At 41.2% G+C, this 144,179-nt stretch overlaps 2 protein-coding genes across 2 annotated transcripts; one reads left to right on the top strand and one right to left on the bottom strand.

The window, feature by feature from the left end:
- Positions 1 to 9,983: 9,983 nt before the first annotated feature.
- On the bottom strand, positions 9,984 to 107,767 carry GUCY2F (guanylate cyclase 2F, retinal). Its single transcript, XM_068962828.1, has 18 exons — positions 107,038 to 107,767; positions 94,244 to 94,545; positions 81,013 to 81,367; positions 79,554 to 79,638; positions 75,615 to 75,711; positions 67,744 to 67,875; positions 60,772 to 60,861; positions 44,684 to 44,860; positions 41,994 to 42,150; positions 36,500 to 36,649; positions 32,446 to 32,594; positions 29,102 to 29,265; positions 28,121 to 28,313; positions 23,656 to 23,830; positions 19,624 to 19,722; positions 16,618 to 16,712; positions 10,165 to 10,253; positions 9,984 to 10,071 (listed from the first exon to the last, which is right to left on the bottom strand). Exons 1-18 carry the CDS (start codon positions 107,765 to 107,767, stop codon positions 9,984 to 9,986), a joined length of 3,327 nt encoding a protein of 1,108 aa, XP_068818929.1.
- Positions 107,768 to 138,184: 30,417 nt separating this feature from the next.
- Positions 138,185 to 142,364, top strand: NXT2 (nuclear transport factor 2 like export factor 2). The gene is made up of 4 exons (XM_068962991.1): positions 138,185 to 138,241; positions 139,299 to 139,385; positions 141,174 to 141,318; positions 142,183 to 142,364. Exons 1-4 carry the CDS (start codon positions 138,233 to 138,235, stop codon positions 142,362 to 142,364), a joined length of 423 nt encoding a protein of 140 aa, XP_068819092.1. The 5' UTR covers positions 138,185 to 138,232.
- Positions 142,365 to 144,179: the final 1,815 nt, after the last annotated feature.

Genomic DNA, 144,179 nt, shown 5'->3' on the forward strand with positions numbered 1-144,179 from the left:
CTAGTCAAGGCTATGGTTTTTCCAGTGGTCATGTATGGATGTGAGAGTTGGACTGTGAAGAAAGCTGAGTGCCGAAGAATTGATGCTTTTGAACTGTGGTGTTGGAGAAGACTCTTGAGAGTCCCTTGGACTGCAAGGAGATCCAACCAGTCCATTCTGAAGGAGATCAGCCCTGGGATTTCTTTGGAGGGAATGATGCTAAAGCTGAAACTCCAGTACTTTGGCCACCTCATGCGAAGAGTTGACTCATTGGAAAAGATTCTGATGCTGGGAGGGATTGGGGGCAGGAGGAGAAGGGGACGACAGAGGATGAGATGGCTGGATGGCATCACTGACTCGATAGACGTGAGTCTGAGTGAACTCTGGGAGTTGGTGATGGACAGGGAGGCCTGGCGTGCTGTGTTTCATGGGGTCGCAAAGAGTCGGACATGACTGAGCGACTGAACTGAACTGAACAGATTCTTATCTCCTGAGACCTCATAAAGCAAAGTGAAGCTTTGCTCTCCATTGTATCCTTTCACATATATCAAGAGAGCTATCATGACCCCCATTTAGTTCTTTAGTCTTCTTGGCCAAGTATTATAATTCCTAAAACTGGCCCTTCTCAGTGCCTTAAGAGAAAACTGTTGTAAACAATAATTAGATTATTAGATTTCAATGCATGAATGGGAAACATTTTTGCTATCAAAGGTCAGTGGCCATCAAGAAAAAAATGTTAACCAACAATGGCATAATAAAAATGTGACTTAATTTATCTCTTGGAAATTTTATGACGGGAATATGAAAACACTACTACTTTTTAAATGAAAAGCAAGGTATTTAACCTCAACTTTAACACAACAAATACAAAATACATTTTGCTTTTTTATAATGGTTAATTAAATTATACATGTATGTATTTATATAGAGTACAGAGAAGGGTGGTAGGAGACAAAAAGGTGGATGGGAATACCAGAAAAACATTAAGTAAAAAAGAAAAAGAGATGAAAATACATAGAGGGAAGGTACACAGAGAGGCATAGAAACATTCATTTATTCATTAAACAAATATTTATTGAGTGCCTTTTATATAGGTCAAGCACTGTGCAGAGTACAAAGATGAATTGAACATGGTTCCTGTCATCAAGAAGCTTGTAACATTTATTTTTTTCTCTTGAGATCAAGTAGAGACAATAAGTATACAAATAGCTATAAAACAAGTTAATATTATATAGCCATTAAAGAAGTAGAGGTAAAACTATTACAGGAATTGAGAAATAGAGGCATATCACTATTGGGAACAAGGAAGGCTTTTAGGAGGAAGTGTGGTGGTAGAAGGCCAGAGGAAATTTCAGGTAGAGGAAAAATTGTTAATAAAGTCAAGGAATCAGGAAAGGTCAGGGGAAAGAGCAAGCAATAGGTTTGGGCTAGAGCATAAACTGTAGAAGGAAGTTAACGGAAATTATAAGATCTAAACTTTAATCCCAGAAAAGTGCACTGAAATTTAGATGGAGATATACACAGAGAGGGAAAAAATTTACTTCTCTAGCGTAACGTGACCATCATATGACACCGTTTTGGAATACTGTCACAACAAACCACTAGTTTTGCACTTTATAGACATAAATAAAGATATTTCTTGTTAACGTTAGTCCTTTGGGGTCAGCGACCAAGTCAACTCAAATCTGACCAATGAGACAGATTCTGCAGACTCACAACCATCCCAGTGAATTTAATCTGACCCTAGATCGCTCCTGGACCAAAGGGTACCAAAAAGAACAAGCAGGTCTTGCTTCTTAATCACACCAAATATGTCCCAGTTAAGTTAATATACTGCCATTTATAAAGAATCTACCTCCATCAGCTAGTTCCCTATTGGATTCCAAGCAATTGCTCAGGGTAATTGCTTTTCCTTTGATCTCTCGGTCCAGAAAATCATGATCATGAGAAATTTACCTGGGACTACTGCCCATGATGGGGTCAATCTCCCTGAAGCAGCTGGAGCCAGTAAGTGCAGGGTCAAAGTCCCTCCCTGGCCAGTCTATTCTCACAACGCAGATTTCACAACTCTGGAGGAGAAAGGTGGTGTCAATAGCGAGGTGAGGTGAAGTCGCTCAGTCGTGTCCGACTCTTTTGCGACCCTGTGGACTGTAACCTACTAGGCTTCTCCGTCCATGGGATTCTCCAGGCAAGAATACTGGAGTGGATTGCCATTTCCTCCTCCAGGGGATCTTCCTGACCCAGGGATTGAACCTGGGTCTCCCGCATTGGAGGCAGACGCTTTAACCTCTGAGCCACCAACAATAGTAATCAGAATTGGATCTTATCTCGCTTTGAAGTTTGCAGGCTTGGTTCTTCTCTGACTTCCCTCATTATATACTGCAGCTCTTAGTTGGATGATCAGCACAGTGAAAATGTCCCTAAGATGTCCTCTGAAGTCATGCTTCTTCTCAGGTATTTCTGAGACTTTAATTCTATAAATAGAACTAAGACCATGTGCTATCAACTACAAATAAATCCATGAGGCTGGACAGAATTGGAGGTTTGTTTTCTATCCACTCAGACCAAATCAACTGAGGAACATGTATGGCTCTGGATGAGATCCTATCTGTGTGATACAGGTGATTTAGTGACCAAGGAATCTGCTATTCTCTCTGTTTGGACTTTAATGTCAATACAGTCAACTAGCTCAAAAACACCCCAAACCAAAGTATTACTACCAAGCTTATGCCCATTTATACAGTTAAGGGTCTTATCCCAGGCATTCTAAGAGGTGTTCCTAAGGGTCAGGGGTTGTTCTTGATAACTCAGATCTCTTTTTGACTTTGTAAGAATAGCCCCTCTTTTCCTAACTAGATGGAGAATTTAGGAAGATGGCTTCTCCTCTCTGGACCCTAATATACTCTTCCACATTTCAACAGGGTTGATGGTCTCCCAGGCCCTCCAGCTCTATAACTCTATGTGCACATTCCTTTTTTTGGAATTAGGTCACCTTTGAAAAATCTTTAGTGGCATCTAATTTGCAGTGAGCCCAAGTCAGAATATAGATTAGCGGTCACCTCTGCTCTCAGTGCCTCTTTGAAAGAGATTCACTATTGCTTGGCCAGCAGCAAATCCAAACTGGAAAAGAGGTAAGATAGCAGGGTTTTTACAAACCACTCCAGAGAAACCCAAACAACTCACAAATAACAGATCTATATTTTTAAAAGTTACCTTGTATCAATGTCTGTGATCTACCTATCAATCATCTTGACCTGAGAAGATGACATGGACCAGAGAAAGGGTAAGAGAGAATCATATTGCAGATTCCATTATTTTAATGGGCTAGAAATAACCAGCCAGGTGGGAAATATGCTTGGTTAGGTCAGCCAGCTTTGGCTATAGAGGAGGCTAAAATAAAAAGACAAATCCATTGTGGCCTTTTGTATAATTAATGCTTACTGAGTTTTCAAGTTACATTCAATTGCTTGATGTCACATAGATGTGACCACCCAGTGTACGAAGTATTACCATTTGGCTGTTTGCCACCTCCCACTCCTTGCAAGTAGATTCCACTTGGATTAAGGACAAGAATGTGATGAGATGAGTAGCCAGGTAATAAAATCGTTTATACTAAGACACTGTAGGCAGAATGGGAGTCCTTGGAACAACACTTTTTGGTTGAGTAGCTTTGTGTAGTAAACCGAGTTACAGATAGGGTAGATAGCCATCTGCTACCTCCTCCTGCTTAGCTGCTGCTGCTGCTAAATCATTTCAGTTGTGTCCGACTCTGTGCGACCCCATAAACAGCAGCCCACCAGGCTCCCCTGTCCCTGGGATTCTCCAGGCAAGAACACCGGAGTGGGTTGCCATTTCCTTCTCCAATGCATGAAAGTGAAAAGTGAAAGTGAAGTCGCTCAGTTGTGTCTGTCTCTTAGCGACCCCATGGACTGCAGCCTACCAGGCTCTTCCGTCCATGGGATTTTTGAGGCAAGAGTACTGGAGTGGGGTGCCATTGCCTTCTCCGCCTGCTTAGCTACATCAAGTGAAATAAGAAACAAGTGGATCACTGAAAGCTGCCCACAATTTAAACAGATTCACTTCTACTGTCGAAAATAAGAGTAACACTGCCAGCAATAAAAGTATAACGGACTAATTTGAGAATCAGACTGACTTCAGGTATTCTTTGGATGGATGAATGTTATAATAACATGTAATAATCTATGAAGTGAGCCCACACAAGAATGATAAAATAGAATAAAGGATCTAAAGGGATTTTGAATAATTTTAATTTCCTTTGTGCCTTTCTGTGTTTTCTAAATTTTCTACAATGAACACGTATTGCTGTTGAGATCAGTAAGGAAAAGAAAAAAACCTGAATGGATTTAAATAATCCCCCCGGGATGACCATTTTGTTACGTTACATTTGTAGAGTACAGTAAAACTTCAAGTAAGCAGAGCCCAACTTGTAGTTCATCAGCATTTGGCTTTCTTTTTCAAATAATCCATCTTGAGAAGAAGCAAATCACAAGAAAACAAGCAGATATAGGAGATGTGATAAAAAACTAATTTAAATATCTATTTTAAAATCTTGTCTAAATTGTTTTCCAAGTTGTTTTGTACAAATGAATATAGGTTACTTAGAAAAACATCATTTTCAAAAAATCATTTTGGTCCCTCTTAACCACCAACTCAACCTCCTGTGTTATTAGCAACAGACGAATCGGGAAATTGGTTGTCTACAAGAATCAGGCTATACTCCACTAAATAAATCAAATGGTACCTGAAAGTAGAATGTTTTTCTTTTCCATGAATAATTAAAAACACGAAGGCAAATTGAAGAAAGCTTAGTTTTGGTCAATGCAGAAGGCTTTAATGAAAAAGAATCCAAGAAAGGAGGGAGTGATTTTAGATAGAGGTTCATGATAGAATCAAGCAAAGGAAGATGTGATCACAACCAAGACAGGACTAGCAGGCTAGACAAGGTAGGCTTGGCTGGTATGCTGGACTACAGAAATACCAAGGAGGGAACTAGAGGGTAGGTAGGATTAGATCCAGAGCTAGCAATCACACTCTTAATCTTATGGCTTACTAAACACCATGGCTGGTCAGTCCTCACTTTACATGTTCAGCCCAGGGACTAGACAGTTCCTAGGGTTAAAGCACTAGACCACGTCTAGGAGAATCCTCATCCATAGTGCCTACAGGTGCAGCCTCATTGCTCCTCCCTTGCCCCCCAATCTTTCCATATTCATAGAAGAGGGCAGTGCCACCTCCTCTAGAAGTCAAGTCATGTATTGAGTTGATACTTTTCTTTGAAACTTCCCTCAGGCTCTGCCTCTTTCTAGAAGCCTTAAAAGTTCAGCTTTGGACTGACCCTTCTCACTGGTAGAGGATGATATGTCATGTCTCCTCCTCCTCTGCCATGTCTAGAAAAGGGGATTAGACACTCAGTTCAAGGAGATTGAAAGGCAACTTGAGCCTTTTCTGCATCCTCTTGAAGAGCTTTAGCATAGTAAATAGACCACCCTGAGGCTGGGAGAAGTGAGCTTCTGTGAAGAGAGAAATAGTCCAAGGGTGCTTTGACTGAAGACTAAGGGAAAACTGCTGGGAAGAGCTTTTGACTCTAACCTCAGATTCAGGGTGAGTTGATAATGGAAAAATTAAATATTAGTGAGAAAGGTATCAAATTATACCTTAGGCATGTCTTTCTTTAAAAAGGCTTGTTCTAAAAGAATTAACTGCTTTACTAGCTGATATGTTTGGGTTCAGCTGTTTTAATAAAGAGATTACTTTTTATAATAAAAGAGAGGAAAAGCTTGCTTAACTATTTTAAACATGCCTGTGACTTAAGCCTTATTGCTTCAATCCATGTGACTGTGGCAAGCCACTGCCAACAACCCCTTGAAAGTAGACTCTGGAAAACTAAAAGCAGAAAGTAAAAACAAATGTTCAGAGGGATTTATTTTAAGGGCAGGGTGGGCAGGAAAAGGAAAGGAAAGTACCACACTTTAAGGGAATTGCTCAAGTCAGTCTAGGACTTCTATATCTTTTACCCTGACAGTATCTCTTACATCTCTCTTGCTCTGTCAATGTTCAGAATGTGACCATGAGACCCAGTGAGCTACTCATCTAGCAAGGACAATTCAGTTATGTTACCTAAATTCTCCTTACTTAGACAAGAAAAGAGACCATGACAGTTTTGGAAAGATTTTGAGTAATAAGGGATCAGAAAACAAAGGAACTTCTTTTTAGCCCTCAGTTATCCAAACAACACAATTAACCAGACCCTTCTCCCCACTCCTCCTGCCTATGCATTCCAGAAAACTGAGGTCACAGTGCACTGGGATTCAGATGTATGTATGTTTGCTGGAAGATTTTTTTTCCTGGCACTAATCTCATAGTATCTGAGTTATAAATTATGCTCATTAAATACTTTCTAGAGATTCAAATGAAATGAAAAAGAAAACAAAGTGCCTCCTACTTTTTTCTGTGAAAATAGAGTCTTTCTTATCTTAGTCCAAGTAGGGCCTGCTATTTTGGAATGACTAAACTTGGAGGTGGTTCTCTGCCCTTCTTTAGAGTTCATATTCATTGTATACATTCAAATGGCCTTTTGGGAATAGATGTATAGTGAGCAAAGCTTATTAATGTTATTTCCCAGGGGCCCCCTTTCAGGAGAATTAGGCTTGAGTAACCCTAGAGATTGGTCATCCTCAGAGGTAACATCATTCACTAATTTCTTGCCCAGACAGGTCAATTTGTTGAACTGGAGCAAGCTTTTCCATTGCCTCACCAAGAGAAGATTCCAATCATGGAGCCCTTCACTCCTGGGTGGGAGAAAGAGGAAACAGTAAGTATACCTTCCCCATCCTAGGCCTTTCATAGGATTTCAAAATGAATGATTCCAACCCTGCAGTACCATGCTACTCCACCAGCAGCTTGCAAATTGCTGAACTTGCCTGGATCATTGAACAAATAAACATCATTACATTTGTCAGGATTGCATAATTACAGTTGCATAATGTTGCTATTAACAAGGTTTTTTAAAATCAATTTTAACACAAAAGAGGAGGCATATTAATATATAGGTAATTCTTAATTAACTAACGAGATGTGTCCTAAATATTTATAAGTCAATGATTTGGAGTTTGGAATGCCTTGCTGCATGGAAGCTGTTACATATGTGGTGGTCAGGTTTCTAGGCCACTCCACAAAGGCCGATTTAACCCACATGAAGCAGAGTTGTATTAGCTCTCTGGCGGAGGTCCTAGGTCTTGAGAGCAGAAGGAAAAGCATGCTTTCTTCCCACTCTTTGGGTCCAAGGAAAACCCAAAGCATAAGTTTTGAAAGTAGGGTAATCTAAACAGACTTTCCCACCCTCATACTTGTTTTCACCCTTCTTCTATCTCCTATGGATTCACTGCTTTTGTCTCGTCCCAAGGCCTCCACTATGATCCTTCATTCTTCAAAACTGCCATCTTCTTCATTTCTCCTAGTCCACATGAAAACGCAAGTTCCCAGTCCTCCTGAGCATGAGACTCAGTTCAACTTCATTATAATATTAGATGAATTGCCCCTTCCTCTCCAAAAGGTATATCTGGTTTATCTGGGCTTCCCTGGTGGCTCAAACGGTAAAGAATCTGCCAGCGATGCAGGAGACCCGGGTTTGATCCCTGGGTTAGGAAGATCCCCTGGAGGAGGGACTGACTCCCCACTCTAGTATTCTTGCCTGGAGAATCCTATGGACAGAGCAGCCTGGCAGGCTGCAGTCCATGGCGTTGCAAAGAGTTTGACAAGAATGAGCAACACTTAACTAATGGTATATCTAAGAGGAGGCTTGTCAATCCCACATTAGCCACAGTTGATGAAATTTAAGGGAAAGTAAACAGATAAAGTAATAACCTCGAGGAAGTTTTAGGAAATGGTAGATATTGGAGGACAAGAGGAAGGAGCTATAGTAGAGAGCAGGGCACAGACTGAAAGGCAAGTCCTGTAGTCAGTTCACCAAAGTTATACCCCCTTTCTCAGGATCTTTCTTCCCTCTCTATCTGACACCACAGTGCTCTCTAAAGGTTTTCAAGTTTCTCCTCAATGGCTCCCATTGTCTTGCAGGTCTTTAAAAAGTTGGGGCTATCTCACTAAGGGTCAACCTGAAAAGTCAGAAAAAGTTGGAAACATTCTGGAATAGGGGGTGTTACTGGGTGACAGCAACATAGAATATTTAAAGAGAGGTAAGTGAAATGTCTGGGAAATCTTGGATTTAGGTCAAGCGTTCTAAAATTTATTGGGGGTGCTCTTTTTGAGCATTTTTGAGATTTGCACAACCTGCCAAGGCCATTGTGGTCAATTAACATGCTAATTAAAGCCCAAGTGCTAATGAGTGTGTTCCTGCTCAGTCACTAAGTCGTGTCCAACTCTTTGCACCCCTGTGGACTGTAGCCCACCAGGCTCCTCTGTCCATGGGATTCTCCAGGCAAGAATACTGGAGTGGGTAGCCATACCCTTCTCCAGGGGATCTTCCCAACCCAGGGATCGAACTCGTATCTCCTGCATTGCAGGCAGATTCTTTACCACTGAGCCACCCGGGAAGCCCATGCTAATGAGGCCAGTGGTCAAATTCACTTTGGAGCCAATTGGCGTCAATCTGTCCCATAGACTCACAGCCCACAGCATCTTCCCCTCTAGCAAGGCGACCCAGATGAGTGAGTGTAAATGGCCTCAGTCACACCCAGCTGCAATACTGGGAAAGCACTACCCAGCACACAGCCAATGACGGTAAGCCTGCTGCAGTGTTTTCTGCTGCCAACTCCAACACAGTCTTAGGAATGCACAGGTTCTTGCACAGTACCTCCAATGCCCATGCCACCCTACCAAAGGGAAAACCCTTCAAGAATTTCCAAACCCCTTTCTGCTGTGAGAGAGAGAGTCAGAGAGACAAAGACCAGTTCCTTATCTGCTTGTACTGGTCAACAGAAAAGAACAGAGCCCAGGCTCAGGTAGCAGGGTGGCAGAGGGTGATGCGGGCTGCAGGGCAGCCATGTGCTCAGTACAGAAGGTTTCTGAAGCATAAATGTTATAACTCAGAGAGGGTACCTGTGATCATCACAGAAATGAGGATACCTTGGCTTTCTTGGGAGAAAAGCAGTTATAATAGCAGACAAAGTCAACAGAGGCCACTGGGAATAGAGGAAGTATATGGCCTTTGGTCATTGTGTAGCAGCTCGAACTGTGATTATTCTGAAACATGTTAAAAAGACAAGGAAACAGGAGTGTGTGGAGACACCGTAACATTTACTTTAGAATCTTGTGATTTCCAAGGCTATGTGGAGGAAGCGATGGTCTGAGGGTCAGTGTCTCCATGAAAGAAGGAATAAGAAAGCAAGATAAGAGAAGAGACACTGACAGGAGCCCAATAAGGCACTGGCGTCCTCTGAGAGAGATACATGGGGGAGAATCCTTGATAACTGGTCTGTTGTTTTTGCTTGGGAATGATACCCTTCTTGTCAGGGAGGAGAGATGAAGGAAACTGTCCTGAATTCAAGCCAGGCAGTTAAGAAGTTGCCAGTCTTATTTTGGTTGGTAAGACCAACCTCAGAAGCAACCGGGCAGGGCTGCCAGAGGAAAGGACATAAGCATCTTGTCGTGTGGCTTAGATAGAAGAGGATCTCTAAAGGCCTAAGGTGGCTCACCATGTGGCCCAGGTGCTGGACAGTGAAAGAGATGGGTGCACCTGCCTGAGAACTGGATAACAAGGCCAGCCTTGTTAACATTCAAACACGTTATCAGTGCAGGAGGCAAGGATCTCTCTCAGGCTGGGGCAGCCAACCTCCCTCTGAGGCAGTTAGCTCTGCAATAGGCCTCCTCACAAGGTTTTTGCACAACTCAGGGAAGCTTGGAATTTCGCCAGCTCCATCACACTCTGCCCACAGAGTGTAGGCTGACACTGGCACCCATGCCAAAGGGAGCCCCAGCTTTGAAAGTCTGGCCAGCTCCTGGGCTCTGTTTCCCTGCTGGCCATTACCTTATGGCTTGTTTCTCACCAGCTGCTTTTCTGCTTTTCTTCTTTGGAAAGCTGCAATCTCTACTGGTTGAAGGCCATGGCCCACTTGCCTGTGGGGCAGGAGCAACACAAAAATAGTTAGCAAAGAGTATGTGGCAGAGAGGGGCATGGGAAGATGCTAATTAAGTGTGATCTCCACTTACCCATCTTTGCCCACTGGTGGGGGCACAGGAAGGGGCTTCGTGAAGCCCTTTTTCCCAACCAGCCAGAAGGTCTCTTCTGTGCCTTTGCCCTTATTAGAGAAAAGATGGAAAATCTTAAAGGTACTATAAATTTTTCTAAAGAAGTCTTTCTGGTCAATAGGAATGGAATGTCTACAAACATTCCATTTGGCTCAGAAACTGCCTCTACTTTCCCCTTGTCCCCACTCCCCGGCATCTTCCTTCCACTATCCTTCTTTGTCATATATACCCAAGGCTCAGACATGGAAATGGCAACTCAGTGTTCTTGCCTAGAGAATCCCATGGACGGGGGCAGGGGGTCCTGGTGGGCTGCCATCTATGAGGTTGCAAAGAGTTGAACATGACTGAGCAACACACACACACACACACACACACAAACACACACACACACACACAAGCTCCATAAGCTGCCACCGCAGCTAGATAAAAAGCAAACAGCATTTCAAGTAGTCATCCAGATGTTTTGCCTACCCGCCGCCACACAGCTCCATCTTTGGGAATATGTGGCTGTTTCGCTTCACAGCTGCCAAAGAGCTGTATGTTCAATTGAAGATTTTGTCTGTCATTTTTGCCCTGATCTTTTGGCATTAGTCAACCCATTGTTTTGGTACCCAGAGTACATACATTCAGAGTCCACCTCTCCCCAACCCTCCACCATCCAATGTCTCTCACAAAAACCAAAAAAGGAATAAAAAAGGAAAGCACACCATGCAACTTGGTTCTTAAGCCCAGGGCACCCTGGCTGCTTTGAGAAGTCACCATTTCTGCAGTGTTTCTTTTCTTCCTGCCAAGGGAGTCTTACAGGCAGAGAGAGACCCCAAGGGAGGCCTCCACCTACAGCCCCACTAGTCAATTGTCAAGAACCACAGGTCCAAAAAGAGAAAGCAAATGTAAACTCAAGTTCATTGCCCCAGAGCCTGAGAGATGACTTCAAAAAAGCCACATTTTCTGCCCCTGCCCTACCATCCCCTCTTCTTCAATCAGTCCTCCTCAACAACATGGTTCTCTCTCCTCCTTTCAATTCTGTTTTGTCTGTCCTCCGATTTTCCCCAATCCATAAGGGGAAAATGTGTTTACTAAGACTGAAAAAAGTAATGGCATGTGTTTCCAATTCATTAATCTGAAATATGGTCTTACTCTCAGCAGATCTTATTTCTAAGTTAAATTGCTTAACTTAGAAATTCCAATTAGGTTTGCCCCTTTAAATATCAAATCCATTATTCTCTATTTTATATCACATGTATTCATCCCTTAACAATCATGACAACAACCATAATAATTATTTAATAATTATTTAAATAATTAATATTTAATTGGAGAATCTCAAAACTTTTCACAAATATTTGGTTCAAGACTCTGAGCAAGCCCTCTAGGAGGAAGGGAACACCACAACAGCCCAACCTCCCTGAACAGACAGCCAGCCCACCCTAAGCCCACATAAGTGAACTATTTGGGACCAGAAGAAGTGAGCAGCTTGAAAATATGCTCATATCACTCATTCTTAAATTTGTTTCACCCTCATTGTGCCTGGGCTGAAAATACAGAGAGGGATCTGTCCTCAAGGAGCTCATAGTATAGTTAAATAAAAACAACTATCAGGCCATGTCTTGGGCCCTAAACAGAAGCTCAACTCTTCTGCCTCTTAAGCAGTTTCTTTTCCTCACAGAATCTAGTTCAGCATCTCATATAGAATAGGTGCTCAATAAACAGAGACTATTCCATTCCCTGGCATTCTAATCCCTTGAGTATTCTAATCCCCATGGTGTCACTGGACCTCGCTTTGGTACAACATACTCTCAAAACTTGATCCCAAGCCCCAGCCATAGTCGACTGTTTTTCTTGAGCTCTAGAAGCTATCAGGACAGCATGCCAATACCCAAGGGAACTTTTGCAGATGCGAAGACTGTCCAGATATTTGGGTGAGTCCTGGGACATGCTGGGATGCCAAAACTAATGGTTGCAAAATAGAATGGGAGTGTTATGGACTCGGGCAAGCTTCCAAATCAAAGAATATGCTGGGGAGCTCCAGGGGTGCTCTGAGGTTTTGGAGCCCATCCAGGAGAATTCTTAGAATCCTAGCTCTCTGTTTACCCACCCTACTCCAAAATTCTGCTGAAAGAGAGAGAGTGGGGAAACAAGTAAGCAACAACTAAAGCTAAAGTGAACTCTTTGACTCAGCATCAATCCCTAGGCAGTCCCAGAGACCTCCCAAATAATAGCACCTTCCTTTGGCCCGACACTTTTAAGACATCTCCTGTCTTGTTTAATCCTCATAAAAACTCTGGAAAACAGGTTTATTATTAACTTCATTCTGCAAATGGGGCCCTTGTTTATGATTATAAAATGACTTGGCATAGGTAGGACTTTGATCCCAACTCTGCTAGACTATAAACTTTATTTTTTACTATGATTTTCTATATTTTATTGAGGTGGAATTGACATATAACATAGTGAAGGACAGGGAAGCCAAGTGTGCTGCAGTCCATGGGGTCGCAAAGAGTGACTGAGCGACCGAACATCAAGCAAACAATTATGTTAGTTTCAGGATGACAACAATAAGTCTAGTTAACATGTAGTTAAACTCCAAAGTTTAAATGTTCTTCCCTCTCCATTGTATAGCTTTTCCCACACACTGGAGTCAAGGGGCAGGTCTAGTGACCAAAAAGCAACTGTTGGTAATTTTAAAGCTTGCGATTAATGAGCTTCCTGATAATCACAGGTCAGAAGAGGCCTCTATGTTGAGAAATGGAAGCACAAGGAAGATGAAGTTACTTGTCCAATGTCACACGTTGAGTCATCTATGGGACAAGAATTACAGACCAGACCTTCTGACCTTCATGACTCTGTCAATACAACTTCATTACTTCTTAGCTCAATTGCTGGTATGTAAATATCCACCTCTGGCAAAGACAACAGAAACCACCTGAGAACAACCATTTGGGAAAATCTTTTTAGAATGTAAATCCACCTGAGAGGCCCTGGCAAAAGCATGTGATAAGCCTGCTGCTGCTGCTGCTGCTGCTGCTAAGTTGCTTCAGTCGTGTCTAACTCTGTGTGACCCCATAGACACCAGCCCCCTAGGCTCCCCCGTCCCTGGGATTCTCCAGGCAAGACCACTGGAGTGGGTTGCCATTTCTTTCTCCAATGCATGAAAGTGAAAAGTGAAAGGGAAGAAGCCTAGACATATACAAAGTCTCAGCAAGGAGCTTCAAACTTGTCAGGAAAATGATAAGTGAAGCAGGACTCATTCATGTAAGAGAAGAGGTAATAAGATGATTTATCACCAGGCTACTTGGAAAAAAATACTGCAAAAAACAGAAATAGCCAGTTAAGCACTGATGATTTTTGTGCCAGTGTGGTAGCTCAGCTGGAAAAGAATCTGCCTGCAATGCAGGAGACCCTGGTTTGATTCCTGGGTCAGAAATGTCCCCTAGAGAAGTGATAGGCTACCCACTCCAGTATTCCTGGGCTTCCCTGGTAGCTCAGACAGTTAAGAATCTTCCTGCAATGTGGGAGAGCTGGGTTCGATCCCTGAGTTGGGAGGATCCCCTGGGAGGAGGGCATGGCAATCCACTCCAGTATTCTTGCCTGGAGAATCCCCATGGACAGAGGATCCTGGTAGGCTATAGTTCATGGGGTTGCAAAGAGTTGGACACGACTGAGCGACTAAGCACAATACAAGAGGGGGTTGGAGTGGACAGTGGGACAACTTCCTAGAGAGCATGAGCTTCTCATCTCTCAATGTGTCTTCTTCTAAGCTTCCTTATTTTGGTGTCTCTCTTTGTACCCCTCACCCACCCAATTACTCAACTGCTCTGTGTTTTCTTCTCTCAGCCAATCCAACCCACATCTTTGATCCCACTAAGAGAAACAACTTAAAGCGTCATCACTCCAATGGAGAGGGGATGGGGTTGGCGGGGGAGAGTGTTGTTGATGATGGATCCAAGCCTTGAGCTTAAGAGAAGAGGCTCAGATGGAGGAATTTTAAGCATCAGCCAGCTGGAAGAAGAGGATGTTTTTGGCCATCAACTTTGAAATCACACCTGGCTCCCCATCAAATGTGGTCCTTCTGAGCCATGTACTAGAGCATATCCTCAAGGGACAAGGAATCCTCTGTCCCCTAGTCCATACTAGGTGATAGTCAATACCTTTCCCTGGTTGGGAGGAGGAGGCTCAGAGACAGAAAAAGATCTCCCCTCTTCTTCCTTCCTTCCTTTGGGTCTTGCTTCTCATCCTTATCTTTCTTCTCACTGGCCCTTCCTTTCCCCTCGGGCACTCTCACTTTTTCTCTCTCAGTATCTCCCTCTCAATCTCTCTTCCTCAGGAAGCCCCTGATAACCCGATAACCAAGGCCTGATGTGGCTGGCCTTAGGGGGCAGCCTCTCGCTGCCTCTTCCTCCAGATTCCCTGGGATAGGGGAAACTGTGAAGTTGCAAAGGGCCCTTTTGAAGCAGTCCTACTTTTGTCTGTGAACCACCCAAAGTTGTGATTACTCCTAACCAGTATGGGGGCAGGCAATAAAAATCAGTGTGTGGGGGGGAGGCGGTGAAGGCATATTTTTCCTTTTCAGTTGCATAAAGTGGCACCTCTTCAGTCCTTAAGTTCTCTCTTAAATGAAGGAATTTGTGTCTAGTAACATTAGGGAGGCAAGCACTTCAGGAAACCAAGCCACCTTTGTCCTCCTCTGCCAAGAAATGACCAACTATATAGAGGGATCACAAAAGCCTTGGGTGACTTGATTCACTGTCCATGTAATATCACCACCCCATCATATCTTTGTGTTCTCTGCAGAGGTGGGAAAGAAACCTCTGTCCCCTAATAAGTGATCCATTCCCCCTGCTAAAAGACATTAAGGATCTATTGGAAGGGCAATCTAGGATTAGCCATAGAAGGAATTAACTGATCAACTATAATCAGGCCTTTCAATCTTTGACTTCTGAAACTCCTTTATATGTAAATTGCAACCATCTGGGGAAGGCATACCAGTGACAGAAATAAATTATGCATCACTCAGTGCCCAGATTTTGCTTTGCTGGAGATTTTGGCTTCCTTGATGGCTCAGACAGTAAAGAATCCGCCTGCAATGAGGGAGAACTGGGTTCGATCCCTGGGTTGGGAAGATGCCCTGGAGGAAGGAATGGCAACCCATTACAGTATTCTTGCCTGGAGAATCCCCATGGACAGAGGAGCCTGGTAGGCTACAGTCCATGGGGTCACAAAGAGTCAGACATGACTAAGCAACTAAACACAGAGAATAATCACTGAGAAAACAATTTTCATGCACAATGGTAACATAGAAAGACTACTAGGGCTTCCCTGGTAGCTCAGTGGAAAAGAATTTGCCTGCCAATGTAGGAGACATGGGTTCGATCTCTGGTCTGGGAAGATCCCACAAGCAGAAGGGCAACTAAGCCCATGTCCCACAACTATTGAGCCTGTGTTCTAGAGCTGGGGAGCCTCAACTACTGAGCCCACATGCCCTAGATTCCATGCTACACAAGAGAAGCGACCGAAATGAAAAGCCCACATGCTGCAATGAAGAGTAGCCCCAACTCGCGACAACTAGAGAAGGTGACAAAGACCTAGCACAGCCAAAACTAAATAAATGAACATTATTATTAATGAAGGAGAAGTCAGGTTTCCTGGGTTATGGCTTGACTCTGCTATCAATTGACTATGTAACCCTGATCAAATTACTTCACTATTTTGGGCCTTGGCTCCTTATCTGAAATTTGAAGGAGTTAAATGATCAAATCTCTAGAGTCTTTTATAGTTGGGACCACCAGGGGCCCTAGGGCCATCCAGAGGAAGATGAAAAGAATCCAGTGGAAATGGTGAAAAAGAAAAAGAGATATTAGTCTAATCCTGAATCCTAGATCAAGTGATAGTCCTCACAAAGAAAAGGTGCTATGTTTGTCTTTCATCAGAACTGACTTCATTCTTCCTGGTCCTTGGGGAAATAGATAAAGCTTCTCTGTACACAGGGGATCAATGTTGGGGATGAAAAATGCGAAAGGAGGGCCACCAAGCCAATGGACAGAAAATCCAAACTCTCCAGTAGTGTAGTTTAATGAACAACACCTGGCACTGCCAGATATTAAATGAGATGGAAGTTAGACAATGTAAATAATAATGCAAAATTCTGGGCAATTTTTAAGAGAGAAAAATGCAACTCACAGTCTGAAAAATGCAGAGGGACTTTTAACGATCCTTCTCACTGCAGCCATATTTTAAAGAGATGAAAACTGAGGCAAAGGGAATGATCTTTGCAGAACCACACATGGAATTGAGAATTCTGCCTGAATTACAGCTCTGAGTCTCAGACACCCAGGTAAACTCTTTCAGCAGACCATGACCTCTCCAGTAGCAGGTGTGTTCAAGTGGTTTGACTCAAAAAACAAAAGGACATTATACCTTGAGCTCTGTTCTTCCTCGAAGCTCCACTTCATAGCCTTCACTCAGGGTTCGAAGAATTGTCACTGTGCTATGACTGACGTGGATGCGATAAGCTGTGAAAGCAAGAAAGGCATGACTTTGGGTCCTTCAGGTAAAATCAGTGAGAGGATATTAATGTCGTAAATGCTCCCACTTCTAAATGGACAAGACCCTAAACAAATTCCCTGAGAGAGAGAGTACGCTTTAGTTAGGGTTTCACAGGAAGAGGTAAGGGGAAGGAATGGTCTTCCTCACCAGGCCCAAATAAAGCATTAACTGTAGCACCTATCAGCCTCCTAGACACTATCTCAGATTAAAGGGCATGCAATAGAAATGATTGAGATGAAGAAAACAGCAACCACTACTTGCCCTCAGCTGAAACGTGATCTCCTCTGAGGGAAGTTACAGTCTCACAGGCTGCTGCTGGGGCTGAACCCTCAAGGTTGGCATATCCTACTTAAGAGACAAAAGGGTATCTTTTCCACACACATCCATCCAACTACCTTTCAACACTGCTGTACTTAAAATAAGACATCAATGAGAAATGTCCCAACACCTCTGCCAACATTGTGTGGTGACTACATCTATAGCTGTCTTTTCGGCAGATGCCTCTAGCTGTGTACACACATGAATGAATGATTTTCCAACTAATACCAACTTAGGATAAGAGACTGGGGAACTATGACTAAAACATCTATTCAGAAATGAAATGTAATTCTTTGGTGAAGAGCAATCATTTAACTGAGGTAGGATCCTTAACTGTCCTGAAAACTGTCTTCCTGTGAAGTAAGATCTTGTTCAGGCTGAGCAGTAAATAAAAGTCCAAGACAGTTCCACACACACTTTGAGAAAGTATTGAGGCTGGCCAAAAAGTTCGTTCGGGTTTTTGCATACGCTCTAGTAGAAAACTTATTGGCTAACCCAATAATTATTTTTCTTTCATTCATTATTTTTTGTTGGAATATAATTGCTTTACAGCGTTCCCAATAATTCTTTTAGAATCTGAGTACAATCCGAGTAGCATGGCATGAGTGAAAAGAACGGCAAGAAATTTCTACTGTCTTCTACAAGGACTTGCCTTCTCTTGACAGCTCAGTATTGTCATTTGTGTCTTCCTCACTACTTCACGGTCATCCCCAAACCTCCACTCCAAATGCTTCTTAAAAGTCACCTAGTGTGTCCCTAGCTAGCACTATGTGTGACATTCCACTAGCATCTAATCATGAGGGAGTATCTCAATAGAATAATCCTACTGATGGGGAACACACAGTTCAACACAGAAAGATAGCTGATTCCAACCACCATCCAGTCATGTGGCAAGGAAGATCACTCCAGGGCTGGGTCACTAGTCACTTCCATTTTAGAATCAGTAGATTCAACTGAGCATAAAAGAGGTGTTGATTAAACTGATTTTTTAAAAATAGACCTATGATGCGTCCTAATCTCATATCCAACACGAACTTAGAAGCTACCTCCTTGTAGGTCTTCAGTCAGGAGCAGCACTTAATGTCACGTTTCAGTCACAGTCATTAGCTTCCAGAAAGACTACATATGTACACTTCTCCATATCCCTCACAATGCCTTCCTTACAGAGTCAGTGCTTCACATACATCTGCTGTGCATGACTCACTCATGATCCACTTTCCGCTCTCAGCTCTGTATTTCCAACATGAAATGTGTGGAGTTTCCCTAGTGCGGACCAGAATATGACTGCACTGTTCTACGGGCTTACATCAGTCCAGAGAACTGTGCCAGTTTCACTTCCTCCTGGGTTGCACTTCTAGAGCAAAGTTACGCACACGCCGCAGTTCCTGGATGACTACTCCCATGGCCTCTGCCATGTCTGCGGCATTTGAAGACTTTGCCAGATGTCAGAAAATTTATTCTGACAACAGCTTCTAAGTTCCGTGCTGCCTCCTTTATCATGGCTGCATGGGCTACACTGACTAAGACTGGGCCTATTGTACAAGTCTGTTTCGGCACATGAGTGATGAGACGTGGAGTCAGACAGGGCACCACCCACTGTGATAGAGACCACCATATCATCAGGGACTAGGTTGCATACGCTGCTGAAGTTTGAGAAGAGCTTGTCCTGCTTAGTAGCTGTCAGAGCCAGGGCTGCTAAGGGCTTAAGTGATTTTTTCTAATATTTAATCCATGAAAACTATATATAAAATCTATTGGTGTCTCTGTTTTTTTATACTAGCTTGAACAAATCACTTTGCCTATGATATAGGTAAAGCACATTGTGATTCTGACATTGCCTTAGGAGTGATAGGAAATAAACAAGAAAGTGTTGCCAGGCACAGACAAATGGCATAATGGTTTGTATGGTTTTCTTCTCAAAGCAATAGGGGAGAAATGGCATCTTTGATACCATACCTGGTTTGATAGAAGCTAAGAGTTTTATATACAGGCAAGTTGAAATTATTTCAGAATTCCAAGCTCCTCAGATTGAAGCATTATTGCTAGCTAAATTTGAGGGTGCTTTGATGAAGCCAGAACTCCTGGGGTCCTAACTAGTTCAAAAAAGGACTAAAGCAGGAGATATCAGCTGGTTGGGAGAGAGTTGACTCTGGGTGTGTCTCTACAAACTAGTTGAAAAAACAATGTCAGTGCCTTTCCTGTTTCTTTTTTCAATATGATGCCCACAAACCCACCAGGCAAGCCAATTTTTTCCTTTACCCGAAGGATTTTGTTGTTGTTGTTGTTTTGATCAAACTGCTGGCTGTTTCAGTGTCACCTAGCTACAGCTTCATTTCTAAAACAAGAAAGGTACATGTTCAGTCCAACATCACCCCCTACTGGTTTACCATTAGAGACAAAAACCTGTGTGTTACATCCCCTTAAGATTCTCAAATTACCTTTTAGTAATTCTTTGAAACATTCAAACATCTCTCTGCTCTCTTTCCCCTCTCTTGAGGAAGAATCACTTTCCCAGTAGCAGGAGATTACCATCCCATTCATCCCTCTAGAGATACTCACGTAACCCTGTTGATTCCATCCGAGAAGCTGTGTTCACAGTGTCTCCAAACAAGCAGTATCTGGGCATGGTGAGGCCCACCACTCCAGCAACAACCGGCCCTATAGAGGAGCACAGGTAATCAGGATTATAGTCATCAGGTATGAATCCAATGCTAATAGAGGGACACTGCCAAGGGAAGGAATGTAGCTGCATGAAAGAATAAAGTTGCCACTACATAGCTCTGGGACTCTGAAGGAAATCTTATGGTGAGTAATGCATTCTTTGCCCTATAAAAAAACAAATTTATGACAATGCAGAAATGATTACCCTTCTGATTGATGTCTTTGTTCCAAGTAACAGTAACACCCAAGATGCTTATATCTGTCAATAGGGACAACCAAGCATTAAACCCAATAAGGAAAGCCTGGGCAGGGATTCAGGATCCAAGCATGTTTGTTTCAAGGGAAAAATGTGAGTCTTTCTTGTGCCTTAGGGTTGGAAGGAGGTATCCATGGGGCTATCTGTCTCCCAAATTGTGTCTATAAAGAGAATTATTGCTAAGACAGTTGGAAAATCTGAAAAGAAGTATAGTTGACATTCAATCATCTGTGTAGTATATAAAGATGATCTGAGAATATTTTCTATTTGCCCTTAGAATGGTTTTTGCTTTTACATTTTAATACAACCATGCTAAATGTTCAAAGAATGAACATTACTTGAAAGAAATTTCAGCAACCATACTGAAAATCTAGTTCAAAAATATCTAGAAATGTCTCAACTTCACCTTTCTGGTTTCTAAGTGAAAATTGTTCAGCATTATCTTTTTGCTGTTTCCTGAGTTAGAGAAGGGCTTCCCTAGTTGCTCAGATGGTAAAGAATCCGCCTGCACTGCGAGAGACCTGGGTTGGGAAGATCCCCTGGAGGAGCGCATGGCAACTCACGCCAGTATTCTTGCCTGGAGAATCCCCATGGACAGAGGAGCCTGGCAGGCTACAGTCCATGGGGTCGCATAGAGTCGGACACGACTGAGCAACTAAGCATGCACACACAAAATAATTTTGCTCTAAAAAATTCCTTCTGGACATTCATTTGTAAGAATAAAAGTTAAAAATTGAAACATGTATACTATCATGTAAGAATCGAATCACCAGTCTATGTCCGATGCAGGATACAGCATGCTTGGGGCTGGTGCACGGGGATGACCCAGAGGGATGTTGTGGGGAGGGAGGTGGGAGGGGGGTTCATGTTTGGGAACGCATGTACACCCGTGGTGGATTCATGTCAATGTATGGCAAAACCAATACAGTATTGTAAAGTAAAATAAAGTAAAAATAAAAATTAAAAAAAAAAACTACAAAAGTTATGTTTCTCATTATAATTCATGTCTCACCCATTAAGAAGCATTCACTGAGCACTGAACTAGGCACCAAGGGGAATAAAAAAGAAATGTATCATATAGCCTCAGTTCTGTAGGAATTTAGAGCTTAACTGAAGAGAGGAGACTATCAAACCAGAAGCAATTAAGCAACAATCCAAGACAATGTATGGTTGAGGCAAGATAATGGTACAGGCAGAAGTGCTCTAATAGTTTAGAAAATGGGAGAGGGGTTGCTTATTAAGGCTTGGTTCAGTCCAAAAAGATCCAATGGAGAAGGCAGGATTTGATTTAGATCTTGATGAGTGAGTTGGATTTGAGTAGGAGAAAAGGGACAAAAATCAAAGGTTTGTGGTTGGGCTCGAGTTTGGAATTTTGGGAAACTCTTATAGAGCGCAGTCTGCTTAGTTCAGGTGCCTGGGGAGAAACTAGAGACAAGATTGGCTATTGGGTTGTACAAGATGGTGGACCTTGAACCACTAGAGAATTTTGAGCAGGGGATTACATAATGAAATTTCTTTTTCTTTTTTTCTCACATCAGTGTATAGAATGCATTGAAAGGGGAGAAAAGTAAAACCAGGGAAAACAGTTAAGAGACTGTTACAGTAACTCAAGCACAAAGCTGTAAGTACTGGAAAGGAGGTGATGATAGAGGGCAAAAAGGAGGGATAAAAGAGACATTAGGGAAGGAGAACCAACAGACATGTTGAGTGTCTGACAACCATGAGAAAATTAGCATGTGGGCCTGGGAACTTATGCTGGTTTGTGGGAAAAGATGACTTAAAGTTTTAGAAATGCAAGGTTTGAAGTAATGGTAAATCATCCAAGAAGAGTTGTGCCAAGGGGAGTTGTTGATGTGAAACTGAAGCAGCAATGAGATGAAGGCTCCTGTTTAAAAGAAAAGTAATGAAAATCACCTATGTGGCTAAGCATTCGGGATATAAACATGAGTAAGATCTGGTTCCTGCCATCAAGGAGCTTATAGTCTAATGGACAGACAGGCAAGCAAAGATAGATTACGATGATAACTATGAGAAGGATGGATAGAAAGAAGCAAGAGTGGAAGCAAGAAGATGCTATGGCAGTGATCCAGGCAAGAGATGCTGGTGGCCTAGACTTGAGTAGTGAGAGTCGAGAAGAGACAAGACAGAATCAAGAAACATTGAAAAGGTAAGACTTAGTTGAATGGTGAAGATCAGGGTGAGGGCAGAGTCAAGGAGGATGACTCTCAAGACTAACTGGAATAACTAGGTGAATGGTAGTGACACCAACTGAAATAGAAAATAAATACAGGAAGAGGAGATCATTTATACAGGTAGAAAGTCATTCTGTTTTGGATGTGTTGGTCTGATGTCTGTGTGGAACATTCAAATGGAAATGTCAGCAGTAAGTCTGATATACAGGGCTGAAGCTTAAGGGAAAAGACAGGTGTTAAAGTTGAAGAGTTGGAAGTCATCAGTACATAAGTGGTAGTTAAACCACAGACATGGATGAGATCACCCAGAAGAGCATAGTAGGGGAGAGAAACAGTGGATGAAGGATAGAACATGGCAGAAGGCTTTCCAGGTGACACAGTGGTGAAGAATCTGCCTGCCAATGCAGAAGGCACAAAGGATGCAGGTTCGATCCCTGGATGCGGAAGATCCCCTGGAGAAGGAAATGGCAACCCAGTCCAGTATTCTTGCCTGGAATATTCCATGGACAGAAGAGCCTGGCGGGCTACAGTCCCTGGGGTTGCAAAGAGTCGGACACAACTGAGCATGCACACAAAGACAGATGAGATTATCAGACAATGGTAGAAAATGAAAGCCAGTTTGGAATGAGTTGAGAAATGAATTCAAGGTCAGGACATACAGAGAGCAAGGAGATCACAGCTTGGAGTTTTGCAGAAAATGTGGGAGCAGTTAGACAGCAGGGATTGCTAAGGGAGCCAGTAAATGAAATGGACCAGAAGCATTCAGAGAGTGAGGAGCAGGTCATAAAAGCCAATTGGGGGGGAATTGTCAAGACTACCAAGTGCTGCAGAGATAGGGGTAGACTAGGACTGGGAAAAGTGATGAGGGCTGAAGCCAGATGGCAAAGGGGCTAAAGAGGGAGTGGATAGTGAAGAAACGGTGTAATAAATGTCAATCATCCTTCTACAAAATTTGGTAGGAAAGGGATGAAAATGATGGGAGAAGAAAAGGGGCCTAGAAGAGCAAAGATAAACAGGAGGCGAATAGAAGCTAGAAGATGAAAGGCCTGAGAAGATACCTGGGAATGTATAAAGACAGATGGAAAGGGTACAATGAGGCGGCATCCTGAAGATGTTCAAGCAAGTGAGGAGGGAGGTGGGAGAATGAATACTCCAGGAGTTGAGACTTCAACAAATTAAAGGAATGATCCTTTAAATACTACACATGCAGGCTGCTCTTGTATCATAAACACGGAGATGCTGGCTCTAACCAGAAAGGTGGACTGGAAGGGTTTGGTACTTAGAACAAGAGCTGCTGCCCACTGGGGTAGGGCAGGTGCTGGAAGGAGAGGAAACTTGGGGAGACGAAAAGGAATGAGGCAGCACTAGACACCTGGATAATCCAGCTGCCGATAATCAGGGAAGAGCTACCCTCTTCCTCCTGTTTCCAGCCTTCCCTTGAAGTGCATAATGTTTTCTCCCATTTTAGCTGCTGGTTGTTACCTGAGTGCAGGCCTATTCGAATCCGGACTGGCACCTCTGGCATGTGCCGCATCTTGAAGGTACCCACAGAGCTGAGGATGTCTAGGGACATGTTTGCAATCTCAGCTGCATGCCTCATGCCATTCCTCTTTGGGAGGCCTGAGGCCACCATGTAAGCATCTCCAATGGTCTCTACCTGGAAATCAGGGGAAATAGAATGAGCAAGTAAATAATTTGTGTGTGTGTGCGTGTGTGAGAGCATGCATACATGAGTGCACGTGTGACCTTTCATACAGTTAAAGGGTATGATGGACGCTAAGTGTTCTTCTTATAAAGTGAAGAAGTCAGAAAGAGGCTCTCAGTGCTTCACAGGCCTGGCTGCACAGTAGAATCACTTGAAAAACTTCATTTAAAAAATACTGATGTTTAAGTCTTACACCTATAGATTTTACAGTTACTTCTCAGGTTCCTGTCTGGCCCTAATGAACTCTCTGGCTCCAAATAATTCCTGGGGAAGGGAAAGGGGAGATTTCTGGGACTGTCCATGGATATTCATTGGGGAGCACCCTTGGAGAAGGTGCTTTCCCAGCAAGCATTTCTCTAGACCATTTGGGTCAAAGAGCTAGGGTAGCTTTAAGGCAAATATAGGGAAAAGGAACGGAAGGAAGTGAAACAGTCTGTTCCTTCTGCTTTGCCTTGCTAATATGACAGTTTTGCAGCTTCCCCAGGTGTGAGAACTGTCTTTTCCCACCAGCTCCCTGTCCTAGCACTACCTCTCTAAGGAGCAGCAGTACTAGCCCTCCACTCCTTGCAGGTGGCACTTAGAACTGGACACCTGTGAATTAAGGTGACTCTGTGCTCATCTTCCCCACAGAAGTGTATCCACTCTTTATAGTGACTAGTAAGGTGAAGCTTTGCAAGTAAATCCAAAAGATAAGTAAGCTGAAGGGATGTCTATGAAATGGGCCAATCAGACTCTGCTAGTACAAGTTTCCATTCAGTTAAAGCTCTATGTTCTCCTAGATTCCCTTAAAAACTAGGAATAAAACTACCATATGACCCAGCAATCCCACTACTAAGCATATACCCTGAAGGTGAAGGTGAAGGTGAAGTCGCTCAGTCATGTCCGGCTCTTCGCAGCCCCATGGACTGTAGCCTATCAGGCTCCTCCAGAAAACAAAACTGAAAAAGACACATGTACCCCAATGTTCACTGCAGCCCTATTTACAATAGCTAGAACATGGAAGCAACCTAGATGTCCATCGACAGATGGATGGATAAAGAAGCTGTGGTACACATAGTCATTTGAGTCAGTTCTAGTAAGGAGGATCAACCTAGAGCCTATTACACAGAGTGAAGTAAGTCAGAAAGAAAAACAAATATCATATTTTAACATATATATCTATGGAATCTAGAAAGAAGGCACTGATGAGCCTATTTGTAGGGCAGCAATGGAGATGCAGGCATACAGAACAGACTTGTGGACACACGGTGGACAGGAGAGGGTAGGTCAAATGGAGGGAGCAACAAGGAAACATATACACTAACATACGGAAAATAGATAGCCAATGGGAATTTGCTGTATGACTCGGGGAACTTAACCCGGCGTTCTTTAACAACCTAGAGGGGTGGGATGGGGTGGGAGATGCGAGGCAGTTTCAAGAGGGAGGGGACATAAGTATACTTATGGCTGATTCATGTTGATGTGTGGCAGAAACCAACACAATACTGTAAAGCAATTATCCTTTAATTAAAATGAATAAATTTTTTAAATGGCCCCCAAAATCTATGTTCTCCTAAATAACTGCACTCACAGGGCGCCATGGTTAAGAGCATGAAACTCTGAAGTCACACAGCCTTGTTTAGAATCCCAGATGCACCTTTTACAAATTGTGTGGCCTTAGTCACATGACTTTTCCCCTCTGTGCTTCAGTATCCTTATCTGTAAAATAGGGATAATGAGAGCACCCACCTCATACAGCGTTTTAAGGACAAAATAACTTAATAAATGTCAAAGCAATTAAAACCTGCCTGGGGGATAAGTGCCAGCCATTACCATCATCATCATCACCATCATCATCATAGCCAAACTGACGTGTCTGGAAATAAACCATAGGACTGTGCCTATGACTCAGTTCCAGATAAAATTTAGTACTTGGCAATAGGCTCCCCATTATGACTTTCTATAGTGATCCTTCACACCTATGGGGCTTTGTACCTCAGGATGCTTCCATTCAGGGCCTCTCTTACCTAATACAATTTGAGAAAAGGATTCCTGCTCTCAGATAAATAAGCATGCCTGCTCACACAGAAGATGGCAATGGTACAATGCAAATACTATATGCACGAGAGGGAGAAACTCACTGGCTGGCTATTATCATTGACTGGTGGTTGATCCTTCAGCTTTACCGAGTCAGTCACCCAGGAGACCCCAGGGATATGGATGAGAAAATTAGAAGGACAGGGAACATGGGTGCTTCTTGGCCTTGGTGTGACACTGGTGTGGGGAATATGGGTTGCATAAATCAGAACAAGGGCACAGAAAGGGTAGATAAGGCATAGAAAAGGTCTGGTTAAGATGGAGTGGTAGTAGGAAAACTGAAACTGAAAACAAATCACCAGCTTCATAATTCTGCAGCAGCCTTCTCACTTCCACTTCAGATTGTCAAGTGCCAGGGGAGGCGATTCCAAGTTTATAGGTAAAGAAAATGAAAACACAAACGGATTTGGTGATCCGCCACTGGTTCAATTTTCATTTCCTCTGTACTGTGTTGTTTTTATTAAAAAGGACTGACTACTTAGATGTAATTTTTGGATTCATATAGCCCCACTCTGTCCTGAAAACATCCCGCTAGCTTCCTATTGCAGCCATGAAGTATCAAAATACCTAACAGCCTCATTCCCAAGACCCCCAACAATTGTCTGAACAGTATCAGCTGGATTGATTAAGCTCGTGGCTGTGTTACTGCCCACACTGAATCATCTTTGATTTTAATTTCAACTGAATTAGCTTTCAGTGATTTGTTTTTCTCTTCAGGCTGCTTGAATTCAACAAGTTAAGACAGGTAGTCTGATTCCATGGATTTTTCCTGCACCATGGTTTCTGCGTGTGCTTCTTGATTAGTTTGCAGCTCCTGCTGATTGACAGGCATGATGCCTGTTTCTGAGCCCTATTTAGGCAGCTTGGCCTAGCCCTGAGGCTCTCTACTTGACCTGAAAGAGCCCTGTCTAATCTGAGATAGACACACTGCCCTGTGTGTGATTTGAGAGTTGGAACCTTTCAGGCTACTGTGAAGGATCCAATGAATGGAGCTACTCATTCTCCAGCTCCAGCTGGGTTCCTGGGACAGAGGAGCTGTCTAAAGTGTGGGATGCCTGGGGCATCTTTTTCCATCACTAAAACAAGTTTCGATGTTGCAGACAACATGGACATGTTCCTGCGCAGCTATGAGATTTTTAGTCATTTTTCTGCCTAGAGACAGGGCAACACATACAATCAAGAGGAAAAAAGCATGGCACCGAAATGAGTGAATATAGTCATCTGTTCTCCACTCATCTTCTGCCACCTTTGACAGAAATAGTGGAAAGTGACACGGTGGAGGGATCAGGGGAAGTGGGAGCAGCAGGTTGCTGCTGCTGCTAAGTCGCTTCAGTCGTGTCCGACTCTGTGCGACCCCATAGACAGCAGCCCACCAGGCTCCCCTGTCCCTGGGATTCTCCAGGCAAGAACACTGGAGTGGGTTGCCATTTCCTTCTCCAATGCATGAAAGTGGAAAGTGAAAGTGAAGCCGCTCAGTCGTGTCCGACTCTTCGAGATCCCATGGACTGTAGCCCACCAGGCTCCTCCGACCATGGGATTTTCCAGGCAAGAGTACTGGAGTGGGGTGTCATTGCCTTCTCCGGGGAGCAGCAGGTTACAACCTCACAATTAATCACTTCTTGAGACCTCAGACCACTAGGTGGGCTTTAGGTTACCCTGTAGCAATCCCAGAGAGCCTCAGGTCCAAAGTTGAGTTTGCTCCTGTATAAAAACAGTACCTAAAGGAGGGAACCAAATTTTAATAGCGTGTATTATATATACACAAATTTTCCCAAGATGAACTTAGTCATCAACTATGGGCCAAACACTAACACTTCTGTATGCCCTTCCGTGCCTGCCCTGTGGGTACTTGGAAACTGAAGAACAACAATACTTATTGGTCTCAACCTCTTTTTAGTCCCAGTTCTAGAAAACAGCTCAAAAGAAATCTGACCAGCAATCTCTTGCTGTGTTGAGCTTGTTATTTTGAAAAATGTGACATTATATGCATTTTATTTGGCCTTCGTTTTCAATGGAGACCAATGGAAGTGGTATACTATTTAAATTTTAATTCCTAAATAACAGCATTCGATAAAATTGCATCCTTCCTTCAATTCTGGAGTACACACAGGTGGGCCTCATATCAAAATTGCTCTCTGGAACATATTGTCCTGCTAAGTAATGTACCTTGTAGACATCATGACTGCCAATGATGGCATCAAAGAGGGTGTACAGGTCGTTGAGAAGATCCACCACCTCAATGGGCTCACTCATGGCTGAGATGGTAGTGAAGCCCACAATGTCGCTGAAGTACAAGGTGACCAAGTCAAAGCCCTCCGGTTCAACTGTGCAGCCCTTTTTGAGAGATTCAGCAACTGATCTGAAAAGCAGACACAGACATTCCTCAGAGGACACAGGCCTCCCTCCAGGCCACATCTGCTAGAACACAATTTCTCCAAAATTCACTGCCAAGTAGGTAAGAAGGAAGAAAATGTCACTGGGATGCAAACACTCATTCTTTTATTTATTTCACAAACAGATATTGAGTGCTTACAATGTGCCAGGCAATGTGCCAGGTGCTGGAATACATCATTGAGCAGAGAGTCCTGGTTTGTTCCTTTGTGGACTTTTTCCAACTCTCTATCCTTCTTTCTCTGCTTCCCCCGACCCACCCACTCCACCCCACCTGGGGGCACAAAATGTTCCCAGGAGGTTGCCTTTGCAGGAGACTAACTTCCCTGATTATCTCCTAGCAGATCATGATAAGGGGACTTGAAAAATTTGGAAATGGTAGCAACACATAAGGCTCCCACTCTAAGGAAGGAAAAGCCTAGAAAAACAATCCAGCTACTTCCCTCTAGGAGCTCAAAACACTGTCTCCTTTTAATTGGTCAACTTCCAGGCAAAGTCATGAAATGACAAATGGAAAAACCAAGGCATCAAAAATGTAAATGACTAGCATGATCCACAAGAAGTGGAAAATTAGGAAGTGTGCTCTGCTCCCTGGGTTTTCCAATTCTTTGATTTGAAGGTGTGACTCAAACCTACTGGGAGTAGAGAGGGTACAGGACACGGGGAGGGAACAGTTAGCTGACTGGCACTTTTTTTTTCTATTTTTAATAGAACACACTGTTACAAGCATTCACACTCCTCAGGTTTCACACATACGGTGGTAGCATCTGTGTCAGGAGCTTTTCTGTTTTCTGTTTTTCAATTTCCAGCTCTTCAGTTCGCTCCTGGATCAAATCTTCCAAGTTGCTAGAATATTGCTCCAGCATCCGAAGCATAGAGTCAATAATATTAGTCTTCTTCCCTTTATTGAAAGTTTTAAACTGGAAGTAAAGCAGAAAGAAAGCCAGAGAATTCTTACTCCTTAAACTTAGAGGTGATGGAGCAAGACCCTTTATCACACATCCCTTCCTCTAAAATGCCAAGGCAAGAGAGGTAAAGCCATGTATAAATAAGAAAAGTCATTTCTCACTCTTTTGTCACCCTGGCCCATTCACAGAGCTCTTTTTCCCTGAGTAGTTCTTCCCCTACCCTTCTGGTTCTTTCAAGTCTAAGCAAAGGTGCTCTCTGGTCAGTATCCCTCAGTTCTGAGATGCCAACACATAAGCAGTGAAGTGAAGTCGCTCAGTCGTGTCCGACTCTTTGTGACCCCATAGGGTGTAGCCTATCAGGCTCCTCCATCCATGGGATTTTCCAGGCAAGAGTGCTGGAGGAGATTGCCATCTCCTTTTCCAGGGGACCTTCCCAACCGAGGAATCGAACCCAGGTCTCCCGCATTGCGGGCAGACGCTTTACCGTCTGAGCCACCAGGGGCCACTTCAAAGGCAAGAAGATTTGGTCTGGAGCTCAGGCCAGTCGTGAAGTGGGATAAGGGGAGGGCTCTTTTACTCTTCTAGATCATCAACCTACAAAACTATACTTATCTTCTAATGCCACCATGTTACCAGTACTTGGACAGCTGGAGGTTCCTTGACCTCTTAAATGTGACCCAAGATCTACATTTTTTTTTTAATGTTTGTTAGTCACCCAGTCATGTCTGACTCTTTGTGATCCCATGGATTGTAGCCCGGCAGGCTCCTCTGTCTATGGAATTCTCCAGGCAAGAAGGCTGGAGTGGGTTGCCAGGGGATCTTCCTGACCCAGGGATCGAGCCCAGGGCTCCTGCATTGCAGGCAGATTCCTTACCATCTGAGCCACCAGGAAAGCCTGGTAAGATCTACATGGTAAGATCTATCCTTTTTTCTTACCATGGGGCCCAAGAGTAATGGTGTCTCCTAATACTTGGCCTTCATGTCAGGGTCATGTAGAAATTCAACTGGTCTTGCCCCTGATCCTTTAGAGGTGGCTGCATGCCACAGATTTGCAATGTGCCCTCCTGGGACCCTGTTCATCTACAGGGACAAGGGGTTTGTCATAACATTGGTTCAGTTCAGCCACTCAGTCGTGTCTGACTCTTTGCAACCCCATGGACTGCAGCACACCAGGCTTCCCTGTCCATCACCAACTCCTGAAGCTTGCTCAAATTCATGTCCATTGAGTCAGTGAGGCCATCCAACCATCTCATCCTCTGTCATCCCCTTCTCCTCCTGCCTTCAATCTTCATGAAGGGTAGCCCCTTCTTACTGCTATATTCAGCAGGCAAAAGGCTGAGTTGACACCAAGAGAAGACTGGTGGTAATTTTGCTCAACACCTAGGAATCTGTCCCAGTGAACCCTTTTATACACATAACGGTTCACATGTGTTCTACGTAGCACTCAATGCCCCAAGGCTAAGCTTCCTTCTGAGCCTGGTCTGCACCTGCCTGTCCACCGAGGTCCTGTTGGTAATCACAAGAGCAAACTCAGATGCTTTGGTGCTCAGATGCTCAGTCGTGTCTGACTCCGTGCAACCCCATGGACTGTAGTGTACCAGGCTCCTCTGTCCATGGGATTCTCCAGGCAAGAAGACTGGAGTGGGTGGCTGTGCCCCGCTACAGGGGATCTTTCCAATTCCCCTATTGCCTAATGCAGGGAGCCTCCTCCTCTCCCCATTTCAGTTGGATTAGCTGCGGGGACTGGGGAGGCATTTCAGTGAGGGCAGCCCCAAGCCATCCTGTTTGAAAGTCATTTACATTTTTGATGCCTTGGTTTTTCTATTTGTCATTTCATGACTTTGCCTGGAAGTTGACCAATTAAAAGGAGACAGTTTTTTGAGCTCCTAGATGTGCACTCCTTCTTTCACCGGCTTCTCTGCTGCCTTCTGAAATAACATCTCTAGCATCAACACCAGGGTGAATGCTTTTCTTCCTGCCTCATGGTAAGTTTTCAGAAATTTGACCTCCATAATTCTGTGCCTTTCCCCTGCTACTATTGAACACCTGTCTGAGTGTCCTCAAGAGACTCAGCCAGGCTAATGGAGGCATTCTGAGCTGGGGACATGGATGACTTAATATTCAGGGCCCCCCAGGCTTTCAATCCAACTCTTTCTGTTTTCCACCTCAGATACCTGCCACTCACTGAGCATCTCAGTGCGGTACACCAGCCAGGTTCAAAAGCCTCTCCGCCACCGCTGACAGAGCACTCCCTCAGTTTCGGTATCCTGTCATTTGAACAAAGCCCTCAAGTGCATGCTCTGACATAGGAACTGCACCTTAGCAGGGCTCTCTCTCTGCTCCTCATATTCCCTGTGGAATCCTGACTTCTAGGGCAAAAGTCAGGCTCTTTAGAAACTCAGTATCTTAAGGAGGGAATTTATCACTTTTCATGTACTTTATTGCCTCAAGTAGGGCTTCCCAGGTGGCTAAATGGTAAAGAATTTGCCTGCCAATGCAGGAGACACAGGCTTGATCCCTGGGTAGGTCCCCTGGAGAAGCAAATGGCAACCCACTCCAGTATTCTTGCCTTGGAGATTCCATATACAGAGGAGCCTGGCAGGTGACAGTCCATGGGGTCAAAAGAGTCAGACATGACTGAGCACACGGGGCTTACTGCCTCAAGCAGTTCCCTAGGAACCAAAGGAATCTCCTGCTTTTGTACTCCATGTTTGCACTTCCTTCCAGCCTGAAAACCCTTTCAAACTCCTCATATTTTTCCATACCCTCCCAAAACAATCTGGCTTCACTTAAATGAGATATGCATCAGAGTTCTCTGGAGTTTCCAAAGCATCTATTCCAGGATCCACCTACTCCTTCTACTAATGGTCTCAATGACAGTGCCTTGCAAATGCTTGGTGGTTCAAGTTCATCTTTGAAAGGTCAGTTAGGTCAGATTGTGGATGGTATGGAGCAGAGGTTCAGATACAGGAAAGACCAAAATGAATCCTAATGCACTTGGGGGATGTACTGGAGATGATCCAGCACCAAAGGGCCTTCAAGTAGCCAGTTCCATGCTTCATCCCCATGATGAATGCCTTCTTCTCTTGCAAGAGGGTCCTTCCACAGTCTGATGAGAACCGAAGGAGTTTGTCTTGGTAGGCTGGCTTCAAGATGGCTTCTGGGCAGTGCTAAGCTTCACAGAGTCCTTACCTGGTTAAATATTTCATCAAATGCTGGTCGTTGTTCTGCAGCCTCAGCCCAGCAATGCTTCATCAGCTGGAGACATTCTGGGGGTGCATGCTCAGGAGGAACCACTGGTCTGTACACTGGAGGAGGCTTCTTAAGTCTTTCTATGATTTCTGTCAGGAAGCAAAAAAAAAAAAAGGTCTACAAATTGTGGGGAAAGTACCAAGATTTGGTAAAGATAATTGAGTTTTAAACAAGAATGACGTCGGGCAAGAGAAATCACAAAAAGGCCATCTATTCCACTTTCTCCTTAGGTGGCCTGAATATAAATTATATCTGAGCAAAGGCTATATCAATCAGTCAAGAAAGGGAGTGAGAAACTATTAATAATTAACTGAGGTATTTGGTATCATTTAAGCAGGCTTCCCTGGTGGCTCAATGCCTGCCAATACAGGAGATGCAGGTTTCATCCCTGGGTCGGGAAGATCCCTTGGAGGAGGAAATGGCAACCCATTCCAGTATTTTTGCCTGGGATAGCCCATGGACATAGGGCCCTGGTGGCCTACATTCCATAGGGTCGCAAAGACATGACTTAATGACAAAACAACAAAAATCATTTAAGCACAGCTTTGTTCTGCTTCTGCTACATATTATTTATGTTTTTATTGATATATAGTTGATTTACAATGTTGTGTTAATTTCTGGTATCAGTTCAGTTCAGTTCAGTCGCTCAGTTGTGTCGACTCTTCGTGACCCCATGAATCGCAGCACGCCAGGCCTCCCTGTCCATCACCAACTCCCAGAGTTCACTCAGACTCACAGCCATCGAGTCGGTGATGCCATCCAGCCATCTCATCCTCTGTCGTCCCCTTCTCCTCCTGCTCCCAGTCCCTCCCAGCATCAGAGTCTTTTCCAATGAGTCAACTCTTCCCATGAGGTGGCCAAAGTACTGGACTTTCAGCTTTAGCATCATTCTTTCCAAAGAACACCTAGGACTGATCTCCTTTAGGATGGACTGGTTGAATCTCCTTGCAGTCCAAGGGACCCTCAAGAGTCTTCTCCAACACCACAGTTCAAAAGCATCAATTCTTTGGCGCTCAGCTTTCTTCACAGTCCAACTCTCACATCCATACATGACTACTAGAAAAACCATAGCCTTGACTAGATGGACATTTGTTGAAAAGTAATGTCTCTGCTTTTCAATATGCTATCTAGGTCAGTCATAACTTTTCTTCCAAGGAGTAAGCGTCTTTTAATTTCATGGCTGCAGTCACCATCTGCAGTGATTTTGGAGCCCAAAAAATAAAGTCTGACACTGTTTCCACTGTTTCTCCATCTATTTCTCATGAAGTGATGGGACCAGATGCCATGATCTTCATTTTCTGAATGTTGAGCTTTAGGCCAACTTTTTCGCTCTCCTCTTTCACTTTCATCAAGAGGCTTTTTAGCTCCTCTCCACTTTCTGCCATAAGGGTGGTGTCCTCTGCATGTCTGAGGTGATTGATATTTCTCCCGCAATCTTGACTCCAGCTTGTGCATTAGTCCCTCAGTTATGTCTGACTCTTTGTGACCTCATGGACTGGAGCCCACCAGACTCCTCTGTCCATGGAATTCTTCAGGCAAGAATATTGGAATGGGTTGCCATTCCCTTCACCAGGGGATCTTCCTGACCCAGGGATCAAATCCATGGAGATCAAATCTCTTACATTGGCAAGCGGGTTCTTTACCGCTGAGCCGCCAGGGAAGCCTGTGCTATACAGTAGGACCTTGTTATTTATCCATTGCTTCAATGATCTAGCTCCTTTCACCCATCCCCAAATATCTAAGCCTTTCAATCCCCACAGTAGACCCAATTAGCCCCCACTGAAGGCCCAGGTTATGGGCCCTGCCTGGTCTCTAGGGGAAGGGAATTAAGAACACCATTAAATCATTCAGGGGCTCATTGGGATCCTCCTGGCTGCTAGTACTTGACTTCCACTCTGAGTGCAACATTTACTATGTATCAGACTTTGCATGGTCTCTCTGCTTCCACCTCAGCCTTCTCCAAACCATTCTGAAAACATGAATTTGGCCATGTCGCTTTTTTGCTTGAAATCTCTTTATGGATTTTTATCACCCACAGGATAAAATCCAAGCCCTGACTATCTCTTCAGCTCATTGCTTATCCCTATTCCCCTCTTCACACCCTTGACTCTCACATCCTCATCATGAACCAAACCTTGCTGGCACCACCAGTGTGTCTTCCCTACCTTTGCCTTGGCTATAACCCTCCAGCAGTATGGCTTTATACCACATAAGAAATATCACCTAGCCTCCATGAAAGAATTTCAGTTGTTGCCTCTGCTCCTTGTGACATGACACCTTCTGCTCTGCTAACTCAGGCTGGCCCATACGGTGATGGTTTCTCCATCACATCTCTTACCCCGGCCCCAGTGCAATAAATTCCATGGAAATTGACCCTATGGAGTGCAACTGCCCCACCCAACTCACTAGTACAGGAGTCTCTTTCTCAGAATACCATCAAGTTCCCTTGTCCCTGTGTCAGAACACTGACAAGTGAACTAGGTCACCTCTGTCTTTAGGCCCAGCATGGTTCATGTCCTTGAGGAGCTCACAGTTCAACTGGAAAGATAAACAAGGACCAGCGATATAAGTGCTCTAGCAGTCATACGCACAGGAGAGCACAGAGGGGACATCCATCCCACACTTAAAAGGTCAGAGAAGGTTTCCCAGTGAAGGTGACATGAGTTGGATGAGGCAAATAGGCAACACATGTGGAGGCACCAAGGGGGGAGAGATAGTGATTTCAAGGCACTGCCAGTCACATAGCTTAGCTGGAGTATGAGGAATGATAGAAGATAAGCCTAGAGATGCAGCTAGGGACCAGATTGTGTGTGTTATGTGAGAAGACTGGGCTTCATTTAACTTGTGATGAGGAACTGTTGGGGAGGGGGTTTAGGTAGAAATAAAGCTTTGAGTGGGGCAAAATACTACTAAGTATTTTAGGTTTGGTTTGATTTTGCATTTTTAAAATCTTGTATTTTGAAATACATTTAGACTTTCAGAAAAGTTGTAAAAAACTAAAAGTACAATAATTGCCTATATCTCCTTTACTCAGCTTCCCCCTAATGTTAGCAACTTATAAAATCACAGTACAGAGGAAGTTAATATCAGTACAATGCTTATTACTAATCTAGAGTCTTTATTTGAATTTCATTATTTTCCCCCTAATATCCTTTTGTGTTTGTTTCACAACCCAATTCAACATCCATATCATATTTCATTGTTCTGTCTCAGTCTTCTCCAGTTTGTGATGGTGCCTCATTCTCTCCCTGTCTTTCATGACTTTGATACTTCTGATGAGTACTGGCCAGTCAGAACGCCTCTCAGTTGGGCTATGTCTGATGTTTTCTCATGGTAAGATTGAGCTTATGCATTTGGGGGCAAGAAGACCACAAGGGTGGTACTGTGCCCTTCTCAGTGCATTATGGCAGGGGAGACACGATGTTCCTTGATCACCTGGTTAAAGCAATGTCGTCAGAGTCCTCCACTAATAAACTTATTATTTTTCCATTCCTAATTATTTAATATCTAGTGAGTTCATACTTTTAGAATATGTCAGCATCCTGCTTCCCCTCCAACTTTTGCCTGGTAGCCAAAGATTCTGATCGGAGATAAGGATGAAAGACTACAGCAGGTCACAAGGAAAAGGGAGGATTCTGACATCCAGGAGCATCATGGAGGGGGCACTGAAATCTCTGGCAGGGGGTATCTGAAAGGAATGGTAGGAGGCTGCTAAAAAAAAAAAAAGCTAACATAAAAGCCCTTTAGGCTCTTGGCTTATGTCATAGTTCAGAAAAGAACCAGCTTCTTGGGTGGGGGGAATTCCTTCCAAATGCCTAAAGTGTTCTGGCTCCAAGTGCCACCTGCACACAACACAGGCTGCTTGCAGACCAGCAGGCAGTTAGCACAAACACAGGACCGTGTTCACTCTTTTGGCAAATCACAACAGCCTAGGTCGGCCTGACGACCTGGATCATGGTGGGGTCCTGGTACCTTTTTCACATCTCCTGCTTACCTTTGGCAGGCAGATCCATCATGCAGAATGGAGTGCCCCGGACCATCACTTCCTGCATGATGATGGCAAAGCTATAGACATCTCCTGCAAAAGAACGTAACCTGCTGCCCCTTGGGGCTCTCAACAGTTCAGGGGCTGTCCACAGCAACTCTGAAAAGAAAGCATTGTGTAATGAATCTAGGGAGAATTAACTGGCAGCATTTGCAATGCCCTCGAGGGCTCCAAGGGTGCTGTTTTATTGACTGCTTTATATTTTTATTAAGACAGACTGGCATGCTAGTGCTGCCCTCCCGCCCCCAGGGTCTAAATGTATGAATCTAGGAATTACTCACAGCAAAAGCATACTACTTTCCCCACCCCCAGGAGCATACAGGCAGACACAGCAGAGGTGTGGGGAAGGGGACAGAAGCTCGAAATGGAAAAACTATCTGGTGCTGGCTTTCTTGCTCTGTTGAGCCTGCAAGTAGCAGTTGGCCAGCTTCCAGGGAAAGGCGAATGCACTGCCAGACTGGTTGCCATGGATTTGCTGTGTGCTGAGATCTACATGTGTCTGGTAATTTGAATGTGCTGGGGCTCAGGGATTCACAAGTTGATTTCTCCAGGTCTTAACTGAGGATTAGAGGATCCCCAAGCCTCCTCTGTTCCTTGCAGAGCAAAAGGGTGCAGCAATTCCTTCAACTCAGTTCCACAATTATTTACTGAGGATTTACTATGTACGAGGCACCGTGCTAGGGATGGGGCAGTGGCAGAGATGAATTAGACCTTGCCTTTGCCCTTGCAGAGTTCACAGACCAGTTGGCAAGACACACATGTGTACCCCTAATTGCAATACAACAGCGATGGTGATGTGGGCCACTGTAGTGTATGCATAGTCACTCAGTCATATCTGACTCTTTGTGACCCCATGGGCTGTAGCCCATCAGGCTCAGCTGTCCACGGGATTTCCCAGGCAAGAATACTGGAGTTGGTCGCCATTTCCTTTTCCAAGGGATCTTCCTAACCCAGGGATCGAACCCACGTCTCCTGTGGCTCCTGCATTGGCAGGCAGATTCTTTACCACTGAGCCACCTGGGAAGCTCTATAGTGTAAGGAAGGAAATCTATTAAAAGCCAATATTAAGCACACATTAAAAAAAAATATAATCTCTGCAGGTGATGCTAGTGGTAAAGAACCTGACTACCAACGCAGGAGTTATGAGACTCAGGTTTGATCCCCGGGTCGGAAAGATCCCTTGGAGGGCATGGCAATCCACCTCCTGTATGCTTGCCTGGAGAATCCCATGGACCGAGGAGCCTGGCAAGCTACAGTCCATAGGGTTGCACAGAGTCGGACATGATTGAAGAGACTTAGCATACACACGCATGGCAATCAGAGACTCAGAAATTTGGGGGCAAGTTTCCTTAAGCAACATATAAAGAAATACCGATTAATAATGGGAATGTTTTACATTGAACGATATGAAATTGCTGTTTCTGTAGCTCAAAAAATGGTTCAATATTGGCAAGTCCATGAGATTCGAGCTAATAAAAAAAAAAAAAACTGAGCTGATCAAATTATTCCAGGAAGGCTTCCTGGAAAAGTTAAATCTTAAAGGAGCTTGTTAAGAAGGTCAAGGATGCAGTTTCCTAGAGCTGAGAGGGTAAGGGCTTTGCAGGGAGAAAGAACAGTGCGTGCAAAAGAACAAGAGGTAGAAAGGAGCAAATTGTGGATGGGAGTGATGATAAGCAGATTAGCTTGGCTGAAGAGAAGGGCTCTGTTAAGGAATAATGAGAAATGAGAAATGAGGTTGATGAAGTGGGGGAGGGAGGGTGGCTGGAAGAATGAGGGCAGGAGGTGAGAGGCCCCGAGAGCCAAATGAAGGCATTTGGAGTGAATACAAAAGGCAGTAGGGGTGCTGGAGCTGGAGAGGGATTTGATGAAAGTTGTGTTTGGGAAGATTAATCTGGCAACCTGCACAAACTGGATTGAAGGAGGAGAGAGGCTGGAATCAGGGAAACCAGCTAGAAATTATTACAGCAAGAGCCAGAGGTGAGGTGCAAGGGGTGACAGCAGCAGGATGAGGACCGAGATATATACGAAGGTTAAAATGGACAAGGAAGGGACAGGGCGCTCCTCCACGGGAGAGAAGTGGAATAAACAACAGGCTGACAACCAGACAGGAAGGCTGGAGAAGACTGTTGAGGGTGGGGGTGGCAGGGAAAAACACTGGCTAACTTTTCAGCTTGTCAAATTTGGGGCATTGGGAAGAGAGTCCAAAGGACAAGGCCCTAGGAAGCAAGGAGGAGGATAAAAGGTCAGATTATTTTGGTTTGTTGCTGAAACCCAGGAAAGAGAAACTCACCCTGGAAATTCTTATTTGGAGCCCATTCTGATCTAAATGGTGGTCCAGGAAATTCTAGCCTCACCCCAAGCACATACTCATCTCATTTTGTCTTCCAGGTGTCCCCAGCCATTGTCCCCCAACTCCCCCGCCCAAAATCGGAGAGTTTTGCCCGTCAGTCACCTTGCCTAGGTGAACTGATGCTTGCAAATAAAACGGAAAAAACCGAATAATACTTTAGTCAAAGGAATACATTACTGACCGTGGGGTTTCAGGCATATGTTTGTGGGGGGGGGGGCAGGGAAAATGGTATGCAGCTGCTTGTTCCTGGCATCCTCTCACTCTGCACACTTAACAGCACAAGAAGGGAAAAGAGGACACAACTCTCGGTTAAAAAGCTGGGTGATTAAATACAATCATTACCAAACAGTATTTTCAGAGAGCACTTACATGTATGTTGTTAATGGCTAAAATGATTTTTTTGCACTATACTTATGTAATTGAGAGTAGGCAGTAATGAATCCACTTACAACATGCCCCCATCTCCCCCTTCCCACTCCAGAGCCCAGTAAGAGCCACTGCCTATCATTAGACTTGAACTCTCAGAAAAAAAAAAAAAAAATCACTTTGGCTTGTTTTGTGTTTACTGGAACCAGGGCTAACTCATAGCCCTGCTATGGTGATAAAATCAACCTTGGAGAGCCAGTGATACGATACAAGAGAACACAGAGCAAAAGTCAAGAATCCTGGGTTCACAATCTCATCTGGGTCACTAATCAGCTCACCTTCCTAAACCTTGGCTTCCCCATCTGTAAAATACAAATTGAGCCAGACGATCTACAAGGCCTTCCAACTGTAAGATTCGATTAGCCCTGTCGTCTAAGGTAGGGAGCAGCAAGTTTCTTTATTTCTTCCGTTCATTGATTCAACAAACATTTATTCCACCAGGTATGGTGAAAGGCACTGTGGGAGGCAAACTTATTTCTTACCTTCACAAGACTTATAGTTTAGGGAGGGAGGGAAGACAGCTAATTAAACATGTATTACCAACAAAATGTGGTATTAAAACAAAGTTCAAAGCCTTAAAGGATCATAAAGAGGATAATTTCACCAAGCCTAAGGAAGCCTCTTGAATCATTTGAGCCTTCTGGAAGGAGTAGAATTTAGCCAGACTCAGATGAGTGGGTAAAAGTGGGAAGGGAAGAGTGTTCCAAGCAATGAACAAGGTATATGTAAAGTTCTGGAAGTAAGAGAGAACCTAGTGCAAATAAACTACTGGAAGGCGGTCAGCACTGCTGGAATATAGAGACAGTGGTTAAGCATGAGAGGTCCTCACGCCAAACCACGACAGACTTGTAAGCCATGTAAAGGAGTTTGAACTTTATCCTAAGAGCAATGGGAAGCCATTCAATGAGTTTTGGCACAGCTGTAACATGATCAGATTTGCAGTTCAGGAAACTCCCTCTGGCTTCGGTGTGTGAAGAAGGGATTGAGCATCCAGATTGCCCTTGCAATTTGGAGAATGGAATGAAAGTGTAAGAGGGAGAAACAGGTAAAGAGACAGACACAGTACACCAAAAACAAACAAACAAACAAAAAACCACTGCAGGTACCCTGTCCTTACTCTAAAACTAGAGTTTCTTAAGTTTGAAAGTTGCCAATCTGTGAGTTAAATGGAATTCTAGGAAGCTGGACATTGTGTTTTATTTTATAAGTGAGTAATTTTGATAGGAAGATAAGTACTTCCCACTCGGCAGCTGTCATCCAAACATCCTAGTCCTAACACCGGGCACCTACTCCAAGATTTCAAATTGGGATTAGCCAGATAATAACCATATGATTCAGTTGTCAACAAGAACAGGTCCACAGAGAGAAATAGAGGGAACAAGAGACAGAGACAGAGAGAGACATAAAGAAAGACAATAGCACGTGTTTCTATTGTGATTACCAAGAGCTTCAAGTCCTTTAAAGTACTGATGGTCAGAGAAAGAGGAAATTGTTATTAAATGTTTTCATTTAGCTGGGTACGGAGCTAGTCTTCAGAAGATCTGAACTGATGCTGCTAAGTAGGTGCACGATTTGAGCAAATCTTGAGACTCAGTTATCTCATTTGTAAAATGGGCGAGTTGGACCAGATGACTCCCTAAAGGCTCATATTCCACTGGCTTTATTAGGCGCAAAAATGACGTCACTGATGACTGGACTGCGTCTCTATCTGTGCATGTGTCACTGTGTGTCCTTCAGTCTTCATTTCTCCTATAAAGTCAGCAATTCTAAAAGTTTTAACACCAAAGATTCTTTTAAGAGTATGAGTATATGTTGTCATTTTGCATCTCTCTCTGTCTCTTTTGGGTTGTCTGCTTTTCCATTTTTGTGTTATCATTTCCCCTCTTCCCCTTTGCAATACTGCTTAAAACATTGAATGTGCTACTTTCCTATATTTATTTAACCCTATTCATTTTCTTACCTTACGTCTTTCTCTTCCTTCCTTCTTCCTTTCCATCAGTTCATTCCCTCCTAGCTCTCACTCACTCACTCCCAAGCCCTGAAGTCTCAGATTTCTCCTGTTTCTTTGATCTGTTATGACCCCTACAGGCATTGTCTGGTGCTGCTAAGGGTGCACCAAATAAAAGACAAAAACACAATATGGGCATCACAGACAAGCCTACTGATTTCCTAGAAGGCCACAGTTCAGTCTGACGCCATCCCACACAACCCATGGAGCATTTACTTGCTGGGGGGGGCCCCTCTTTGCTTCTTCTCTCTAGACAGAGACAGTGAGGGTAGGCTTTAGTGACATCCCATTCCAGAATGGGCTTTGTGGGAGTCCAACTACCAAATTACCTTCCATTCAATCTGACAAGTATTTATTGAGCACCTACTGTGTGCCTAGCACTCAGCAAGTTCCTCCAGGGACACCTAGGGTCTCCAGACAATATAACCTAATCCTGCCACAGCAGGAATTCAACATTATTGCACTGGCTTTGTTCAGAAGGCTGGGCTGTGTGGAGATTACGGCCTGCAGATTTCATTCAACTCCTTTGGCTTGGAAATGAGGCTGATTTTCAACAAAAGTGAGGAGTTGAATCAGCCTGAGGCTTTAATCCAAGGCATGCTCTCTTGTGAACTTCGGAGTACCTTGTGTGCGTCACAAGGGCACAATACATTGCTTACCTTCTGCGGAAGGTTCCTCTTGGGAGAGTCTTAGGGTTTCCAAGATGTCATTAAAGCCATAATCTGTCACTTTGAGTACAAAACGCCCATCCACCACACAGTTCCGAGACTTCAGCCTCCCATGAGCAAACTCTCTGTGGTGTAAGTACTTCATACCCTGCAGATTATACAAACAAGATGTATTTAGCAATTTATTTAACTGTTTTGTGCTTTTAGAGCCACTTTCTGAGATTGTTCACAGCTACTATGTTCTAGAATTCAGCTCTTTTCTCTTATATGCAGGCAAAGCCAAACTTTTGACAACGAGAATTGTTTCCAGGTCCCTTTTGTCGCTAAAATTTTACACTTTGATGAAGAATCATATTTTGTGGAAGTAAAGAACTGTACGTTATGGCAAGATTTATTGGCATTTCAAACACAGGATGGATCTATACACATATAATTGCCAAGAAATTAAAGATTCTGATCTTCCCCCCAAAGGTCTAGCCCAACTCTCATCCACTATTGGCAGGAATGGAAACTGACACAGCCTTTTGGGTGGGTAATTTGGAAACAGCAATCAAAATTGAAAGTATGCACACATACCCTGTGACCTGGGAATTTTACTTCTCCAAATGCTTGCGTATGTACTCAAGGAGACACACACAAGAATGTTCTTTGCATCTCTGTTTTATATTATATAATTGGATATATAATAAATAGCTATCAAGAAGGGATGTCCAAATTGTGGTACATCCAAACTATGAAATATTTTGCAACAGCTAAAAAAATAACAAGATAAACCTGTATGTACTAATAGGGAACCATATCTAAGCCACAAAGTAAGTGAAAAAGAGGAAGTTGCAGAACTATGTGACAGTATGTATTTTAAAGAGCAAACAAAATCTATAATGATGTAAATACACACAAAATGAATTGCAAGGCTAATCACCAAACTGCGATTAGCAGTGATGAAGTTGGAGGGAGGATATGAAAGAGGGTTGAGTAATTGTCAAAACTTTTCCCATATATATTTATATCATTTGACTTTCCAATTTAATTGAATATGTTATTTTTATAAATAGACTTGTTTTATGTTCATAATTTATATAAAATATATAACTTTCATAAAATACATAAGTATATAAAATATATGCAATTTATTTTATGTGTCTTTATAATTTAAAATAGACAATAAAAAAGAAAGCCGAATACTACGCAGTTTGTTCAGCAATCTTATATGACATTCAAATGTGATGTACTGGGACTTTTTCAGATGACTTTAATCAGTCAAATACAAATTCACCCATATTCTAGTGCAGTAATCTCAGAATCGTTTATGCTGAGTCCCTTTCAGTATCTGGCTCTATTTTGCAACTTGACACTCCTTTGTATGTATACATTTTACATCTTGCACCCTGGAAATTCTGTAGTCCCCAGTACTTCCAAGCAGAGTCTACAGTGGGTGAGATTTCTCCCAAGATGCTTGGGTTTCATTCATCATGGGCCTCAGAGGACTCATTCAGAGAACTCTCCCTTAACTCATGGGATTTTGCTTACGGAGTGAGTGGACAAAGTATTAGAATAGGAATTAGGAGATTTAAATTATATTATCAGCTCTGCCACTTAATAGCTGGTTGATAAATATTTATTGAGCACTATGTATGGTAGACACTATATTAAAAAAAAAAAACTCATTTTGCTTCTCAGAGCCTCCATAAAAGGAGGCTAATCACAATTCTTCTATGCAAAATTGGAACAAAATAATGTCTATAAAGCTACCTTAAAAAGGGTTAGGCCACAATACAAGGGTCAAGACTTTGGTTAACATACAGAAAGCTCAACCAATCATTGATTAACCAGATCAGCTCACTACAGGTGCACATAGACACAATTTTCATATCATTCCAGGGATTTCATGGATTCCACTGAATTGCACACATGGACCCATTTGTGAACCCCACTGGCTGTTAACAGTCCTGGCCTCTGAGAATGGAAGTGCTGCCTGAGAGAATCAATGGTGTTTTTGGCTCTTGGTCATGCTGAGTTCCACATCTGTAACTATGGCATAGACCTATGTAAAGACCTATCACCTATTTCTAAACTGAACCACCTTCTAGAAGGTGAAAGCCAGGAGATGGGGCTAAGTAGAACTAAAGAGCCCAGGAATGAGCCCACCCCCACATCCAGAAAGCAAAGGAATGGGAAGGAAGAGGAGTGCTTAAGGCAGAAGAGTGCTCAACGGCTACAGGCGTGCGTGCTCAGTCACTTCAGTCATATCTGACTCTTTGCGACCTCATGGACTCTAACCCACCAGGCTCCTCTGTCTGGTTCTCCCAGTAAGAATACTGAAATGGAGTGCTTCTCCAGGGGATATTCTCCACCCATGGATCAAACCCACATCTCTTGCGTCCCCTGCACTGGAGGCAGATTCTTTACCCACTGAGAAGCCCAATGGCTATAGGAAGTACAGATAAGTCTGGCCCTCAAATTGGTAGTGGGGGGAACAAACAAATTTTTTCTTTATCAGGACCTTATAATAGATATATAAAACAAATAACAAAGGTGCTGTGAGAAGAGGTGGGGGCCAACACAGGGAAGGAAGGTGGAGGGGTGATCCAAGGAAAATGACCAAAGGAAAATAAAACATCCCAAAATATTGAAGCTTTAATCTATGGGGAAAATCTTGGATTTTCAGTCTTTCCATTAACCTTGATGAGATCCAGCAGGAGTGATGATTTAAACATCCAATCTAGTTTCACATCCTGATTCATCAGTATGTCTTCCAGGCTCCTTCGGGAACAGAATTCTGTCACAATGGCAAACATCCCCGAATCATAGAAGAAGCCCACCAAAGGGTTAATATTCTCATGACGCAGGTCCTTCATCTGGAAACAGGGGGAGAGAAGAGAGTCACAGCTGTTCTGTCTCAGTTGGAGTTGGGGCCTTCTTCCTGTTTCTTTAGGGACTCTTGACAGAGTGGAGTTCAGTGACCTAGAAATACTAAAAAAGGTTAGAACAGTAAGAGGTGGAATAGATTGCTTTTCTGTGAATATTCATCTAGTCAGCATCTATTAAAATAAATAGCTTCTATAAACATCAGGCCAAAGCTTATAAAATTTGTTTCAGAAGAAATATTTAGAATTTGGACAACATTTTGCCTTTGTATCCATTCCTTTTTTTCACTAACATGAGAAACATTTAGGGTGTCCTAACAATGTCCAAGGCATGGAATGCATGCTAGTGATACAAAGATAAACAAACTGAAATCAATGCCCTGAAAGGGGTCATATTCAAAGAGAGGTGATAGACACACAAACTGACTGACGCATTTCCATGTGAAATGACTTTTATCGAAGGGAGAGCAGGATGCTAGTGGAGCTCAGATGGGAAGTGTTTAATTCGGCCTTGGAGGTCAGAGAAGGCTTGCCTGAGGAGGTAATGTCTGAACCATCATGAAGGGCAAGTAAGAGCTGACCACACGAAGGTAACGTGGTGGCAGGGGGCGGGGCACCCAAGAGGAAGAGCATGTTATGCTGAGGAAACTGCAACAGGTTTAGGGTGGCCAGAACACAGTGTACGGGAAAGAATATGAGGCACAAGGCTGGAGAGAGAGACAGGAGCCACATCCTGTGCAGCTTTGAGAACTCTACTATAGAATTCAAAATTAATATCATGGGCACTAAACGATTAGTATCTATTATTATTAATATTTAATGGGGGAGGAGAGAGAAAAGCGCTCCATGATTACTTCTAGATTTCTTCTTGGATTCCTGGATAGATGGCTGTGATATACCTCAATATAAGGAATTCAGGAGGTTTCGTAGTGAATATGTTGGTACCCCACCCATATTCCCTTTACCGTGCATCTCCCAGCTGCTGTAAATGTTAGCTGATCATTCACAGTTGCTCCATTCTCTTGAAAATTGTCCTAGAGCCCAACACAAAGGGGAGCTATCTTACTTGAAATGTTAGAGCCCACCCACAGATCCCAGGTAATGACTGACTGACTGGGAGTGGTCCAAAAGTTCAACTCCCTAGCCTCAAAGGGGAACTCATGGTATAACTTGTGTGGCAGTATTTCTCCCATAGGATCATAGTGAAGCTAGTCTCAAGCTGAGATCACATACTTGCTGAGCTTTTACTTCTGCCTTATCCTGCATTCCTCTCCCTTTAACTGCCTTACTCTGCATTCCACTCCCTTTCTCTTGAGAGCATTCTTTCAATGAGTAATTTGAACAAGAATTCCCATCTCAGGCTCAGCTTTTAGAGAATCTGACCTAAGAGAGTGGGAAACAAATTTTGGGTGATGAGAAGACTGATTAATTCAGTTTGAGACATGTTAAGAATGAAGGGCCTGTGGAACATCAAGTTGGAAACATTTCAAAGATGGCTAGAGATAATCAGAGTTTGAAGCTCAGGAGAAAACTGTATTCTGGATAAACAGACCTGGGAATTGTAAACATGTAAATGGTAGATGAAATTAATGGGAGTGAATGAGATAACCCAAGGAAGTATATAGAATAAAAAGAAAAGGGAGGAATTTCAACATTTAAAGGATGAGGAAAGGAAGAACATCCCACATAAACACTTAGAAATGAGACTAAAGAGAAAGGCTTATTTAGAACATTATGAACACCACAAGAAGAGTTTCAGGAAGGTGAGATAAGTGCTGGAAGGAATTTCAGGAAAATCTGATAAATACCAGATGAGAACAACTACACCTAGACACATCATCAGAGAAGGCAATGGCACCCCACTCCGGTGCTCTTGCCTGGAAAATCCCATGGATGGAGGAGCCTGGAAGGCTGCAGTCCATGGGGTCGCTAACAGACACACACAACTGAGCGACTTTCCTTTCACTTTTCACTTTCATGCACTGGAGAAGGAAATGGCAACCCACTCCAGTGTTCTTGCCTGGAGAATCCCAGGGACGGCGGAGCCTCGTGGGCTGCCGTCTATGGGGTCGCACAGAGTCGGACACGACTGAAGCGAACTTAGCAGCAGCAGCAGAAGAAACATCATAATCAAACTCCTAAAATCTAAAGATAAATTTTTGCAGGCAGTCAGAGAATATACAAAAACCTCTTCATCATTAAAAAAAAAAAAGTTAGAGTCAAAAGGACATGTGTGAAAAAACCTTCAGGTAATATGAAATCCAATAGTAAAACATTAAATTCTTTCCCTTTAGAGTCAAAAGTTAAGACAAGGATGTCTTCCTTCACCATTTCTACTCAATATTGTATAATAGTATCAAAACATTGGTGAGAAAATTTAAAGAAAACTTAAACAAAGATCTGTACCACATTAATGGACTGGAAGACTCAATATTGTTAAGATATCCATTTTCCCTAAATTGATTTATAAATTCATATAACCCCCCATGAAAAATTCCAGAAGGGTTTATTAAAGTAATAGACTAGTAGATTTAAGAACTTATTGAAAATTAAAATTAACTACCCTAACAAAAACAATCTTGCAAAAGAACAATTTGCAGAGCTTACACAACCTAATTACAGGACTTACTCTAGAGCTATGATAATCAAGATAGTGTGATATTGGCAGTAGGATACACTGATGAGTTAATGAAACAGAGTAGAAAGTCCAAAAACATACCCACACATATATAGTCAGTTAATTTTTCATCAAGTTGAAAAGTTAATTAAATGGAGACAGGAAAGCCTTTTGTAAACAATTGTTACTGGAACACTGGATATCTCTATGGAAAAAAAAATTAACTGTGACCACTACTCTCAGTCCATATACAAAACGAATTCAAAATGGATCATAACTCTATATCTAAAATCTTGGAACAGGCAAAGATTTCTGAGCCACAAAATACAATAAAATAATAAATTGGATTTCCTCAAAATTAAAGTTTGCTCATCAAAAGATACCATTAAATGAACAGATCACAGATTGAGAAAAAATATTGTAAAACATATATCTGACCAAAAGCAGGATATATAAAAGAATATCTACATGTCAATGATTAAAAGACAAAATTCTCAATTTTTTAAAAATGGGAAAAAAACATAAAAAGACAAGTAACAAAAGAAGATATAGAAATGAATTATAAGCACTTGAAAAGGTGCTCAATAACTTTAGTTATCATGAAAATGCAAATTAAAATCACAACAATAAAACATTTTCTACACACTGGAAAGTTTTGCAGTATCAGAAATCTGTATCAAAAAGACAAATGTTACTGAGAATTTAAAGCAACTGGAACATTTGTACATTTCTAACAGGAAAGTAAAATTTTATAACCAATTTGGAGAACTGTTTGTGCATTTCATGTAAGTTATACTTACATCTACTCTATGACTCAGACTATTAAGTATTTACCCAAGAGAAGTGAAAATATATGTTCACAAAAATACTTGTGCAAAAATGTTTATAGTTGCTTATGAAAAGACAACCCAACACACTAATCATCAGAAAAATGCAAATCTAAATTAAAATGCAGTATCATCTCCCACCCACTAGGATGGCTACTATACAATTTTTAAAAAATAGTTAATAAGTGTCAGCAAGGATGTAGAGAAATTAGAACTCATGTGCACTGTTGGTAGGATTGTAAAATGGTGCAACTGCTATGGAAAACAGTATGGAGGTTACTCAAAAAATTAAAATTAGAACTACAATATGATCCAGAAATTCCACTCCCTGGTATGTATACAAAGAATTGAAAGGAGGATTTCAGAGAGATATTTGCATATACATATTCATAGCAACCCAAATGTCCATCAAGAAATGAATGAATAACATAAAATGGAATATTATTCAGCCTTTAAAAAGAAAACTATTCACACGCTACCACATGGACGAATCTTGAAGACATTATGCTAAGTGAAATACACCAGTCACAGAAAGACAAATACCATATTATTCCACTTATATAAGGTGTCTAAAGTAGTCAAATCCATGGAAATAGAAAGTAGAATAATGGCTATCCAGAAATACAAAGAGGGGAAAAAGGTGAGTTGCTATATAATGGGAACAGAGTTTTATGTTTGCAAGATGAAAAAGTTCTAGAGATGTGTTTCACAGCAATTCGAGTATATTTAACACTGCCAAACTGTACATTTAAAAATTGTTAAGATTGTAAAATTTACATAATGTGTTTTTCATAATTAAACAAATATATGTGGTTGCCTTAATCATAATGCCAAAAAAACGAGAAACAAGCCAAATTTTCATCAATAAGAAAATTATAAACAAACTGTGATATATTCATAAAATGAAATACTACTCAGCATTTTTTTAATGAACTGATACCGATACATGTAAAAACATGCATTTATCTTAAAACGTGCTATATTGAGAGAAAAAAGGAGTGTACACTCTATCATTCCCTTTACATGAAATTCAACAACAGAAATAAAACACTAATTCATGGTGATAGATATCAGAAAAATTGTTGCCTCCGGGATAAAAAAAAATTGACTGATAAGGGAAACAGGGGATTTTCTGGGGTGGTGAACATATTCTGTATCTTGTTTTAAGGAATGGTTACATAGATAAATACAGTTATCAAAATTCATTGTACAGACCATCTAATTATTCCTAAATAAAAAATATATTGGAAAAGACCCTGATGCTGGGAAAAATTGAAGGCGAAAGGAGAAGGGGACGGCAGAGGATGAGACTGTTAGATGGTATCACCAACCGACTCAATGGACATGAATTTGAGCAAACTCCAGGAGATAGTGGAGAACAGGAAAGCCTGGCATGCTGCAGTTCATGGAGTCACAGAGTCGGACACACTTTAGCAACTGAACAACAACAAAAAATGTATTTTCAAAATACAATGAGACATTCAGTTCAGTCGCTCAGTCGTGTCCGACTTTTTGTGACCCCATGAATCGCAGCACACCAGGCCTCCCTGTCCATTACCATCTCCTGGAGTTCACTCAGACTCACGTTCATCGAGTCCGTGATGCCATCCAGCCATCTCATCCTCTGTCGTCCCCTTCTCCTCCTGCCCCCAATCCTTTCCAGCATCAGAGTCTTTTCTAATGAGTCAACTCTTCGCATGAGGTGGCCAAAATACTAGAGCTTCAGCTTTACCATCATTTCTTCCAAAGAAATCCCAGGGTTGATCTCCTTCAGAATGGACTGGTTGGATCTCCTTGCAGGCCAAGGGACTCTCAAGAGTCTTCTCCAACACCACAGTTCAAAAGCATCAATTCTTCAGTGTTCAGCCTTCTTCACAGTCCAACTCTCACATCCATACATGACCACAGGAAAAACCATAGCCTTGACTAGACGGACCTTAGTTGGCAAAGTAATATCTCTGCTTTTGAATATGCTATCTAGGTTGGTCATAACTTTTCTTCCAAGGAGTAAGTGTCTTTTAATTTCATGGCTGCAGTCACCATCTGCAGTGATTTTGGAGCACAAAAGAATAAAGTCTGACACTGTTTCCACTGTTTCCCCACCTATTTTCCATTAAGTGATGGGACCAGATGACATGATCTTCATTTTCTGAATGTTGAGCTTTAAGCCAACTTTTTCACTCTCCTCTTTCACTTTCATCAAGAGGCTTTTTAGTTCCTCTTCACTTTCTGCCATAAGGGTGGTGTCATCTGCATATCTGAGGTTATTGATATTTCTCCCAGCAATCTTGATTCCAGCTTGTGTTTCTTCCAGTCCAGCGTTTCTCATGATGTACTCTGCATATAAGTTAAATAAGCAGGGTGACAATATACAGCCTTGACGTACTCCTTTTCCTATTTGGAACCAGTCTGTTGTTCCATGTCCAGTTCTAACTGTTGCTTCCTGACCTGCATACAGATTTCTCAAGAGGCAGGTTAGGTGGTCTTGTATTCCCATCTCTTGAAGAATTTTCCACAGTTTCTTGTGATCCACACAGTCAAAGGCTTTGGCATAGTCAATAAAGCAGAAATAGATGTTTTTCTGGAACTCTCTACAAGACCTTTTAGAACTAACACCCAAAAAAGATGTCCTTTTCATTATAGGGGAATGGAATGCTAAAGTAGGAAGTCAAGAAACACCTGGAATAACAGGCAAATTTGGCCTTGGAATGTGAAATGAAGCAGGGCAAAGACTAATAGAGTTTTGCCAAGAAAATGCACTGGTCATAGCAAACACCCTCTTCCAACAACACAAGAGAAGACTCTACACATGGACATCACCAGATGGTCAACACCGAAATCAGATTGATTATATTCTCTGCAGCCAAAGAGGTGGAAGCTCTATAGAGTCAACAAAAACAAGACCAGGAGCTGACTGTGGCTCAGATCATGAACTCCTTATTACCAAATTCAGACTCAAATTGAAGAAAGCAGGGAAAACCGCTAGACCATTCAGGTATGACCTAAATCAAATCCCTTATGATTATACACTGGAAGTGAGAAATAGATTTAAGGGCCTAGATCTGATAGATAGAGTGCCTGATGAACTACAGAATGAGGTTCATGACATTGTACAGGAGACGGGGATCAAGACCATCCCCATGGAAAAGAAATGCAAAAAAGCAAAATGGCTGTCTGAGGAGGCCTTACAAATAACTGTGAAAAGAAGAGAGGCGAAAAGCAAAGGAGAAAAGGAAAGATATAAGCATCTGAATGCAGAATTCCAAAGAATAGCAAGAAGAGATAAGAAAGCCTTCTTCAGCGATCAATGCAAAGAAATAGAGGAAAACAACAGAATGGGAAAGACTAGAGATTTCTTCAAGAAAATTAGAGATACCAAGGGAACATTTCATGCAATGAGACATTACAGGGAATGAAATAAGCCAGTGACACAAAGACAACTACTGTATGATTCTGCTTCTGTATAGTATCTAAAGTAGTCATATTCATAGAGACAGAACATAGACTTGTGGCTACCAGGTATTGAGGGTGAGTGGGGAAAAGAAAAGTTTTGTTTAGTGGGTACAGAGTTTCAGTTTTACAAGATGTAAAGCTGTGATGATCTGTTGTAAAATAATGTGAATATACTTAACACCTAGAGATGGTAATTTTTGTTGTTTCTATCTAATTAAAATAAAAATTTTGAAAACCACAATGAGATACCCATAGAAACCAATTATGCCTAAAACCAGATAAACTGACAATATGAAACATTGGTGATGAGGTAGAGTAAAAGGGAGCTCTCATAACTTGTGTGCAAGAAATGAAAATAGTAAAGGTTTGGTAGTGCCTTATAAAGTTAAACATGTACTATATTATAACATCCCTAGAGGAGGGCACGGCAACCCACTCCATTATTCTTGCCTAGAGAATCCCATGGACAGAGGAGCCTGGCAGTTTACCGTTCATAGGGTCACAAGGAGTCAGACACGACTGAAGCAACTTAGCACACACACACATATTTTAACATAGAAATTCCACTCCGAGGTATTTACCCAAGAGAAATTAAAATATGTGTCCATAAAAAGACTTATCAAAAGCACATTCATATCAGTTTTATTCACAATAGCCCAAATTGGAACCAGCCTAAATGCCCATCAGTAGGAAAAATACATGGAGAAGGCAATGGCACCCCACTCCAGTACTATTGCCTGGAAAATCCCGTGGACGGAGGAGCCTGGTGGGCTGCAGTCCATGGGGTCACTAAGAGTCGGACACGACTGAGTGACTTCACTTTCACTTTTCACTTGCATGCATTGGAGAAGGAAATGGCAACTCACTCCAGTGTTCTTGCCTGGAGAATCCCAGAGACGGGGGAGCCTGGGGGGCTGCCGTCTATGGGGTCGCACAGAGTTGGACATGACTGAGGTGACTTAGCAGCAGCAGTAGCAGCAGGAAAAATACATACATTGTGTTATATCCATACAATTGACTACTACTCAGCAATGATGAGAACAAGCTATTTATACATATAACATGAATGATTCAGTTAGTATGCTGTATGATTCCACTTACATAAGGTTATAGGATAAGTAAAATTAATTCAAGATAGGCCAAAAACCCAGAACAGTGGTTTCTTTTGTGGTATGGCAAGGGTGGGAGGGAGCATGAAATAATTTATTGATGAACACAAGGGAACTTTCTTGAGAAAAAGAAATGTTTTCTATCAGAGGTCAGTGATCTTCTTCTGTAAATGTAAATACAGTAAATATTTTAGGCTTTGCAGATTATATATGATTTCCGCTGCAATAATCTTTGTTTTCATTTTTTACAACCCTTAAAAAATGTAAAACACATTCTTAGCTCCCAGGATGTAAAAAACAGGCCAGGGGCCCTATTCTATATCATAACAGAAGTCTAGATTATATGGGCATATCCTTTCATCAAAATTATATATCTATGATATGAGCATTTCAATGTATGTAATTTTACCTCAAAGATACAGAACTAAAAAATAACAACAACAATAATAACCAAGTAAGAGATGTGGGAAGTGAGTGGAGGTATAGATGAAATAATAATTGTAGTGTTGATAATTGTTGAAGTTGGGTGCTGGGCATATGGAGTTTAGTTAATCTGTTTACTTTGTATGTGTTTGTTATTTTCCATAATAAACATCTTTAAAAAGAAACACTTCTAGGATGTAGCTGAAGCAGTACTTAAATGGAAATTTCTAGCTTTAAGTGACTGTATTAGAAATTAAGAATCAATTATAAAAACTTCCAGCTCAAAAAAAAACTAGAAAAAAACAACAAATTAAAAACAAAGAAACTAAGGGAAAGAAATAATCAGAATACAAATCAATGAAATAGAAAGCAGACATACAAAAGAGAAAAATCAACAAAGCCAAGTTTATTTCTGGGAAAGATTAATAAAATTGATAATCTTCTAGCAAAACTGATCAAGAAAGAGAAAATACAAATTATCAGTATCAGAAATGAAAATGGGAGCATCACTACAGATCCTACAGCTATTTAAAAGATTGGATGAACATATTATATACAATTTTATGCCAGTAAAATTGACAAAATATATGAAATGGACAGCTTCCTTGTAAGCTGTAACTTACTAAAACAGGTACGGGAAGAAATAGAAAGTTTGAATAGTCCAATATCTATTCAAGAAATTGAACCTGTAATTTAAAATCTCCACACTAAAAGAAGAACAACAGGGATATATTTAAAGAGATTTAAACAGAGAACTGACAAAATCAGGTTCGATTTTGATTCAGACTGCAGTGTGGAGAAAAGATGTCACCAGTGGTGAAAATGGATGTGCATAGCATTAAAAAAAAAAAAAAAAACTGCCAGTGGTTGCCAGTGGTTAGGGGGAGAAAGATGTGAACAGACAGAACATAGAGGATTTTTAGGGCACTGAAACTATCCTATATGTTACTGTCAATATAATGGTAGATATGTCATTTGGCATTTGTCAAAACTCATAGGATATACTACCTTATATGAACCCTAATGTAAGCTATGGACTTGGAGTGATAATGATGTGTCAATGCATGTTCATGGGTTATAATAAATGTACCATTCTGGTTCAGGATGTTGAATAGTGTGGGAGGCTGTGTACATGAGTGGGGGCAGGGGGTGATAGAAACTCTTTCTACTCTGCTCAGTTTTGTTGTGAACCTAAAACTGTTCCCCCAAAATTTTCTCTTTAAAAAGAAAGACAATAGCAGTAGCTCTAGTGGGTGAGGAGGATGATAACAGTAAAAATAAAGGAAGAGAGGAACATAGGAGGTTTAAGGAAAATGGAGAAGCTTTGAAAGATGGGTTGTAGAAACCAATGAAGTACTGTAATGGACTTAAAGGACAATATTAAGGTGCATTTTAAGATGAGAGACATGAATTTATAGTGGAAACAATATACTTTGCATGACTTTCTGCCATAATGCTTGGTTGTTCAAGTGTAGGCACAAAGAAAGTCAAGAGTTAGGGTCATCCAGAATATGAGTTTTACAAATTTACCTGACCAAAAAGACAGATATAATGTTTTCAAATGATCAATTATGTAATCTAAGGTGGACCTGGAAGAAGATGAAAGAAGGGCTTTTGCGGTGGGTGACAGTAGAGGTCTGGAAGACCCAACGAAAGTATAGGTACAGTTCAAAGAAGAGAAGGCTATAGTCAGAGAGTGTGAGGTTTGAATCTATGATTTTGGAAGTAAAGCATTTTCAGTAGCAATTATAGATAACGACAAAGGCCAAGGTATAATGATAGCAGTGGGTGGCTAAAGTGAAATGGAAGAGAAGATGATCAGAGATGTAATCTCTGGAACTAAGGCAAGGAACTAAGTAGCCAGGGTATTAGATGATACAGGGAGTATGCTGCTCAGTTCCACATAATGGGAAAGAACATGAGACTGAGAGACAGATAGGGCTTGATTTTCCTACATACACCTTTGTAGAAGTTGGGACCCTAAAAGATGTTGGAAGTCATCAGTCCTTTGGCTTCTGACTCCAGCTATTTCTCTTTCAGGAACATCGATCTGACTGTATAGGACTCCCTTCTGTAGCTGGCTCACCAAGATGTGTTTTCCAGTCTGGCGCCTGGTACCCAGACCTCAACATTTCAAGGTCATGAAAGCATAGAAGTAGTCAAAGCAGTGTTGGACTCACAATGATAGCATCGTCAGAACACCTTCCTGTTTCACAGAAGTACTGCTGCTGCTCTTAAGTCATTTCAGTCATCTCCGACTCCGTGCGACCCCATAGACGGCAGCCCACCAGACTCCTCCATCCCTGGGATTCTCCAGGCAAGAATATTGGAGTGGGTTGCCATTTACTCCTCCAATGCATGCATGCGACCCCATAGATGGCAGCCCACCAGGCTCCTCCATCCACGGGATTCTCCAGGCAAAAATACTGGAGTGGGTTGCCATTTCCTTCCCCACATAGAAGTACTAGAAAGGAATTAAGACTTTTTACAAGGTAAATTCTGAAAAACTGTTCTGCACCCTCAGTTCAGTTCCGTCGCTCAGTCGTGTCTGACTCTTTGCGACCCCATGAATCGCTGCACGCCAGGCCTCCCTGTCCATCACCAACTCCCGGAGTTCACTCAAACTCACGTCCATTGAGTCGGTGATGCCATCCAACCATCTCATCCTCTGTCATCCCCTTCTCCTCCTGCCCCCAATCCCTCCCAGCATCAAAGTCTTTTCCAATGAGTCAACTCTTCACATGAGGTGGCCAAAGTACTGGACTTTCAGCTGTAGCATCAACCTTCCAATGAACACCCAGGGCTGATCTCCTTCAGAATGGACTGGTTGGATCTCCTTGTAGTCCAAGGGACTCTCAAGAGTCTTCTCCAACACCACAGTTCAAAAGCATCAATTCTTCAGTGCTCAGCCTTCTTCACAGTCCAACTCTCACATCCATACATGACCACTGGAAAAACCATAGCCTTGACTAGACAGATCTTAGTCGGCAAAGTAATGTCTCTGCTTTTGAATACACTATCTAAGTTGGTGACAACTTTCCTTCCAAGGAGTAAGTGTCTTTTAATTTCATGGCTGCAGTCACCATCTGCAGTGATTTTGGAGCCCCCAAAAATAAAGTCTGACACTGTTTCCACTGTTTCCCCATCTATTTCCCATGAAGTGATGGGACCAGATGCCATGATCTTCGTTTTCTGAATGTTGAGCTTTAAGCCAACTTTTTCACTCTCCTCTTTCACTCTCATCAAGAGGCTTTTTAGTTCCTCTTCACTTTCTGCCATAAGGGTGATGTCATCTGCATATCTGAGTTTATTGATAATTTTCCCGGCAATCTTGATTCCAGCTTGTGCTTCTTCCAGCCCAGTGTTTCTCATGATGTACTCTGCATAAAAGTTAAATACACCCTGCTGCTGCTGCTAAGTCACTTCAGTCATGTCCAACTCTGTGCGACCTCATAGATGGCAGCCCACCAGGCTCCCCTGTCCCTGGGATTCTCCAGACAAGAGCACTGGAGTGGGTTGCCATTTCCTTCTCCAGTACATGAAAGGGAAAAGAGAAGGGGAAGTCGCACAGTCGTGTCTGACTCTTTGTGACCTCATGGACTGCAGCCTACCAGGCTCCTCTGCCCATGGGCTTTCCCAGGCAAGAATACTGGAGTGGGGTGCCATTGCCTTCTCTAGGACTGAGTTAATACCTGCACTGACATGGCAACACAAGTCAGTAAAGGAGCACAAAAAGATGTCATAAGGATAATTGAGCTGTTTCAAACCCTGAAAGATGATGCTGTGAAAGTGCTGCACTCAATATGCCAGCACATTTGGAAAACTCAGCAGTGGCCACAGGACTGGAAAAGGTCAGCTTTCATTCCAATCCCAAAGAAAGGCAATGCCAAAGAATGCTCAAACTACCACACAATTGCACTCATCTCACATGCTAGTAAAGTAATGCTCAAAATTCTCCAAGCCAGGCTTCAGCAAGACGTGAACCATGAACTTCCAGATGTTCAAGCTGGTTTTAGAAAAGGCAGAGGAACAAGAGATCAAATTGCCAACATCCATTGGATCATGGAAAAAGCAAGAGAGTTCCAGAAAAACATCTATTTCTGCTTTATTGACTATGCCAAAGCCTTTGACTGTGTGGATCACAAGAAACTGTGGAAAATCCTGAAAGACATGGGAATACCAGACCACCTGACCTGCCTCTTGAGAAATCTGTATGCAGGTCAGGAACCAACAGTTAGACCTGGACATGGAACAACAGACTGTTTCCAAATAGGAAAAGCAGTGCGTCAAGGCTGTATACTGTCACCCTGCTTATTTAACTTATATGGAGAATACATCATAAGAAACGCTGGGCTGGAAGAAGCACAAGCTGGAATCAAGATTGCTGGGAGAAATATCAATAACCTCAGATATGCAGATGACACCACCCTTATGGCAGAAAGTGAAGAGGAACTAAAAAGCCTCTTGATGAAAGTGAAAGAGGAGAGTGAAAAAGTTGGCTTAAAGCTCAACATTCAGAAAACGAAGATCATGGCATCTGGTCCCATCACTTCATGGGAAATAGATGGGGAAACAGTGGAAACAGTGTCAGACTTTATTTTTGGGGGCTCCAAAATCACTGCAGATGGTGACTGCAGCCATGAAATTAAAAGACGCTTACTCCTTGGAAGAAAAGTCATGACCAACCTAGATAGCATATTCAAAAGCAGAGACATTACTTTGAGAACAAAGGTCCGTCTAGTCAAGGCTATGGTTTTTCCAGTGGTCATGTATGGATGTGAGAGTTGGACTGTGAAGAAAGCTGAGCACTGAAGAATTGATGCTTTTGAACTGTGGTGTTGGAGAAGACTCTTGAGAGTCCCTTGGACTGCAAGGAGATCCAACCAGTCCATTCTGAAGGAGATCAGCCCTGGGTGTTCTTTGGAAGGAATGATGCTACAGCTGAAAGTCCAGTACTTTGGCCACCTCATGTGAAGAGTTGACTCATTGGAAAAGACTCTGATGCTGGGAGGGATTGGGGGCAGGAGGAGAAGGGGATGACAGAGGATGAGATGGTTGGATGGCATCACCGACTCGATGGACGTGAGTTTGATTGAACTCTGGGAGTTGGTGATGGACAGGGAGGCCTGGTGTGCTGCAACTCATGAGGTCACAAAGAGTCAGACAAGACTGAGCAACTGAACTGAACTGAAGGATAATAGGAGCCAGTTTTCTAATTGTTGGATAAAGGAGTTACAAATATGAAAAGGAAAAGAAAAGAATGAACTCTGTGGCATTCATTTATAATGTGAAGTATTAGATATAATAGATACATAGATATATACATAGATAAATAGATATATAGATAGACTGAATGAAACTAAAACCACTGATTTAAATGTATGAGTAAATGGTAAAGAAGGTAAGGCTCTTTCTTACTGTACAATCCCAACAAATAAACATAGAAAGAATGCTAGAGTTAGAGGGTCATTAATGGATGATAAAATTAGTAGTAAAAATTTGATGAAAAACAGGATATTTATACAGACTCAAAGTATTAATTACAATGGAGAAAAATAACAGTAGCCTTACAGTGGCAAAATCTGATAGACACCACCTAAACCAAGTGATCACAATTAATATCATGCACATCCAAATAAGAATGTCTTTGTTTTCAGGAAATAAACACTGATGTATTTAGAGGTAAAAGGGTGTGATGTCTACACCTCACACTCAAATGGTTCAGAAAAAAAGAATATATAGTCATCCCTCGGTATCCACTGGGGATTGATTCCAGGACCTGTGATGATACCAAAACCCATGGATGTTGAAGTCCCTTATATAAAATAGTATGGTGGACCCTCCATATCCTTGTGTTTTACACCTGCATATTCAATCAGTTCAAGGTTGGTTAAATTGGGGTAGTGGAACCTGTGGATTCTGAAGGCCAACTATACATAAATTTATAAACAGAGAATCAAAAGCACTAGGCAAAATATAAACAACCTGGGTGGGGTGTACAGGAGTTCCTTGAATTATTTTTGTAGCTTCTCTGTAAGTTTGAAATTATATCAAAATTTTAAATTACCCAAAAAAGATATCATGGATGCACTCTACCTTGGACCTTCTTATTTCCATATTTCTAGTGTAGTAGTTCCCCTAGGTCTGGCTGTTTCAGCTCCATACTTTGGATCTAGCTCTTTGTTTGGCATTCCAGATCATCAAGCCAGTGTGCAACTACCTCTTCTAGCTCTGATCTTGGTCTCCCTTCTGGATTCATCCTCATTATTTTTCCTTCAGCTCCAGGCATCAAAACCACATGCAGGGCTTCCCTGGTGGCTCAGTGGTAAAAAATCCACCTGCCAATGCAGGAGACACAGTTTCGATCCCTGATCCCAGAAGATCCCACATGCTGAGGAGCAACTAAGCCCATACACCACAACTATTGCGCCTGTGCTGTAGAGCCCACAAGGCACAAGTATTGAAGCCCGCATACCCTAGAGTCCATACTCCATGACGGGAGAAGCCACTGTAATGAGAAGCCTGAGCACTGCAACTAGAGAAAAGCCCAAGCAGCAACAAAGACCCAGAACAGTGAAAAATCAATAAACAATTTCTTAAAAAACAACTACATGTAAGGGAAACACCAAATCATAACATCTCACTGGGATCCATGGGTCATAGCTGGTCTCCCATAGGCCACACCTCTTCCATGTCCCCATGTCCTTTGTTTTCTCACTAGTTCTGAATATAGCATGTGCCTCATTCAAACCTAATGGATTGATTTGAACTTGCCTGATTCAGAAATGTGAAGGAATCCATCATTATCTTCTAGGAATCCCATTTTCATGAGTCTGATGGAACCAGACGGTCTCCACAAATCTTTTATGAACTCAAAGTTCAAGGAGCTGATCTTAAATGGTTTGAGAGGGAGCATCATCATCTCTGCCTCATCTATAGGCTGCTTCTTTAAACAACCCATCCAAGGACTTTCTGAATATAATTGGTGGGATTGGGAAGTCACCATTTGTCTTATATAAATAGAAATTACCAGATGACTTTTCTAGGTATAGCAGCTAGAGATTATGAAAGATTATGGGATATGTACTTAATAATAATCATAATAGCTACCATTTTGCAAAGAAGCTGTATGTCAGGAAATGTGCAAGACACTATATATGTATCATCTTAACCCTGGGAAGCAGACATTAATATACTCCTTTCACAACTAAGGAAAGTAAAGCTCAGTGTTTAGGTGATTTGCTCAAGTTAATATGCCTCTTAAGTGGCAGAGCTGGGATTGAATCCTTCACATCTTTTTGACTCCGGAGCCCATACTTTTGCCATTCCATCATATTGTCATAACAAGTCAGTCACCTCCCTGTAGTTTCCCTGTACTGATTTGTTAAAAGATCTTCCTAACAGTTGGTATTTGTTACTTTGGAGAAATGATTGGTTTCAGCGGGAATATGTTTAAGAGAGCGTTTTTCATACCATTTCAAATATGTCACTTGCACTTGATTCGACGGATTTAATGCCTCCGAAATTTCCAGAGGGGAATTTTTTCAGCCATACCCAATCACCCTAGAAAGAAAAGATAAAGAGTGTTGAGGAACCTTAGTTGCCAACAGCTTTAGAGCAACTCTTCCCTTCCACACTAAGAGTTTATAGTTAGACCGTCTATCAACACACACAAGCTCTGTTCCTCTTTCTCACCCTCCACCCCATGGATATTCTGTGTTCCAAGCTAAAAAGGATGTCATACAGAGAAGTTACATTTAAAATTCCAGTTAATTAAAGACAAGGAAACAATTGCAGGAATGCAGACCCCAGAAAAGGAATGCCACAACAGCCTGAATTCACTGCAGGAAGTGCTGGGTCATTTTGCTCATTCATGGCTAAGTGATGTAGCACCAGGTTTCCTGCGATGAATGGATACGGTTAGTGGTGCAATTCTGACTGCCTCGAGGCGTCTGTGGTGAGAGATGTAGGGCAGGAGATGCAGTGCAGCAAATGTTGCCTGCATTTACTTTGATCCATTTTTCTCTCATGGGACAGGCCATTTGGGGGCCTTTTATGCTTTAATCATAAACCAATTGGCTTCAACACCAATTAAACATTTTTCACCTGGATGTACAAGTGTACGACCACAGTAATATGAGTAATCTAGACTCTTTCAGAAGTCTATTTCTGAATTTTTAAGCACAAAACAGTGATTTTCTAAGGCTGCCTGTCAAGTCAAAAACAACAGTTATTTTATTGTCTTCACTTTAACACAGGTGCCAGCTAGATAATTTTCTCCTACATGCACAGCCTCGAGGATTCATCAGTTACCAAGCCCTATTTAGTTTCTGTCCAACCTAAATTTGAAAAGAAGCAATACATATATAGATATCTTTTTCTCTGTAATAATAATAATGCCTGACATTTGCACAGCACTCTCTCCTCTTCCAAGTGCTTTCACATCTATTACCTATAGCCTGGAGATTCCATTTCAGGCTGCACCAATTTGTCATCAAGTAGAGATAATAAAGCAGAGAGCTCTATACAGTCAAATTCCAAGAATAAGAGAGTGTAGCCAGTCTCTTATTAAGGAATATATCCAGCTGTGGCATTGCATCTGGAGACGAGCCGGAGGCAAAGGCTAATAACAGGAGCTGCGGGCATCTGAGTTACTTGCCTCTACTGTGTGTCAGAGGGCACCTTCTAGCCAAGGAACTCAAAACTCTTTAACTAGGAACTTGCTTTCAGGGGCCTTCAGCAGCTGAATAGAACTAGGCCAATCAGGCTCATGCTCACAAAGTTCAGAAAGGTAGTCTAGGAATAGTGCCTGTCTGCACTAGAATGGTGAAAGTACCAATTCCTGGTCTCTTGCCTAGCAACTCCCTGTATGTGGCCCCATACCAGCTACATCACAGTCACCAAGGAACTGGTTAGACAAAGACATAGACTGGCTGGCCAGATAAAAACATATGCATGTATGCACTTACCACATCGCTCTACTTAACCCCCCCAAATTGTATGCAATTATTTTATATTGTTAGGTTAATCATGCTTCCATTATGGCTTACAATTATAATGGTATTTTATTTAAAAAAATAGAAGGTACTGGTTACAAAGGCCCATTCTCAGGCCCCACACTTACTCACTTAGTCATGGGAGTCATGAGGGCCTGACACCTCAAAGCTTTAGCCTTCAGAGGACTTTGTATTTTGTGCATTTGTGCTCAGTCGCTCAGTTCTGCTCAACACTTTGCGGCCCTGTGGACTATAGCCCTCAGTGTTCTTGCCTGGAGAATCCCAGGGACGGGGGAGCCTGGTGGGCTGCTGTCTATGGGGTCGCACAGAGTCGGACACGACTGAAGGGACTTAGCAGCAGCAGCAGCAGCAGGCTCCTCTGTCCATGGGATCTTCCAGGAAAGAATACTGGTCTGGGGCGCCATTTCTTCCTCCAGGGGATCTTCCTGGCCCAGGGATCAAACCCATGTCTTCTGTGTCTCCTGCACTGGCAGAAGGATTCTTTACCACTGAGCTACCTGCTCCTTTTCATAGGACTCTGCCCAGGATCAAAGGCTGAAGTTTAAGCTGAAAGCATAAACTCTAACGAGAATTTACAAACTCAGCCCATGTGTGGGTTAAACACTGACGGTCATTAATGCCTTCCAGCACCTTTGCCATTCTATTACTTGCATCATGGTCACTGCTAGCTTCCATGGCACCTTTGTGTTAACTAGCAAAGGGTGCTTTCCTCAAGTTAAAATAATTGTGAGGCTTCCCTGGTGGCTCAGAGGTTAAAGCGTCTGCCTCCAATGTGGGAGACCTGGGTTCGATCCCTGGGTCGGGAAGATCCCCTGGAGAAGGAAATGGCAACCCACTCCAGTATTCTTGCCTGGAGAATCCCATGGATGGAGGACCCTGGTAGGCTACAGTCCACAGGGTTGCAAAGAGTCAGACACGACTGAGCGACTTCACCTCACCTTGAGACTATTTATTACTTTGCAGCCTACGGAACCCCAGTGATGCTGGGCAGCAGCCCCAGCTGTATGTATCTATGCATATACCACATTCTCATTGACTCATACATCCTCCAGATGCCAGAAAACACACTCCCCCAGCAGCTTCAATACTCTGGCTACCACCAAACACTGCCTGCCAGGTAAGGCCTCTTTGCAGGTCTGGAGTCAGGCTGTAGAGGCGCTGGTGAGAAGCTGAAATTTGGCCTATAAAAATATTAGGCAGGAGAAAGAAGTACTCTCAAGAAACTCCAGGGGCATTGTCAAGGAAGCACAAAGTCAGGTGCATATTTGTTTACCAGTGACTCTGTGCAGAGTCAGCTATGCTGGTATGCATGTAGGTGCGTGTGCAAGTCGCCCCACCACCTCATTCCAGAACTAGGCTGGGACACCAGAATCCCTCTGCTCACTCATGCACCACTCTCATATAAGTTAGTATATGTCTACAATGTGAATAGTACCCTCTTAGATGTGGCCCCCTTGTGCAGTGTACAACCTGAGCATCAGTACCAGCAGCCCTGACTCTGCCTATAGCCAGTGCCTGTTACCTTCTTCCTGGAATCAGCCCTATTACAGACATGGCTTCGCTGTCTCTCTTGCTTATTAAGTTTTAATAAGTAGTTAAGCAGAGCTTTTCTCCTGCCAAATCACCAAATTTGAGAGCTTCATGGTTAAAGAAATTAAAGCCTGAAGAGATTAAATGACTGGCCCAAGGTCAGAAGGCTAGGTAGTAACAGAAGCAAGGTCTTCCATCTCCCACTTTGTTGCTTTTTCTTCCCATGGGCTTTCTTTAGTTTGGGGGCTTTGTGTGTTTGTTTTAAGATTTAAAGACTTCTCACGAATATTATAAGCAAAATTTTATTGAGTCTGTGTGTGTCCTACTTTATTAATAATCAGGAAAAGGGAGGATATGGGCAGGTTTTATTTTTGCCACACATGCACCATTTGTTTTGTTTTGTTCTTTTGAGAGAAAGTATGATAAAATATCAATACTTCACTCATCATTCATTTTTTAATTAAGAGGAAGAAACATCAAACTCTATCCACTAAAGTTTTTAAAGTCCATAAATTTTGCATTAAGGCCATGTTGTATTAACTAAGAGCCAAGAGAACTAGGTTCTACACCTGGCTTTGTCTCAAATTCAAGGGTGGCCTCCTACCAATGCAGGAGACATAAGAGACACAGGTTCAATCCCTGGGTCAGAAAGGTCCCATCCCTGGGTCAGGAAGGTCCCCTGGAGGAGGGCATGGCAACCCGCTCCAGTATTCTTGCCTGGAGAATCCCATGGACAAAGGAGCCTGGCAGGCCACAGACTATGGGGTTGCAAAGAGTCGGACACAACTGAAGTGACTTAGCATGCAGACATGCACGCTTAGGGTAGTCACCTCATTGGCCTGAGTCTCAGTTTCCACACCCACAGAGCTGGACTACTTGGATGATTTCTAAGCTCCTTTTCAGCTTTGATGATCTGATTCTGTGATGAGAGAGAGAGAAGATGGCTGTGGAAAGGAAAGGGGTGGAAAGAGAGCTACATGGGCTCTAGAAGGTGGGAAGATAGAAAAAAAGGCTCTGGGAAAGAGAGATGGATGTGGAGGATGTGTGAAGGAGAGACAGAAATGGGACAAAGAGAAAAACACAGGGGGAAGTGGAGAGGCAGAAGGAGTCAGAGAATGAAGAGGGAGAAACAGTTCAGTGGGTTCTCTCTGAGTGTGTCAGGGTGGCACTATCGCTAGCCTCACCCTTCTTCCCTATACAGTGGCTATTAGAACAGATCCTGACATGTTCTCTTTGCATCTGCCATTCACAGCTCTTTCTCCCAAGCAGCCTGCTCAGCTAGCTTTCCTTTCACATCTCTGAGTGTATGTCTGAGATAAGGGCTGAGTTTCCTGTACAATTCCGGAGGATATGCACCCGTGCGTCCCATCAAAGTGTGACTCTGTGTCAGTGTATTACAATGACTAGAAAGGCACGTCCTAGAGAAGCCTGTCCTTTGTTATTAGGTATCTGCTACTCCAGGCACATCGTCTGGAGGTTCCATATCTTCCAATAAAAAATCTTATGAAAATTCTCTTTAAACAGAAACTAGATAATGAATCTTCTTTAAAACATGCCTAATAGAGGGCCCTTTCAGAAGGCATACTGGACCTCTTTGTTTGGTCTGTTGATTTGATTGACTTCTGCTCTTACCCAAAGTCCTCCTCAACTCTAGCTAGACAGTTTTCTAGCTTCAGCTGTCTTCCTTTGCATGCTGACCTCGTGGGGTGGTATTATTCTCACTAATACCCTCCTTTGTGCAGATAAACTTCCCCTATGGACTATGCAGTTAAGAAATACCCATGATCTGAATGACCAACAACGGTCATTATGGCAACTAACTCAACTGTCTGCCTCCTTCCAAAATGAGGAAATATCTGACAGGTTCTTAAAGGCCAATTATATACAGATGTTTGTTTTTTTTTTTCTCCTTCTTCATTCTATACTAAAACCTTCCAGCTCCACCAAATAAAACATACCACAATTCAACACATAAATTCTTCTGCAGAATCAGAGAATCATAGAACATTTGAGCCAGAAGAGGCCCCAGAGTTCTCTCAGTTCAGCAATTCTCAACCCTGGCTGCACATATAGGGGGACTTAAAAAAAAAAATAACACTGCCTGGGCCCACCCCAAACCAACTGAACCAGAGTTACTAGGGGTGGAGCCTCATAGGTATTTTTTTGTTTCCCACAGGGCTTCCCAGGTGGTACTGGAGATAAAGAACCTACCTGCCAATGCAGGAGACATAAGACACACAGATTCCATCCCTGCGTCTAAAAGAACCCCTGGAGAAAGGGATGGCTACCCATTCCAGTATTCCTGCCTGGAGAATCCCATGGACAGAGGAGCCTGGTGGGCTACAGTCCATGGGGTTGCAAAGAGCTGGACATGAGTGAAGCGACTGAGCATATACACACAAGAGATTCTAATGAGCAGCCAAAATTAAGAATTTAGTTCAACCTCTCAATTTACAGATGAAAAACCAAGAGACTGCCTTAGCTGTTGAGATTTACTTCAGAATCAGAGGCATCAATACATTTTTAAAGCCAGCAGCCCCATTCCATTTGACGTTCAAAAGAGTATCTTGAGATTACTTTGTCTTTGGTCTTTGAGAGTGTAGAATTTTTAATTCCCCAATAACTCAAGTTTACATTTGAATCAGATCTCCTCTTTGATTAAATTAAGTTCAAGGCAAGATCCAGAGGTTTCCTGCTCCAAATTTAAGTCAACACACTTCCCATAAACTGAGCGAAGATATACCATACTAACCTTGGTGTTTTAAGTAGCTATAAATTATTTATCAAATGGATGAGAGCATTCAACTTGGATAATCCAGTGATGGAGAACCTAAAAATTCATTCTGACCTGTTTTGAACTTTCTTTGTAGTTACTATTAAAGTTGCGAGTGTTTGCTGCTTTGGGGAGTATCTTCAAACAAAACAAGGAAACCACACTGGAAAGGCCTCACTTTGGAGGGACAGAAAGGCATTCTTGTTTCCCTTTTATCCACTGCTTAACTCTTTCCTGGGTTTCCCTGATAGCTCAGTTGGTAAAGAATCTGCCTGCAATGCAGGACCCTGGTTCAATTCCTGGGTTGGGAAGATCCCCTGGAGAAGGGAAAGGCTACCCACTCCCATATTCTGGCCTAGAGAATTCCATGGACTGTATAGTCCATGGGGTTGCAAAAAGTCGGACACGACTGAGCAACTTTCACTTTAACTCTTTCCTGCTGAGAAAAAACAGTTCATCTCTCCAACCAATGTGAGATTTGTTCTGGTCACCAAATGCCAGTATTTTAGATAAGGGTTGGATTTGGGGTTGGATGTGGTCTTTTAAAGCTTGAAAGACAGAAATGTAAGTGAAATTAAAAGGATTTCTATTTTAGACAGCAGAAGGTAACCTGTTACTCCAAGAGTCAGTACAGACTGAGAAAAGAAATGAATAATTTTTAAAATATTTCCGTAATATCAGAGGATAACAGGTATAGGAAGAAGAACCAGAATATGAAGAGAAGAGCTTGTCCCAACCCTTACTCTATATAAAGCATATCTCTAGACATCACATCACAAACAGTTCATTCAGGAAATCATTTCTTCTATTATTATACCTATGTCTTCTGGAATGAGTGACATGGTTAAGTGTTAAGACTGAGTCTCACAGACTTTTTTCCACATTCCTAGTAAGTAAATAGTGTGGAAAGATCAGTGAAGTTGTAAGTTAAGTAGATTAGTTGCTGAGGAAAATCATGGTCAGCAGAATGAGTCTGTAAGGGGATAATGGATAAAAAAAACTTACCAAAAGGAAAGACTTCCCAAAGCTTCAACATTTTTACACAAAGACTAAGCAAGTTCTAAGTCACTGCCTTGTTTTAAAACCCAAGAAGGCAGCAGATTAGATAGCTGTTGAATATCCTACCTCATAAATCGCTATATTGGAGTTTTCACAGGTAGCTGGAGTTAAACTCCCTGAAGAAAAGGAGAGTCTTGGGGACCTTCCACTCTGGACCTCCGACATGATCTGAAAACTTACACTGGCGTGACTTCCTCTCTGTGAAAGGATTAGGAAAGAAAGTTTATGAACAAAATTATCACAATTAAGGACAGAGCACACAGCTATGTAGGTACTATGTTCATCCGGTATTTTTTTCTTTTTTTATTCCTAAGAAAGTAACTTTCCAAGTTGAGCTCTATAAACATGACATTTATTAATTTTTCCTATTGCCAGCATTTTTTTATGCTAGAATTGGTTCTTTGCTTCACCTCCATATGCCATAAAAGAAAGGCAAAGCTTTGCAGATATTTTCATCTCCTAGAGAAGTTAGAGTGATTCAGAGGGACAAGAAAGAACACCAGTCATAATTCAGTGTGGCACTCTCATTTACAGACAAAAATGAGAAAAAGATGAAAATCTAATGTTTTGAAAAAATCAGGCACAGAACTAGGACAGAACCCCACCCTTCTGGCTGTTAGGCCTAACTCTTTATGTTACACCATCTTGCGTGCATGCTCAGTCACTCAGTCGTGTCCAACTCTTTGTGACCTCATGGACTGTAGCCTGCCAGGTTCCTCTGTCCATGGAATTTTCCAGGCAAGAATACTGGCGTGGGTTGCCATTTCCTTCTCCAGGGGATCTTACCAACCCAGGGATCAAACCCACATCTGCAGTGGCAGGCAGATTCTTTACCACTGAACCACCTGGGAAGCCCATACCAGCTTGAATGACATCCTTTTTCTATGCAGGCAAGCTTCATGACACAAGGTATCTCAGAAAGCAATAAGATGGTAGAGAGTAGATCATCTACCCATGATTTATAAGTCTGATGCTTTATAAGTCCAGGTGGTGCTAGTGGTAAAGAACTCGCTTGCTAATACAGGAGATGTAAGAGATGCAGGTTCAATCCCTGGGTTGGGAAGATGCCCTGAAGGAGGGCATGGCAACCCACTCCAGTATTCCTGCCTGGAGGATCCCATGGACAGAGGAGTCTGGTGGGCTACAGTCCATATGGTCACAAAGAGTCAGACACAACTGATGCAACTTAGCACACACATAAGTCTGAAAAAAGAGGGCTAGGAAGTGCAGTTAAATGACAAAAGGAAGGATTGTCTGAAACCTTTGTTAACTTTTACAATTGAACATCTTCAACTGAACTTAATATCTTCACCTGGACCAGCAGACTTATTTTATATGAAGAAATATCTTCTGACCCAGGGATCGAACCCTTGTCTCTTACATCTCCTGCGTTGGCAGGCGGGTTCTTTACCACTAGTGCCACCTGGGAAGCCCAATAAATCAACAGTTTCCTCATATTCTTCTCCATGTCTCCAAATATGCCTTTTCAGAATTATAGCAATGCAGACTTAGTAGTCACAGTTGGTATTGCCTAGGCTATTCCCCACCCCCAATTCCAACACTCTTATTTTAAAGTGAAGAAACAGAGACCTAAGGACTGGAAGAAGAATGTGGATGCTATATTTCTGGTCCTGTGTGTTCTTTCTGCCACATCATGCTTTGTTTCACTCTTGTTTGCCAATAAAAATTAATCTTAAGTACTGTCACACACTCTGCCCTTAATAGTCTTTGATAAACTAAAAATTACCAGTTGATTTAGCCCTGAGCTCAGTTCATTCTACCAAGACAAGACTATCACAAAGCTCCAAAGCAATGGTAAACTACACCCAGCCCTTAATGTGTTGAAATCCCAACAGCTCAAGATTCAGACAAGATGGAAAACTTGACTCTTCACATAACCCTTGCATCAACCTGAATCTTCCTCAAGAGAGCAAGGCCAGAGGAGAAACTACTTATCTTTCAGTCTTTATTTGCCTATCTCAGCAGGAGCACGTAGATTAGTATATTGAGTTATAGACCTCTTCATGAAGGCCAAAGGAGAAAGCAAGAGAATCTGCCAAAATCCACATACATTTGGACTTCAGCTTCACTTTCTTCTAAAAATTTCCTTTCTGACCTGACTTCTCCTGACCTACCAATTTTTCTAGACTGAATTAATTTTATATTCACCAAGAGTTTATACTTTCAGACATTCCATTTGGATGGAATTCTTGACTTGGCTTTGACCAATTAGACCCAGCCAGCTGCAAGTTTCTGACTACACAACATTTAAGGAAAATGTATGCTTCCCCATCTTTTCCCATCAGAACCCCTGATACAAGCCAAGTGCCAAAAAGGATGTGGAGGTTATGAGCTATGTTCTCCTATGGTAATGCCATCCCTTTCTACCTGGGTCAATATAGTCAAGAAGAAGAAGAACACTCCCTCTGAGGCTATCTATTTCTGTTGCTATTCATTTTTATCACATCTATGGTGAAAAGTGATGATGATTGTTTATTTTTTAACTCTCATTATGTCAAAATTTATGCACAAGTGAAAGAAAAGATCTGTTATCATGAACAAGATTTTAAAACCTTAGGTACTTTGTTCATCTGGAGGTAGCACTATTCTGCTATTTATGGTGGTTTTCTGAGGACTAGTATGAAAGCCAAACATGTTTTGTGTCTTAGTAGGAAAGAGAGAATGGGCTTCCAGGGGACTCAATGGTTAAGAATCCACCTGCAATGCAGGAGACCCAGGAGATGCAAGTTCGATCCCTGGGTCAGGAAGATCCCCTGGAAGAGGAAATGGCAACCCACTTCAGTATCCTTGCTTAGGAAATCCCATGGACAGAGGAGCCTGGCAGGCTATAGTCCATGGGGTTGCAAAGGGTTGGATATGACTGAGCATGAATGCATGCACAGGAAAGAAAGAAGGCATATGTGAAGGGGGTTTTATATTTACTGGACCATTGCAAGGCCTATACAAAGGAAAGGATAATTCAGTTCAACATTGTTTATTGTTTTGGTACTTTAGACCCAGAATATCTAGGCAATTGACATGAATTGTCATTGTGACATTTCAAATGTCAAATGAACATGGAACAATGGACTGGTTGCAAACTGGGAAAGGAGTATGTCAAGGCTGTATACTGTCACCCTGCTTACTTAACTTATATGCAGAGTTCATGTAAAAGGCCAGGCTGGATGAAGTACAAGTTGGAATCAAGATTGCTGGGAGAAATATCAACAACCTCAGATATGCAGATGACACACTCTTATGGCAGAAAGCAAAGAGGAACTAAAGAGCCTCTTGATGAAAGTGAAAGAGGAGAGTGAAAAGGCTGGCTTAAAACTCAACATTCTAAAAACAAAGATCATGGGATCCAGTCCCATCACTTCATGGTAAATAGATAGGGAAACAATGGAAACAGTGAGAGACTTTATTTTTGGGGGGCTCCAAAATCACTGCAGATGGTGACTGCAGCCATGAAATTAAAAGACGCTTGCTCATTTGAAGAAAAGCTATGACAAACCTAGACAGTGTATTTAAAAGGAAAGATATTACTTTACTGACAAAGGTCTATCTAATCAAAGCTGTGGTTTTTCCAGTAACCATGTACAGATATTAGAGTTGAACCATAAAGAAAGCTGAGGACCAAAGAACTGATGCTTTTGAACTGTGGTGTTGGAGAAGACTCTTGAGAATTCCTTGGACTGCAAGGAGATCCAACAGTTAATCCTAAGGGAAATCAGTCCTGAATATTCATTGGAAGGACTGATGCTGAAGCTGAAGCTCCAATACTTTGGCCACCTGATGCGAAGAACTGACTCATTGGAAAAGACTTTGATGCTGGGAAAAATTGAAGGCAGGAGGAGAAGGGGACGACAGAGGATGAGATGCTTGGATGGCATCACTGACTCAATGGACATGAGTTTGAGCAAGCTCATGGAAGTTGGTGAAGGACAGGGAAGCCTGGCGTGCTGCAGTCCATGGGGTCACAAAGAGTCAGACATGACTGAGCGACTGAACTGACTGACCAATAAACAAGTAAGGCTTTTAAAAATAGGTTTATTTCCTTTGACCAAAACTTTACTATATATTGCTTCATTTGGACAATAACTACTAGCCATCTGCTCTTATTATTGACCACTCATTTCAGGATAAAATACTTTGTCACAGAATTGAATACTTGTTCTCTTAGTACTCGGTTATCTAGTTGGCTTGGTTTAGAGCTTGTACTTCAGTATCTACCCTTTCTAATTGAGGTGGGAAATTTTCATACAAGCTATGTTGAATATGACAAATCTAGACAAGTTATACCACATGAGTTCCAGGGTCCTTTAGTGGCTTCAAAATTAGAAACTAACATCAACATGCTTTGATGGCATAAGAATAGAATGTACCTTTCAGCCACTGTGATCATTTTGGCATTCAGCAATACACTTCCAGGAACATGATGTCAACCTTACAAAAGGATCCGGTGATTTACACACGTAAAGGTTAGGGTTGTAATTGAGACTTAAAGCAAACAGCTGAACATTTCATTTGATTCCAGATGCACAAGGTATTATCCTGTAAAGCCATTCTCACCCAGACAACTAGTTAAAGCACCCTTTTTAGTGTCACATTTAAGCAAATGATCAGTTCTGTCACAGAGATAATTATTTCTCAGATCTTGTATGCTGGTGTAGCAAAAATAGCACATGGGGACAATGTGAGGTGTTTGCATCCTCTCCGGACACCCTGCCACCACCATACTAGAATTTGCAAAGACTACTGTCTTTATTTCAACCACACAGACTGGGCACAAAGAGTTACGTGCATGCTTATGTGCTAAGTCACTTCAGTGACGGACTCTTTGTGACCCCATGGACTGTAGCCTGCCAGGATCCTCTGTCCCTGGGATTCTCCAGGCAAGAATACTGGAGTGGGTTGTCATGCCCCCCTTCCCAATCCAGGGATCGAACTTGTGTCTCTTAGGTCTCCTGCTTTGGCAGGTAGGTTCTTTACCACTAGCACCACCTGGAAAGCCCTACAAAGAGGCACACTCTCCCACTACTAGCTAAATTCAACAAAACTCTTCACTACACATCCTCTTCCCAAACTCTTTTTTATGCGGTTTTCTCTGCCTAGGATGCCTATAGGAGCCAGGCAGGTAATACAGATTAATGAAATAACCTGAGTGCATGCATGCTTAATGGCTCCATCGTGTCTGACTCTTTCTGACCCTATGAACCATAACCTGCGAGGTTCCTCTGTCCATGGGATTCTCCAGGCAAGAATATTGGAGTGGGTTGCCATTTCCTCCTCCAAGGGGTCTTGCTGACCCAGGGATTGAACCCGCACCTCCTGTGTATCCTGCATCACAGATGGACTCTACCCGCTGAGCCATCAGGGAAGCCCCAATAAGCTGAGCAGAAGACAATGGAGAGCAATGGAAACTGCGTCAAACAGCAGACACTGTTTTTACAAATTTTTCCAAAATGGAAAACTACTGCAGAATTCTAGCCAATAGCCACAATGATACCCAAAGTTGATAGATCTTCCAACTTGTAAGGAATATCTAGAAATCCAAGACTTTATGTGTAACTTCATGATTCCAAAATTCTGGCTATAATTTTTATAATCATAAAGATCAAACAGACAGATGTATAGAACAGTCTTTTGGACTCTGAGGGAGAGGGAGAGGGTGGGATGATTTGGGAGAATGGCATTGAAACATGTATAATATCATGTAAGAAACAAATCGCCAGTCTAGGTTCGATGCAGGATACAGGATGCTTGGGGCTGGTGCACTGGGATGACCCAGAGAGATGGTATGGGGAGGGAGGTGGGAGGAGGGTTCAGGTTGGGAACACGTGTACCCGCTTGGCGGATTCATGTTGATGTATGGCAAAACCAATACAGTATTGTAAAGTAAAATAAAGTAAAATTTAAAAAGAAAAAAGATCAAACAAAAGTGGTTACCAGTTTGTGACCTGGGACCTAGACAAAGCCCATCCTTCCTTCTTTAAGACCCAGATTTGGTTCTGGGTCTCTGAGAAGTCTTCCTCCAGTAATCTATCTCCTCTGAAGTTCTACTATACGTCTGGTGTCCTTTGTGCAACATGGCATCTACTGACTCTTCTGTATGGTATAACTTGTCTCTCTGACTGTAATCCATGAAATTAAAAGATGTTTACTCCTTGGCAGGAAAGTTATGACCAACCTAGATAGCATATTGAAAAGCAGAGACATTACTTTGCCAACAAAGGTCCACCTAGTCAAGGCTATGCTTTTTCCAGTGATCATGAATGGATGTGAGAGTTGGACTGTGAAGAAAGCTGAGCGCCGAAGAATTGATGCTTTTGAACTGTGGTGTTGGAGAAGACTCTTGAGAGTCCTTTGGACTGCAAGGAGATCCAATCAGTCTATTCTAAAGGAGATCAGCCCTGGGATTTCTTTGGAAGGAATGATGCTAAAGCTGAAAGTCCAGTACTTTGGCCACCTCATGTGAAGAGTTGACTTATTGGAAAAGACTCTGATGCTGGGAGGGATTGGGGGCAGGAGAAAAAGGGGATGACAGAGGATGAGATAGCTGGATGGCATCACTGACTTGATGGACGTGAGTTTGAGTGAACTCCGGGAGTTGGTGATGGACAGGGAGGCCTGGTGTGCTGCGATTCATGGGGTCACAAAGAGTCGGACACGACTGAGCGACTGAACTGAACTGACCTGACTGTAATTTCCATGTAGGCAGGGACCATGTGCCATCTCTTACAAAACCTAGCCCAAGGCCAGGACATAGTAGCAAGCATTAAATACAAATAACCAATACAACACAATCACAATCAGAACACCATCCTGTGACACTTAAATCTCTTTCACTAGTTGATTGGTCCACCAAGCTTTTAAAAGCACCTATTACACTATCAGCACCACATCAGGTCCTATGGCTGACATTAAACACAAAAGATGTACCTCTGCCCTTGGGGAATTAGCAATCACATGTTGAGTCCAAATGTAAAAAGAAGGGCTATATAAAGTCATTGCTACCCTATTGTTCAAAGTACTTCACTTTCTCAAAACTGTTCTAAGCCAGTACTATCCAACAGAAATGTAATATGAACCACATGTGTACTTTTAAGTTTTCTTGTAGTCACATTTAAAAAAACTAAAAAGAAACAGATGAGATTAATTTCAGTAATGTTGTTGTTGAGTTGGTCGCTCAGTCATATCTGACTCTTTGAGACCCCATGCAGCACTCCACGCTTCCCTGTCCTTCACTATCTCCCAGAGTTTGCTCAAACTCGCATCCATTGAGTCAATGATGCTATCCAACCATCTCGTCCTCTGTCACCCGCTTCTCCTCCTGCTCTCAATCTTTCCCAGCACCAAGGTCTTTTCCAATGAGTTGACTCTTTGCATCAGGTGGCCAAAGTATTGGAGCTTAAGCTTTAGCAATAGTCCTTCCAATGAGTATTCAGGGTTGATTTCCTCTAGGATTAACTGTTTTGATCTCCTTACAGTCTAAGGAACTCTCAAGAGTCTTCTCCAGCACCACAATTTGAAAGCATCAGTTCTTTGGTACTCAGCCGTCTTTATGGTCCAACTCTCACATCTGTACATTACTGGAAAAACCATAGCTTTGACTATTTGGACCTTTGTCGGCAAAGTGATTCTTTGCTTTTTAATACTCTGTTCAGGTTTGTCATAGCTTTCCTTCCAAGTAATATCGTAATACACTTTATTTAACCCAATATATCCGAAGTATTATCATTTTGACGTCATTAATATTTTGAAATATTAGAACGAAATACTTTACATGTTTCTGGACTATCCTCTAAATCCAACATGTATTTTACTCTTACAGCACATTTCAATTCAGCCTAGCCACATGCAAAGTGCCTGAAAGTCACCTGTGGCTTGTGGATACCACCAGGGGCCGCACAGTAAGAGAAAGGGATGCTCCTTACCTTACTGCCAAAGTGGGGATTGATAAATGTCACATCCTCCAAAGTCAGTAGAATTCTGTTGGGTCCTTTAATCAACTGGATTTTATTTATACGATGTCTGAAACAAGCATAAAGTCAGAAGGTCACGGGGGTTGGATATTTTGCAAACCAAGGGGTAAATTTGCCCTATGATAGAAGTTTAAAAAATATACAAGATAATTGAGAGAGTAAACACACAGGGATGTTTACCACAGTATCCACAGCAAAGAGAGAGAGAGCGAGTCTGGGCCTCATAACTTGCAATATTAGAAAGACCAAAAGAGAAAAGTAAAAATGCTATTAAAGAAGTATCAGAAGGGGGGTACAGCATAGGGATGGGTATCTCAGACTATTAAAACAGTGATTCCATATCAAGGGCACATTCAAAACAACACCTCTGAATACTTTTAAAGAATACAACACCTTTTCTCATTTACCATAGTATATATTCTAATAATACCAGGGCCAAGAATCATTAATCTCAGTTTTACAAATACAAAAAATATTAAAGAAACAAAACAAAATAAAGCAAATTGTGTGAGATACCATTGCCTGAGGCAGAGCTGGAGCTTGAATCCTGGGTGTTTGGCTGTGGGCCCAGATTCCTGCCCACAAGACCACTTGTCTTGCAAAGTTGCCAAAGCAACAGGTTGAAAAGTGGAAAAATTCAATCAGTTGGCTGCTTTGTCTACATGATTCCAAACAAATGGGCTGACTGTTTTTTTTTTCCTTTGACTGAATTGGTCTCTTGTCTGAGCATTACATAGACACAGTTTAAACCTGATTCTCTCCAAACATGCCCATTAATTTGCGGTGAATGCAATTATCTCTTACAAATCAATTAGTAGACACAGAAGTTTATGATGTCTACCCACACAGTCAGGTAGGTCCTCAGCTGAGCTAACTGGGCAACCTGAGGATCTCGAGGGAATCTTGGAATTAGTTCATATGGTTGTTTTGTTCTGCTTCATCTTGGGGGCTCTGATAGCTAGTTTGGATTCACTTTTTCCATAATCCCTTAACGATCACCCTGTGGAATGTACTAAAGCAGACAGCCAGAATAGGGGGAATCAAAATGCTTTGTCAGAAAGAAAAAAAAAAATGCTTTGTCAGGTTGCTTTAAGAAGTCTAAGGTGTCACTGTAGCTTTAAGTACCAACAACCCAGACAGTTTTTCTGTGATTCCACTGATTTGTAAACAAACAATTAATGTGTTTCTAATTGTCTGCCAACAAATATGTCCCTTATCATTGTGGGAGCTGCTGCCCTGCAGAGAAAATTAAAAGAGCCCTGTAGTGAATTCTTGGGTAGAGCGCATTAATCTTTTGGCAAAGTAAAGCCTCACTCCCTAACTTGTCTATTTCATATATGCAATGAATTGTCTTAAGGCAGACACACCTGTAAAAATAATCATGCTACAGAATACACTCTAGTAGAAAGAAAAGCGGACCCCCCAATCCAGAGATCTGAGATGCAGTGCAGATTCTGTCATTAATTAACCAGATAACCTTGGATAAATAATTTAACCTCTTCATGCACCAGTGTCCTCATCTCTTCAGCAGGATAATAGTCCTTGCATTACTCGCTTTATAGAGTTGTTTTGAAAACCAAATGAGATAATATATGTGAAAGTGCTCTGAAAAGCATGAAGCACTATGAAAGTATAAGAGCTCATTATTACCATTATCATCATTAGTATTACAAAGCACGGGAGAGCTTTATAGAAAAGCGAGGCAATCTGGTTCAGAGTAGAGAGAAAGGAGGAGTTCAAAGAATCCTTTGTTTTGGGGTGGTTGGGTTCTTTGCACGTTTTTCTTTTTGAAAAGAAAAAAAAAAAAACTTAAACAATCAAAACACAGAGAAAAGGAAGGAACAGAGAGCCACTCTCCTGCAAGTAATCACCATCTATTACCGAAACTCATCAGCCGCTCAGCTCTTCTGATTGCAGCCGTGGTGGGCAGAAAGAGGGAGGAAGGCAGTGAAGAGAGGGCATCTTTTGTGTTTTGTTAGCTGAAGAACCAAGACCCAAGTGACTCTGGGAAATGATGTGCCTCTCTCCCATCTCTGAGTTTTCTGTGACCACTTGAAGTACCAATTGTCTCAAACTCATTTTCCTCTCCAATCATTTTCCTCTCTAATCATGTCCCTCTCCAATCATCTCCCTCTCCAGTCTTCTTTGCCCTTCAGCCCACAAGCTCCAAACAAATCCCCCCTCCATGATTTTTTTTTCTTTTTTTCTTCCCTCCCTAAGAATTACAGGTCAGGCTCCCTCTGAGCCCAAAGAACAGTCCATTTCATGGGAAAGACCAGTCAGATCAGTCATTTGCTGGGGGCGGGGGGCAGTTGTCAAATAACATAAGCAGCTGAGTGACTCCATTTTCCACCCTGCCATGGTATCTTTTGCCATTGGGGAGCCAGAGCCTACTCCTCTTCAAATCTCTCTAGAGGAGGAAGATTTTGATTGGAGGGCATTTATATTCACTAAAAGTAGCTCATGATGTTAATTAAATACTTTATTCCTTGGCAGCAGCTAAACATTAAATTTCTGTTCTGAGTAGGGGCATGTTACAGAAATCAAAAGAAAAACTTTAAACTATCATCTTTATCCAGTGTGCTTTAACAATTCATAAGCTACCTACAACTTTGTTTGCCTTTATCAAGTCTCTAATACTGCGGAGACTGGATAATAGTGGTTTTTCACAGTGATGCTAACATACTAAACACTAGGAATAACACCTGTCAGTTTCAACCCAGGATTTTACATACTTGTTAGAATATCAGAGTTGGAAGGGCTCTTAAAGATCATCTAATCCAATTCCTTAATTATACAAATGAGAAAATTCTGGCCAACAGAAATTCAGTGTCTTGTCCAAATTTACACAGATACTTAAGACACTCTATAGACACATTTTTTTCTTGAAATTTGCCCAGAGAGCTCCACCCCATTCCCCACCAAGTTCTTGTCATATTGTTGTTAGGACCACCCTTACAAAGAGATAGCAAAGGTGCGGTTTGCAGAGTAGAAAGAGTAATGTGGAAGAGTTGTGGTTGATTTAATTTTCCAAAATCATCCTACTGTGGGGAGGAACCAACTGTTAAAGTGTGAAGATTATAAGAACGGGGTGTCATATCATAAAGCCAGCTTCAGCCATTTATCCCTGATCCTGAATTAGTTCATCAGAGTAGCTGGTCAGGAATTTAAAGATCTGAAGAAGAAAGATAAAGACCTGATGGTAATGATGATGGTGATGATTAGCTAGGACAGATTTTGTCCAAACAAGAATGATAGTAAAAATCTGCAATAGGATGCCCTGGGCAAAAGTGATGACTCTTAAAGCAAGGATTCTGGGTTCCTAACAACCATCAGGAGAGTTCCATGTGCTTGAGAAGGAGTTGAGATTTACCATTTCTTGGGCACCTACTGTGAGGCAGGTATTGTTCTAGGTACTTTATTGGCTTTGGTTTATTTAATCCCCTCTACAGTCCTGTGAATTTATACCATTATTCCTAAATCTTAGATTCTAGCCAAAGTTTGCCTAATTCTTGGAAGTTGTTAAAATATCCCAGTCCATACCACTTGCAGAGGGAAATGTTTCTAGGAGACTCTGCCAGTGGAAAAGGGAGCACAGATGGGGGTAGGCAGTCCCTAAAGTACTAGCTCTCTTATTTCATGATAGTGTTGAGAGCCAGATCTACTTATAGGCAACAACACTGACAACACAGCTGAGGAAGCTATTCTTGGCATCACGAAAACACTTCACTCTAAATGGAGCCAGTAGGGATGGTAAATCACTATGGAAAAAAAAAATCAGTGGGTCATGTAATGAGGCAATTGTACTGAAACATGATTTCCTGGAAATCAATATTAACAAGGCTATTATGGGCTTGTAGTTTTATATACAAAAAGAAAAAAAAAGAGTACCTTATAAAGTAAGCAAATCCATTAATACACAGCAGGGCTATAAGCAAAGCAAGGCAGACCATCACAGCAAAGGTAGGGTTGATGCCTGCAGAGAGGAAGAGGAAGGGGAAGAATGGCATCAGAAAGAGGCTGTAAATAAAGGGCACCACAGAGCGACTCCTCGTGCTTTCTGGTGACTCTAAAATCAAGCTACATCTACCTAACTTATTTCTATTCTTTTCCAATACAGTCTGTCTTGTTGACTTTATGAACACAGAAAGCAATTTCACAGTTCTGAAGCAAAACTATTCACCACTCTGACAATAACAAATCACATGAATGAAGGCTGACCCAGGTGTTTCTTTGGAGAAAAAAGTTCACGAATGGAAAACTTTGAGTACCTTAATTTAAGTTGAACAGCGATACAGTTCTTTAGAATAAATATGTTATCTCACCTGTGAAAGGTATTATGTTGCCTTCATAAAATAAAAGATCTTTTTAATCCACCCAAGCCCACAGACCTCGTGAGTTATAGATGAAAAACGTAGCACTTGTCCTTCAAGGGTGAGCCTGGTTTTGATAATTAGTGTTTTCACTAGGACGTAAATTGTCCTCTGCAAAAGCTAAGTGTTTGGATGGATTACTAAGATTTCAGAGGGAAATGATGCAAGTGAAGAGGCAGTGAGGTGCTAAAGCAAAAGAGAAGTTGAAGTCTAATTCAAATAGATGCATTTGGTTTTAGAAAGGTGTGGGGTATACCTGCATAGGAATAATATAGATCCTTCCAAATTTCTCCTCTGGCTCTCAGAGATTTGATGGAGTGTCCCCATTTCCACAAACCAGAGGGTTTCCATCAGTCAATCAAACTGCCAGTATTATGGGGTGCCGACCGTGTTGGGTGGTTGGGGGTGGGGCATAAGAATTATTATCTCTGGTCCCTGCCCTCCAGGAGCAGTCCATTTGGGAGGAAGAGACACAATCAATACACAAGAAACAATTGGAGAGCGATTTTGTGCTAAGCTGTGAGGTACAGACTTTTAGTTCAATGGGAGTTCAGAGAGGAGAGGGTGGAGAAATTGTATTTCCGTGGTGGAACCTGATTGACAGGATTTGGATACATCAAGGGAAGGACAGGTAAATTTTCTAGCAAGGGAAACAATTGTAGATCATAGCATAAAAAAGACCAAGATAAAGCGTCATGCCTTCCTCTTACTAGAAAAACCTCTTTGGGAGTGGGATCCTTTTAAAAGGCGACTGCAGGCGGCTTTTAAATTGTGGATGGTTATTCAAGGCTGCAAAGTACCTCTCATTGTCCTTATTATTTTAAATTAACTACATAGAGTTCCAAGCTGTTTATGTCACCTGACTGCAAATGATTGAGTCTGCAAGTGTCCCAACATTAAAACATGCCTTCCCCTAAACAGGTTCCCTGTAACCCAAGCTGAGCCAAATTGACTACCTGTGATTTTCCATTCCTTACCTCCTCGACAGATCTTCCCATCTGCAAACCAGCATTTTGCATCTGCTCGAGGGGGCCTGCCACCAGGAAAGTGAATAGGGGTCTCTCCGAATTGTAGCAGCTCCGTTTCCATGTCCACAGTGTAGGTACTATGGAGTTCCCATTCTTTCCAGTTGGTGTCCAGGATTACATATTCTGAAATTCCATTTCCATTTGAATCTGTCCTTATCAACTGGTTGAATCCATAGAACTGCATGTTTCTGGAATGCTGAACCAGGCTGGCAGCACTAGCCCATCCATTTTCTTTCATAGCATTATTCATGGCTTGTGCGATAAAGTAAATTGAATTGTAGATGGTTCCAAACAACGGCGAAACCTATTTTTAAAAATTACAATTATCTTGAGCCCTAGTTGCCCTAGAGCAATCTCAGAGTGTATTCCAAGCCTGTGTTCATTATTATGGGCTGCACGTCTGAGTGGAGGTGAGCTATGAAGACCCAGAGGGGGAAAAAAAAAAACAATTGTTTCTTAGGACTTGCTTGGTTTCTCCCCTGATTTTTTCTGTTTTTCTCCCCCAGGCCTTCACATCTTTAAATATATCAAATATGACGATTTTATGAGCAAACCAAGTCATACACAATATATTTTTATGCTTCTAAACTAAGAAAGTGATTTAGAGTTATAAAGGGGCTAAAAAAAAGTATGAAATAAACAAGAGGCACTCAAAAGAAATTTACCAGGTTAATTACTGGGGCATTATGCATGGTAAAATCATTTGGTTGGGACTACTAGACTGGTTGGTATATGTGGTAAGACTGTAAATAATGTGTCTCCATAGTCCATGTCTCTGTCCCCACTTTGTTCAAAATGGTTATTCTCTTACATACATGCACTCCAGAGAAAGTTAACACTACAGTACAGTTTTAAATATGTTCCCCCACAAGTACACATGCAGATACGCATATTGACACATACACACCCACAAATTCAGAGCCGAATGTTGTTGTGTTTGGCGAAGGTGGTTTTTAATCAAGAAACCCCATAACCTATTGCTGTGCAAAGTGGCAAAGCTTTGATGAGAAACCATTGTAAAGCAGTAAGGCTGCTACAGTGAACAACATGATTCTTCCTCCTACATAAATATGATAAAAGAAAAAGCATTTGTTTATTGTGTCTGATACCTCACTCATTAACCTTGAAAGTTTATTTTTGGAACAAACCTTGTATCCTTTTTCAAAAAAGGTAGATAAGAAGAGTGAATGATCCCCCCCACCCATCTTACCCCAACACTGGCTTCATGGTTTTTCATAACATTTCACTTCTAGGATGGAGTTCAAGAAAGCTATGGTCATGCCATTTTACTGAGCTTCAGGGAAAGCCAATACTTGCTGCTTCGGTTTCACAAAGTCTAGAAAGCTATCCTCCTGTAACAATCTTCATCTGAATAAAAGGGCTTAAAATTGAGTGAATTAGGTTTTTTGTTAGAAATACAAATGAAGATGCAGAGAGGTGTGGCAGCTAGCAAAACACTGTCATGTCTTGAAAATGTAGAGCAGGGGGTTTTCAACCCTGGCTACACATTAGGATTACCCAAGGCATGTCAAAAATACTGATGCCAAACCCAACCCAGCTAACAAAACCAAACACTTTAGGAACCCAGTAATTAGAGTTATGAAAAGCTCCCCAGAAATTTTAATATTCACACAGGACTCAAGACCAACAGTACAGAAGAAGACACACTGGCCCGTGGGTCTTTTCCTAACGCCATATGTTGCACAAGTCACTGTTCCCTCTCTCTGGGCTTCAATCTCTTCCTCTGTAAATTGAGGATACATAATCATGAATGGAGTCATCCTGTCTAACTATCTTACTTCCTAGATATGAAAAGGAGTCCCAAAGAAGTTAAGTGATTGGTCAAAGTTGACTAGCAAACATTTGGTTTGCTGTTCAAGACAGTCATATGGGCTTCCCAGGTGGCTCAGTGGTAAAGATTGAACCTAGGGTTCAATCCCTAGGTCGGGTAGATCCCCTGGAGAAAGAAATGGCAACCCATTCCAGTATTCTTGCCTGGGAAATCCCATAGACAGAGGAACCTGGCTGGCTACAGTCCATGGGGTTGCCAAGAGTCAGACACGACTTAGTAACTAAAACAACAAACAAAAACAGCAAAACAGTCATAAGATTTTGGTCCACATCAAAAGCTCTTTGATATTTGCAAGACCATTTGTTCCTATCCAAAGTGTCCATGAGCATATTCTGTCCATGTCAAATGGTTCTGGAGAAGACCAAATATCAAGGACCATTTGGCAAGGACCAAATGTATTATGAACCAAATGTAGATAGATGTTTTGGTCATGACCAAATATCAAGGACATTTTGGTGCAGACCAAATTTCTTACAGATATTTGGGACAGGATCAAATGTCCTGCAAGGGTCATGGTCACTCACCTAGGCATAAAATCAGGACTAGAACCCAAGTCTGTTGATTCTGTTTATTTCAGCATTCTTGATTGAAATACATATTCTCCGTGGTCTCTTCTAGTTCTGAACTCCTGTGAAACTTCCCAAATCGTGATCTAGTCCAGAGAGCAAATTTAGCTTGCAGACTTTTTTGTTTGGCTTGTTTATAGGTTCTTCTTAATTCCTCTGACCTTCTATCATTGATGTGCCCTACAGCTCAGTCCTTGGTCCTTGGTCTTCTCTATCTAAACTCACTCCCTTGGTGATCTCTTCTGCTCTCCTGGCTTTAAATATCACTCTATGCCATAAATCTGATTTACACTTCCAGTTAAGACCTGTTTCCTAAATTCTAGACTCTTACAGTTAACTGCTTACTTGGTATCTCTCCCAAATCAAACTCCTGATCTTTACCTCAAATCTTTGTGCTCCATTTACAACAAGGCTTTCCTATTTTTGTTAAAAGCCACTCCGTTTTTCCAGTTGTTCAGGCCAAAGACCTTGCCCCAGCAACAGAGCTAATAGCAGAGAAGAAACCAACATCTCAATCTCCTGAGCTTTATTCCAATGATCCCCCTTCACCACCCTACCTTAACACACACTATAGAAATAAGCACGGTGAATAGATGACATCTGCTGCCACTAAGGCATCCACACTTAGTTGCCTAGCACACACTGAGGTCCCTTTAGGGGGCTGCACTAACTCTCCCTCCTGACATTCTCAGATGCTCCAGTTAATTGTATTTAGGGTTTCTGCCAGAGTCTGCCTGTTCCCTGGGGCTTGGGTAGGTTATGACAATAAGTGAAGGCTGGAAGGTAGACGATAAAATCAATACTAGTAAAACAAATGAGTAAAAACCCACAGGGCAGCAAGTCCCTGAAAGCAGGGAGAATGCTAGTATTCTGTTTTGAAAGGTACAAAGCCTTCTGGGAAAGGGACTGCATCTAACCTACCACCAAAAGCAAAGATCTGAACTCTTAAAAACAATATCCTTACCTCTAGGCTGACCCATCCCATGGGGTTTTCAGCTGATCTCTCGGATTGACCCCTGTTAAAGCTCACTGACAGTAACTCCCCAAGATGAATGAAACCTGAAGCTTATCCTGCAGGATTCTCTAGCTTCCACCACATATCACACACATATACACACATATGCACATACTCACACACAAAGAGCCACAAAAAGTATGGTAGGGGGACTTGACGCTAAGGGAAAGAACACAGCTGTGACAACAGCATTCATTTGCAAAAGAGGGGCTGTCACTAAGACCCACTCTTGCTTTAAGGGCTTAGATTTGTGTTCTAGCTGGTTTATGTTGCCATTTTACCTGCTGTGCCCTTCAACAATGGTAACTGCCCCTTCCCATAAGCCAAAGGCATACTCTGATAGCATTAGTAGCAAAAGCTCTGTAGTTGCAGCTGTTGCACATAATGAGGAAAAGAAGGAGTAGAGGATGGGACAAGGGAAGAACACTCTTTACAACCCTCTGTGTTGGCTTCTGACTATAGTTCCCAAGAAGCAAGACAGGATTAGCAGGACCTACTGTCAGGCAGATGACCTTGTTATATCACAGATCAGAATGGTGGCACCACTCAGCCTATTGGTTTTGACTACTGTATAGACCTGAATCAGAATGAATGAACTGTGAATAAATGAATGATAATTGAGATTTAATCTTTCATTGTTACTCAGAGATTTTGGTCTTCCCTTGTGGCTCAGCTGGTAATCCGCCTGCAATGCAGGAGACTTGGGTTCGATCCCCAGGTTGGGAAGATCCCCTGGAGAATGGAAAGGCTACCCACTCCAGTATTCTGGCCTAGAGAATTCCATGGAATGTATATAGTCCATGGGGTCGCAAAGACTTGGACACGACTGAGTGACTTTCAATGATTTTAGCTACCCTAGGCATTCTGGAGCTTGTGTCCTGGAAATCAAGGTCTGGGTCAGGAGCAGTGATATTTGAATTTGTTCAGTGTAATGATTCTTGCTGTAATTAATTTGACTATTATCAGTTCAGATTTACTGTGGTTAAAAGACAGAAAACACTTCAAAAGAATTTTGACTTTGGAAGTACATTAATATATATATATATACACCTGGCTTGGAAAGCACCATTTGAAGGACAAAATAGCAACATTACCTTTGAACAAAAAGCCAGGTACATACAGAGATCAAGAAACCAAAAGGTAACTTAATTCTTGTTATTAAAGGCGGTACCTCAAATAATGAATTTCCTGAACTTAGCCAAGAAATGGCTAATAGCCTAATCTGTTTGGCATGATACTCATGAACATCACACTCTTATTTTATATAGAATAAAGCACAAAGACAATTGTAGCCACTATGAGTGGCAGGCAACCTTTACGGACAACCTGTCTGGTAGGCCCCATCCTGGAAAGCTCTAGTCTTAACCACATCCCCATCAGCCTAGCAGCCCTCTGCTAACCACCCATATCTATAGCAATGGAAAACAATACGTGTAGGAGCTTCAGGTCCCCCAGGCTTGCTGAGAAATCCAGAGGACTTCTTTTGCTTAGCCAAATAAGGTCACATTTGGAAAAAATATTCAAAATATGTGTTCTAGCAACATGCATTTGTAGCCAATAGAATTTCATTGAAAAAGAGGACTGGGAATACAATGAAAGTGAAGGAGGCAAGAACTAAAACCTTATTTCAGAAGCCCTTTTATGCCAACATATAAAGGTACAAAGGGTAATCCTTGTCCAGTCATGCTGAGACCAAGTTAGAAAGTTTGTCACTGATATCCCACCCCCTAATCTCTCCACTCAGATTTATTTTTCTCTTTTCACAGGTTGCCATAATGTCCTATCACCTCCTCTATTAGAGGAAAACAATCCAATGTGTCTGTGTCTGTGTGTGTGTGTGCTCAGTCTTGACCAACTCCATCCACCCCATGGACTGCGACCCCACCAGGCTCCGCTGTCCATGGGATTTTCCCAGCAAGAATCAAGAGTGGATTGCCATTTCCTCCTCCAGGGGGTCTTTCCAACCCATTGATCAAACCCATGTCTCCTGCGTCTCCTGTACTGCAGGCAGATTCTTTACCACTGAGCCACCAAGGGAGCCCCAAACAATCCAATAAATCCATTCAAATCAAAGTATTAGTCACTTAGTAATGTTACTTTGAGTAAAGTACTAGACATGGGAAATGATCTAATTTTTTAAAAGGCTATTGTGTGGTTGAATAGTCAGGTTCTGGTACTTCTGGTATGAGACTTGGGTTGGAATCCTAGCTCTGCCACTTGCCAGCTGTATGACAGTGGACAAGTTACCTTGAGCCTCAGTTGCATCACCCATAATATGGAGTTCAATCAGTTTACTCGCTCAGTCATGTCCAACTCGTTGCCACCCCATACACTTGATAATACCTAATCTGTAGGCTTGGACTGAGGATTCAATGAGACCATTTATGTAAATTACCTGGTACAAAATAAGCATGGACTACATGATAGCTGCTATTGTTTGCATTTCAGAAGAGGAGCATAGGGCTCTGGTAATATCATCCTAGAAGTTAGTATTCAAGATCCTTGTTCCAGTCTTGAATTCACCACCAATAAATAACACAGTCCCAGTTTTAGACCCAGTGTCCTTAGCATCCTGAAATGGTAAACCTGTTCACCTTATTGGGGGAAAGATCTTGTTTCTATTTTGCTTTCCATTACGCTACCTGCAGAATGCCTAGGCCATCATCATAATAAAAATAACAACATTAATAATAACAAAACATTTATTGAGGAGTCATTAGGTGCCAGGCAAACTCTTTTATGTGTATTAACTCATTTAATCTTCACAACAATTGTATGAGGTAGGTACTGTTATTATTCCCAATTTAAAATTAGTGAAGATACAGTGAGCTTAAGTAAATTTGCAGTACTCTGCCCTCAGAGCCCATGCTCTTACTTACCATGTTACAAGTGAGCTTAATAAATACATGCTAAATTAATTAATGGATGGTAAACTCACCAATAAAAGAGTATCATGTATACCTTTTGTAACTTCTCTTTTTCCTTTCATGGCTTCCTTATTAAAGACAGAAAAATCAAATTTTTTTCTTCTCTCTCTTCCCCTTCTCAAACATCACTCCCAAACACCAAGGAGAACAAGAAGCAGAAACAGTAAACTTCCACATCTAATGGTATTAGGAGACATCTATAATCTTGAACCACAGAAACCTGCTACAGGAGTGGTAACTGATTTAGCAGAGTGGAGGGTGATTAAATTTAAGTACCTGAAGAGGGGAATATTGGTAAGCAACAAGGAGATAGGCCCCTGTGAATCCTGGAAGGCTTAGGAGTTAGAGGTGCTATGCACAGAAGTGGGGGTTAGGCAGAGCACTAAAAGAGGGGTAGCTTTGAATGTGTGTGTACGGAACAGTTAGATTTCTGCCATCTGCCTGTACCAAGGAGAGCCAAATCCCTGCAGGAAACAGGTTAAACTGATTCAGAGCAGCTCCAGAGCTGGAACACTTCACCCAAAGGACAGTGAAAATGAGGTGAGCCATAAAAAAAATGAATGATGAAGCTAAAGTGTTCATACTTAATGATGAAAATCCCAGTCTACTTCTCCCAACATGGCTCCAAGAATAGTGACAACCAGGATTACAACTCCCAGGAAGGAGATAAAAGCATTCTTCTCTGAAGAAAGTGACTAGCCCAAGAGGCAAGATCTACAGATATTGACACGCACACAAAAAAAAACAGCTGGCAAGTCAATTCCCTGATACTGAAACCTACAGGTCAACATGCCCACCATGGACATAAACCTTCAAATCCTTCTTTTAAAGCTTCATTGTTAAATATGACCAGACAGCCAGGATCATCACTTAAGGAAAGCTTCCAAGATTAAATAGAGAGACCAAAACAAAGAAGCATGAAAAATTAGGAACTGAGGGAGACACAAAGAGCAAAGGAAAACTTCAAAGAAACTATGAGTATCTTCAGAGAAATAAGAGAAAATTATATATTCTTGAAACAAAAACAGGATGCTATAACAAAAGAGAATCAAACAAGAATTAATTCTTGGAAATTAACAACATGATAGCAAAAAATTTAATCAGTAAAAGAGTCAGAACACAAAATTGAAGAACTCTTTCAGGAAAAAACACTAAAAACAAAGATATGAGTGATACAAGGGAACTAAGAAAACAATTTAAAAATCCAACCCCCCCAAAAAAAAAATCAACCCAGGCAATCTTATATCAACTAGTGGTATTTCCAAAAAGTACAAAGACAATGTTGTTGAGGAAATTATCAAAAAAAAAAAAGAAAGAAAGAAAATGTTCTAGGCAGAAAGAGCTTCTAAATTGAAAGGCCCTACCAAATGTACAGCATAATACATGTCAAAAATCCAGGCATAATCATGAAATTTCACTACATAGGGAATAAAGAGAGAACCTTAAAAGTTTCCAGGGAAGATAAGGAGGAGTGAAAACACGTTGCATCAAAGGATCAGGAATAAGAATGACACTGGAGTTCTCAACACCAATGATGGAAATAAGACAAAGTGCCATGTCTTCAAAGTGCTAATAGAAAATAATTTTCAGTCTATACTTATGCCATGCTGTGCTAAGTCACTTCAGTTGTGTCTGACTCTTTGCGACTCTATGGACTGTAGCCTGCTAGGCCCCTCTGTTCATGGGGATTCTCCAGGCAAGAATACTGGAGTGGGTTACCTCCAAGGGATCTTCCCATCCCAGTGACTGAACCCGTGTCTCTTAAGTCTCCTGCATTGGCAGGTAGATTCTTTACCACTAGCATCACCTGGGAAGCCAACCTATATTTATGACAAGCTTAGTCAAACTATCAATCAATAGTGAAGCTAGAATAAAAGTTCACAGTGTAAAATTTTGAAAGTTTAACTCCTGTATATCTTTCTCATAATCTGCTAAAGGATGTGCTCCACCAAAATGAGACCGTAAACAAGAAAACGGGAGTCATTAGAGTCATGAAGAGTGAACCCAACACAGAAGAAAGAGAACAAGGAATTTCCAGAGTGGCAAAAAGGAAGATCCTATCATAGTAGTTGTACAGCAACCTTAGGGAGCAACAAGTTTAGATTGGAATAGGAGGACAGAGAGCCTCAGGAAAAACAAATGAAATTGATAAGGGATTTAACAGACTTTGCCATATATAAAATTGTTTTGAAAGGATTCTATAGTTTTATCAGACAGTGCAGAAAGACTTGGTAATCCAAATTAAAGAAAAAAAATAAAAATAAAGCAATTATTAACTCCAGTAAAAATCAAAAGTTATAATTGAAATGAATTCTTACTATAGTATACCACATGGATTATATATGAGTGATATTTAGACAGGTAAAATATTAAAAACATAAAATATGAATTTAACTAAAAGGTGTGACATAATTGTATTGAGAGTCTGAAGGAGGGTAAGAAAGTATATAAGAGCTAACAATCTTTAACTATGATAGGAAATGAGCAAATAATATCCGAAGTGGAGTAATCAAGAAATCAGTAGCAGTATGATATTTAGAAATATAAATACCACAATACAGAACTAAAAGACATGAAAGTGGTTGTTTCTGATGAAGAGTGAGAGGAAGGCCTAGGGACTGCCTTGTTGATACAAAACATTCTAGTATTTCTTGACTTTTAAAACTATGTGCATGCATTGCTTTGATAATTTTTGTTTTTCTTTTAAATTTTTTGAAGATGCAATTGTATAAACTAAAAGGATGCAAACCATTGCTACAAGCAATATAGCTTCTATATTCGGAATTTTCAACTTCACTGGAAGTTATTGAGCAAGGGAAAAATATAGCCATCTTTCTCATATGTTTATTTACTCATTTACAATCTCTCTTTCATTAGAATTTAGGCCCCATAAGATTGGGAACAATTAATGTGCTAGTAAATATTAGCAATAGCTCTAAGAGAAGGGAAAAACCTCTTATTTGTAGCATTTACCTCTTATTTGTAGCAGTTATCAATTTATGTGGCATAAATATTCTCAACACTTGATTCAATCTACCAATATGATGCCACTGAACACAGTGGTGGGAAAAGAGGCACACAATTGGCTTTTATGAACTGGCTTCAATTCTACTGACAAAAATCCTGTCTTGTTTACTCTTTTATCTGAAGTTCAGCATAGTGCATGGCACATGGTATGTGCTTAATAAATAGCTGTTGATCTGTTGACTAAACAAGAAAAAAAAACAGGAGTCCAGGGGTAAGCAAAGGGACTATTGAGCAATTCTTTGCCAATAATCATAAAACTTCAAGAGAGTAGGAAGCTGAGGTCAGACTGTCACTTAGAGGCTAGGTCATCATCAACCAATAAGGTCATTGACCAAAATCAAAAGGCGAAAAGGAAGTAGCTGTAAGTCAAGCACTCTGCTAGTCACTTCACCCATATTGCTTTGTTTAATCTTCCCGACAATCCTAAAAGCTGTAGATTACTAACCCACTTTACAGATGGTAAAATTGAGACTCAAAAATCTAAGTAATTTGCCCAAGGGTAGACAGCTAGCAAAAGGAAAAGCTGAGATTTAAACCAAGTTTGTCTAACTCTTTACCATATGCTCTTTCTGCTATACTGCTGCTAAGTCACTTCAGTCGTGTTCGACTCTGTGCGACCCCATAGAAGGCAGCCCACCAGGCTCCCCCGTCCCTGGGATTCTCCAGGAAAGAACACTGGAGTGGGTTGCCATTTCCTTCTCCAATGCATGAAAGTGAAAAGTGAAAGTGAAGTCGCTCAGTCGTGTCCGACTCTTAGCGACCCCATGGACTGCAGCCTACCAGGCTCCTCTGTCCATGGGATTTTCCAGGCAAGAGTACTGGAGTGGGGTGCCACTGCCTTCTCCATTCTGCTATACTAGCTGCCTTTAAAAATACCTTTTAGCAAGGCAATTTAAGGGAAAGGGGGTTTTTGTTTATCAGAGATGCAAAAATAATTATCTTACACTTCTATCACTCTTTTGTTATGAAGGTAAAGCCAAGGCACCTGCAAAGTGGGGGCAGAAATGCATCTAAACAAGCTTTCTTTATATATAAGCTTTAGAGTCTTTGTTTTCGCTCTATTTCCTTGTCTAAAGCAGAGTACAGGCTGCCTAGCAACCAAACTAATGGTGTCTTTTTTTACCTTAATTACCTTATGTTTTCCACAGCTCAAAGAGACTGGATCAACTATTAAGAGTAAAAGGTCTGAAATTTTTGTATCAAAATATCTGCTCACATACACATATTACACACACAGATACACACACACACACACACACACTTCTTTATATTTCCCTCAATCCTGTGATTAAAGTAAAAAAAAAATGATTTAGTCTTGTATCTATATGATACCATATCATTGGATAAAAAGTACAAAAATTCACCATCTGGTTGCTCGCCTGTGAATACACCAAACAACTGGTTTGAGCAACCATTCTTGGCAATCTGCAGGATTCTTGCCACTCTTGACCAAATCAATGAATTGTTTTTAATAAATATATGTGTGTCTCCTAAAAGAAAATATTTATTATAAACACATCAGTGGCAATAAAGTTCAAATTCAAAACTGTTAATATCTATGCTAGTTACTTTTTTTATTAGAACAAGAATCAGCAAAATCTTTGCTATCAATACTCAGGACAGAAAGAGATAAGAAAATCTAAGGTTGACCTGAATCATTTATTCAGATAGAAAGGCAATGCACAGAATAAAGGAATAAATAATATACACAAAAGAGAAGATCATGGAGAATGTGTCAGGCACAATCAATTGCCTACAGGACAGCCTTCTTCCTTGCTAATGGAATCACAATTTTAATTGTGCATACTCTTCCAGCAACCATAGGGTCAGTCACAATGGTCTCATTCTTCTTTCTAAATTATTTAATTTAGCATGAGTATGGGACATGACTGATCAGGAAAGTGTGGGGAGAAGTCTGCTTGAAGAGATTCTTGGCAAGATTTCCTCACTTTTAAAAAGAGACACAAGAAAGGGACATTTCTGACTGTGTTGTAGACAGTTCCACTTGGATGTGCTGTCCGGAACTGTAGCAGTCATCTTGGGACCAGGAGAGTAACCAGATTATGAGGGCAAGCCAGCATGCTATGGTTGTAAAGTAAAAAAGTGAAAATAACCTGGTTGACTGATAATGTCATTGAACAGCTGAATTAACTGACCCTAAAGTCCCCATATCTTAAAAAAAAAAAAAATTACTTGGGTTATTTTGTGTTGAGCTCTCTGTTAGTTACAGCCAGAACATTATAACTAATACAATATGCTAGCAAATGCTAGAACTTTTCAACTTATTTATGTGCCACTCTAAATACTTCTTGGAGAAGGCAATGGCACCCCACTCCAGTACTCCTGCCTGGGAAATCCCATGGGTGCAGGAGCCTGGTAGGCTGCAGTCCATGGGGTCGCTAAGAGTCGGACACGACTGAGCGACTTCACTTTCGCTTTTCACTTTCATGCATTGGAGAAGGAAATGGCAACCCACTCCAGTGTTCTTTCCTAGAGAATCCCAGGGACGGGGGAGCCTGGTGGGCTACCGTCTATGGGGTCGCACAGAGTCGGACACAACTGAAGTGACTTAGCAGCTAAATACTTCTAAAAATGAGTGCCTTCTATGTCTGGCCTCTAACCTACAAACAAAAACTCCGTCTGTATTTTTTCTCATGTAACTATCTTTGGCCTCCCCATCTTCCTCTCATATTCCTTGTCTTCTTTTTATTTCTCCCTCTTTGTTTTCGTCTTGTATCCATTTTTTGATCCATTTTGGTTTTGTCCATTCATTTCTCTGCTTTCTTCCCGTCTCCACTGTTTTTTCTAGTCCCTCTGGCTGTGATTTGAATCTGCAATATTTTTTTACATATACTCATCTACACATATATATCTATATATTATTTCTTATATATTATTAGGGAGGAATTCTTCCCCATTCCCAAAGATTCCTTTCATATACAGACAGCCCTACTAGCAAAAAAAAAAAAAAAAAAAAAACACCTAACTTCTTCACCACCTTACTCATTCCTTCCCACAAAGGAGGAGTGACTTTGACTGGTCCATTTGGAAAGAGAATTAAACATGTATATCCCAGGCCATCCTAACTTCTTTCTCTTAGGAGTGAGCTCCCTATAGGGAGTACATAACTCCACTATGCTCTTCTAGGTTACACATTAAATGAAAGGCATGCCCTCATGGGGCAAGAATATAGGGGTCTGGAGTCGGACACGACTGAGCGACTGAACTGACCGAACTGAACTGAATGCTGGTTACTAGATGGAGAAGGCTGATCAATCTTCAGATTCAATAGTGAGAAACTCAAATGCACATAGACAGAAGCTGTATTCCCCAATACCAGCTTTATCAATAATAAAGCCAGTATCTTCTTACATACCAGCTCTTATTGTTGAATTCATCAGAACTTGGGTCAGAAATAGGATTCATTTTTACTAGGCTCCTTTGAACAGCACTTATATGTATGTGTATATATATATATATATATAATATGTATTTTAGCATAGTATATATTAAAGTTTTGTGTCCCTATTCTTAAACACATTTTGTTTCTTTTTCATGGTTGTATGCTGTCATTGTGGGTAGCTTGAAGACAAAAAAAATAAAAATAAAAACTCCAATAATGTGTCTTTGTTTTACAAAAGTTTTTTGCAAACAAAAGGTGTTTTTAACTTGTGTGCAGTTACCTGTTATTGACTGAGTTTCCTCAGGAATAGAAGCACTTGATAGGAAAAATATTTACCTTCCTGATGTTTGAGTTTTTCTGATCATGATTAATTTGTGAATCTGCACTTACTTGATCTGACTCCAGCTTCTCAGGAACTTCACCTCTAGCTGCTGCCTCCGCAAAGGCTTGATAGAAGGTCTTTTCTTGGGACTCTACTGTAATGGTCAACACAGCATCATAGGCTTCCCGGAGTTTTGGGTTGTTCCTTAGAACCTGGTAGGGGGTATGCTTATAAGGTAAACTGTAGAGCAGGGTGTCATAGGGAACAAAGACATAGGTGCCATCAGTCATTTGCAGATCATGAGCCCATTCCAAGAGATGCGTCTGAGTCTCTCCCCCAATCAAAGTCGAATGCATACACATGATGATTACTGAAACCAACAAAGCAGGGAGGTTATGGCGGCAATATGTTAGTAAGATACAGAACTAAACACTACAGATTGGGAGAAACAAATAAATGTACTATAACCAATTTGTAAATGATATCTATCTTATGTCTTCAAGATGAGCAAGATGTTGAAACCTTGAGCTGAGGCTGAGGTCTTTTCAGGGACTCTGATTAGACGATAGGGAAAAATCAGATATGTCTACAGGCTGCAGTGTCTAACACTAGATGGGAATAAGAACAAAGATACCAAGTAGGAGGTAGCATAATGAAAGGCTTTGGAGTTGGAAGACCTAGGTTTATATCCTAATGTCACCACTTACTAGCTCTATGCCCACCCTTAGAAGTTACTTAACCTCTCTCTGCCAAAATATTTACTTCAGGGGATGATAGTGATGACTGAAGGAGGAATCCATATAATGGGCTTAACACACAGTGCTCAATAAATGGTGTTTGTGTGTGTTAGTCTCTGAGTCATGTCCAACTCTTTGCAATCCCATGGATTGTAGCCAACCAGGCTCCTCTGTCCACAGGAATTCTCCAGGCAAGAATACTGGAGTGGGTAGCCATTCCCTTCTCCAGGGGATCTTCCCAGCCCAAGGATCAAAACGGAGTCTCCTGATTGCAAGCAGATTCTTTAGTGGCTGAGCCACCAGGAAGCCCTCAATAAATGGTAACTATTAGTATACCTAAGAATAAGACACCTAGAAGAAGATGGGAGATTTTCCCATAGGCACTGTTGCTTTTTATTGCCTACCTCCTACAAACATACATTCTAACAGATGTTGACCAAGTGTTCCCACACTTACCAAGGCCATTATAGAAAATGAATGGCACTAACTCATACTCTGCTATAATAATATTACAGGTGATCTGTTCAATTTTTGAAAATCCCACTTCCTTATAATTGGAATTACTCTGCATTCACTCCAATTCTTCCTAGACTTATGAAACTATGTTGTTTGGCAAGGTTATGCTAGAATAGAGTGGATTGGCCACGGTTGAAGAATAGCAGCTAGATAATGAGACTGAAAGTCTTATATCCAATTTCGCCCTTGGCATGCTAAATGAGTTTAGTTTAAGTCCACTTGTGCTTCAGCGCCCACATCTTTAAAATGTAGATTCCAATGCATTTCACAGGTACATTGAGTGGTTTAATTAGATAATGCCTGGCAAGTACTCTGAGCTCCTCGAAGAAAGGCAAAGACCCTACTGCCATTGGTAAATATTAATTATACATGCTTACACGGCAACTTTAATCTCAGGAACTGAGTAGGCTTAAACTACGTTCAATGACTGATGCTGGGCATTTACATATTGCTTCCTCTATTTTCAAAAACCTTCTTTGCAGTTGTTAAGTACCCCCAGAAAATTTCTTCTTTGAGGCAGAGCTAGTATCCTTCATTTTTTAAGTCATACCTAGTAAGTTATGAAGTTGATTTAAACACCAAACACACACATCCACACACACACACACCATAACTTGAATTTTGAAATGACCTTTAGCTCATTCAATATTATTATCCTGAGAGGTTCTACATATATTCTGATGCACAAACTTTCCATTGAATACTCTAGGGATATCTCGGGAGCTAGTTCATGAGCCACGCAAGGAATTCAACCTCCCTGATTCATAATCACACATTGTATAATGGGGAAATTGAGTGAAAGGGAGGTCTGACAAGGCAATGATTGGATTTAGAAGAAAAAATAGGACCGAAGGTCCGGAGCTCCCTAAATTTGGCTCCACCATTAAATACGAATCACTGTGGTCAAGTCAGTACAGTCACATGTCCATTGAGGGGGAAAATTGAGTTTTGTCAGGTGCTTCGGGTAGCTGGCCAGTTCTTCCAACAGTATCTCTGGCAAGTAGGTTAGTATTGGCATCTTTCTTCTACAAAGACAGATTAGTTGATGAGACCAAGGTTACCCAAGAGAGATAAAATTCATTTAATTCACTTGTGCATGCATGCTGAGCTAAGTCTACTGCTTCAGTCGTGTCTGACTCTTTGTGACCTTATGGACGTAGCCCGCCAGGCTCCTCTGTCCATGGGCTTCTCCAGGCAAGAATACTGGAGTGGGTTGCCATTTCCCCCTCCAGGGGATCTTCCCGACCCAGGGATCTAACGGAGGTCTGTTATGTCTACCTGCATTGGCAGGCGGGTTCTTGACTACTAGCGCCACCTGGGAAAGGAATATCAAAATTACTTCACTGAATGGAAAACATATAAAACTAAGTGCTTCGTGTTGGTTAAAATACAACATATATTTTAATGTACACTATGTGTACCGGGTGCTGTGGTGTGCGAGCCAGATGCAACCTTCAGTAATGAAACATTCTTTCTCCTAGCTTTTGGGAATGTTTGGAGATAATAACTGATACCTCCCTGGGAACTGGCCTCAGGTGAGGAGAACCACCTTTCCCAAAATTGTATCCCCTCAGTAGTGTACTAGAGCTGGCTCATGCTGGTTCACAAGAGCCAATGGTTGTATTTTCAGGGATTTTCTGAGCTAGTTAATGTCATGTTGGTAGCTTGAAATTGGCCATGGTGGGCATTACAAAACCATGGGAATCAGCAAATGCTACAAATCAAGGCTTTTCCCTCCTCCCCCATAAACTGGCTGTTAAACAATTATTATCACACTGTGAAATGAAAATATCTCTTGCCATATTAATCAGCAAGAAATGTCACAGCCATCGGCGATTTCTGGCCTCCAAACGTGAGTGAGGGTTCCCAAAACTGCAATCCACCGGATGCTGCCGCCCCCCACCGTGATTGCTGAGGGGCTGGGAGAATGCAAGAAGCAAGGTGAACAAGGAAACAGGATTGCCCCAGAAGGCTGAGGTGCATATGAAAGGAGTGAATTCAGCGAGCCCAGAGGCTTGCATCTTCCCATACACAGAACGCTAAATTCCTTCACCTGATACCTGATCTTTGAAGATCAGACTGCCTGCTCCCCTTGTTGCAAACTTGTATATAGCCTGACTTCCCCTCCTGCAAACTCCTCTGAGCAGTTTTGTCAGAGCTACTGAGATGCTGTCTCCCAGGCTCGGAGTCCTAAACATTCCCACCAAATAAAATAACTCTCTACTTTCAGGTTGTGACTGTCTTTTTTAAGTCAACAACACTGCATGCCTTTCTCTGCATCAGCCTGTGCCCAGTTACTGGTCAATATGGAGGCATAAAGGCCAACACTCCTTAATTCTGGACAATTCTGAAAGGCCATCCCAGTTCCAGAGTTCCCACTGGGACTGGCTGGGACCTTTGTTGTGGCTGCGTGACAGTTTAATTTCTCTCTTTCCAACCCTACTGCTGTCTCTCCTTCACAGACGTCCTTGAAAGCAATCACCCAATAAGCTTCCTGCAGACAAGTCTCCATCTGCCATACTTTTTTTTTTTCCAGGGTACCAACTTATGACACTGGTTTAGATCCCCACTGTACACTGAACTGATGTCCATCATGGCACTTACAAGATGTATTGCCCTTATTTATTATGTCAGCCTCTACTATGAAACCATGAGTTCCCTGAAGCAAAAAAAAAAAAAAAACTGTATTTTATTTATTTCTGTATCCTGGTACGTAATTATGCACCAAGTATACAATGAATATCTGAAAATTTCAGAAGGAGAAGTTATGAACTGGGTATCTTTTGTGGGTTCCTTGAGATGTGAGACATGGGCATTTCAGATCGTTAGTATGGAGGAACAATTCAAAGGGATATTTGCTGGGCAGGTAGATACTAACATGCCTGTCTTTAATGCTTGTGCCATTAACTATGCTCAAGACCTTACCCTCAACCTGAACCTCTACTTTTAATTTTCCTTTCACTGGCCCACACGGAGGTCATTTCAGGCAAAGAGTCAGAATTTTTATGACTGGAAAGACTCTTTGAGACCATCTACCTCCTCTTACTCCCTCATTATTTTACAGATGATGAAATGGAAGACTCAAGAGGGAATGATCACATTATACTCTATTTTTTGCAAGGTAAGACTTTGCTATTGAACATGATTAAAACAGAAAGCATAAATACTGAATTCAAACAACACCATCTTAATTTAATAGATTGTGTGCTTCGTGAATAAGGATTTATGGATGCATCTGTTCTACATGATTATTTTACTAAATAGCTTTATTATCTCAAAATGACATTCATTAAAATGGGATTTTACCTGTAAGTTGTCAGGAAAGGATTAGTAGACAGAAACCTTAAATCCTTGGCAAGGTCTAGGTCAACAGGTAATCATTGAATAATATTAATCTGTAAGTTTCCGTCCTGATTGTTAACTGTCAAGCCACTCTATCGCCTAAACAAGGACCAGAAAATACATCCTCCTGAGATCCCATCTCACCAGGATATGATACTAGCTCTTTCTCTGAGCCACCTGAGCCCCACTTGAGTTGTCTAACAGCTATGTCCACTATGGCAGGGTGCTCAAAACCCTTCAATGCAGCAGCAGGAAATGTCATGAAACTCTAGAAGCTAATTCCCAAGTCACTCAACTCCTACTTCTCTTCCTATATTAAAATACTCTATTTAATATTTCCTTGAGATATAGGAACTGTGTTTCTCCAAAAGCAAAGTTTATTTCTCCCAGATTCCTGGCTATAGAGTGCTTGGTGGAGGAACCTAAGCCCAGTTTCACACCTTGTGAGATGAAAATGTTTTCACTAGCTAGTGCTGAAGAAGTTCTTAGAAGTCCTATTCACACTGTGAATAGCCTAGAACACTGAACGTGCAACACTGCTCCCAATCCACAGAAACCCTCCGTTCTACTGTCCTTGATTTTCATTTTAACCTTTTGTGACATTTCCTACCACTAGCATTCATCTTAATCTATTTCATGTTAACGGATATTGAGAGAGATGGGAGAGAATAAGCAGTCAGAGTGGGAAGCGGGTATCCAGTGTGATTTATCCCAGGTCTCACATTCCCCCAGGATTCATACCCATGGGGCCACAGCCTGATAGAAGTAGATTCACACCATTCTCCTCTCAGCTCTCCCCCACCCACTCTATAAAATGGATACATAACTAAAATCTGCATGTTTCCCAACCACCACCCCAGAGTATGATTCAGTGCAGGATGCCCTCAAACACCATACTTTTAGAACACCACAGTACATGATGTATGGCTATTTCTATCAATTGAGGATGCCACACACATTTTTAGCCTTAAGTCCTGAGACCACCACTTACAAACCTGCCACCAGTGTTGAACTGGTTCAAGTAGCTTAGCATGCTGTCAGACACATATTACATTCAATGGCCATTCTGTCTGTATTAGATCATGCTTTTTCATACCCAGTAAAACTGGTATCACAAGTATTTTTACTGCCTTCACATTACTGCCCAGCTTACATTTTTAATATTCCTTCATATCTTGCAACATATGTTTTTTTCAACTTTTCCTAAACTGCTATGCAGATTTGTGTATGTGTGTGTGTTTGTTCAGACACACACAAGAGTTGTGTCCGACTCTTTTGAGCCCCATGGACTGTAGGCCACCAGGCTCCTCTGTCCATTGGATTTTCCAGGCAAGAATACTGGAGTCGGTTGCCGTTTCCTTCTCCAGGGAATCTTCCTGACCCAGGCATCAAACCCTTGTCTCCTGCATTGGAAGGCAGATTCTTTACCACTGAGCCACCAAGGAAGCCCAAATGAGGGCTTTTAAATGCAGGAAGCCTAGATGTTTATAGATTTTTCTCTTGGGCTGGGTCTTCAATAATTATATCATCACTGATAGTGGACCCATTCATGAGAGCAAGCTGTCCTTTCACCATTCACATTGATTAACATTTAACTATACCAAATTCCCTATCAACACTAAGGTTCTTGGTCATAGTATTATGCTATCACTATTGTTACTACTTTAGGAAAAATGGGATAATGTTTATCACTTTGAGGCACTTAAAAGAATTTCATCAGTGGGCACAAAAGTTAAGAGAGAAAAATGGAAGGGCTGAATTATACACCATGGAACACAGGGTCTCAAGTGAGTATGCCTTCGGGGCATTCCTCAAGTACACAAGAGGCAGTGGAGCTTAAGTCTTTTATTAAACCAGTGATTCTCAAAGTATGATCCCCGAACCATCAGCATCAGCACTACCTTGAGCTGGTTAGAAATGCAAATTCTAGGGCCCTATTCCTGGAGAAGGCAATGGCACCCCACTCCAGTACTCTTGCCTGGAAAATCCCATGGACGGAGGAGCCTGGTGGGCTGCAGTCCATGGGGTCACTAGGAGTCAGACACTACTGAGCAACTTCACTTTCACTTTTCATTTTCATGCATTGGAGAAGGAAATGGCAACCCACTCCAGTGTTCTTGCCTGGAGAATCCCAGGGACGGGGGAGCCTGGTGGGCTGCCATCCCTGGGGTCACACAGAGTCGGACACGACTGAAGCGACTTAGCAGCAGCAGGGCCCTATTCCAGCCCTCCCAAGTCAGAAACTCTGGAAGAGGGATGTAAGCCTTCCAGGGGATTCTGCCCACACTTAGGTTTGAGAGGCACTACTTTAGATCAACCGGAATACGTAGCCTAGTCCTCCTACTCACTAGTTACTGATATTGGGCAACTATTTAACCTCTCTTAGCCTCCAAATCAGAGAATGCAATGGCAACCCACTCCAGTACTCTTGCCTCAAAAATCCCATGGACGGAGGAGCCTGGTGGGCTGCAGTCCATGGGGTCGCGAAGAGTCGGACACGACTGAGCAACTTCACTTTCACTTTTCACTTTCATGCACTGGAGAAGGAAATGGCAATCCACCCCAGTATTCTTACATGGAGAATCCCAGGGACAGAGGAGCCTGGTGGGCTTCTGTCTATGGGGTCGCACAGAGTCAGACACGACTGAAGCGACTTAGCAGCAGCAGCAGCCTCCAAATCGCATCCATGAAAGTAAAAGTGTTAGTCACTAAGTCCTGTCCAACTCTCTGCAACCCCATGAACTGTAGCCCATCAGGCTCCTCTGTCCATGAGATTCTCCAGGCAAGAATATTGGAGTGGGTAACCATTCCCTTCTTCAGGGGATCTTTCTGACCCAGGGATCAAACCTGGGTCTCCTGCATTGCAGGCAGATTCTTTACCAGCCTTTGTCCACTCACTAGTTACGTGGTATTGGGCAAGTATTTAATCTCTCTTAGACTCCAAAGTCTCACCCATAAAGTGCATTTAATAGTAATTGGCCTTACTTTACAGGGCTGTTGCAAAAATTGAATGAGATGGTCCATATAAAACCCTTGCAAAATGACCAACATATAATAAATACTCAATAAATATTAGCTTTTATCATTGTTGTCATTATTACTGGTGGGTTTTTTTTTTTTTTTTTGGTGTGTGTGTGTATGTCAAGAATCTTCAACAGATGGTAGAGGCTGGCCAGATCCCTGACAATGAGGTAGTAATAAGGTATCTGATTTTGGAAGAACAAGAGAAGGACATTCTGACAGTGTCCTAGTTACTGAACATCATATTGTAACTAAGCATTCCCAATTTGGAAGGATTTAAAGGAATCCCCAAATGGTTCAACAGCCTGGTAAACCCAAATTGAAAGGATTTCACAATCAGCCAAGCATTGATAGGCAAAAAGGTGAGGAGAAGGGAGGAGGGATTGAAATAGCCATTTGAAAAGTTCTCTAAAGAGCTTTTCAGTGGGGCCTCCTGCTAGTCTTTGTGAGAATTAGCAAAAGAACTTCTGGGTAATTGCAATTCCACAGGTGCTCAGCCTGTGAGAGATGCTTTTTCCTGCCACTGGATCAAAACTTCCAACAGGACTCATGGTTTAAGGAGTGGAGAGTGAACGAATTTTGGCCCTTATGTCCACTCAGCTAGGTCCCCTTGCATAGGGCACAACTTCCATAACCACACACAGCAGCCCTGACCATAAGTTAAGGCCTTTGTCTTTGAACAATATCTCTCCTTTATGACTTTTTCGGAAACAAAGATAATTGGTAATTGCCTCTGAAGCTTAAAGGAAACGAGCTGACAATCTGGGAGAAACAGAATACCGACTCCTATAGGACTTCATTTACCCCATTCTTTGATTTTAGTGATGTCTGTATCTACCTACTTGTTATGTGAGGTCCACAGGTGTTGTAAAACTTAAAAGAGAATACCTTTCTCCTGGATAACCCAGAGGATTAAATGACATTATCTATATGCAAATACCTTGTAAACTGTAGAGGTTTCATTGTCTCAGTGGCAGCCTCTAATAACGCCCCCACTGTTTCCCCTTACGAAAGCCCATAACCATTATTATTGTTATGATCATCTTTACAATTAAATTTTATCATTGTCTTGCTTTCGTTTAAGCACAATTTAGACCAGTTTCTAAAAAAGCCACTCCTTCTGACTCCAGTAAGGTGCCAGTGAGCACTCATGCTTATGCTCGTGTTTAGTCACTCAGTTGTGTCTGACTCCTTGCAACCCTGTGGACTGCAGCCCACCAGGCTCCTCCAACCATGGGATTCTCCAGGCAAGAGTACTGGAGTGGGCAGCCATTTCCTTCTCCAGGGGATCTTCCCAACCCAGGGATTGATCCCATGTCTCCTGCCTTAGCAAGCAGATTCTTTACAACTGAGCCACCCAGAAGCCCAGTAAGCACCAGAAACATAAATTTATGTGAAAGAGAAGTGGCATAACAGCCAGTAATAAGCTAGCTTTCTCTACCCTCCCTCCCCACCACTATGTCTCACCGCCGCTACCACTGCCACTGTCCCGTGGGGCTGTGGTCCCTGTTCTTGTGAGCAGGTCAGATGAAATCAGTCTTCAAACTATTTCCATTACTTCCAAACATTGCCAGTCCTCTCCAAAGGAAGGGATCCCTTTCTACTATATTTTGTACATCCCAAAAGGTCCTACCCTGAAGGTTTGTTTGGGGCTCCATAGTGTTAAGAAGTAGCTTCATATCCAGCAGAATAAGGAAGAGGCCAGGTCCTGCCTTGCTCAGTCCTTCTCAGCTAAGGTCACCACGAAAACCTTAGTGCTTTTTCAGTTATGATAGTTAACAGCTAGGAATACTATTACAGTATTGCGCTATACTGTATAAATACTATATACAGTATTACCATATTTCCAGTCCCAGTCAAAAGGTGCTAGAAAATCAGCTAGAAATGTCAACCACAAATTGGCACTTGTCATGGGTGCTTGCCATCTACCTCTACAAGGATTGAATCATGTGCCCCTCCAGCTGCTGACCTTCAACACCCCTTGAAGGAGTTCAGGGTGGAGAGCAGAGATGAGGCACTCTGTGCTCCAGGAAACTGGCAGGACAGGTGCTCAGATAGTTTGATATTTTCAGGAAGCTAACTTTATGAGCTCAATTCTTGTATCTCATATCTAGAAAAGCACTAAAATCATTCATGGTGATGGCTGTTTCTTAAGACTAGCAGAGGCTTCCCAAGACCAGCAGAAACTTTCTACAAAAAAATATGTGCCTGATTGCATACTCCTCCTTCCCCAAAATCACATATATATTGTCCTTTCCCCCTGCCTCTTTGGAGCAGTTTCTCAGAGATATCTGAGGTGCTGTCTCCCGGGCTGCTGTCCTCATATTGCCCCAGATAAAACTTAACTCGCAACTCTCACACTGTGTGTGTGTGTTTTTTTTTTTAAGTCAACAGAGATTTGATCTAGGATGTGCTGAATCTGGTGTACTGTAACTGTTCTCCCTTGTTCTGTTGGCCCAATCCATACTCATTGGGGCTTCCCTCATAGCTCAGTCAGTAAAGAATCTGCCTGCAATGCAGGAGACCCGGGTTCGATTCCTGGGTCAGGAAGATCCCGTGGAGATGAAAATGGCAACCCACTCCAGTATTCTTGCCTAGAGAATCCCATGGACAGAGGAACCTGGCAGGCTACAGTCCATGGGGTCGCAATAGTTAGACACGACTTAGTGACTAAATCACCATCATACTCATTAGCTCCCAACTCAGTTTCTCACCAGATCTCCCATTCTCTGATGGGACCAGAGATGTGCCCTGAACCTCAGGCTTCATGGCTAAAGTCCCAATACTCAATTTACATTCATACTCTGAATCCTGCTTCTCATGCTCCTATTGGCTGGTGCACTACTCTCAATGATCAACTGGACACTAAGTTTACCTTAAAACTCACTCCTCTTCTGCAAATCCTTCTACCATATCCCACCCACCACTCAGGTCGCCCTGAGATACCAACAACTAGCTGTGCCAAGTGTGAGTACCACACACTCTTGGCTACTGCACACCGAACTGCCAGAGGTCATACTCAGACCACAGATCAACCAATGGCTCAGTTTCCCTGCATCCACTCCCAACCTACCCACATTCTGATTCATGTTGCTGAGGTCCCAGCATGCCTCATCTGAATCTGCCTATGTTTTGTCAGAAACCCAGGGTAAAATCCTTGCAAGCACAGCTTTGTCTTCACTCACTTTGTCTTTCTGAGTCCTTATTGCACTTTCTGTTGCTTCTCTCCCTATTCAGGGTCTTCCTTTGCTCCATAACCACATACCGTCCTCTCTAGGTTTCCTGGATCCCACCTCCATTCTGCCCCCATCTACTCTCTCACCCCCATCTTAAAATTTTCATTCCCTTAGTGAGCTGATCCACACTGTTATACAGAAAACAATCTGATTAAACAAAGTCATATTAAGAAAAAATACCTGGTAACTTAAAGTGGGGAAAGTTTATTTGCATTTTCATGAACTTGAAGCAATGGTTCTTGACTCTAGCTTTATTTTGCAAGCACCTGGGAAGCTACTTAAAGTATCTTTGCTGGGCCCTCAACCACCAGAACATCAGGATATCCAGAGGTGGTACTCTGGCTCTACTCATTTTGAATAGATGTCCAGGTATTTCCAGTGTGCAACCGAAGTGAGAACCATTGACCTAAGGGAACCAGTTTCTAATAGCAGGGCAATAATAAGCGTATTTGCTACCTCCCTGCCTCAAAAGAGTTGTGGGTGCTGAGCACTCAATCCTGACTTCTCTCAGTCTGAAAACCCAAAGAGCTTTGGGGCCTGGATTTATTTAACATTTCATGGTAGGGAACAAAATGTCATTTTAAAGAGTATACTATTTAGAATGGGTGGGATGTGAAATGCTCATGGAATGTAAACTTGCAGGAGACACTGGGCTTCATGAGGATTTGTAACATATTATAAAGTTATGATATTAAATATGTTAGCTTGTTTCTGGCATGACTCCTCCCTGGAAATGGTTTTATATCTTTGAAAATAATTTTGTGCTCTACTTTGAAAGTATCAGGCTCTATTATGAAGTAATCAGAGCCACACTGATTGCTTAACATTTATAGGATCTTGTAGACTGGAGCTAGAAGCAGACTACTGTAGTTCCTGGAACTAAATATTCTTGCCCTCATCCTCCCAAAATGATCATAATTAAGGTCCAATACTGGAGACACTCAAAACTTAAACTGAGCTTCTGGGTTATAGGCCAGCCCCAAGCTGGACCATTCTCTAACAAGTGCATTGTTATGTTAAGGAAATGACTGGGACCAGGACTAATCCTAGAAGTAATCAGTTTGACAAGTAGTTTCTGAGCTATCTGTCTTAAAGTGATGGAATGACTGCAATAGAGGATGAGCAGTGTTCCCACAAATCACTGCTACTTTCCAGAAAAAGGTAAGGTAGAGATTAAACAATTAGAATAGAAAAAAAAAATCAAGACCCAGTGTCACAAGGGCTTGCAGTAAGTATATGTAAAACACATCCATCTGATTTAAGAGGACCAGGAATTATCCTCCCCTTCCCCAAAATGCACCCAACTCGCCCTCAGTCAGTGGGTCAGTCCTCTGCTTCACAGTTGCTCCATGGTCTCTGCAAGAATCAGCTTTGAACAGAAAAATTCTCTTGGAAGGGGAATGGTTACAATTTGGGTAGGTTTCTCACTTTAATATGCTTTCTTTTATCAGCCAGGTCCCTCCATATCAGCTCATTGTATGCTGCAGAGAGAGAAAAACCCTGTTTTCAAGGACTTGAAAGCAAGAAGGGGTGGGTGTGCATTTTGGAGTCCAGAGAAGACACATTGTAAGTTAGAGGTGATGACCCAGGGGCACTGGGCACCTATAAGGGAAAGTACCCAGAAGGGAATCAAAGGTAAATCTCACTTCAGTGACTAGACTGGACAAAAATAAAGCTCTAAGAACACCCCTTCTCGGCTGATCTGAAACTGCCAAGGTCCTAAGAGCATGGAGGGTGTGTGGCCACGGCTGCTCTTGATGCTCTTTCAGCCCCACTGAGGCGCTGAAAGAGGCACTGGCACCCAAGGGCATTTGAATCACAGAGGTCTTTGTACTTGGACTCAGTTCATAAAATAGGCTCTGTTGAAGCAGGACAGTCTTGGGGCCTGAGTGTCATTTAAAGGGGGCAAATGCATGAAGAACTGGGGAGTAATGTGCTATCCTAGGCTGTGAGGGTCAGAAACCTTTCACTGAAGCCACATTGAAAGCTGAGCCCCGAGAAAGCACTCACTGCGAATTCTATCTGCCTGGCGAATCTGCTGGAGAGCTTTCTGGATGCTTTGGCTGTCTTGTCCTGTGGTCAGGACGACCCCTACTGGTAGGCCGCGGCTCCGAAGAGCACTTGCAACTCGATAGGCTGTGTGCACCCAAATGTCTTCATCTGAGGAAATGACTCCAGCGTGAGCCCACTGGAAATATTTCATGACAGTTAGCAGCACCTGGATGGGAGAAGGGAGGGTCCGAGAAAAAGTCGGGTGGCTCTTTTTACTGTCTAATTCATAATTCACGCAAGCCCAAGAGAAAATCCCTTTGTCCCAGCTGTTTCCCAGGAGCGAGGCTGCCTCGCAGTAGCCAGGGTTGGCAGGTCCAATAAACCCTGAGGCCATCTGGTGGTGGGAAATGAAACTGGCGAGAGCTCTGGAAGCCTGGCAGTCTTCATTGAAAATCACATATTCAAGAGAGTGACCCAGGTCAAAGGCTGGGTCCTTGTTGATCCGCTCAGTGGCTAACTGAGCAGCAATCTCAGGCAGGGCCTTTGAGAACAATGGATCACAAGTCCAAGGGCCAACCACCCCTATCTTGTAGGGTGGTGCCCACACCTGCAGTGGGAGAGACATAAGGACCAAGAGCCACAAACACCACAGGAGCTTGAAAGATGCAAGGCCATGTTGTCCTCGCTGTCTTCCCAGAGTCACGAACGAGAGCATAAGGTGGGAGAAAGGCCAGGGTCCCAAGAACATAGCCCTCCTGCTTCCAGCAGGCTAATGAAGAAATACTGCAAGGTGATTCTGTTGTTCCGAGACGGACAGTGGGGTGTCCAAGTGCCTGTCAATCAGAAGAAAAGGTATATTACTCCCATTATTCCTGAAGCTTCTGGAAATAAAAATTATGAAAGGAATGTGTGTGTTAGTTGCTCAGTCGTGTCCAGCCTTTTGCGACCCATGGACTGCAGCCCGCCAGGCTCCTCTGTCCATGGGATTTTTCAGGCAAGAATACTGGAGTGGGTTGCCATTTCCTCCTCCAGGGCATCTTCCCAACCCAGGAATCGATCCCGTGTCTCCTGTGTCTCTTGCATTGCAGGCCAATTCTTTACCCGCTGAGCCATGAAAAGAATGGCAGTCCCTAAACTGTAAGTTTCCCTCCCCGACCCTGATCAAACTCTTCCTGTTCCTGTAGTTCTTGTAATCCTTATCTCAGGAGATGACACCTCCATCTATACTTGCTCTGGTCAGAAACCTGGCAATCAGCTGAGATTCTTTCTTCTTCTGCCTCTCACTCAATCCATCCCCAATTACTGTTGATTCAACTTCAGCAATAGCTGCTCATCTCATAGGATTACATAAGGATTACATGGATTAAAACATACAGCAAATGCTTTTAACATTTAATATTTTAACATAACACATCATTGATGTTATTTTAGTGATATTATTACTACTAGAGTTTCAAGTATGTCCATTTTTCTTGACCACACTGCCCTCTTGGGGCCAGATGCAGATGTTAATAGATAATGGCAAAGCAGAGTAAAACGTGCTATGATTGAAGTAGCCCAGACAGAGGAAGATAGAGAGGGTCATCTAAGCCCAAATTTCAGGGGAGCAGAACAGGGACTGCCATTCCTTTCATGGCTCAGTGGGTAAAGAATCCTCCTGCAATGCAAGAGACACAGGAGACACGGGCTCGATTCCTGGGTTGGGAAGATCCCCTGGAGGAGGGCATGGCAACCCACTCCAGTATTCTTGCCTGGAGAATCCCATGGACAGAGGAGCCTGGCGGGCTGCAGTCCATGGGTCGCAAAGGGCTGGACATGACTGAGCAACTAACACACCCAGAAGAGGGAGGAGGAGGGAAGTCTCTCTGAGTTGAGCTTCAAAGAAAAGTTAGCTAGGTGAATGGGGTTGCCAGGGGGTTGGTGCTAAGAGCCTTCCAGGAAGAAGCAACAATATGCAGTAAGGGCCAGAGGTGGAAAAAGGAAAAGGATATATTGATATTAGATTCTCAGAATTCCAAGACATTTGTTCTGCTCAGGTCTGTGGTGTCAACCAAGGCAGGGGCCAGATCACCAAGAGTCCTATATATCATTTATAAGCTTTTAGATTTAATCATATAGATAATAGCTTTAAGCAGAGAAATGGTATAATAAGATTCCTATTTTTTAAAGATTACTCAAATAACAGGGCAGAGAATGGGTTGAAAGGGGGCAAGGAGCCCGGTTTTGAAGCTATTGTAGTAATCCATATGAGAAAAGATGGCAGAGATTTCCCTGGTGGTCCAGTGGTTAAGAATCTGCTTGCCAATGCAGGGGATGCACATTTGATTCCTGGTTGGGGAAATAAGATAGCACATTTCTCAGGGCTATGGAGCCCACATGCCACAACTAGAGACTAGCTGGTGTGCCACAACGAAGATCCCGCATGCCTCAATTAAGACCCAATGCAGCCAAATAAATAACTATTTTTTAAGCCTTAAAAAATATCACTCACCTAGAGCCAGACATTCTGGAATGCGAAGTCAAGTGGGGCTTAGGAAGCATCACTACAAACAAAGCTAGTGGAGGTGATGGAATTCCAGCTGAACTATTTCAAATCCTGAAAGATGATGCTGTGAAAGTGCTGCACTCAATATGCCACCAAATTTGGAAAACTCAGCAGTGGCCACAGGACTGGAAAAGGTCAGTTTTCATTCCAATTCCAAAGAAAGGCAACACTAAAGAATGCTCAAATTACCGCACAATTGCACTCATCTCACTCGCTAGCAAAATAATGCTCAAAATTCTCCAAGCCATACTTCAATAATACTTGAACCATGAACATCCAGATGTTCAAGCTGGTTTCAGAAAAGGCAGGCAGAGGAACCAGAGATCAAATTACCAACGTCTGCTGGATCATGAAGAAAGGAAGAGAGTTCCAGAAAAACATCTATTTCTGCTTTATTGACTATGCCAAAGCCTTTGACTGTGTAGATCACAATAAACTGTGGAAAATTCTGAAAGAGATGGGAATACCAGACCACCTGACCTGCTCCTGAGAAATATGTATGCAAGTCAGGAAGCAACAGTTAGAACTGGACATGGAACAACAGACTGGTTCCCAATAGGAAAAGGAGTATGTCAAGGCTGTATATTGTCACCCTGCTTATTTAACTTCTATGCAGAGTACATCCTGAGAAATGCTGGGCTGGATGAAGCACAGGCTGGAATCAAGATTGCCAGGAGAAATATCAGTAACCTCAGATATGCAGATGACACCACCCTTATGGCAGAAAGTGAAAAACTAAAGAGCGTCTTGATGAAAGTGAAAGAGGAGAGTGAAAAACTTGGCTTAAAACTCAACATTCAGAAAACTAAGATCATGGCATCCAGTCCTATCACTTCATGGCAAATAAATGGGGAAACAGTGGAAACAGTGTCAGACTTTATTCTTTTGTGCTCCAAAATCACTGCAGATGATGACTGCAGCCATGAAATTAAAAGATGCTTATTCCTTGGAAGGAAAGTTATGACCAACCTAGACAGCATATTCAAAAGCAGAGACATTACTTTGCCAACAAAGGTCCGTCTAGTCAAGGCTATGGTTTTTCCAGTGGTAATGTATGGATGTGAGAGTTGGACTGTGAAGAAAGCTGAGCACTGAAGAATTGATGCTTTTGAACTGTGGTGTTGGAGAAGACTCTTGAGAGTCCCTTGGACTGCAAGGAGATCCAACCAGTCCATTCTAAAGGAGATCAGTCCTGGGTGTTCTTTGGAAGGACTGATGCTAAAGCTGAAACCCAATACTTTGGCCACCTCATGCGAAGAGTTGACTCATTGGGAAAGACTCTGATGCTGGGAGGGATTGGGGGCAGGAGGAGAAGGGGACGACAGAGGATGAGATGGCTGGATGGCATCACCGACTCAATGGACGTGAGTTTGAGTGAACTCTGGGAGTTGGTGACGGACAGGGAGGCCTGGCGTGCTGCGATTCATGGGGTCTCAAAGAGTTGGACACGACTGAGCGACTGAACTGAACTAAAGACATGGCAGTGTATAAGATCAACAAAAGAGAGTTGCAGAGTAAAGTAAGAAGTCAGAGGACAAAGCCCTGAGAACCCACAACACAAAGTTCAGACAGAGAAAAGGGAGGTCATAATGAAAACTTCCATGAACAGTATGGAGAAACAGCAAAGTCCAGGAGCTAGTGGTGTCTTACAATCCAAGGAAGATGACGCTTTCAGGATGAAAAGTGTTTATCACATCTCACATTCTGTTGAGAAGTCAGGTAAGCTAGAAAGGTATCTGTCTATTAGATTTGGATTCAGAGAGTAAGGCTGCAAGTGGAAGGACCCACAATGAGTCAAAAATGAATGGGAAATTTTTTATAATGTATTTTAAAATATTTATTTATTTTTATTTATTTGGCTGCTCCAGGCCTTAGCGTTGGCCCCAGGGATCATTGATCTTCATTAAGGCATGTGGAATCTTTCAGTTGCAGCACATGGGACCTTTTTAGTTGTGGCATATGCAATCCAGTTTCTTGACCAGGGATCAAACCTGGGCACCCTGCATTGGGAGCTTTGGAGTCTTAGCCACTGGACCACCAGGGAAGTCCCACTGAATGGGAATTAATGAAGTGGAGTCAGTAAATGTGGAGAACTCTTTCAACACAATGCATGCAAAGCCTTTCTCCATTTGACCCTTGTTTTTCTCTACACCCCATCTCCCTGTTCTCATCTGATGCTATAGTAATTTTTTTTACAGTTCTACAGACATGTATCACATAGTTTGTCAAGCATAGGATTTGGAAAATGCCATTTCTTCTGCCTGGAATGTCCTCCTCCTTCTTCCCATACTCCACTTTCAGATTCTCCTGATGAACCTTCTACCAGCAAAACCCAAATGCAGTGTTCACCACTCTGTTCAGCCTTAGTTAACACCCTCAGGTTGAGTTCATTTTTTTCCCACCTGTGCCTCATACTTACACCCATGAGGAAAGGTGTTCCTTTGATTTATAAACAGTCCCTATTTCTGGTCTATGTTGTGACAAGGATACTGAACTGTTTGATATCTCTGTATTTCAAGACCTCACACTTTCAACTATAAGGGGTGGGCAATGAGGGCAACTTTCTATGGGGAGCAGAGCCCTCCATAATGGGATTTCCTAGCGATCTTCTCCGTCTCCTTAATACCTAGCCAAAGCATAGTAGATACCAGATAAATGTTTGTGAAATCAATTAATAAAACATTAAATTTGGTCTAAGGTCAAGAATAGCCTCACTGGATATAAAAAGAAAAAGAATTACTTGCTTGGGAGTGACATTAATGAGGAAAATCCTTAGTGAATTATTAGTTCCAAACAAAGATCAAAATAATGGTATGACACTCTTCATGGCTAATAATCAGCACTGGTATGAACTGGGCAAACACAACTGGTTGCTTATTGCCAGCAACAATTCTGCCTGTGCTAGGTCTGTTGGTTATCATCTTGACTTTCATCCCTCATTTTATGAGAAAATTTGACTGTTCAAGAAACCAGCCAGAGGAACATCTGCTGGATCTTACAGACCTATCACAATAGTATGCTCCATCATCAGTGAGTAGGTGAAAGCTCATCAAAAGGACAGTCAAGAATGACAGTTGAGGAGATAGCTCGAAAAACAGCATGAACCAGGGGTATGTAGGTTTGAGGGGGAAACTTCCAACTTTGCTTTGGAGGTGGCAGAAAGGTAGTTCTGCACTGCTTATATGCATAAAGACATCAAATTTATTCCTAGACTTTCAAAAGTGATCTAGTGCAACCTTCTTCCCCTGAAATAGATGCATTCTGTGTGCTCTGGTGAAAGCATCTGGGTGAGATTTATGATGGACAAGGTGTTGAGATGGGGACTTAGCCTCCAAAGAGCTCTCAGTCTAGCACTACAAAGTGAGCTCTAGTCAGCAGCCACATACTGCTCTCTCCATCCTCCCCTGGCCCTGCTCCCTTATTTGGCATGACAAAACTTGGGAGCCAGGTCAGTCTAGAAGCAGACCCTTCTCTGGAGTAGCATGGGAGAGGTCCCTATTTTTGTACTGGGACAACGACACTGAGCTGTATGATCTGTCTTTTTAGGAACCTCGCTCTTTCAACCACTAGGATTCCGCAGAATGAAGGCCATTCTATATGGGGAGCAGAGCTCTGTTGACAGCAGCAGAGCCAGGAGGCCAATTAACTGCCTCTTCTTCCCCAAACATACCTAGTTTGATGGGTTATCTCCCAGAAGTTGTACATTTAAATCAGAAAATAGCACTAGGAGATAAAAGGCTAAGACTTACTGAGTTCTTGCTATGTATCAAACACTGGGCTAAATTCTGCATGTATTACCTTATTTTTAAAACTCAATATCCATCAACAGATTAATGGATAAAGAAGATGTAGTGTGTGTGTGATATATATACATACACATATATGTGTGTATACATATATGTAATGAAATACTACTCAGCCATAAAAAAGAATGAAATAATTTCATTTGCAGCAACATGGGTGCAACTAGCTGGAGGAGGAAATGGAACCCACTCCAGTATTCTTGCCTGGGAAATCCCATAGACAGAGGAGCCTGGTGGGTTATATATAGTCCATGGAATCACAAAAGAGCCAGATACAATTAAGTGACTAAGCACTCACACGTGGGAACAACTAGAGATGATCGTACTAAGAAAAGAAAGTCAGAAAGAAAGACAAACACCATATGGTATCACTTATATGTGGAATCTAAAGTATGCAAAAATGAACCTATCTAAAAAACAGAAACAGACTCACAGACATAGAGAACAGACTTGTGGTTGTCAAGAGGGTGGGTGGGGAGGAAAGGACAGGGAGTTTGGGGGTAGCAGATTTAAACTATTTTATATAGGATGGACAGGCAATAAGGTCCTACTACATAGCACATGGTACTATATTTAATATCCTGTGATAAACCATACTGGAAAAGAATATAAAAAAGAATGTATATATGTATACAACTGAGTCACTTTGCTGTACAACAGACATTGGTACAGCATTGTAAATAAACTATTCTTCAATGAAAAATAAAATTATGATAGTGATAACTAAGTAAAAATAAACAAAAAATAAAATCAACTCATCACAACCTTTTGAGGTTCAGTTCAGTTCAGTCGCTCAGTCGTGTCCGACTCTTTGCAACCCCATGAATCGCAGCACGCCAGGCCTCCCTGTCCATCACCATCTCCCAGAGTTCACTCAGACTCACGTCCATCGAGTCTGTGATGCCATCCCGCCATCTCATCCTCTGTTGTCCCCTTCTCCTCCTGCCCCCAATCCCTCCCAGCATCAGAGTCTTTTCCAATGAGTCAACTCTTCGCATGAGGTGGCCAAAGTACTGGACTTTCAGCTTTAGCATCATTCCTTCCAAAGAAATGCCAGGGTTGATCTCCTTCAGAATGGACTGGTTATTACCCTCATTTACAGATGACTGACTCGAAGGACGTGAATCTGAGTGAACTCCGGGAGTTGATGATGGACAGGGAGGCCTGGCGTGCTGCAATTCATGGGGTGGCAAAGAATCAGACATGACTGAGCGACTGAACTGAACTGACAGATGATGAAACTAAGGCTCAGAAAGGGTAACTTTCCTAAGAGCACATAGTACCAGGATGGGGATTTGTACCCCCAGTTGATCAAGCACTACCTGCCAACAGCCTCTAATTTATGAAATCACTGAGACCATACTTATTGTACCTTCTATGCTACCCAGATTGAACTTGAATGATTCATTGGTGGTTTTTTTAAAATCTCTTGTTCCCCTTGAAATAATAAATTATGTAATGAGAGGGACGGATGGAGTAAACTGGGAGGGATGAACAGAAATTTATCATCCAACCGGAAGAAATTTGCCACCGGTTTTCCAGCCAAACCTGGGGACCCCTCACTCAGGGTGCAGTATTGCACAACTGGGGGAATGGGTCTCCAATCACACTGTACTCTATATGAAGCTAATACTAGTCTTTAAGAGTGGAAGTCTTGGGAGTATGACCTTTGGCACATTAGTTCTTCTTAACTGCCTCATCTACAAAATAAGAGGTAAATTTAATGCCTTTGAGGTAAGGGATTAAATAAGATAGAATGTTGAGCATGCAGCTGTCCTTCAGTAAATACTGGTTCTTCCTTGCTGTTTGGGAAGAGGACTGCATTAGGAATTGGAAGACGTGGATCCTTAACCCAGGACTGCCACTGACTCACCATATGACACTGAAGATATCATTACCCCTTCTAGGTTTCTCTTTTACTCCTTCAGTTGAACTAGAGGCTCTTCAAGTCCTTTTCTTCTCTGACCTACATTGATCCTGGGATTCTGTACTTCTTCCAAGCAGTACTTGGAAGAGGTTTTCTAAACCTCTGCACTATTAAACTGCTTTCTGAATTCATTCAACATTCCCTAGGCTTTGCTGTTCTAATTAGATTTTGCTGAAGTGTTTAGCACTTGCTTCTGTCTGGCAGATCCAGTTCCTGATCATTTTAAATTTTGGTCTAGAATCCTCTATCAAGTACTTACAATGTGAAGTTCCCCCCACCCTTGCTGGAGTTATGCCACACTGAAAATCTGGACTCCTAGAACCATTCACTATCATATCATCATTATGAGGAAGGATACATTGAGAATCTGGTTTGTCCTAGGCATGTGTGAGTGCTCCGTGGCTCAGTAGTGTCTGACTCTTTGTGACCTAATGGACTGTAGTCTGCCAGGCTCCTTTGTCCATGGACTTTTCCAGGCAAGAATAGTGGAGAAGGTTTGCCATTTTCTCCTCCAGGGGATCTTCCCAACCCAGGGATTGAATCCATGTCTCTTGTGTCTCCTGCATCAGCAGGAGGATTCTATGCCACTGTGCCACCTGGCAAGCCAGGCCTGTAGCTACAAGAAAAAAAAGTGGGAGCATATAAGGCTTAGCCAAGAAATTTTACCAGGAAAAGAAACTATACACACATCAGGAGGAAACGGGCAATAATGTCCATCAACATGGTTCTATGTAAAGTCAAATTTGTAAGTTCCCTGCTTGTTTTTGCTCACTATGGTATCTCCAGGGCCGTGCCCAGCCTGAAACATTATAGGTATTCAGTAAATATTTGTTGAATAAAATAGTGAAGAGGAGACATGGAGTACAAGTAAAATGTTTTATATTACCATGTTCTTGAAAAGGCTCTATTTTAGACTTTGGTTAGGAACGACCTTTGGCAAATTATCCAGTAAGCAAAGTTTGTGTTCAAACTTCCAGTTGGACTTTTCTTTGCTCCCTCTATTAATGGAGAGGAAAAGCAACTCTACAGAAAGAAACTCTTTAAGTGATTTTTCACTGATATGTAAAATAATATTTGATACTTTCCCCTTCTCCTCCCCAACAAATGGTGTTTGTTTTTAAACATGGGGTGGGGAGAAGTTTATGACAAAGGAATTAATCTATAATATTATCGTTTCAATTTCAAGCATCAGTAGCAGGTAGGCAAAGGGGGATGGGCCACTATTTGAATAGAAAAATAAAGGGAGTTTTGGCACTTCTCAGATCAAAGTGATTAGCTGTCTATTCTAGTTATAAGGTTGGCATTTTTAAGTTATAAATCAGGTCATTCCACCTAAGCAGACTGCTTACCCATTCCAAGTTCTAAAAAGTTTGTTTTTCAAAAGCACTTTAAAGATTTATATATCATGATCAAATTAGATTTATCCCTGGGATGTAAGGATGGTTGAAATTCATAAATCAATAAATATGATACTGCATGAACAAAATGAAGGATTAAAATCACATTATCATCTCAATAAAAGCAGAAAAAGCATTAGCCAAAATTCAACACCCTTTCATGATAAAAACTCTCAACAAAATAGGTAGAGAAGGAAGGTACCTCGAAACAATAAAGGCCATATATAATAAGCTCACAGTTCACATCATACTCAAGGGTAAAAAACTAAAAGCTTTTCTTCTAGATCATAAACAGGACAGGGATGCCCTTTCTTACCACTCCTATTCAACTTAGTACTGGAAGTCCTAGCCAGAGCAATTAGGCAAGAAAAAGAAATAAAAGACATCAAAATTGGAAATGAAGAAGTAAAGTTATCCCAGTTCCTAGGTTACTTGACCTTATACACAGAAAACCCTAATGACTCAAAATAAACAAAAACCCCACCTATTAGAACTTAAAAGTGAACTCAAAAAAGTTGCAGGAATAAAATCAACATGCAAAAATTAGTCACATTTCTATATACTAACAATGAACTATACAAAAAAGTAAATTTAAAATGCAATCCTATTTACAATAGCATCAAAAAATAATAAACTACTTAGGAATAAATTTGGCAAAGGAGGTGAAAGACTTTCACACTGAAAATTATAAGACAATGATGAAAGAAATTAAGGAATACTCTCAAATAAATGGAAAGATATGCCAGAAAATGGATTGGAAAAATTAATATTCTAAAGATGTCCTTACTACACAAAGCAATCTATAGATTCAGTATTATTCCCATCAAAATTCCAATATTTTTTATAGAAACAGAAAAATAATCCTAAAATTCATATTGAACCACAAAAAATCTGAATAGCCAAAGCAATCCTGATAAAGCTGGAAGTATCACACTCCTGATATCAAAATACATTACAAAGCTACAGTAATCAAAACAGTGTGGTGTTGGTGCAATGACAGACACATAGATCAATGGAGCAGAATAGAGAACATAGAAATAAACCCATGCATATAGAGTCAACTGATCTTTAGTAAGGGAGCCAAGAATACACTGTCCTCACTGTCCTGTGAGGAAAGGACAATTTTTTCAACAAATGATAGTGGGAAAACTGAAAAGGGATGAGTTGGATTCTTACTTTACACTATATACAAAAATTAACTTGAATGGATCAAAAATCTAAATATGTAAGAGCTAGAACTATTAAACTCCTAGAAGAAAACAAGCAGAAATCTTCCTGGCATTAGTCTTGGCAATGACTTCTTGGATTTGATGCCAACAGCACAGTAAACAAAAGCAAAAACAGAAAGTAGGACTACATCAAACGAAAAGCTCTGCACAGCAAAGGAAATAATCAACAGGATGAAAAGGCAACCTACAGAGTGGCAGAAAATATTTGCGAATTCTAAATCTGATAAGTGATTTATATTCAAAATATATAAGGAACTCCTACAACTCAACAGCAAATAATAATAATGTGATTTAAAAATGGGCAAGGGACATTAATAGATATTTCTCTGAATAAGACATACAAATGCTGTCTATGAATATAGACAGATGGTAGATGAAGAGGTGCTCAGTATTACTAATCATCAGGGAAATGCAACTCAAAACCTTAATGAGATACCCCTCACACTTGTCAAGATGGCTATTATTTTTTAAAAAGTGATATCAAATGTTGATAAGCAAGCAGAGAAATTGGAATCCTTGCATACTGTTGGTGGGAATGTAAAATGGTGTAGCAGCTGTGGAAGACAGTATGGACATTCCTCAAAACATTAAAAAAAGACCTACAGTATAATCTAGTAGTCCACCTTCAGGATATATATCTAACGAACTGAAACTAGGTTCTCAAAGAGATATCTGAACTCCCATGTTTGTTTCAGCATTATTCACAAGAGCCAAGATACAGAAACAACCTAAATGTACATCGATGGATAAATAGAAAAGAAAATGTGGTATATACATAAAATGGAATATTATTAAGCTTTAAAAAAAAAAGGAAATCCTGCCATATGCAATTACATGGATTAACCTGGAGGATATTATGCTAAGTGAAATAAGCCATGACAAATATTGCATAATTCTACTTATGTGAGCTATCTAACATAGTCAAATGCATTAAAGCAGAGAATAGAATAGTCGTTGCTGAGGGCTATGGAGAGAGGGAAATGGTGAATTGTTGTTCAATGAATATAAAGTTTCAGTTAATCAAGTTGAAAAAGATCTAGTGATTTACTGTACAACACAGTGCCTAAAGTTAACAGTATATATTTTGCACTGAAAAATTTGTTAAGAGAGTAGATCTCACGTTAAGTGTTCTTATAATAAAAATTTAAATTAAAATTTTGCTCTTTCTGTGTAGCATTTTTCAGTTTTACACATTTACAACATGGATCCTTCCTCAAAGCACATGTCAGAAAATACCTTTCTATTTGTATTTGTCTAGGTGTTGCCCTTTGTTAAACAACTTCCAAGCTAAAGATTTGTCCCTCCATTCTTCCTGGGCTCTGTTTCATGCCTTGGGTGGTATTTCTAACTCTTCTAGGACTCACTTGGAGACCAGAAAGTTCTGTGTTACTCTAGAATTTAGTCTTGATCCCTGATCCCAGAATTTTTCAGAAGTAAACTTAGTCTAAAAAACCACGTGGGAAGACAGAAAAGAGAGGAAGACAAGGAAGGTAGGAGGGAAGGGAAAAAAAGGAAGAGGGAGGGAGGGGTGAGAGAGGATACCCTAAGCCTTCTTCAGTGGGTTTAAAAACAAAAAGCTCTCATGTAAAATACACCGCCTTCACAACAAGCTTGCTGAAGCCTTCCTTCAGGTTAAAAGGAAATATGGATATAAATGAAAGTTTGAAGGTATGAAATTTTGAAAGTTGAATACTACTGACCCACAACTATTCTGGAGCTATTGCCCAGATAACACAGGTTTGAAGTCCTGCATGGAATCGGGCTTCCATGGAAAGTAACTAGAGCATAGGGATGCAACATTTTATTTCTGGTAGCTTTCATAATATGACGGGAAGCCCAATTTCACAAGGGAAATGACTGTTCTTTAAACCTGTACAAAGAAAGACTATGACAAATAGCTCTGAGGAAAATGGTTCCTCATCCTAGTTTGTCAAGCTGAAGACATCTATGAATGATTGATCTTTGCAGTTACAGCCTGAGTCAAGTTAACAGCTTGTGTAAGACAACATTGGAAAGAAATAAAAAAGAATCATGACAGAAACTAAATGAAAACTTGGATGAGAGCCTTTGAGCCCAAATCTTGATTTAAAGAGTCCTGAAAGCTCCTTTTCCAACCCTTTTCTCTCATTCTTTCTCCTCTTTCATTCTTTATTTTGTTTCTTTTCTCCCCCACTACTTATTGCTGTAAAACTGATGTATCTCAGTCAGAAGTCTGAGCTGCCAAGTGGGCTGTGTTTTTTCCCCACTACAATCTTTCTAATAAACAAGAGCTGTCAACTACTCACCATGTAATTCACTGCTCAAATGTCTTCAATTTACTGTCTGCACAGGCAAATCTCTGGCACGGCTACTCAGTGTGTCCATTTTGGTGCATCCTCTATGCATTCATAATCCTGCCAAGGACTCCAGTCTGTTGATAAATTCCATTAATGGGGTAAATAATTGAAAGGGATAGTAAACCGTTTTTAAAATTACTCTTCAGCATCCCTAGCCCAAGACTAGGATTAGGATTTAGAGACACTTCTAATCCTTTAAATTGATCCCACCTGTAGCAGAGTTGGTGCTGACCTAAATGCATTGACCCAGAGATTAACAAATAGTCCCCTGGATAAATTCGTCCTCAACAGACTACTTACTGCCTTCTTCTACCTTTCAAAGTTGGACTCATATACCCTCGGATTTTGCCTCTGAGTTCTTTGTTCTTCCTTTCTCCATTCTAATGATCACATATCACCCTTTGCCCAGGATGGCTTTAAATGCCAGAACATTCATCAGTTGTGATTCCAGTCCACGATATGAAAGGTTGCAGGCTGACTCCCTACAAAATTCAAAGTAGGTGAAGTTTGTCTCCTTCTTCTGTTCTCCTTGAATGCCTTCACTGCCTTTCCTTCCAAGAGAAACCCCCAACTCCCACCCCTCAACTCTGCACATACCCTCACCCTTTAAATCTATCCATTTTCCCTTAGCAATCTTCCTTGTCATGAGTGTCATTCATTCAGGGAACTGTTCTGGAATCCTAAGGTAAGAGCTGAGGTATTGGTGGCTAAAAATGACTTTTGTTAAATGATGACTACCACATGGCAGACATTAAAAAAACTAACGGGGTTTACTGAGACACAATTCACATACCATAAAATTCACTCCTTAAAAGCATACGATTTGGTGGCTTTGATATATATAACCACACAGCTGTATAACCATCACCACTGTCCAATCCAGAGCATTTTTATCACTCCCCACAAAGAAATCTTGTATCCATTTAGCAGTCATTCTCTATTCTTCCCCTCCTCCCAGCCATTGTCAACCATCAATCTACTTTCTGTGGATTTGCCTATTCTGGAAATTTCATATAAATGCACACATACAATATGCTGTCATTTGTGACTTGGCACAATGTTTTCAAAGGTCATACATATGGTAGCATGGATCAGTACTTCATTCGCTTTTATTAATATCACTGAATAATTTTCTACTTTATTGAATATTTCACATTTTGTTCCCTCATTTATGAATGGACAGACATTTGGGTAATTTCCACTTTTTAGCTAGTATGAATAATGCTTCTACCAACATCGTGTTCAAGTTGCTGTGTGGACATAATTCTTCAATTCTTTTGTGCATATACCTAAACATAAAATTGCTGGGTCATGTGATGATAACTCTGTTTAACTTTCTGAGAAACTGTCAAACTGTTTTCCAAAGAGGCTATACCTGAGATTTCCCTGGTGATCCAGTGGTTGGGACTCCGTGCTTCCACTGTAGGGGGCTCAGTTTCCATCCCTAGTTAGGAAACTAAGATCCAACAAGTTGCACATGGAGCCCAAACAAACAAATTTTTAAAAAGTTAAAAAACAAAGACGCTGTACCATTTTACAATCCCACCATAAATACACAAGAGTTCTTTTTTCTCCACCTGTTCTTGTCAATACTCATTATTTGTCTGCCTTTTTTTTTTTAGTATTTTTATATGTATATGATCTCATTTTATATTCACAATAACCATGAAAGTAGCTATTATTCCCCCCCATTCTGTAAAGGAAGATACCAAGACTCAGACAAGTCAATACCGTTCTGTAAAGGAAGATACCAAGTCTCAGACTTAGACAATAATAATATTTATTGAGTACTGATGATATGGCTGGCATCTCTATCTTGGAATCCCTAGTTCCTTTAATCTGCACAGTGATCCCATAAGGTAGATACTGTTTAAATTGCAGACATAGAGATAGGAGGTTAAAGTAACTTACTCAAAGTCACACAGCCACTAATCAGTGGAGCCAGAATTTAAACCCAGACAGTCTGATTCTGAATAAGTGATGTAGTTAAAATTTAAACCCAAGGCCATTTGGCTCCAACAAAGCCCATTCTTATCCTTGCTGCTGCTGCTAAGTCACTTCAGTTGTGTCCAACTCTGTGCAACCCCATAGACGGCAGCCCACCAGGCTCCCCCATCCCTGGGATTCTCCAGGCAAGAACACTGAAGTGGGTTGCCATTTCCTTCTCCAATGCATGAAAGTGAAAAGTGAAAGTGAAGTCGCTCAGTCATATCTGACTCTTAGCAACCCCATGGACTGCAGCCTTCATCCATAGGATTTTCCAGGCAAGAGTACTGGAATGGAGTTCCACTGCCTTCTCCGCTTATCCTTGCTACATTCCACTAATGCATCTCTTGTGCTATGCCTCCAAGGCTGCTTGCATCTTAACAGGGGCTCCAGGAAACCCTGGTGACTACCCAAAGGAAACAATCCCTGATTGTGGAATGCTGGGTAACCTGATGGAAATATTCATGCAAGTGAGGGCCTTCTAGATCTACCTACAGTGCCAGCAGATACTTCACAGGAGTGTTCTGACGAGGGCTAGGATGGATGCTCAAGGAGCCATATTCAAGAAAAGCTCGAAAATCCTGAATAGACATGAGATTCCAAATTTCTAGGTAAGAGTAGCTGAGAAATACATGAATAAAATTATATGAATAAAATTTACATAAAATATATAAACTTCTAAAGAGATATTTTTACTGAGATCCATAAATACTTGTTTCTCTCTTGTTAATAATGATAATTAACATTTACTACATGCTCACTATGTACTAGGCACTGTTCTATGGGCTTTACATACACTAAATCACTGAATCATCACAATAGTCCTATAGGATTAGTAGTATTACTATCACGAACATTTTATAGATGAGGAAACTAAAGCACAGAGAGGTCAAGTAACTTGCCCAAGGATGCACAACTACTATGTGGTGGAGCCAGATTGTGAAAACAAATGGTCTAGCTTTAGAGTCAAGGCGTCTTAAAAGGCATCATAGGGTGAAGCCACTGGATTTATCCATAAGCTCAAAAATATCCACTGGATCTCTAGACCTCCTTCAGTGACAGTATAATTAGTGATGATAAATGACAATGATTCAAAACCACTTGGGTTCCTTGTGAGTCTAAAAATTGCAAAAATTTTACATTCATTTATAAGTACAGTCTTAGGGATCATTCCTATGGTCCTTTTAGAATCACTGTGTCAGAAAATTCAGCTACATTGTCTGATTAAATATTGTCCCTCAGGGGTCTTGTTGAAAAACGTTCATGGGATTCTACTGGATTTTACTGAAGCTTATATCAGTTCCCATTCTATGTTCCCTATATTGAAGCCTAGTGATTTACAGAATTCAGGCATCTCTGGATGATCTTTATTTCCTAAGGAGCCATGGAACAAAAGGATCCAAAGGGATCCAACCCTCTCTCCCCACAAAACTGATTGTGAATCCAGACACGTATCTCTAGATTCCTTCCTAACTTTAGCTCCAAAAGCAGAAACACAATCCTTTAATATGTAATGATTCTTTTTTGTACTGCTAAACACTACAGGAAACCTCCAATTATATACATCGTGGGAAAGTGGCCAAGGCTTTCCATGACATTACCCTGGGATCTATGCACTCTTTTCGAGACACAGTATGAATAGTTCTGCAAGGCTGGGGCCTCAATTATAAAAATAGGTCCAGAATGATGTGTTCCTAGTTAATCATCCAGAACAAGGCTTGGACAAGTAGATCTTTGCAGTCAGGAAGTCATGTGAGAGCCTAAGGAGCAAGGGAGGTAGGGGAGGATGACTGAGAATGGGAGAGGAAAACTACAAGAAATGATGTTAGACAATCATACACGTTTTGCCACAAGGGCTGCCATGGCATGTGTAACCCCACTGAGGATAAGGAGGACAACAAAATTTAACAGTTGCTGTGAGCTCTACATGTGCTGCAAGCATGACAGGCACTCTCTTCAATTATCACAAAAACTCTATGATGTACATATTATTATTTTCTCCATCTTTGACAAATGAGGCATAGACAGATCAGGTAACTTGCTTGGGCTCAAGCCAGATCTTCCTGATTCCAGTACAGGCTCTGAACGGCAATTTTCAACTTCTCTCTAAATGTTCCATATAAACCCGATCCCACTGGAAGTTCTTTTGTGAATTCAGTAATAGTGACAAAGTTCTCTTTGCTTATAATGCTCAACAAGGTACATACTGATTCTTAAAGGAAGGACAGTTTTGGGCAGCAGGCAATATAATAATTACTAATCATTAAGCACCCCCCAAATGACACTGTAAGTGTATTATTTCATTTCTTTCTCACAAAACCCTAAGACAGGACAATTCTTATCCTCACTTTAGAGATGGAGAAAAAGATAAAGTACAGAGGGGTTGTGTGAGTTGGCCAAGATCACAAAGCTAGGAAATGCTAGAGTCACATCTCAAATTCAGGCAACATGGATCCAGGGCTGGGAGCTTAATGACTTTGCTATATTGCTTCAGGATGCAGAGAAGCTATTAGAGAGTGTTTTATTCACCTAATTATCTGTCTATCTATTTATCTATGAGTCAGTGGCAGCTCCGCTTCTTGTGATCTTCTCTCCAGGACCCGGCTAGTGGAGTAGCCTGTCTAAAATATACCCAATCAAGGCATTAGTGAACTTTTCCTGCTGTGGATTCCTGGCAATTTTGTGAAACTTACAGACCCTTCCCAGAACAATATTTTAAGTATAGTAAAATCACATTAAACTCTACTGAAGTATAATTGCCAAAAAATGACATTATAAATTTTCTTCTCCAATTTTGAGAGAAAAGGTGGAATCCTGACCAAGTTTTCTGCCACATTCAGCCCAGAAATCTTGACCAACATAAAGCTCAGCATAGCCTTCAAGCAGTCAGCTCCCAAACTGAAATTAAAGCTAAGACTGCAATCACCTCCATATATCCACAGGATGTCACTATTGAGCAAGTATTCTCCAACTCAATTTTTTTTAAGTGTTGCATGACTTGTAAAAATATTTCAGAAAATGCAGAACAGTAAAAATCAGAAAAATTTGTTCTTAATGAATACTGTATTTTTTTTTAAAGTCACAATCAAACCGCATATACAATTGTATAAGCTCCTTTTAAAAAAAATAACACCACAACATACATAAACTTAAAATTTCAGGATACGGAGTCAAGCCAACCTGCCTTCGAATTCCAGCTTCACCTTTCCTAGCCATGTAATCTTGAAATACTTGCATAATTCCTCTTATGAAAGAAATGATGATTAAACAGAGCTACAAACCAGCACTGTTGTGGGGATTAAAGATGATGTATATAAAGAGCTTGGCACACACTAGGTACTAAAAACATGGCATTTCTTAGGCAGAGCATTTTAAGACCGTACTAAACCCCATGTACTTTTACTTTTGGAGGGCCACTCTATATATTTCCATTTATACTTTTAACATGTACTCACATCCTACATTAAATATATTTTTTGCTAAATTGAAGTAACTTTTAAAATTCTGCTTTTGAAATTTAGAACTTATGACTTCTTAGCAGAGATCATGTATACTCAGCAGTGCTTACAAACTGATATAATCTAACCATCAATTTTTTTCTGATATAATGTTTCTGAATACAAAAAGAAATAATTTATAAAATTAATGTGTTACATTTTTTACATGTAGACATTTATTTGTTCTTGCTTGGAGAACCCCCGGGACGGGGGAGCCTGGTGGGCTGCCCTCTATGGAGTCACACAGAGCCGGACACGACTGAAGTGACTTAGCAGCAGCAGTAGCAGAGATTTATTGGCTTTAAATTTGCAGTTACCTACATAATTTGAAGCCAATAATTTTCACCAAGTGTAAAGCACATTTGCAGGTCCTTGAAAAGGTCAGTCAGTAAGTTCACTTTCTCAGTAGTGTCTGACTTTTTGCGACCCCATGGATTGCAGCACACCAGGCTTCCCTGTCCATCACCTTGCTCAAACTCATGTCCACCGAGTCAGTGATGCCATCCAACCGTCTCATCCTTTGTCATCCTCTTCTCCTCCTGCCTTCAATCTTTCCCACCATCAGGGCCTTTTCAAATGAGTCAGTTCTTCGAATTAGGTGGCCAAAGTACTGGAGCTTCAGCTTCAGCATCAGTCCTTCCAATGAATATTCAGGACTGATTTCCTTTAGGATTGATTGGTTTGATCTTCTTGCAGTCCAAGGGGCTCTCAAGAGTCTTCTCCAGCACCACAATTCCAAAGCATCAATTTTTCAGCACTCAGCTTTCTTTATGATCCAACTCTCACATCCATACATGACCACTGGAAAAACCATAGCCTTGACTAGACGGACCTTTGTTGGCAAAGTAATATCTCTGCTTTTTAATATGCTGTCTAGGTTGGCCATAGCTGTCCTTCCAAGGAGCAAGTGTCTTTTAATTTCATGGCTGCAGTCACCATCTGCAGTGATTTTAGAGCCCAAGAAAATAAAGTCTGACACTGTTTCCATTGTTTCCACATCTATTTGCCATGAGGTGATGGGACCAGATGCCATGATCTTTGTTTTTTGAATGTTGAGTTTTAAGTCAGCTTTTTCACTCTCCTCTTTCACTTTCATCAAGAGACTCTTTAAATACTTCTTTAAAGAAGTCTTCGCTTTCTGTCATAAGGGTGGTGTCATCTGTATAGCTGAGGTTATTGATATTTCTTCTGGCAATCTTGATTCCAGCTTGTGCTTCATCCAACCCAGCATTTTGCATGATGTACTCTGCATATAAGTTAAATAAGCAGGGTGACACTATACAGCCTTGATGTACTCCTTTCCCAATTTGGAACCAGTCCATTGTTCCATGTCCAGTTCTAACTGTTGCTTCTTGACCTGCATATAGATTTCTCAGGAGGCAGGTAAGATGGTCTGGTATTCCCATCTTTTAAGAATTTTCCACAGTTTGGTATGACCCACACAGTCAAAGGCTTTATCATAGTCAATAAAGCAAAAGTAGACATTATTCTGGAACTCTCTTGCTTTTTTGATGATCCAACAGATGTTGGCAATTTGATCTCTGGTTTCTCTGCCTTTTCTAAATCCAGCTTAAACACCTGAAAGTTCTCGGTTCACATACTGTTAAAGCCTAGCTTGGAGAATTTTGAGCATTACTTGGCTAGCGTGTGAGATGAGTGCAAATGTGCGGTAGTTTGAGCATTCTTTGGCATTGCCTTTCTTTGGGATTGGAATGAAAACTGACCTTTTCCAGTCCTGTGGCCACTGCTATGTTTTCCAAATTTGCTGGCATACTGAGTGCAGCACTTTAACAGCATCATCTTTTAGGTCATAGACCTATAAAGTGTTAGACCTTATATATTATCCCTTTAGTATTTAATGGATTAAAATGAAAGTTTCTGGCTAACATCATTATCACTTCACTTATGCATTATTTTATGGCTGTGGAATATTTAATTTTGTGTATGATCCAAAATTCACTCAAACATTCCCCTATTATCATAAACTTAGATTGTTACCATTTTTCTATTATAAGTGATGCTACAATGAATATCTTTCAATATAAACTTCTTTTCAATATATTAGGATTATTACCTTTGAATAGATTCCCAGAAGTGAAATTACTGGGTTAGAGTATATGAATATCAATAATGATTTTTGACACACATGGTCTATTTATTTCCAAAATATTTGGGCCAATTTATGCTCTAACAGTGAATAAAATGAAAGTGTCCATTTTATTGCTCTGTCATCAGCTCTACCTTGTCTCAAATTTATATTTGCTAATTTCACAAGCCCCTCCCCCGAAATGGTATCTGATTTTAATATGCATTTTTGGATTACTGGTGAGTTGTTCAAACATTCTTTTGCCATAATTTTTTAAGTGTTATGAATTTCCTGTTTTGTAAAGAGTCTCTTTGTCTCTTCTTCCACTTCTAAGGTCCAGTGGTATCAAGAGAATAGCCCCTAATTAATGTCTTGCCCAGCATTATGCAAAATTGGGTAGTTAGTAATACTGTACAATAACTATAGAATGTAGCTAGCAGTATGGATTGGTTTACTCCATGTCCATTCCACCACAGAGTCCCATCCAGCTAGGGTTTTGCATGTAAATTAGATATCACCTACCTAGATTCACTTATGTAAAAGTCTGGCAGATGGAAATGGGTTGTTGTTGTTGTTTAGTCACTAAGTATTGTCTAACTCTTTTGTAACTCTGTGGACTGTGGCCTGCCAGGCTCCTCTGTCTGTGGGATTTCCCAGGCAAAAATACTGGAGCAGGTTGCCATTTCCTTCTCCAGGGGATCTTCCTGACCCAGGGATCAAGCCCATATCTCTTATGTCTCCTGCACTGGCAGGTGGAATCTTTACCACCAAACTACCAGGGAAGTCCCTGGAAACGGGTTGACAAGCTAGAAATTGTAGTCCTGCTTATAGATATGAGGATTTTCTGCAGTGTTTCTTCTCCAGCTTCCTGGGTATCAAGAGGAACAGAGGAGGTACCCCCAGCAAAGGCAGCAAGAGCAGTTTCTCAATGTGATTTCTAATCACTGGATCGCAGTTATTGATGCTCTTCGTCTACCTCCCTGGGTACTCAGAGAGAGCTCTACCAGATACGGAGGTGACAATGGCAAGCCCTTGATTCTTGCAGGGCTCTAGGGGTGACATCAAAAGGAGGAGGTCCCTTGAGGTTTCAGTTCAATATTTTTTAGAACTATTCTTTTAAATCTAGACTCCACTCTCCTCCTTTAGACCTTCCAGCAATTTTGTAAGTATTCATTTCTCTGTTTTAAATTCATTCCTGTAAATTGTTATAAACTTTCTAGAGTACAGTTTAACTGTATCTATTACATCTTTAAAATACGTATACCCTTTGACCCAGCAGTCTTACTTAGAAAATTCTATTGTACAAAAATAAGAGCATCCAGATTCACTGCCACAAAGACATTTATTGCAGTGTTATTTTCAGTGGCAAGGAAAAAAAAAAAGCCCTGGAGACTACCTGAATTTCCATAAATAAAAGCATGGCTAAATTCATTACAGTACATCTACACTATGAGATATTCTAGATCAAACTAAAAAAAAATGTTGTGCATATATGTCATGATATATGCTGTATTTAATAAAACAGGTTACATAATTCCATTTTTGTAATAAAGAGGTAAAGACATCCATTTCTGCTTAAACTTCTTAGAGTGGCTTCTCTTTCCTACACTAAAATCTGACTGATACACACATTGTCACACTGGCACCATCATCATTAAACATTATGTATTTAAGGAATTGCAAACATCTGATTTCCAATTCAGTTATGGGCCACATAAATTAGAGAAATATACAAGAAAATTCCAGGCCCAATACTTATGAAAATATTGTACCAAGGGACTTCTGATTCAGGATGGAATAACTTGTAGCAGACCAATGTTGTTGCTGAGAGTAACTTAAAAAATCAGGTAAAATTCCAAAAACCAAAATCCTTTTTGAAAGTATCAGGGAGCCAGGACTTGGGAAGGGAGATTCCAGAAAGGAGGGAAACTCATCAAAGTAAGCCCAACTTCCTACATGTTGTTTTTTCCCTTCAGTTTAGTTCAGTTTAGTTCAGTCGCTCAGTCGTGTCTGACTTCCCTCCAGGAAGCAGGAATAGAAGGAACATCAGGTCCTTTGGTAGGCTCATTCAACTCCGGGAGTTGGTGATGGACAGGGAGGCCTGGCATGCTGTGATTCATGGGGTCGCAGAGTCGGACACGACTGAGCAACTGAACTGAACTGAACTGATGGACACCTTATCTTGGACAAAGGAGGCAAGAATATACAATGGAGAAAAGACAATCTCTTTAACAAGTGGTGCTGGGAAAACCTTTCAACCACTTGTAAAAGAATGAAACTAGAACACTTTCTAACACCTTACACAAAAATAAACTCAAAATGGATTAAAGATCTAAATGTAAGACCAGAAACTATAAAACTCCTAGAGGAAAGCATAGGCAAAACACTCTTTGACATAAATCACAGCAGGATCCTCTATGGCCCACCTCCCAGAGTAATGGAAATAAAAGCAGACAATAAACAAATGGGACCTAATTAAACTTAAAAGCTTTTGCACAATGAAGGAAACTATAAGCAAGGTGAAAAGACAGCCTTCAGAATGAGAGAATATAATAGCAAATGAAGCAACTGACAAAGGATTAATCTCAAAAACATACAAGCAGCTCCTGCAGCTCAATTCCAAAAAAATAAACAACCCAAACAAAAAATGGGTCAAAGAACTAAACAGACATTTCTCCAAGAAGACATACAGATGGCTAACAAACACATGAAAAGATGCTCAACATCACTCATTATCAGAGAAATGCAAATCAAAACCACAATGAAGTACCATCTCATGCCAGTCAGAATGGCTGCTATCAAGAAGTCTACAAACAATAAATGCTGGAGAGGGTGTAGAGAAAAAGGAACCCTCTTACACTGTTGGTGGGAATGCAAACTAGTACAGCCACTATGGAGAACAGTGTGGCGATTCCTTAAAAAACTGGAAATAGAACTGCCATATGACCCAGAAATCCCACTGCTGGGCATACACACTAAGGAAACCAGAATTGAAAGAGACACTTGTACCCCAATGTTCATCGCAGCACTGTTTATAATAGCCAGGGCATGGAAGCAACCTAGATGTCCATCAGCAGACAAATGGATAAGAAAGCTGTGGTACATATACACAATGGAATATTACTCAGCTATAAAAAAGAATGTATTTGAGTCAGTTTTAATGATAAAATTCAACCTGTATATAATTTTAAGGAATAAAAAACATACACACCACACAAGGAACGGAAAGAAATTTCTCTAAATCAAGGACTTTTTTTTTAAAGCCAGAATACAATTTAATAATGAAATATTGAACTCTTTCCCCCTCAAATCAGTTTTCTTCTCCACTCTCCCTTTTGTTATCTCCCTTTGGAAGCTGTTATAAAGACTGAACTATTGCTAAAATGCAAGAACTTGGATACTCTCATACTAATGCTGAGTGAAAGAAGCCAGTGTTAAAGAGTACATGCTATATAAATCCATTTATATGAAAAAAGTAAAGTGAAGTGAAGTGAAGTGAAGTTGCTCAGTCTGTCCGACTCTTTGCGACCCCATAGACTGCAGCCCACCAGGCTCCTCTGTCCATGAGATTTTGCAGACAAGAGTACTGGAGTGGGTTGCCATTTCCTTCTCCAGGGTATCTTCCCGACCCAGGGATCAAACCCAGGTCTCCCGCATTGTAGCCAGATGCTTTTACCATCTGAGCCACTAAAGTGATCTATAATCATCAAAGTCATTATACTGGTTTCCTTTGGGGATCATTGACTGAGAGAGGACAAAATGGAGCTTTCTGGACACTGAAAATATTATTTTAATGTAGTTAGTGATTAGCTACATGTCTGTATACTTTTGTAAAAATCCATGATGTAGTACACAAACTTTATGAACATTACTGTAGGAACATAATATAGTATTTTTAAAAGACAGACTATCAAGCCCAGAAAAATCAAGCTATATGAAATCTACAAAGGACACTCCTCAACATAGCAACTCAAAAGGTTGAAAAGAAAATGACGAGAAAATGTTTTGTCAGGAAAATAATAACAAAAAAATTTGTAGATCTATGTTAATATCAGGAAAACATATATTTAATGGTAAAAAGAATAGAGAAAAATTGAGTGACTATGTTAAGACCCTAGCAGCATTTTTTTTCCTTTTTTTGAGAGGTGGAGACAACTTTTTGTTTTGTTTATTTCTGTTGAATACATGGAAGCAGAAAAGAAGTTGGAAATAGATGGGAGACAGAAGGTAAGAAAAAGTACAGATGTTTATTATGAAGATGACTTCTAAGATAGAGCCAAGTAAGATAAGAACATTTGCAGATCTTAGTTTCTCATCCTGCTAATTAACAGTATGCCCCTGTCTGAACCTTACATTATGATGTCTTGACAACGATAATTCACATTTTTCTAAGAAAATTTTAGACTGGTTGAGCCAGAATGTTAGTCAGATTTCCCAAAACCTGAGCGCTCAGCCAATACAAAAGCCTTATTGTACATTTTGCTTCTGAAAATAATTAGTTGAAGGAAAAGAAGTTTGCAGCAGAGTTGAAAGAATTGTTCTCTCCTGAAGATAAGGCTTGTGAATACCCCATAGAGGAGGCAGTTGAAAAGTAATGAGGTGGAAATGGATTATTCTCTCATTTTTATTATGGTAGGAAGAAAAAGTTCCATTTATAAAAAATTAGGTCACATTCTCACTTCTTTCAGAATGGATTCAGAATGAGGCTAAAGGAGGATGAAATTTCATTTGGACATTCACTTTTAACTACCTACTACTCCATGTAAGGTTTTTACTCAATACCAGTGGTATGAGTGGGTGTTTAACGTATCAAAAACACACATGGTTAGCCACAGGAACTTCAAATCTAATAAAGAATGTAAATACAGAATAACAAAAGGCAGACTACAATAATGCCTTTCAGAAGATTACACAAGGGCTATACAGGCAGGGTTTTTGGAATGGCAGTGTGAGGACCTCTGTAAGTCCACCCTTCAATAAAAGCAATAAAAACACTAGCAAAATTGTCAAAATTAACTTTTTCAGAACTCTAGAAATTAAGCAAACACTTGCAAATTCTAAGGAGTACTTACTTGTTCAAAAGGAACCGCCAAACACTGATAAACACATCAGGGTTTGTAGTGTTATAACCTTCCCTACTCACCTAATCCCACTTCCCTCTCTACAGCTCCACAGTAGTGAAAAGACAATCCGAAGAATGAGAAAAAATAACTTACCAATTGTATATATGATCAAGGACTTGTTTCTAGAATATATGAAGAATATTTACAACAATGATAAAAAGGCAGATAACCTAATTTTAAAAATAGACAAAGGATCTAAATGTACAGATTTGAAAGAAGATTGTTGTTTTTCAGTTGCTAAGTCATGTCTGACTTTTTGCGGCCCCATGGACTGCAGCACACCAGGCTCCTCTGCCCTCCACTAAAGAAGATCTACAAATGACCAATAAGCTCATGAAAAGACGCTCAACATCATTAGGTATCAGGGATATGCAAATCAAAGCCTCAGTGAGATATTACTTTGAACTCACTAGGATGGCTATACTTAAAAAGATAGACAATACAACCACCTGAAAAAGAATGAAACTAGAACACTTTCTGACACCATACACAAAAATAAACTCAAAATGGATTAAAGATCTAAGTGTAAGAACAGAAACTATAAAACTCTTAGAGGAAAACACAGAACACTCTCTGACATAAATCACAGCAAGATCCTCTATGACCCACCTCCCAGAGTAATGGAAATAAAAGCAAAAATAAACAAATGGGACCTAATTAAAAGCTTTTGCACAACAAAGGAAACTATAAGCAGGATGAAAAGGCAGCCTTCAGAATGGGAGAAAATAATAGCAAACAAGACAACTGACAAAGAATTCATCTCCAAACTATACAAGCAGCTCATGCAGCTCAATTCCAGAAAAATAAATGACCCAATCAAAAAGTGGGCCAAAGAACTAAACAGACATTTCTCCAAAGAAGACATGCAGATGGCTAACATGTGAAAAGATGCTCAACATCACTCATTATCAGAGAAATGCAAATCAAAACCACAATGAGGTACCATCTCACGCTGGTCAGAATGGCTGTCATTCCAAAGTCTACAAACAATAATGCCGGAGAGGGTGCAGAGAAAAGGGAACCCTCTTACACTGTTGGTGGGAATGCAAACTAGTACAGTTACTATAGAGAACAGTGTGGAGATTCCTTAAAAAAATGGAAATAGAACTGCCATACAACCCAGCAATCCCACTGCTGGGCATACACACCAAGGAAACCAGAATTGAAAGAGGCACATGTACCCCAAAGTTCACTGCAACACTGTTTACAATAGCTAGGACTTGGAAGCAACTTAGATGTCCAACGGCAGACAAATGAATAAGGAAGTTGTGGTACATATACACAATGGAATATTACTCAGCTATAAAAAAGAATGTATTTGAGTCAGTTTTAATGAAGTGGATGAAACTGGAGCCTATCATACAGAGTGAAGTAAGTCAGAAAGAGAAACACCAATACAGTATATTAACGCATATAATATGGAATTTAGAAAGACAGTAACAACAACCCTATATGCAAGACAGCAAGAGACACAGATCTAAAGAAAAGACTTTTGAACTCTGTGGGAGAAGGCAAGGGTGGGATGATTTGAGAGAATAGCATTGAAACATGTATATTACCATATGTAAAACAGATGACCAATGCAAGTTCAATGCATGAAGCAGGACACTCAAAGCTGGTGCTCTGGGACAACCCAGAGGGATGGGGTGAAGAGGGAGGTGGGAGAGGGGTTCAGGATCGTGGACACATGTACATCCATGGCTGATTCATATCTGTGTATAGCAAAATCCACCACAATATTGTAAGGTAATTAGCCTCCAATTAAAATAAATTAATTTAATAAACATTTCTTTTTCAAGATAGACAATAACAAGCATTGGTGAGGATGTGGAAAATTGGAACCCTCATGCATTGCTGGTGGGATTGTAAAATGATTCAGCCACTGTTGAAAACAATCCAGCAGTTCCATAAAATGTTAAAGATATGTTTAAAAATAAAACAGGACCAAAATGGAATGGTTTATGCTAAGCCTCAATGTCACCAAACCAAGGTTTAATTACAGTTTGGGCTCTCCCCCAAATAAAATAGTAAACCAATCAAGAATCGTCCGATCACTACTAGTTAGGCAATCTGCCCAATAGGCCCCTGGTGGTGGTTTAGTTGCTAAGTCACATCCAACTCTTGAGACCCCCATGGACTGCAGCCTACCAGGCTCCTCTGTCCACGGGCTTCTCCAGGCAAGAATACTGGAGTTGGTTGCTGTGCCCTCCTTCAGGTGATCTTCCCAACCCTGGAATTGAACCCACATCTCCTGCAGCTCCTGCATTGCAATTGGTTTCTTTACCACTGAGCCACCTGGGAAGCCCATAAATTACAATATGACCCAGAAATTCCACTTCCAGATATCTACTCAAGAGAATCGAAAGCGTCCACACAAAAACTTGTACACAAACTTTTATGGAAGAATTATTCACTATATCCTAAAATGGAAACCACCCAAATGCCCATCAATGGATTAATGAATAAACAAAATGTTATATTCATACAGTTGGAATATTATTCTACAATTAAAAGGAAAAGAGTACTGATACATGCTACAACATGGATGAACTTTGATAACATTGCTGAAACACAAAGAACCACATATTGTATGATTCCATTTAAATGAAATGTCCAGAATGGCAAATCTATGTAAGTAAAAAGTGCATTACTGGTGCCAGGAGCTGGGGTGAAAGAGGAATGGGAAATGACTGCTAATGGGAAAGGGATTTCTTTTCAGGACATTTAAAAAGTTGTAAAATTTCATGATGATGCTTTCACAACTCTGAACATACTAAAATCCACCGAATTCTACACCTTAAATGGGTGGTATGAATTGTATCTCAAAAAAGTTCTTTTTCAAAAGTACTATTTAATGTAAACAGGCCACATGTGCCTGGCTAACTTAGTGGGTAGAGCAGAAAACTTAGTGAATGCTGGTCACCAGTTAGAGACCCGAGAAGAGACTGACTGCTCAGATCACTTCCTTGAGTGACCTAGACTAGTCCTTCTTGAATCAAGACCAAGGGAAAGGTTCAGATAGGAATGGTGATAAGTCCAAAGAGCTTGGGTTCCATATGTCTACACTTGACCAAGAGAAATGGCTGAACTGAATAGCCGGAAGCAGCCCTACAACCCAGTTTATTGCTCTTACAGTCTGCTATTCCCGGCTCCTTAACCATCTCCTGAATTGTACTGATACCTCTCAACACATCAAAATGTATCTAATCAGTCCCAACTTCATACACTCAAATAGGGGGCTGGCTGCATAATCTCCTCTGTCATGGGTAGGAAAATATTTCTGAATCATGGACTGTATGCCAGACAATCACCTATAAATCGGTAAACATGAGTCATTTTTGGTAAACAGTAGTTAACTTTGCCAGTGTTGGTAAATAATGGAGAGAAGTCTGGAAGGGAAAATTGAGGCTAGACTAAGATAGGTCTTCAAAAACTAGAAGAATTTTGGAAAAAATGAGAATAGAGCGATCAAAGTTTGTGTCGAGGAAAGAGAAAGAAAGGCGGAATGGGGTGGGGGGAGGGGGTTGGTGGAGAATGAGCAGAACTGGGCAAGTTACTTGGAACTCCTCTGTAATCCATTGTTTCATTTATTGTCCATTATTCAAAATTATTTCGTGAGCTTCATGAGGGTATAGATCATGTCTATTTTGCTCATCACTATATACCCAGAACCTTGCACAATGCCTGTCCCATAGTATGCATTCAATAAATATTTGTTGACTGAACGAATGAATTACAATGACGGGGGTAGGAGGGGAAAGACACCAAAAAAATTAAATAGAAACATTCCAAAAATTCAAGCACGGATAACAGAAAGCATACAGAAGATTATAAGTGCAGAGGAAAACACGCATTCAAATTTTGGACTCACCAAGTCTGAGAAACCTGTAGTGCACACTGGTGTTCATATTTAATAAATAGAATTGCAATCCAGAGACGAGTTGGAGGGCGGTGCTGGACACGTTATTGAAATTCGTCAGCATACAAGTAACAATTGAGACCACGTAGGAGGAGAGAGGAGAAGGCAATGGCAACCCACTCCAGTACTCCCATGGGCGGAGGAGCCTGGTAGGCTGCAGTCCCTGGGGTCGAGAGGAGTCGGACACGACTGAGCGACTTCACTTTCACTTTTCACTTTCATGCATTGGAGAAGGAAATGGCAACCCACTCCAGTGTTCTTGCCTGGAGAATCCCAGGGACGGGAGAGCCTGGTGGGCTGCCGTCTATGGGGGTCGCACAGAGTCGGACACGACTGAAGTGACTTAGCAGTAGCAGCAGGAGGAGAGGTGTTAAACAGGAAGACACCCCGGAAGTGACGTCAATAAGAGGGGGGCAGAGGTCATAGGGTACGGGGAAGAGTCGTTGCTTCAGTTAGAGCTAGACCAAACGGAGGGAGACAGGAAAAAAGCAGATTGAAGTATGAGAAAATTCAGAAGTGACTGGTCTCAAGGAGACAGAGAACAGTACCAAGGAAGAAATTATTTTTCTGAGGAGCCACACACCAGCTATTCATGGTAAAAAGACTATCAAAATATCTGACTGACTTGACTGCCCAGACATCGTTGGGGACTTTGAGTGGTTTTGAAGTATGTTGGGGAGTGGAGTCTGGTTGCAGTGGTAGTTAAACTACTTAAACTTGAATTACAATTAGTTTTTTGACCCTAAGCATATTATAAAGTAGTGAAAAATTTTAGGAGTATTACTGAGACACGGGTAAATTCAGTTAAGATTGAGTCTTTGAGAAGGTTCCAGAACTTTACGCCATTTTCTACCAGTGTTGTTGCACGCTTTTCCCCAAGCTCTACCCACTTTTCCTACTCGCTTACATATCTGGTAGGTTTCATCAGCTAGCCTTTTCCCCAACCCCTGGAGCAAAGAAGCCCGCACATTAGACGCTTTAAATAGCTCTTTTTTTCGCTGTCCTTGGACGTGTTGGAGAAATGGATACTTTTGTTAAGATTATCCAGTTACAAAAGCGGGGTGATTTTTTTTTTTCTAAACTAAGTTAATAAATATCAAACAAGTGAGTACATAAGGCAGACGGGACGGGACGGGACGGTCGGAACTCAAGAGAACTGTACTTAAGGTTGGTACATCGGGGTGATTTTAACATCGGACCGAGGTACTTCCGGGAGAGAATGGGCGGGCAGAGAATTGTGTGCGTTTGGCGGGTTTCGCTGTCTTGCTAAGTATTTGATCATCCCACAGGAGAGGGAACCAGGGACAAGAAGACGTAGTGACGTCGCCACTGAAGAAAAAGGACAGTTCGGACTCCCGGACGGCCATGGCTGTGGTGCGTACCCCAGCCGCCGCAGGGTGCCCGGCGCAGGCGGCTGAGGGGAGGGGCTCTGGGGCGGGCTGGTTGCTGGTCACGTGGTCAAGCGGCGAATCAGGGTTTGGCCCGCCAGGCGCCGGGGGCGGGGCCCGCTCTCTGAAGCCCCTCATTATTCCCCGACCGCCGACCCACGACCCCCGACCCCCCCACCGCCCAGGGCTGTGCAGTTGCTTTCCGATCCTGGAAAAGACCCTAAGACGGGAAGTAGCGAGAGTTGGGAATGTTGGGGTCTGTTGCTTCTGGCTTGTAATCCTTTCACGATTTAAATAACTTTCAATTACGTGAGAGTGAAATGAAATTAGTTATTAATTCAAATAATAGTTTGGTCTGGTAAATGGCTGGGGAAAAAAGTAATTTTCTCGCAGGAGAAAACCGCAACAATATTTCTTTTCTTCCGTTTTAAAATCCTTTACATTGCTCGCTTTGGCAGCACGTATGCTAAAATCCTTTACAAACTCCTGTAAATTTTTACATAATATGAGGACGTTTTCTGAGTACCTAATTTTTCAAACAAGTTCGTAGAACATACTCAGTTTTTTTCTCATTCAACAACTTTTGAATAACTTATCAATAATTTAGCAGCTTGAAAAGGGAACTCAACAATTTGCTAACTTATTCAATGGCAATTTGCGCCTGCCGGCACCGCCCCCTGCCTCTTTTTTTTTTTTTTTTTACAGTTCAGAACCCATCGTTTTTTATTGAGGTAAATGTTTTCTAAAATACTGGAAGCCTAAAACACCAGTTGCCATGCAAAGATTGTAAATTTATGTTTAAAGTAAGAAAAAACTGAAATTCACTAATGAATGGTTAGTATGTCCTAACCATAATGTAGTTAAAAATAGTGAAAGTTGGAAACCTAGGCCCTAACCTTAAAAATGTCCAAATTTATATGGAAGAATGTAGACTGTGTATGGAGTTATATAATGATTGAAATAAACCATCAGCTTTTGTTGGTGATATATTTGTGAGGGGTTGGAAGGGTGGTAATTACATTTTAATGAAATTTTTCTTGTAGGAATTTAAAACTTATGTAGATCAGGCATGCAGAGCTGCTGAGGAATTTGTCAATATTTACTATGAGACAATGGACAAAAGAAGACGGGTGAGTGTTACAGACTATTATTCTTTATTAAATACCAGTTGTTGTTGGTTTTGTTTTGTTTTGTTTTGTTTTTTTTGAGCCAGCCATTCATCCAAATTGCATAAGTGATAGCTATGTTCTCTAAAAACACATTGCTTAGGAAAGGGTTGGTATGGCATTATGGATGTGTGAACTGTGAAATCATACCCCAGTTTTGTGTTTGTCATGTTCTGTGACCTTGGGCAAGTTGCTAACCTCTCTCAACCCTGTTTTATTTTTAGGGTGGTAAATGGGAATTAAATACTGCACGTAACATGGGACCCAACATATATTTACTTAAATTCGTTACATTTTCTTAATCACATAATTTAACCAATATAGTTAAAATAGTATTAGTGCTAATGAAGGGGGTCTGTCATTACAGAGAATGTTCCCTGATTTGCCCCTTTAATTTCATATATTAATTGATAATTTTGTGTTAAAGCTCACATCTGTATCTGGCACTCACAAATAGAATCTGCCTGGCTTGGATACTTTTAGTCTTCCACAGAGAAAGTTCTCACTTCATCAGCTTTTTTCATTGTGATGTGTTCCTGAGCCATATCTTTTAAGGATTTCTGTATGTGACCTAGAATCTTCACTAGGTCTATTATCAGTATAACACTGTGTTGTAGAGAACTCTTGTCTATGCTGTAGAAGTAAATATCTCTAAAAGCTGTTTTGTTAAGGCAGAAGATTAAAAAGAAGTTCTTGATACTGACGTTTGATGATGTGGGATCTGCCACAGGATGTAACAGTGGACATTTGTTGGGCCTTGGTGCCTTCAAGGACAAAGTAGCAAAAAAAAGAAAGCAACATAGTTCATTTCCAGAGTCTAGATATGTGTTGGCCCTTTAAGTTTTAAAATTTAGAGCTAAGCAAATAATATCCCCTTTGACACACTAAATTCCTGTGACTGACTCCAGGAACTAAAGAGTTAACTGTTGAATTCTTCCTTATTTGAGTTTTAACTTATTTGACTTATCAAAGACTCTGCTTTAGCAAGTACTATTGATTGTTTTGGACTGATTATGCTATTTCCATGGCGATAAAAGGAACTAATTCTTCTTAACACATACAACATTAAATGGTTCAAACATTAAAGGGCTCACATTGTATATAAACACTAGGATTGAAAGGTACAGGTAGGGCCTTACAGACAACTTTGTTCACAGAATTAGAAAAGGGAGGGAGATTCAAACTGGTTCCAGGCTGCAAGGGCTTTAAAACCTGTGATCATTTAATTCATTTTAATTACAGAAAGCAAAACTTAAAAAAAAAAGCCTATCCATTTGATACAAAGGTTTCTCAGTATGGCTAAAGTGAAAGATGAAAAAAAGTAGCTAGCTGCCTAGTATATTAAGAGGGCTTCCCTGGTAGCTCAGCTGATAAAGAATCCGCCTGCAATGTGGGAGACCTGGGTTCGGATCCCCTGGAGGAGATCGTGGCAACCCACTACCGTATTTTTGCTTGGAGATTCCCAGGAACTGAGAAGCCTGGAAGGTTATAGTCCATGAGGTCGCAAAGAGTTGGATACGACTGAGTGACTAAGCACAGCATAGCACAGGATAATACCCATTTAAGGGCAACTGTATAAGGCAGATACCTTGTTCACATTGTCCTCTGTGGGAGGGGGCAAGGGAAGGAGAGATGGAGAAAGAACTATAAAAATGTTTAAACACCCGCTGTAACCTTTCAATCCATTTCTACAAGATAATTTGCCCCAAAGCAAAAATCTTTCCCCTTTTTTTCTTTTTTCTTTCTTTTTAGGCACTAACCAGGCTGTATCTGGACAAGGCCACTTTAATATGGAATGGAAATGTTGTTACAGGGCTGGAAGCCCTAGCCAATTTTTTTGACATGTTGCCTTCTAGTGAATTCCAGGTCAATATGTTAGATTGCCAGCCAGTTCATGGTAAGATCATGGTCTTTTGAGGTACTTGTTTTCCTTTAGTGGGCACTGAACTTTAACACCAAAAGCAGCTAGCAACTTTCAGTGGTAGCAGTAATTACTTTTTTGAGCAAGTTAAATATGAAAAATTCAGCTGTCAAGTCAAACTTTTGATCTTCATCTAGATGCATCTAATTCCAGAGAGCCAGTGGTAGGTTTTGGTGGATTGAGTGATTGTGCAGCTTATTAAAAGTCATGTGGCAAATTGAGCCTTACTATGATTTCTGTTGATGGAGGGGAACAACTGTCTCTTTTCCCTAAATAAATAGTTGCCTTATGTACCTTGAAATGTCTCAAGAGAAAAAAATGTACCATATCTCTGATTAATGTTTTATTATCTTACAATCTATTAAAATTTCACAGCAAACGTGAAAGGGTAGCTTTCAAGGCAGATTTTGATTTCAGGCAGATTGATGCAGTTTATAAGATTAACCTCTAGGTGGGGGCCTAAGCATCTTAAGCAGTAGTTTCCTGAGTGATTTTTTGCCTTTATAGTTCTTGAAAAGAATGACAACTTAAACAAAATTTGACCAAGTTCTGTTAAAAAAAAAACAAAAACAAAAACAAGGAGATACTAACACAGGAACCAAAAAGCTAGATATTGAAAGTTTAGAGTACCCAAAATCTTTCTGGACTGAAAATAATGTTAGTATCTTTGAAATGGTTATTGAGTTTTCTGGCTCTGGGTGGGCATGCTCAAGATTATGCTTAAAGTAAAGACAGTTTATGAAACTTTTTTTTGTGTTTAAGTTATATACAATGTGTTTAAGCCTGCAAATCTGCCTGTGTAAAGAATCCAACCTCTTCTCTTTTCTTGTGTGGGTGCAGAGCAAGCTACTCAGGCCCAGACCACAGTTCTTGTTGTGACCAGTGGAACTGTGAAGTTTGATGGCAACAAGCAACACTACTTCAACCAGAACTTCCTGCTGACCGCTCAGACTACTGCTAACAATACCGTGTGGAAGATTGCAAGTGACTGCTTCCGTTTTCAAGATTGGGCTGCTATTTAAAGGGGGCAGAAGTCCATTCTTTTTTGGTCCATTAGTTCCAGCAACAGAAATTTATGTGAGTTATTAATTCATTTCATTGTGGAAGCATTAAAAACTAGTATGTGCTGAAACTAAATTTCTTTAATATTTTTTTATTCCTAGCAGCACCTTTTCTAGCAGGTGCCAATTTGAATCATTGCCCTTAAGAGCTTTAATGCTAGTTTTCTACATGCCTTATACATGTTTCACTAATGACTTTCTTACAGTAACATTATATCCATGATCGCTGTATTAGCATATTCACTGTGAGCCCAGCATATCGCAAAAATAAAATCTTTTTATAGTACTATCTATGGGATATCAGCACAATGTAACTTTCTGGGAGGAAGTGGAGTGTTTATTGTTGTTGTTATTAGATTAATTTAGGTTAATTTTGTAGTATAAAATGTACCTTTTTTGTTTAACACTGGTAATGCGGTTTATATATAAGGCTTTTTTAAAGCAATTCAATGAACGCATTACTAGTTTTGGTTTACGTAACTACTCTGACATACTAGAGTCACATGTAAAGATTTTAAATAGTCTTTTTATATTAAGTAATTTTTTTCATGTTGGCATGTTTTCTTATGAAGTGAGTTAATCTACTCGAGAGATATAAAGTGTTCTCAGTTGATACCCGAGTGTTGGATACACTCAGTGACTTAAAAGCAAGACTTCTTTAAAAGCTTTTTCTTGGCAGCTCCAGGTCTGTAACTTTAGATAGTAAATGGTAGTAGGACTAATAGCTTTAGTGGGAGAATGAGGAGTGAAAAATGTATAGATCCGAGGTTGGCCACAAGTAAGGAAGGATGGCCAAGTGGTACGCTTTGGGTATTTGTTTTCTACCTCCTAAAAATGTAGCCTAATTTTAGAATTTAAGTCATTAAGGTAATAAGTATTTTTACCAAAAGGTCATGAGTGTCAGTTTTGTTCTAAGAATTATTTTTAAATGTTTTTCTAGTTCACCTCATACTTATTATTACCAGTATATGTTTCAATTTAAGAACTTGTTGGGGAAAAATGTCAGCAATAAGCCTGACCCTGCAGCAGGGTCTGACAGAAAAGTTGGAAACAAAGCCATGGCTCTCTCTTTGGGACCCTTAACTTCTAAGTCTTCCACATGAACTTCAGACCAAAAGTCTGCTACATAGTATCCACCCCCAAAGTGAGTGATTTGTTCCCTGTGTTTACACTGTCAACTGCATGATCTTTTTACTACTTAAAGCTAAAATTATTTAATCTCATAATGGTGTTCTTCCATATGGCATTGAGCAAATAGATATGTTATAAAACATGTTCCTGTTATATAGCTCACATTTTCTTTTTGGAGAAGATAGAGAACACCAGATCTTCATAGCCTATAAACTTCAGAAAAACCGGTTGATTCATTCTGTGTCTCAGCATCTAAAGAGAAAGAAGTCTTTGTTTTTTGGTTAAAATTTGAACATTTTTCCATTCTTGAATTCATCATTCTCATGTTGTTACACTAGATGTGCCAACTTTGTTTCCACATTCCAACTCAGTGTTTCTTGTTACTTAATTTGAAGATCAACGATTCATTTACTCTTGTCACAAACTACACATCACATTTCTGATATAAAATAGAACTAAGTAGGAGAAAGGGATAGAACAGAAATTTAGACCACACCTTCTTGTAGTACTGATTAAAGCTTACACATATTCTACTCAAACTGAGTTTATTCTAATTTTGGATTGACTTTTTAAAACCACAGCTTTAGTAGCAACAATCAGATTGCCCAAATATTGCCTTTTCCCTAAAGGAGAACAGTCTCAAGT

This window comes from Capricornis sumatraensis, chromosome X, assembly GCF_032405125.1.
Source record: "Capricornis sumatraensis isolate serow.1 chromosome X, serow.2, whole genome shotgun sequence".
Lineage (NCBI taxonomy): Eukaryota > Metazoa > Chordata > Mammalia > Artiodactyla > Bovidae > Capricornis > Capricornis sumatraensis.

Bases quoted from the DNA above. Each gene is read 5' to 3' on its own strand.
- GUCY2F (XM_068962828.1), bottom strand. From the start codon at position 107,767: ATGTTCTTGGGACCCTGGCCTTTCTCCCACCTTATGCTCTCGTTCGTG. The intron at 28,314-29,101 runs GTATGTGTGAAA...TCTGCTTTTCAG, and splicing joins CTGACACAGATGCTACCACC to ATCAGTTGCTGAATCTCTCA. The intron at 19,723-23,655 runs GTAACAACCAGC...GCTCCTCTATAG, and splicing joins TCGAATAGGCCTGCACTCAG to GGCCGGTTGTTGCTGGAGTG.
- NXT2 (XM_068962991.1), top strand. The intron at 139,386-141,173 runs GTGAGTGTTACA...CTTTCTTTTTAG, and splicing joins CAATGGACAAAAGAAGACGG to GCACTAACCAGGCTGTATCT. The intron at 141,319-142,182 runs GTAAGATCATGG...GTGTGGGTGCAG, and splicing joins AGATTGCCAGCCAGTTCATG to AGCAAGCTACTCAGGCCCAG.